This window comes from Xyrauchen texanus, chromosome 6 (assembly GCF_025860055.1).
Source record: "Xyrauchen texanus isolate HMW12.3.18 chromosome 6, RBS_HiC_50CHRs, whole genome shotgun sequence".
NCBI lineage: Eukaryota > Metazoa > Chordata > Actinopteri > Cypriniformes > Catostomidae > Xyrauchen > Xyrauchen texanus.
The window spans coordinates 47,447,837-47,592,015 of record NC_068281.1 but is presented as its reverse complement, the minus strand read 5'-3'; the positions used below and the strand labels follow the sequence as shown (position 1 = coordinate 47,592,015).

The window sequence follows — 144,179 nt, the reverse complement described above, 5'->3', positions numbered from 1 at the left end:
ACATTCCCTGTCTTAGGTCAGTTAGGATCACTACTTTATTTTAAGAATGTGAAATGTCCATATAATAGTCGAGTAATATAATATTTCTTTCATCACATGTTAGTATTTGGTAGCATTGCCTTTAAATTGTTTAACTTGGGTCAAACATTTTGGTTAGCCTTCCACAAGCTTCTCACAATAAGTTGCTGGAATTTTGGCCCATTCCCCCAGACAGAACTGGTGTAACTGAGTCAGGTTTGTAGGCCTCCTTGCTTGCACAATTTTTTTTTTATTGAATTGAGATCATGGCTTTGTGATGGCCACTCCAATACCTTGAATTTGTTGTCCGTAAGCCATTTTGCTACAATTTTGGAGTTATGCTTGGGGTCATTGTCCATTTGGAAGACACATTTGCAATCAAGCTTTAACTTCCTGGCTGATGTCTGGAGATGTTGCTTTAAGATATCCACATAATTTTCCTTCCTCATGATGCCATCTATTTTGTGAAGTGCACCAGTCCCTCCTGCAGCAAAGCACCCCTACAACATGATGCTTCATGCTTGAGATGGTGTTCTTCAGCTTGCAAGCCTCACCCTTTTTCCTCCAAACATAACAATGGTGATTATGGTGTTTATACTTGCATACTATTATTTGTACAGATGAACTTGGTACCTTCAGGCATTTGGAAATTGCTCTCAAGGATGAACCAGACTTTTTTTTCTTAGGCCTTGGCTGATTTCTTTTGATTTTCCCATGATGTCTAGCAATGATAGTTTGAAGGTAGGCCAGAAACAAACTGGCTTTGTCTAAAGGCATGACATCATTTTCTGGAATTTTCCAAGCTGCTTAAAGGCACAGTTAACTTTGTGTATGTAAACTTCTGACCCGCTGGAATTGTGATAAAGTAAATTCAATGTGAAACAATCTGTCTGTAAACAGTTTTTGGAAAAATTGCTCGGGTCATGCCTTTTGGCAGCTATTCTCTTGCCATTCTTATGGATCTGAAGAGCTGAGAAATGTTTCTAAAAATCTTAATTTATGTTTGGGAGAAGAAAGGAAGTCATACACATCTCAGTTTGCATGAGGTTTTAAATGATGAGAGAATTTTCATTTTTGGGTGAACTATTCCTTTAATGTTCACATCAACCATCAGAGTGGGGAAAAATATGATCTCAGTGATTTCGACTGATGACAGTTGGTGCCAGGTGGGCTGGCTTGAGTATTTCTGTAACTGCTGTTCTCCTGGGATTTTTACATACAACAGTTTCTAGAGTTTATTCAGAATGTTGCCAAAAACAAAAAACATTCAGTGAGCGTCAGGTCTGCGGACGGAAACACCTTGTTGATGAAAGAGGTCAATAGAGAATGACCAGACTGGTTTGAGCTGACAGAAAAGTAGTGGTCTACCTCAAGTGTCTATATGTTGTGCATTCTGAGATGCTATTCCGCTCCCTACAATTGTACGGTGGGTTTATCTGAGTTACCGTTGCCTTTCTGTCAGCTCGAACCAGTCTGATCATTATCTGTTGACCTTACTCATCAACAAGGTGTTTCTGTCCGCAGAACTGCCACTCACTGAATGTATTTTGTTTTTGAACATCCCAGGAGATCAGCAGTTACAGAAATACACAAACCAGCCCATCTGGCACCAACAATCAAAAGTACCGAAAAGGAAGAATTGGAACTCATACATAGGGACATCCCTACTTTAAATATTTTTACCAGGATCTATATGTAAATGAGGCTAGTGATTCAATTATAAATGCTGGAATATCCCATCATGCTACAGGTGAAGTAAGAAGAATAAGGTGGCATGTAAAGAGGAGCAACTCCAAGCAAAACACTGAAGCCCACCACATACTATTGGGGAAAAAATTATGTCTGTTAAAGAGGAGAGTGAAGACTTCAGTTATCCAGAGCCATGGATAATTACATATGAAGATACTGAGGAACAAAGAGGTTGGTGTCCAGTCTTGATACTTTATAATGTCTGTTGAGGAACATTAAGGTAAAGCTTCACACAGTTCACTAGATATGGCAGCTGTAGTTAGAAAATCATAGAAGCATAAAATTACAGTTAAATACCAGAAGGTTAAGAAATAACCTTCACCATATCAAAGATAAAAATATAAGCCTTTGCTGCTTACTGCCATTAAAGTAGGGTTTAATTGTATTTCTTGTTTTACATTTGTCTCAATTTACTCTGTTTGTTTTAGATTTGATGGAGGTAAAAGAGGAAAGTCAAGGGCTGAAGGACTTCGAGGAGATACATCAGTGTGATATATCTGATAATCTCAGAACTGATGAAAAATCCAGTTGCTCACAGACCGAAAATGATTTCTCACAGAAAAGCTCTCAAAAAGACCAAAATTATTGTGCCTGCTCTGAGTGTGGAAAGAGTTTCACAAAGAGACAATACCTTAGGTGTCACATGAGAATTCACACTGGAGAGAAGAAGTCTTTCATCTGCCATCAGTGTGGAAAGAGTTTCACACTAAAAGGAAGTCTTGATAAGCACCTGATAATTCACACTGGAGAGAAGCCTTTCACATGCCCTCAATGTGGAAAGAGTTTCACACAAAAAGGAAGCCTTAATAGGCACCTGAGTCTTCACTCTGGACAGAAGCCTTTTACATGCCATCAATGTGGAAAGAGATTCACACAAGAAGTAAACCTTAAGAGTCACATGAGAATTCATACTGGAGACAGGCCTTTCACATGTCTACAGTGTGGAAAGAGTTTCATCCAAGCAAGCCATCTCACAACTCATCTGCAATTTCACTCTGGATTAAGGCCATTTAACTGTGATCAATGTGGCAAAACATTTGTACTGGCATCATATCTAAAAGCACACCTTACAATTCATACAAATGAGAAGACTTATGTGTGTTCTTTGTGTGGAAAGAGTTTCATTAGTCAAGGAAACCTGAAAACCCACGAGAGAGTGCATACTGGAGAGAAGCCACACCACTGCATATCATGTGGGAAGAGTTTCACACGGTCAATTAGTTTACGAATGCATTTAGAAAAGCTTTGTCCAATGCTGTCAAAGTGAGCACAGTTTATCTTTAAGGTCATCACTCTGTTTTATGCAACACAACTCTGTTTTAATGTAACATCTTGACAGCCTGATAACAGTTGGAGTTAAATCATAAAATGTATGATATATATATATATATATATATATATATATATATATATATATATATATATATATATATGATTATAATCAAGTCAAGTCAAGTGGTTTTTATTGTCGTTCAACCATATACAGTTAGTACAGTACACAGCAAAATGAGACAAAGTTCCTCCAGGACCATGGTGCTACATAAAACAACATAGGACAAACACAGAACCACATAAGAGTACACAACTAAATATTTATACATATATATATATATATATATATTATACCTATATAAAGTGCACCTGCAAACAGGTGCAAAAAGTACAGGACAGTACAAGAAATTTCTAACCATGAACAGGACAATAGGCACAGTGAGAGACAGTGCAGCGCCGACCAGTACACAGTAGTGCAAAAAGATGCCAGTTTCAAAAAACGTAAACATAATATACTATGAGATGTTGTTCTATGCACATAGCAGTTATCGAGGTAGCAGACAGTTATACAGTGACAGTAATTAAAGTGCAACTCAGGACACGTGTGTCAAACCAGTCTCTGAGCACTGAGGAGTCTGATGGCTTGGGGGAAGAAGCTGTTACACAATCTGGCTGTGAGGGCCCGAATGCTTCGGTACCGCTTGCCAGATGGCAGGAGGGTAAAGAGTTTGTGTGAGGGGTGTGTGGGGTCATCCACAATGCTGGTTGCTTTGCGGATAGTGTTTTTTGTAAATGTCTTTGATGGAGGGACGAGAGACCCCGATGATCTTCTCAGCTGTCCTCACTATCCTCTGCAGGGCTTTGCGAACCCTGTCCCAAACCAGGCAGTGATGCAGCTGCTCAGGATGCTCTCAATAATCCCTCTATAGAATGTAGTGAGGATGGGGGGGTGGCAGCTTTGAAGAAAGTAGAGATGCTGCTGGGCTTTCTTGGTGATAGAGCTGGTGTTGAGGGACCAGGTGAGGCTTTCCGCAAGGTGAACACCAAGGAATTTTGTGCTCTTTACGATCTCCACAGAGAAGCCGACGATGTTCAGTGGAGAGTGTTCACCTTGTGCTCTCCTAAAGTCAACAACCATCTCTTTTGTTTTGTTGACATTCAGGGACAGGTTGTTGGGTCTACACCAGTTCGTTAGCCGCTGCACCTCCTCTCTGTATGTTCTTGCTGATGAGACCCACCACGGTCGTGTCATCTGCGAACTTGACGATGTGGTTCCAGCTGCACTTTGCTGCACAGTCGTGAGTCAGCAGAGTGAACAGCAGTGGACTGAGAACACAGCCCTGGGGGGCCCCAGTGCTCAGTGTGGTGGTGGTGGAGATGCTGTTCCCGATCCGGACTGACTGAGGTCTCCCAGTCAGGAAGTCCAGGATCCAGTTGCAGAGGGAGGTGTCCAGGCCGAGCAGGTTCAGCTTTCCAATCAGGTGCTGAGGAATTATTGTGTTGAATGCTGAGCTGAAATCTATGAACAGCATTTGAACATCTAGGTGGGTGAGGGCCAGATGGAGGATTGTGGCAATAGCATCGTCCGTTGAACGGTTTGGACGTAGTGAGGGGGACAGCTGGGTATTAATGTGCCTCATGATGAGTCTCTTAAAGCACTTCATGATGATTGGTGTGAGTGCGACGGGACGGTAGTCATTGAGGCAGAACACTGAAGACTTCTTTGGCATGGGGATGATGGTGGTGGCCTTGAAGCACGTTGTAACGATGGTGCTGCTCAGAGAGATGTTGAAGATGTCAGTAAGAACATCTGCTAGCTGGTCTGCACATCCTCTGAGCACTCTGCCAGGAATGTTGTCTGGTCCAGCAACCTTCCGTGGGTTGACTCTACGTAGAGTTTTCCTCACATCCGCTGTGGTAAGACAGAGCACCTGTTCGTTGGGGGAGGGGTGGTCTTCCTCACACCACGTCGTTCTGCACTTCAAACCGAGCGTAGATGTTGTTCAGCGCATCTGGAAGGGAGGCATCTTTGTCACAGGCAACTGATGTTGTCCTGTAGTTGGTGATGGCCTGCAGGCCCTGCCACATGCTCCGCGTGTCACCGCTGTCCTGGAAGTGACTGTGGATTCTCTGGGTGTGTGCGCGCTTTGCCTCTCTGATTGCCCGGGACAGTTTGTTCCTAGCTGTTCTTAGGGCTGCCTTATCGCCTGCTCTGAAGGCGGAGTCTCGGGTCCTCAGCAGCGTGTGCTGATTATTTATATATATATATAAAACAATTGCCTACCAGATTTGATTGAATTGAACTTTAGCACTGGAGCAGATGCAGCTCACTGAGCAAGTGTAGGTGCATAGATTTTACTAATTGGTTAGCTATCCGATCATGAAAAGACCAAGTAAAGATGAATTTCAGACAGATATGAATCCAATCCTAGCTGTAGAGGTGGTTTGATATGTATTACAGGCAACCTTTACAGTACAAAATGCTGCAGCTAGACTTTTTACATGAATAAGGTCTTAAAGTCATATTACTCCAGTTTAGCCTCTGCATTGGTTACCTATCCTCTTTAAGGATGAGTTTTAAGATTTTATTAATTAAATACTGTATAAAAAATTACATATCTTGGCACCTGAATATTTAGCAGAAAAATTAAAATCTTACAAAAGAGTTTCCTACAAAAAACTTATTAGATCTTCTTTTCATGAACTGTTGGCTATTTAAAGATCCAGATGTAAAACTAAAGGTGATAGAGCGTTTGTGGTAAAGGCCTTACGATTATGGGACAGCTTGCCCTGGGATATTAGATCTGCTGAATCTGTGAACAGACTTGCTATTACTATATATGTGAATGTATACTATTCTGCTACACTGCTATGTAAATTTGTTATGTTTATTTATGTTTTATTATGTGGTTTTGATTTGATTTTATATTGTGAAGCAGTTTGTGCTAAAAGGTGCAATACAAATAAAGTTATTAATATTATAAGTGTAAATGCATCTGGCTATTCAAGTCCCATATCTAAACTTTACTCCTCCCAAACATCGTTATGTCAACATATGGAAAATGTGGCATGTAACAGCTACAAAGCTACAATCTAAAGAGGGGGTTGTAACACCCTTTCCCCCCAAAAGATGATCTACAAAGAACCAATTTAAAAACAAGAAAATTGTCTAATCCAGTGTTTCTCAATCCTTTCCTGGAGTACCACCAACACTACACACTTTGCATGTCTCCTTTATCTAACACACCTGATTCCTCTGATGATTAGCTAATTATTAGAGTCCTCCATGATCTGAATTGAGTGTCACATAAGGAAGACATCCAAAATGTGTAGTGTTAGGGTGCTTTCACACTTTGTTCCGATTGCTTGGACCGAACACCAGTTAATTTCCTCCTGTCTCCGCTGGTCTCTGTTCGCATCATATTTTTTGGGTCAGATTGTGTCATCAACGTGAGTCAGCTGTTTACCGCTGTAACTAGGTAACAAGTCAAGAAGACTTTTATAACACTGCAACAGCCTTGCAGTGTTATAAAAGTATTCATCTCTTTGGATTTACCACCAAAACTTTACATGGACAAAACTACAATAGTTTTTTATGCCACGGATGCTGAATGTGCAATGATGCAAATGTTGATGTTAGCGTTTGTCTGCCGCAAGCCCGTAGATGCTTTGCAAGAAGGGACGTCCCTTCTAGCAAGCGCTCATTAGAATTACATGAAAACTATATATTTATCTCAATAAATCGCTGCTTTTGCAGTTAAATGATCTCACTAGGACATAACGTGATTGTAATTTTTGGGCTGAATGTTTATGTAATGACATTTGTACGAGTGCGAATACCTATACAGATCCCTAGTTGCAAGAGATGTGAAGAATGTGAGCTGCACTCTGAAAGGCATTCATTTGAAGACAAGCAGGTAGGAAAAATGCATTATACCATAATTATTGTTGTCGGGAGCCTGCAAAGATGCAAATTACATGTCATCAATAGAGGTTCACTTCTGCAATTTGGTACAGTGTTCATATCAGCAGCAAACCTTTTCATGCGGACTCAGGTGGGATTTGTTGGTGCGCATCTGAGTTCGGAAAACAGAGTTCACATCACCCACACAAACTTTGACATCATTCTAAATCGTGTGCGCACCAGCTTCACCAGGGCTCAGCTTTGCCAACATCGATATCATATTCCATCCAGTGTGAATGAGATGGTGCATCAGCAAACAAAACAGAAAACTGTCTAATAAGGCCAATCAGATCAGCACTTGTAAAATCAGTCACATGAGCTGACAAAGCATCCAGGTTATAAATAGACTAAGAATTATTTTTCATCTACCTCTTTCTCCAAAAGAGTAGCTCATGAGACAGTCTTAGCTACCAGACCAGGTTTACGTTAGTAGTCCCCACAACCCAGAGGAATGGCTATAATACAGATTTTAACAAATTGATGTGACACAACTGTGTAGACTTCCTCCGCTCAGGAGTAGGGATCAGATCATTCAAATAAAAAATAACAGATTTTTACAGTAAACTGTAAACAGGCCAGAATACTGGGCTTGAAATGGTTGCTGATCACCATGAGAAAACTGTCTGTATTCAGCTGGCCGATCAAACAAAAGAGACTATTTTTGACTGCATTGTAAGATACTTTGCTTTTGCTAACTTACCCGCTTCATAAACTCTGAAATAATTCACATAGTGCATCTCATTTTGAGTAGATGCAGTCTCTGTCCAATTGTCCCACCAAACTTCCGCCACAGTAATCCCTCTTCCTAATCCCCATCCATTTCGGTGCAATAAGCACACAGCAAGAACTTCAATGTTTGGGGAAAAAGTTCCAAAGCACCTTGGCTTTGGGGATGATGGGCACTTGCTTTATTATGCTTAATACTAAATTGCCACAAACCCTGTGAATACATGAGAGGTGAAGTTAGACCCCTGATCACTTTGCATAATCTTTGTACTACCAAAGATTGATATAAACTGGGTTAAAGTTTTCAACACAGATCTTGCCATAATAGCAAGGTGAGGATATTCTGCTGTTACGAAGCCGAGACGAGGAGTTGAACCCAGATGCAGTTTATTGTACAATTCGGGAAGAAACAGAAAAAACAAGAAAAAAAACACAGATTAAATCAGGATTTTAGGTAACAAAGATAAATGATGACCAACTGGTAAATGATTTATGAGTTGAAATTCAAAAAAAGCTTCAGTTCCTTAATGCAGAAGGATCGTGAAGGAGGAGGAAACACTGAGGTGACAGCAGTGCTAATGTAAATGTGAATGTCATCAGCAAAGCAGAGGAAACTGAACCCATGGCATCTGATTATCTGTCCAGGTGATAACATATAAATTGTAAAAAGAAGAGGGCCAAGAACAGAGCCTTGAGGAACACCTGAATTGAAAGAAGTAGTGGATAATGTGTGCTTCTGAAACACCTGAACACCAGGAACACCTGAACTGATAGAAGCAGTGGATGATTTGTGCTTTTGAAATACAACAAATTGCTGTCAGTAAGATAAGAGTGATGCTGCTCAGTTGCTGGTTGGCTGGGGGAGTAATTGGTTTATTTATTTTGATTAGGGGTCTGTTCAGTGTGTGCATATATGTAAACAATTTTGCTTATTTTCTCTGCTTCCTTTTTAGAGTAGGATCACCTCTCCAGAGGAGTCATAATCCGGCTATACTCCTGCAGCTACCAGCTCCATATGATCCTTGTTGTTTTGTTTAAAACCCTAGACATTTTATTTGCTTCTGTTTATTTGACTTCATTTAAAATAAAATTCTTGTTTTGATTACATTTTGTGTTTGACTCCCCTTTATGTTGCGGTCTAAAACGAGCTGACCGTAACAGAGCCAGGAGGACTACAAGCAGTTTCAGGCGATTTATGTGCCACACAGCTTGTGCACCTTTCCAGGTACCAAACGCTGGACGACCATTGCACAGGGCTCCGCAGCCTGTGTTGGACACATCTGTGGTTACAACTATGTATCTGATCATCTTTGTGAGTGTCACACCTTTCCAATAAAACTCTGTCCTCCAATAGCTAGTGTGGGTTAACAGCAACTCGTAATTATGAGGTGAAGGTGACTGTGTTGCCAACCATGATGAGGGACCCTCGGGCTGAGCCAGCACTGGGTAGGTCTCACCCATAGCAAGCCTAGCAGAATGAAGGCAACTGCAGTGGCCATCAAGCCCAGCACCCGCTAGCACTGATGCAATGGAATGGGTCTTCCCAGCTTGAACCTTGTCAAGTTTAGGAAAATGGACTGAACGCGTTCAACGGACAGTTGCCGGCATGGCTACCGAGTCGAGTTTCATTCCTAGGAAGGAAACTTGCTGACTGGTCATTCACGCGCTCTTTGTCCAGTTGCTTTTGAGGCCCCAGTATGCCAGCTAACAGGTCTCTATGCTTGTACACTTGTACCTTGATTGAGCGATCAGTAATTAATCACTGAGGTAACACGGATGCCGCTCGGCATCAGCGGAGCGAGTTCTGCATCTACACATTCTGTGCAAAGGGCCAAGGACACCCCAAATGTAGGACCCTGCACTGAAATGCAGTCCTCCTGAATAAAAATCTAAAAATGTTTGTACCTCAGAGTATAAAATCAGGGAGTCCAACACCATAAGGAGGAACAGTACACCGCTGAGGCACATAGCAGTGTTTGACTGAGCTCAGTGTGTAGCCATCGGTGGCTGAACTTCACCCACCATCTAGGGTGCGTGCTCAGTGCAACAGAGTCTGCCTCATGTAGCTGCTAAAAGGTCTGTCAGTCATGTTGAAACATAATATCGCCAACAGCAAAGACTGAAATAGTGTTCTGGTTTGCAGCATACAACGGTGGGGAAAGCTACAGCATTGCCCCTGGATATGTGGAAGAAACTGCTCCACAGGCTCTATCCAGTATGCATGCCTTATGCTTACGCAACAAGGTATTAAGTTTGTGTTGCGACATGGGAGTCTTTTGACATAGTGTCAACACAGTAAAACCAGGTATCAAATTGAGCTGTGCCACACCACAAAAACTTTTCTGGTTTGCAACCACAGGGAAACAGAGAGGACTGTTTTGGCAATATGACATGGCAGTCTTCTGGCATGGCCTCAACAGTTAAAATAGTTCAAACTGTACTGTCTTACTGTGGTGATACCACACTCTTCTTCCCAGCTTACAACGGCAGGGAAAGCAAGAAGTTAATTCCTGACAATTTTAGCCAGGGATTTTATTCCTCTGACACCAGGACACCCATAGACCTGCCAATTTCCTGGGTAGACATCTGGGTGACTAGAGAGCCAATTTGCCGCATTGCGCTTTTAACAGGACCTGAACTTTACTGAATAGGGAGAATGTGTGACTTGGAGAGTCACGTGACGCCATGCGAGGTTCGGACGTGTGAATGGCGAGCTCTGCACACTTTGATTCTTTTGATACTTATATAAGTCAGTGGGATTTGATACACCCTGATTTATAACTGTTCTAGGAAGACAACATGTCAAAGAATTCAAAATCCTCTGGCTCTGGATACATTAAAAGACACTTACATGCTCAAGCTGACGCCCCTCCGGAAGCCTTGGACCAGGGAATCAATCTGGCCGGAGAGGTGAAAGAGATTCGGCGTGAATGGCTGAATGTGTCGGCAATGCTGAGGAAGGTCGTTGCTAACTTGGAGGATCTTGCTGCAATATGTCAATCGATCACTGCCATGGAGATTAAATTCACTGATGTGGTTACAAGAGTGGCGGATGTCAAGAAACAGATTGGAGGATATGTAAAATCGTAGTAGGTGGAACAATGTCCGAATTGTTGGAACTGCTGAGTGAGCATCAGATCAGAATATGGTGGAATTTCTGGACGGGCTCTTTCTGAGTCTCCTCGACATAACAGGCCATAAGCTGGAAATCGAGCGAGCTCACAGAGTTCCAGCTTGGCGATCCGCTGAGGGAGACAGGCCCCAATCAATTCTGGACAAATTTCTGAGATGATCCGATAAAGATCTTGTGTTACGTGAGGCGAGGATCAAAGGAAGGCTTTCTTGGAATAACCTCAACATTTTCTTGTTCCAGACTTTGTGAATTCAAAAAGAGAGAAATGTGATCAATTCAAGGAAGACACTCTTTTGCCAAATTGAGAATAGATGCTAAGGGGCCAGTGAAGCTAAGGATGGCCACAAAATATTTACTTGTCCCCAACAAGCATTGTCCTTCATTAAGTCAATGGAATGAGTAAGTCATTGTGTGATTCTCATGTTGCAGCCGAGTTGGACTCACTGAACATTCACTTGTCCGAGGAAGCTGGGCACCTTATTTGTTTCTTTTTGTACTGGTTCTGTCTAGCGACTGGAGTTTGTTTTGTGTAGTAACACTCGTTCAAGGAACTCCTATATCAACGGAAGGTCGCTATTGTACTGATGTTCCCAGTCAGGTTGAGAATAGATGCTAAGGATGGCCGCAAAATATTTACATGTCCCCAACAGGCGATGTCCTTCATGGAGTCAATGGAGTGAGTGGGTCATTGTGTGGTGCTCCCGTTGCAGCCGGAAAGTGGGTGCCTTTTTGTTTCTTTTTGTGCAGGTTCCGCCTAGCGGCTGGAGTTAGTTTTGTATAGTAACACTCCTTTGGACAGTTATGTGGATGAATCTACACGTTTATCCCACCTATTAGCTGGAGTTTGTTTAATAGATTTTCTTCTGTAATTCTGTCTCACAAAATTTGTATAGAAACACCGGACTTGGGCAATCTGACAGCAAAGTTGTTGCGGGGGCTCTCATAGGCAAACATGGACTGTTTAAGTTCAGAGGGATGGATCCCAGTTGGTGCTGTTGTGTGCGGGGTTACAGCACAAGATTTCTGTTTTCTATTTGTTTGGTTCCCGAACTGTTTTACTGTTGCACTAATGTTGGAATGTGGTCTTTATAATTTTGTTTTTGATGCACAATATATTTGTTTTAATATATCCAAATGTCAAATGTTAATATGAGTGGGTTATCTTTCTCCAGGTGGAATGTGAATGGGTTGGGGCACCCTATAAAAAGAAAGAAGGTTATTCCTTTTCTTAAGCGTAAGAAATGTTATATAATGTTTCTTTAAGAAACATCTTTCCTCGCAGGAAGCTGAAAATTTGGGAAGATATGGGGGGGTATGTTTTCTTTAGTGCTGGCTCAAGTAAGAGCAGGGGAGTCATTATATTGATAAGTAAACATTTAAAATTTCTCAAACAGATTAAAGATAAATTAGGAAGAGTCATTATAGTTTTAGCAGAAATTCAGGGGCAAAGGTTGGGTTTGGTTAATATTTACGCATGGTGATCAGGGTTTTTTTATTGAGCTCAAAGGGATGTTGGAAGCCACTAAAACCCCTCATGATATAATATTGAGAGGAGACTTTAATCTTTTGATGGACTCAGTCCTTGATCATAGAGAAGCAAAAGTGTGTAAGCCCACTAGAGCTACATTTGGCGACTTTTGAACCCATCTGGTAGGGACTATAAAATATTTTCATCAGTCCATAAGTCCATTTTTTTTTCATATCTAAGGCCCTCATTTCATCTGTTGTGGATTGCTCAATTGAAGTTTTTTTTGTCTCTGATCATGCCCTGGTGAGTTTAGAAGTGTTGCCACATATGGAGAAAAATAAATCATATAGTTGGTGCTTTAATGTAGCCCTTTTGCGAAATCCTGATTTCCAACAAATGTTGAAGACTGAAATCAATGTTTATATGGAGACTAACAGGTCTTCAGTATCTTCTGTGGGCGTGGCTTGGGAGGCACTTAAGGTGGTACTTAGGGGTTGGATCATACAGTATGCCTCATTCATCAACAAATCCAAAGCACGAGAACTTGTGGAGTTGGAAGGAAATATTAAAAGGGCAGAGGAAGAGCTGAAGCGTCCAATGTCATCTGATGGCCTCAGAGAATTGAACCGATTGGCTCCACTTTTGTTAGAAGTTTATACAGAATCATTAAAGAAAGGAAAGATTCCCCCAACCATGACACAAGCCCGGATCAGACTGATTCTTAAAAAGGATAAAGATACAAGTGAGTGTAAAAGTTACCATCCAATTTCCCTGATCCAGCTAGATGTAAAAATTTTGGCAAACCGATTAAGTCAATTTATGACATCTCTTATACATATAGATCAGGTGGGGTTCATTCGGAGCCACAGCTCTTCTGATTTAATTTGGCGTTTCATCAATATCATGTGGTCAGTGGTGAATGATCAGTCTCCGGTCGCTGCCATCTCACTTGACGCCGAAAAGGCGTATAATTGGTCTAAATCCAAAGCTTTGGCTCTGACAGCATACTGCCCGGTAACGGCTTTTCAGCGGGGCGCCTTTCAGTGGCTCAAACAGGGAATTAATATTTGGGTATTTTATTCCCAGTAAATTTATGTTGTTTAGTCAGAGTTAATTTCGATCTATATAGCTAAATCCTTTATCTCGAATGGTAAACATCCTCAAATGCATTCTACAAGTTACACAGGCCAATTGACAAATGTGGGTTAGATCTCCCCAAGATTTTGTTTTACTATTATGCTTTTGGTCACTTCTGCCTGAAAGAGCTCCTCTCTAGCTCTTTAGTGAACAGGAGGTCCTTGCCCCTATCTTGCCACTGCAATGTCTTTCTACCAAGCTGCCCGGAGAAGACAAATCCTGTTATCTCACACATGCAGTTAGTGTGGACAAAATGTTCCTGCATGCTCAATTCAAATATTTACCTGAACGTTGCTTAAGTATTTGGTTGAACCCTAAATTGTGTATTAACAAGTCCTCTTTTTGCTCAACAGAATGGATTGAGAAGGGAGTTGCAACGCTGGGTGACCTGTATGAAAATGGAGCATTGAGATCCTTTGAAAATATTTTACAGCAGTTTGGGATTCCCAGATCTAAATTTTTAAGGTACTTACAGCTGCAACATCTAATTTGTACCACCTTTGGGTGTATATTGCAGCTGCCTAAAGCTCCAGACACTCTTGAGATGTACTAGTGGCTTTAAAGCGTACTATTCCTGTCTAATTCAGAGTCTAGGGAACAGGGTTTTGACAACTCTTAAGAAGTAATGGGAGGGGGGCATATTTTGACGAAAGTTGATTCTGTGTTTTCATGTACTGTTTGTGTCAATTTGAGTTTGGAATCAATATGTTGTTATGTTAATTGTTAATATAATGACAAAAAATAGAAAAAATGAAAACAGAATTCTTATTTAAAATAACAGCCTGACTACTAGGGGTCCACGTCCGTATGCATTTCTGAAGCAATCTTATTACATTAATTTAAATTTATGAGCGCTAAATACGCTTTTCATGTGGGACAAGGGCGCAGGTTCTGTGAAGCTGCTATGCATGGGTGCGCATCAACCCTGCGAAACGCGAGCTCCAAACTAGTGACAGGATCTGTGCGAGAACGTCAACCGGGCGCTCCTTAAAGGTGCGTACACACTGCCAGTGTATATTTGCATTTGCATTTTCGCCACAGATAAACAGACGCAATGGCAAACAGCACGCCGTGTTTCTCATTCATCTTTGATATAAAGCATTTTATGTACTGATTCCATTTATATTTAGTCTTTTCCCTCCAAAATGTTTGTTTTTAGTGGCAAAAAAAGAGATTCGCTGTCAACAGCAATGGAATGGCATCCGTGAATGTCATTTATAAACGTTACTAGGCAACCAGTAGTGGGAACGCCCACTAGCAACTTCACCGCCAGCCACTAGCGACCTGCAGAGACAAAGTTGCTGGCTGTGTGTACGCACCTTAAAACGTGAGCTCTCGTGACTTATTCGGGCTTCCATCGATATCGTTGCACATGTGACCAATTTGAATTTTACATAATTTGTTATTTATAAGTACCATGGTGCAGTTCAACCATCATGTGAAACATCTTGACAACGCCGACATTCTGAACAGCATGAGGGAAAGAGAAACACCTGCTGCCCAGCACTACCATCAGTTATAAGACTTAACACATCAACACCATTACTAATCTTTATCCCAGTTGGCTGTCACAGAATTTTTCATTAAAACTGTGGAAGTTGTTGCCAAAAAAAAATAAAAAATTTGATGTACAATGTCTATATATATATATATATATATATATATATATATATATATATATGAAAAATTATTTGCATTATTAATATTTTAAATTGACTAATTAATTATTTCAAATGTATTGAATTGAAATGCTTATCTATACTCAGCTTCAAGCTGTAAAAATAGGGTACTTTTTGTAAGGGCCTCGTTGTTTTGCATTCATTTCAATGTAGGGATATCTTCTTGTTAAAAGGAATCATTTGTGGTCACTGTTGTGGAAAAATTTAATATGTATAACGTACTGCATATGTAAATAATAATACTTATAATACAAAATTTGGCGTTAGAGCGTCAACATAATAAAACTGAACGGAAAATAATTTGTATATTCCTACAAAGAAAACCGCCCACAACTCACATTGTTGGCATGAACAATCAATTGCGCATGCGCATCCTTGCTCACTGCAGAGCAACGGTTGGAGGAGACGATATCATACAACTCTCTGGAAGACGAGCTGTGACAAACAATTGTAAGTAACATATTTACAAGTTTCTTTATATTAACATTTGACACAATCTAGAAATATTTACGTGTAAACCTGCGTAAAATGTTTTTTTTTTCTTAACATGTTAAGACTTGTGTGGTCAGTAACGTTAGCATCTGCTTTTCGATAGCCTATAGTAGATCATGTTTAACGGTCTTACTTTTGTCAACTGCTTACACCATAAGTATAAACTTTGTAGTAGAAATACACCACAAGTAGAAACTTAAATAATTTCTTTAAACGTTATTTTTGTAGTTAACATTACAGTGGACTTTGTCATCAGTGGCTGTCGGTTATGCCTCGGACATAAGTTTCTTTTGCTTAGTAACCGTTTTAAACATTATTTTTGAGGGAAATGCCCCTTATCTGTTCTAAGTCTACTGTAAACTTCGTAATGTAAACGAGAAACAACTTGTGATCTTTGAGCTTGAGCATATCTCTCCTAAGAGAACGCAAGCAACAGGCTGTCATAATGTACGAGACTCATACAGGTACGCGCGGTAGCTGATCACAAACGTTGGCCGGAGTGAGATCCAATCAACGCTTGTGTTGTTAACTTGTTGAATTGATTTGGCCAATCACGTTATTCGTTGAACCGGCGTCGCGTGACTCACGTCAGTCTGAAGCCAAATTAGTCTACAACCCAACCTGGAGAGACCGGTGTGTCTCGGCAAGACAACGTCAAGGTAAGATTTGTTTTACAATGATTATACACCCCTATATCTTAATGCTTTTCATATAAGTTGTATTTAAGACGGCAAGCTATACTTCGTCGTGAATATATGCGTTGTCGTTGATGAGAACAGTAGCCACGAAAGAATGTTGGTAGTGGAGCAGTAAAGCTAGGTCTAACGGTATGTTGCTTAGGCTAATCCAAATCATTCGGTACATACACAATGAACTAAGCAAAGAGTATTCAAATACGGGATAATTACGGGTAAATATTTAAACGGGAAGACAGTAGGAAATAATTTGACAGGTATGTCAAGGTTGGATTGGTTTATAGCAAGCTACCTAGGCTACAAGTAAGCTAGACTAATTATCAGCTAAAAAGAGTGCAAAGCAAAACAAAGAAATTATTTCAAATCAACTTTATAGTGGTAGTCATGGAGTTATATAAGCCATTTATGGTTGATTGTCACAGTTACAATGACACAATTCTGTGCATGGTAGCTTATGCTTTTTGCAAGTGCAGTTCCCTCCCACACATTTAAGGGTTTTGCATTGGCAGTGCACCAGCTCTAAGACACTCTGTGGTGCTGGGGGCAGTGTCATCCAGTGCACTACCATGTATTCTCCCTCCATCCTCCATCCATGCTGTACCGGCGGGGGTATTTATTTAAAGATGGCTGTTTTTGAGCTATTTAACAAAATTATTTGTGGTTAGAACCGCAGTGTCAAGCTCGTTTAAGATGGTTAGCATCTTAATACAAATGTCAAGATGAAAAATGTGATTTAAAATTATCTAGTAATGTGTGCTTTCTGTGTTTATTTATCTGAATATAATTCAGTTGTTTATCTAACACACAGACACGGACAGGACAACATCATATCTCTCCACACCCAAATGACTACAGAGGTGATCGTTGACAATCATCATCAACAGCACCATGAATGGAGCAGGTCAAGATCACGGAGTTGCTTAGTATCCACATCACAGATGACCCATCTTGATCTATCGACACCACCAACAGAACCTGGCCAAGAAAGTCCAAAAACCTCTGCACTTCTTCCCACAGTTGAGGAAGGCTCATCTCCCACAAATCCATCCTCTTAACTTTCTTTAGGGGAATCATAGAGAGCCTCTTCCTTCCACCCCCACCCTCCAATAACCTAAGGGCAGCTGATTGACTCTTGCACAAATACACTGGTAGTTTACACTATGATGCTGCTACATTGGTTTATTTTTTTATTTTTAAATTTGCTATGAATATTTGACCCCACTTACACACATATTGCACTGCCTTTTGCTACTTGTCATGTCATCCACTTGCACTGAAATACTATATTAATTAGGGATGAGTCACGATTTTCGAATATTCGATTAGTTGATTTTATTATAGAATATTGAATAAGATGTGCGGGATGATTGTCTTTAAAAAATCCCCATGTTTTAGTTGTGGTTATAAGTTGCAATCCTAAATTCACATAATATTTTTATACATTTTATAAATATATTCTTAATATTTGTTGTTTTTGTTTCTATGTTTGAGCTTATATGTCTCAATATTAATAACAGTCAGGTTAATTTTGAGTCTTGAAATGTAAACTCTCAAGGGTTGGCTTTCTAAATATATGTTGGTTATGTGTATATTCAGAATGACTTCTGAGCAGCAACCTTTTTATTTTGGGGATGTCATGAATGCATGACTTGCCAAAATTGGGGCTGACTAGTAAGGGGTTAAACGTATATAAATGAAACGTTTTATATAAAAATGATACATTTGATACAAACCTTCACTGTCGTTAGCTACATTTTCTATCTTCTTACATGCTCTTCTTATGTGTTCTTTGTTGGTGAAGAGCATGTAGCATTCTCTGTGAAATCCAACATTAGACATCTTGGACGTCTTCGGAATTTAAGTTAAATGCCAATACGGCTTTTTCAGCTACTGTACTCTCTGTGGTTTGCAGGTTCACCCATAAATTTGTACATTGAACAATCTTTGCCCAACTTGTCTGGTAAAGGGGGGTTGGCTTTTTACATTTGAGGCTAAATGGATAAAACACCTCATTTTTACCTCAGTATTACTGAACTACAGAACTAAATTTACATTTGTAATGATTTACAGCAAAATTGTAATTTCAAGAACGCAGCTTCCTGGTCATCTGTGTTCATTATTTACATTGGTTGTCAAGGAAACGGGAGGTTTTGTAACGTTATAATTAGTACTCCTGCTTATTTGCCGGTTTAAAAAAGTAAGAGTTTGTAAGGACATTTTGCGTCAAATGTGCAAACAAAGTTGGAAACAATGTCTGTAGTACTTATACGATTTTATTACATGACCTCAGCAAAAAAAGACTTGCACGGCTGTGAGGTAAGTATTAAATTCATAATTTCGAGGTCCGGCCCACCGCCTAACAGTAACACGGCTAGATCCACCGTCTGGTGCTATGTCTGAATGAGGTCTGGATCCAACAAAACCTTAACCAAGAATAATACACCTATAAAACATTCATGTCATTTTACATTAAACATCAAAGCATATAATATTAGGATAAACGCTCTTTGTTTTGCCCACACAACACTAGCATATGATTGACAGAATATTGATCACAAAGAAAATATATATATATAATTTTTTTAAATCGTGTTTATGTTGACCCAATGGATTGAAGATCCCCCAACATGGGATGTGCTTCCAATGGAAAAAATTATTAATGGACGGTGTGAAATTGGTGGCGTATGTGATGTACAGTACGAAGAATAATCCAGCCCTGCAAAAATTTTAACGTTGGTAAGTATGTTTTTGTAATATGTCTGTGCATTACTGTGATAAAATTAATGCATGTTGTGATAATTATTATTAATCATTTCAGGAACTAGATCTGCCATGCTTAAGCAGCTTCATTCTATTGAGAAAAATTAGTCCATCAAAAGATCCAGACCTGAAGGGAATGAAGAATTAGGGAGAGGGCAGCACCAGAAATATAAGAGAATACAATCAGAAAGCAATGAGGAATATGAGGTAAGTTGGGATGATGCGGTTTATGGTAACCCTGACCCCATTTTGTCTAATATCTAATACGATATTAACTCCTTGTTTATTAAATATCAAAATCGACTGCTGGCGGTAAATAATTTTCCTATTTAGCACCAACACTTTGGAACAGTCTTCCTAATTTGAAGGTTATATTTGTAATTAAATAATTCTCTTTTATTTACAGTCAGTCAGTAAACAAGTTTCTGCAAAGAAAGTCAAAAGAATAAGAGCCAGATCCTTTCTGCAGCAGTATAATCTAGAAAAAGTAAGATTATTTCAACAAAGTTACATATATCAGGGCTCTAGACTCATTCTTCCCACTAGTCGCACTGGTGTGACTAACTGTCTCGGTTGATCTCACCGATTTAAAATTTGGTTGCACCTTTTTTTTATATTAACCTAAGGGGTGGGCTATATTGGGTATGAAATATCATATGATTTTTTTCATTTTATCACGATTCTTTTTCACATTGCTTTTACTATTTTGCAAGTGACTGAGCGTTACAGCCAAACCCTATTTAAAAAAAATAAAGCCTTACAAGATAACAAAATATACAATTAAAAAGAATGGCAGACATGTATGCCAAGTGGTAAAGATAAAAAGCTTTGTCATTATTTTCTTTGTTATTTAAAAATAAGAACAAAGATACACATTACATACACAACATAATACACAAATGAAATAAACATTGCTTTTTTTCAAGCAACAGTAGATGTATTTAACAGTAGCATACCAGAAAGAAATTAAATGAACAAATATAAAAAATAAAACACTACATAGACTACTACATAGATGTAAATTATACATTGATTCTTATTAAAGCTACTATTAAAGTTCTAACAAGACTCGTATTTTCACAGCACTCATTCACTGCAGAGGATCCATTGGTGAGTAAATTATGTAATGCTAAATTTCTCCAAATCTGTTACAATGATGAAACAAACTGATCTACATCTTGGATGGTTGCCTGAACTACCCCTTTAATAACTACATACAAACTGTACTAACAAATGTTTTACAATTCTAGGAATCAAGCAGGGAGGCAACAACATCAACAAGGAATGACAGTGGAGTCGATCAACAAATTTGGGCCGAATTAAAAGAGATTAAGAGTGTTCTTGTGGAAACAGTTTTAAAACACTTTTAAAAAATGGTAACCCTGTGTAAAGTTTTTAATTTTTCTAAGTGATTGCGTCAAAATATATAAAAACCATTAATGCACTCCATTAATGACTGCACCAGTCCACACTCCCCCTGGACCCACTTCGGATTTGCCAGCCCCAGAGTCTTCTCCTGTGGTGCCTGCCCCTTCCTGTCTACTGCCTCTTCGTGTAAAGGAGACTAGGAGTAATAATGACTGCAAAAAGGTATAGTTTTTAAGTAACATTAAAAATGCCTTCTTACTAGGGCTGCATGATTTGGTCAAAAAATGATATCATGATGCAGTGTTTCCCACAGGAGTTATATAAAAAAAAAAAGTCAGAATTGTTAGATTATTTTCGGTTCATATTTTCAGCCTTTTTTCTCTTTCTGCCAAAAACCGGAAATGCCATTTTACATGAGACATGATACATACATTTTGGACAAAATGGACAAAAAGCTTTATATATTCCGCCCCCCAGTGGCCTATATGAGTCTTTAAGTCTGTAAAAGAAGTCAACAAACTGAAAAATAAAGCACAAGAAACAAAAACACAAGTAAACACAATGTAATCCTGACAACTTAATCCAATGTTTTTTGAACAGTTTGGACACATGAAATGGACAGATGCAAAAAGAGCAACAAAAGACCTCCTGGTGGCTGTCTTTGGAAGAGCAACACTGGCAACACACTGCTACACAGGAAAAAGTTCAAATACCTTCAAAGAAAAAGAAGCAAAGCCACAACTGGAGGCTCAAAATGTGTCTGACATAATTGATGAGTAATTTATTTTCCTGAAAATCAAGTTTTGGCAGGATTGCCGTATTATTATAATTATATATATATATATATATATATATATATATACGGCAATCCTGCCAAAACTTGATTTTCAGGAAAATAAATTACTTAAACAATTATGTCAGACACATTGTTATTAAACAACAGGATATAATTATATTCTGGAATTTGGAAAAGTATCTACTTTTTTAGAGCAATATACTTTAGAGCAACAGGGCTCGACAGTAGGGCTGTTGCAATAACCGCAATATTGTAGTACTGCGCTACTGACAGGCTAACCGCAGAGGTACGGTACGCTTGGAACCTCAGCAGAGGGGGTATGCTACCTTTTAAAGCTTGCCGTACCAAATATGTTATACCGGATATGTCATAAAAGGCACAGCCTTCCCTTGAGGAGTTCCTCAAGAGTCCCTTGAGGGCATCTATGTGAACATAGATGCCCAATACCATTCCTCAATAATCATTATGGTTTGTAAACTTATGTTCTGTTTATTTCTTTCCTTACAGGCTACATCAAAAATAAATTCAATGTTGAAGCAAGTCTAATTAAGAATGCCATCTCCCAGAAATGTGCAGATGAATGCAAGATGTCAAAAAGGCGCCACAATGATTGTGTGTGAGTTTGTGTGAATTGTCGTGGAAAATCGCGATGAATCTTTCTAAGTTGTAAGAAAACTCTCGGAGTCTTGAGTTCCAGATACCAAAGTTGTTTATTGAACACCAACAAACATGAGACCAGTCAGCTGTCTGTTCTGGCCTTATTCTTCTAAGTTCTCAGTTATATACCTTTTGTTTATCTTTTACCCATTATCTCTGACCAATGGGATTATTGCCCCCATCTCTTTCTCTCGCCACCAATATGTTTTATTTCCTTCATTAATTAAATATTGGTGGAAAACCCCCCATCTATCTATTTTTAAAAAACATACATCAGCTGGTAACTTCACACATTTTGAACATATATTATAGTTCATGGTAAGAACACTTTAACTTAGAAACATTTGTGTAAGAGAAAACAACCTTGTCCTCACCATATACCTTTTACAATAAAGCGGTCTTGTTTGCTCATACACATTATCAAAAGAAAACACTAGCTGCAAAGATATCATACATTCAGCTCATTAGGACAAGACACCATTCATATAATAACCTTAAAAGTATCTTTGAAAAGATACATGCCAGCACGAAGGAAACACACCAAGGACTCATATCAGAATACTATTGATTAACAGAAACACATTTTGTTTTTGAAGGTTTTTAAAGGAATTTTAAGGTATACACCTGTTGTTCAAGGATATCAACCAATATCAACCATTCTTTGTGTTCTCTGCAGCATCAACACTTTTAGTAACCTCATATGCTCTCTCCTGGGTCACACAAAGGCCTGGAAACTTATATAAGTATTTTGCTATATAAGAACATACTAGAATATTGAAAAATATACTATAGAATCAGACTTATTTGTTCAGGATATGTTTAATGTTGTATTTCAGTTATTGTTGTGTGTGTGTGTGTGTGAGATGCAAGTGTTCCACACAAGCCCTCAAAAGTTAAGCCAAAACGTCTCGATCGCCGCCCGGTGACTGGTCCTAGTATAGGTCATAAACCCCACCTCCCCATGTTATTCAACGGGACGTGAGACCAACTAAACAATTAAATTACACTTCACATATCTTTTTTCCAAAGATAGTTTCTGTCATTTACTGTAGTTTCTATCACGTTGATGTCATTTCAAGTGTTTGTTTTCAAAATAAGTTTGTTTTTAGTTAGTTATTTGATGCTATAAAAACGGTTCTGTGACATCATGATTGACAGCTGTTATTGACAGGTTCTCTGAGCGAAGTAGTCACTGAAGCACCAACTGACTTTTTTTCGGGATCTTCGGAGGACTGAGGAGATTGGAGCTTTAAATTTAATATCTAAATTCCTATAATTCAATATTTCACACCGTCAAAAGTGCAGGGGCGTGTGCTTGCGATATATTCAGCGAGAGTGAGGGCGGGGCGTTGTTTTCGCAGCTTTACTTACTGCTCACTACTGCGCAGGTCTGGTCCCGAAATCGCAACTGCGCAGACTCAAGTCCCAAGATGTCAGCGCCATATCGGGACACTGGCATCTTCAGTTCTCACCAGTGGAAAAGAGTGAAGATGCGTCGTCCATCTTTTTTTATAGTCTATGGTAAGATGTCAAAAAGGCGTCACAATGATTGTGTGTGAGTTTGTGTGAAACAGACTTATTTGTTCAGGATATGTTTAATGTTGTATTTCAGTTATTGTTGTGTTTGCGCTTGCGCATGCGTGACTCAGTTGGATCCCATTAAAATCCTGTAGAAAATCCTACAGGATATTTATGCATTGTCCTATAAGACAATTCCTATCGGAATCCTGTAGGAATGGTTCCAAATATGATATAAATTCTAATTAGAATCCTGTACAATTTTCTTATTGGAATCCTCTAGGATTTTTTGACAAGGGATATAGCATGGATTGTTTGAAACAGTCATGGGTATGTAAGCACTTTGATTTTGATTTAACTGAAAAATAAACTGTAATCAGAGGATTGATGATCACTTGTTTGTGACATTATTTTTTATATTATTATCTGTATAATTGTTTTCAACATCTGAAGTACCTTATGTTGTTGTGGATATCCCAATATGTATTATATGATTATATTTTGGTTGCATTTGAGGGCAAACAAATTGTAATTGATTGTGTAAAATAGGCACATAATATAGGAATATCGATTTCAGGGCACTGAATTGAATCAAAATCGTATCGCGGCTGACTTTGAAGTATCGGATCGGATCACAGGCCGAAATAATCAATATAAGATCGTGTCATGATGAAACGTCCAATTTACAGCTCTACTGTTATCTTTCGTTAAACACACTGCAGAAAACGATAATAAAGCCAAAGGAATCTTCATCTGCCTGATATATGGTTCAGCTAAGCCAGGTTTGTGACAGGACAAGTTATGCCTTTCATGACATACAAACATATTTTTGTTCTTATATTGTGAAAATTAATCAGAGATGTCATTATCTCTGATTAATAGTTATAATTAATAGAAATTATGAGCTGGTCTACTAGGATTCTCTGGTAATAAGAACATGCCCATTATTTCATAATGAGTCAATGTATACCCAACTTATGTTATGTAAATTCTCTGTTTGTTGTTAGTAGATTCTCACTTTAAGAAAAATATCAAAATCTTTTCAGACTTACATTTTCTCTCAGAAATCACCCCTGAACCCCCATACAGTATATTTTCTCAGTCAAAAGGCCTCCTATTTTCTTTTCTTATATATATATATATATATATATATGAGAGAGAGAGAGACCATGTGTGGGGTTGCTTTTCATCCAAGGTGTGTTGTGAGTGGGATCTCTCACAATTAAGCCCAGAAACACTGCCATGAATAAAGAATGGTATCAAAATGTCCCGCAAGAGTAACTTCTCCCAACGATGCAGGAGCAATTTGGTGATGATCCGTACATTTTCCAGCATGATGGAGCACCATGTCACAAGAGTGACGATGAAGTGGCTCAGAGATTATTACATTGAAATTTTGGATCCGTGGCAAGGCAACTCCCCGGATCTTAATCCCATAGAGATCCTGTGGTCAATCCTCAAAAGGCTAGTGGACAAGCAGAAGCCCATAAATTGTGATCAACTCTGAACTGTAATAAAGCAAGAATGGATCGCCATCAGTCAGGATTTGGCCCAGAAGCTGATTTCAAGCATGCCAGAGCGAAGAACAAGGGTCAACACTAAATATTGACTCTTTGCATATATTGAAAAGCCTTTAAAACTCCTTAAATGCTTATCATTGTTTTCAGTATACCATTGAAACGTGAAAAATTATCAACATACTTAAGCAGCAAACTTTGCAAACCACAAAATGTATGTCACTGCCAATACTTTTGGCCATGGCTGTATTCTTCAAAAACAAACTGTTGATCTTACCTAGTTATATTAATATCCAAGTGCCCTCGACTGATAAACTATATGAAAAAAATCATATTGGTTTTGGTTTGTCTCTGGGACCCAATGTCCTCATCTCTGCTTTGAGATTTTGACTGTTTATGTCAGGATTTTTTTTTTCTTTTACAAAGTACTATTGCTGTCAACATGGAAAGTCATAACTATTACATTTAGGTTTTTTTAATAACTTAAAAGCCATACTGGCTACTGACACCTTGTAGGTTATTATTATCTGGATTTTAAATTATCTTATATTATCTTATTAAAGATATCTAAAAACGGAACATCTTGGAACTTTAATTGAATACCCCTGGTATAGGGTTTCAATGTCCCGCCCATGAAGTGTTCTCAAAGAGTATTAGTATCAGAATTACCTTCTTGGAAGGGAATTAAGCTGTTGATTTAATGTGTTAATTCAGTGTGATTAATTGTATAAAAAATACAATCTGGCTCATTACCACAGACACTAATCAGGGTCTTCAACTCAAATTCTGCTCACACTGATATTAGGTTGTCTTTCAAAAAATTTATTTGTCACTTATGCTGTTAAATCTTCTGAATCTGCACTTTGTCATATGCGGAGAACTCGCTCCTCAGTAACATTGTAAAAATCATTTGAAATAATGGTTTGCATCTGTGTGTTAATTTGGCACATATAAATGCTAAGAAAGAAACATCCAGTAGTTTTGGAGATTACAGGAACATACAGTTATTTCCAGAGCTGCACAATTAAATCAAATTTAAATCAAAATCATGGCATGGACAATAAACTAAATAAATAAGGCAGAGTCAAAGTGAACAATCACAAAGTAGTCTGTGAATTATATATTTTTTAAATATTTGAAAACGTATACTGATCATTTGATTAATTAAAAAAAATGTATACATTATAAAATACATTAAGCAATGCAAAAAAATTTGATGTGCTTAACACAAACACGTTTACGAGAGACCAACTATCAACATTTCACATACTACAGCAAACATGTTGTCTGGTACACATTTGTGAAGCACTTTTGAACTTTTTTTTTTATCGTTTTAATCACTTTAAATGCTGAAGACCATTGAATCGCGGCACAACTTTCTGGCATCACAACAACACACAATGGAGAATCAAAATAAAAGTCCCTTTATATTACTTATTTCTTAAATCACAAAATGCAAATTGAACAATAAAACTTAAGTGGGATTCAGAAGCGATACATTATCAAGTACAATTATTATATTTACTATTAATTAAACATTTTAACATATTTTTAAGACTTTTTTTATACATCAGAAGTATCATTTAAAATACACACGTAATTTTATGATTAAGAAATAATTTGCTATAAATGTTTTTTTTTGTTAGTTTTTTTACTTATCTGTGCTCAACTTTCTCAGTTTCATCGTGCATTTTTAAGCAGAATGTATACTGCATACTTTCACAAGTATACCCCAGAGTAGGAAAGTTATAAGTTGGTTTTGTCTGCAGAGAAGTGACTTCTCATTACTTTCAATAATTACTTTTACACATTACAATAAGCAGCATGCACACATGTTCCAAATACTCACTGAACTAGACGTCTCGGTTACGTACGTAACCTCGGTTCCCTGAGACGAAGGGAACGAGACATTGCGTTACTAACTCATATGGGGAGTGCCTTCATACACGACCTATTTGAAACCTCTCTACAATAACGCCAATATTCTAATATTGGCTATGGTGTTTGAGCCCCACCTGTTTTGGCGCGAAACTGACCGCTCGTTTTCGGCGCACTGACCACTATAAAACAGGTGCGCACACACCATTTCTTTAGAATTTCTGACTGAGAACAAGGAGTGCATTGCTCGTGCCTCAAGAACTCTGAGACTTGTGGTGCGGCTAGCATTCGCAATGTCTCGTTCCCTTCATCTCAGGGAACCGAGGTTACGTATGTAACCGAGACGTTCCCTTACGACTTCAGTCCACTTGACATTGCGTTACTAACGCATATGGGGAACAGAATCCCATCACGCCGCACTACATGACATAACTTCCTAAGAGGAAACATGGTGGCGCAGTCTTATGGGACGACGACCGACATGAGTATGCCACAGTGAGTGATCCTCATGATGGCCAGGAGGAGAGCACTCATAATTAATATATGAGCTATAGCCATATAGTATGAATTACTCTTTATGAACCCGGCCGGTAAGGGAGCTTATTTATAATGAAGTGCTTGTGATTTATGGAATTATAACAGCCTGAATGCAGGCGGTTGTGTAAATAATGCAGAGCCCGTACTAAAAAGGGGGCATAAGTAAATATCTATCTATCTATCTATCTATCTATCTATCTATCTATCTATCTATCTATCTATCTATCTATCTATATATATATATATATATATATATATATATATATATATATATATATATACATACATTGAGCGTACTTGCCAGTTCAGACTGTCTGATCAGTTCTTTATATGCTATGGAGGACGCTACAAAGGAATGTCCATCTCCAAGCAAAGACTTTCTCACTGGATTGTCGAGGGCATGGCCTCCTCATGGGCATGGACGAATGGTGTGTCCTTGCAAGACATATGTTTTGCAGCAGGATGGTCCTCGCATATATATATATATATATATATATATATATATATATATATATATATATATATATATATATATATGGCCAATGAATAGCATGTGCTCTAAACACAGAGGACTTGTGAAGAAAGAGACGTTACGTCTAGGTTGTAAAACCTTGCGAACGTGTGTTGCGAGGACCATCCTGCTGCAAAACATATGTCTTGCAAGGACACACCATTCGTCCATGCCCATGAGGAGGCCATGCCCTCGACAATCCAGTGAGAAAGTCTTTGCTTGGAGATGGACATTCCTTTTGTGCGTCCTCCATAGCATATAAAGAACTGATCAGACAGTCTGAACTGGCAAGTACGCTCAACGTATGTATGTAGCGCCCACACAGGGCATAACAAATGCAATGATTGTTCCTCATCCGAATTAAATGGGGGAGGGAAGAATGCCTGGATGTGAACCACTTGCGCTTTGAAGGGTGTGGTCAGAACCTTGGGTACATAGCCTTTCCTGGGTTTGACAGTGGCTCTTGAAAGGCCGGGGCCAAACTCCACTGATAGCGCATGTAGGTCAGTGACCCGTTTTACTGAGGCCAGAGCCAGCAGTAGTGTGGTCTTAACGGAAAGCATGCGCAAATCATAGTCCAAAGGCTCGCGAGAGCTTTTAGGACTAAAGTTAGGTCCCAAGTTGGAATTGTAGCTGGCCGAGGCAGGTATAATCGTCTTGCTCCTTTTAGGAAATTTATGATTAAATCATGCTTGCCTATAGAGGCGCCGGATTCATGTGCGTGATACACAGCTATAGTTGCCACATACACTTTGAGCGTTGACGGGGTGAGTCCTGCGTCTAATCGCTCTTGAAGAAATATTAAAATTTCATGTATGGGGCTGTTTACTGGGTTCTTACTACGTGAGAGACACCAGTCAGTGAAAACCTTCCATTTTAGTGCATAGAGGCGTCTTGTGGAAGGTGCTCTGGCTTGTAAAATGGTGTTCTGGTATTTCCCATGGTGTGCTGTACAGCATCTCTATCATTTCCGGAAACCATGGCTGGTTGGGCCATCTCGGCGTAACTAATAGAACCGTTTCCTTGTCCTCCCAGACTTTGCATATGACAGAGTGGATTAGGCATAGTGGATGAAACGCGTATTTGCGTTTCGCTGGCATTTGTGTGCCATTGCATCCGTTCCCAACGAGGCTTGGGACTTCGAATACTAAAGGGGACAGTGGGCATTTGCCACTGAGGCAAATAGGTCGATTTATGTTTTGCCGAATATTTCCCAAATGAAGGGCCAAAAATCAAACTTGATTGAGGGCCGTGGGCCAAAAGTAAATTTTGCATCATAAATCAAACTGTATTACATTAAAGTTGCTATGGGTTTATTTATTTCTTAATATTTAAAATAAATATAAAACAACTTTAATCTGATTAACTAATGCAGTTTTATTTGTAAAGTTTTGCATTTTAATGAACTTATTACAATAAAACCAACAATCCCCAAGTGTTCAATGTACAATACAGTTCAATGCCAAATACACAAACAATAATAAAACCATGTGGTTGCAATGTCAGTGACCTAATGAGAGATATGAAGCTGGTCCTTATTTTTCAGAAGTTTTTCAAGATTGGGCTGTAGCTGACTTACAGACAAAGACAAGATATTATGTAGGTGAGAGTCAGACTGCTTCTGCAGCCACTGCAAGACATTCCTTGACGAACTCTCCAGTAGCGAAGGCTCTTCCACTTTTAGCAATTAGAGCGGAAATCTGATAACTGGCCCATCTGCTGCTTTCTTGTGCTGATGAAGGACGTGGCAGCACGCTCTGTTCATATCGAAGTTCAGCAAGCAGCTCGTTAGCCTTCTGTTTTCGCGCCTCGCCGCTGTACTTTGAGAAAGCTGCAGAATATTTTGTTTCATAATGACGACGGATATTGTACTCTTTTAAAACAGCAACAGACTGTTTGCAAACTAGACATACTGCCTTTGATTTGATTTCCGTGAATAAAAACTCATCTTGCCAAACTTTTTTAAAATTTCTCTTGTCTGTGTGCCACTGCCTTGATTTCTCCATTATTGAGTTTAATTTGTTGACGTTAATTGACGTCAAGTGTCGCAAAGCACGAGGTGCTGCACCTTGAATTGCGCATTTACAGGAAAAAATCTAATCCATTTACATTTAATTTAAACATTTAATTTCAGTTTACTCTGTTGTAGTTCAACAATAAAACAAACAAAAATGTTATGTCAAATTAGAAATGACAATCTGTGTCGAAGGTATCACCCCCTCCCCCCCATCTCCCCCCTCTCCCCGGACGGTATGGTGGGCCAAATCAAAGGTTACCACGGGTCAACTTTGGCCCGCGGGCCCTAGTTTGGGCATCTCTGGTTTAGATGCTGAAGCAGTAAGTCTCTGTGTTGGCATAACAGAGCATCTGATTGTGCTAGTAACAGCCAATCGTCGAGGTAGTTCAATATGCATACGCCGCTCAGTCTCAGAGGGGCGAGCACTGCATCGATGCGCTTCGTAAATGTGCGAGGAGCCAGAGACAGTCAGAAGGGCAGGACTTTGAATTGATACGCTGTTCCCTCGAATTCGAATCTCAAAAACATCCTGTGGTGCTGTAAAATTTGGATATGGAAGTACGCATCCTTCAGATCTATCAACGCAAACCAATCGTGTGGGCGTATATGCGATAGAATTCATTTCTGAGTAATCATTTTGAATGGGCGCTTAATAAGTGCGCGATTTAAATCCATTTAGATCCAGGATTGGCCGAAGTCCGCCGTCTCTCTTTGGGACAAGAAAATAATGGCTGTAAAACCCTTTTTGTGCTTGACAATTTGGCACAATCTCTACTGGCGCGTCTTCGGACGAAACGGGGTGGCCGGCGAAATTGGATCGTATAGCCATGTTCGATAGTTTTTGCACCCATTCTGAAATGCCCATTAGGGCTCGCCACGCGTCCGCGTAATGGGACAGAGGGCACTTTGGTTTGCTCACTGTATGATATAATGTGTCGCTTACCACAGGGAAGTGGTTGTGCATAATGTGTGTGCTTTGAAGAGGAAAAGGGCTCTTTTTTGAGAATGTATGAGCATCTCGTGCATTTGCAACGAGTGCTATATTCTTTATTGCATTTTTTATTGCATATGACACAGAAACAACATTTTTTAAAACATAACAGCAATATTCCTCTCCCGACGGCAGTGGGGAGGTGAGGAACAGTGTTCTGTGTCTCCAATCGTGCCTTCTTCGGAGCACAGGAGGGAACGACGGGCTCCATTTTCCGCTTCAAAGCGTTGCGCCCGTCAGGAGTGCTTCCGCTGCGCGGGGGAATTCCTCCCGTCGGCGCGAGGTGGGCGCTGATGCGGCTGCTTCCGTTTGGGCCAAGGCTTGCGTGGCCTCACTGGTTGTTCGGCGGGGGCCAGTGCAGGCGCTGAGTTAGCGGGCATGGGTCGTTTAGCCGGGTGCTGGCTTGAGACAGAGCAGGGGCGAGCCGTCTGCGGTATGCTCCGTTTCGGCATAAAGTGCCTTATGGCTTGTGACTGCTGCTGAGTCGTGACGTAGCGCTCAGCAAACGTACTCACTGCGCCGCCAAAGAGGCCGGTTGGAGACACTGGGGCAACCAGTAGAGATATCTTCTCTCTGTCACTCATCTCCGTGAGTGTCAGCCATACATGCCTTTCCAGGATGACCAGGTTACCCATGGATTTCCCGATGGCCTGCGCCATGACTTTCGTGGCAAGTCTGTAGCGGTCCGAAGCTCTTTAAAAGTCTCCGGATCAAAGCCTTGCTCACCCATTTGTCTGAGGAGCTTCGCTTGGAACACCTGAAGCACTGCCATTGCAGGGAGTGCTGATCCAGCTTGTCCTGCTGCTGAGTAGGCTTTCCCCGCCAGTGTGGACGTCTGCCTACATGGCTTAGAAGGATGAATGGGGCGTGATTTCCATGCCCTGCTACTCGTTGGGCAGAGATGTGCTGCTACCGCCTCCTCCACCGGGGGTTGTTGAGCAAAGCCGTTCTTTTCTCTGTGGTCCACGTTCGAGAGAACGTAGTCACTGCGCGTGCGCGCTGAGAGGGGCGCGTGCCAGGAATTAGATAGTTCGCTGTGCACCTCAGGGAAGAACGAAACATTTCTGCGGGGCGCTGCCGCTTGACGGCGTCCGGACTGCAAGAACCACTCAAGGCGAGAATGTCCAGGTACATCTGGGGTAGACCACTTGAAATTGAGTTCTTCGACCGCCCTTGCAAGGACGCGAAGCATCTCTCTGTCAGTGGTGTGCACACGGTCCTCGCCCTCGCTGGGGGGAGGGGCGGTAGCATCATCCATTGACCAGTTGCCTGATGCGGCGAGAGACATGACATCGTCATTATCATCCTTATCATCCCCAGCATCAGATCCACCAAACGAGATGAGGCCGCACGCTCCTTCAGAGGGCCAGAGCTCGTCTCGCACATAGCGTATGGGGAATATGCGCTTCGTGGAGATTGAGGGGCTTGTGGGGCGTGTGCTGGCACGAAATCCATCTCAAGTTCGTCCTGCTCGACCTCACGGCCCCGACCGTGCCCCCTCGCGTGCCCCCTCGTGAATCACAGAAGAGGCTGGTGGGAGGGTGCGAGAGGCTGAATCGTCCCTCAGAACGATGGCGATTCGTGAGCGAAGTGACTTGAGACTCATGTCCTCACAGTGAGGACAGTCTGTCTCCATGAGAGCTGACTCTGCGTGGGCACGGCCCAGACAGAAAATGCAGCTCTCACGCTTGTCTGACGGCGGGATGTGTCTCTTGCACAAGGAACACTTACGGAACGACATCTTGAAAAAGACGCGAACACGTAAGTGGTCTTCTAGATATATAAATATAAATATTGTTATATATATATATATATATATAATAACTTATATAACTTATATTTATAACACACAAGTATTTGCTTAAAAAGGATACTCTACACCTGCCGACGTGCTGCGGAGAATCAGGATGCTGAGGTCTGTTCACCAGCGGAGCATCAAGCAGCGAGGCGGAGTGATGTTCGCCGGAGCATTGCAGGGGAGTGGAGATTCTTCTCTGCTGTGAAGATTCCATCCACTGACTGGTGTGAATCGACGGCGAAGATAGAGAGCTTGGAGACAAGAGGTAAATGCTGTCTTGAAGGAAGAAATTCTGAGGAAATGGTGTGTGTGCACCTGTTTTATAGTGGTCAGTTCATGCCAAAACGAGCGGTCAGTTTTGCACCAAAACAGGTGGGCTCAAACACCATAGCCAATATTAGAATATTGGCATTATTGTAGAGAGGTTTCAAATAGGTTGTGTATGAAGGCACTCCCCATATGCGTTAGCAACGCAATGTCAAGTGGACTGAAGTCGTAAGGGAACTGAACATAACATATTCCTCCATTACTTTTGGTATTACCAAAATTAAATAAAGAACAGTAACTCATCTTAAGTCCTGAGTATTTTATAATCTCTAAACAAGTATAAGCACAGCAGAGTAAATGTACAAAGGGAGATTATGTCACTGCTTTTCACTACCCTATTGGCATACTGCATGTGAATCCTGTAGTGAGAATAGAATAAACTCTTGTAAACACCTGCAGAAAGAATTACAACTCACATATATGGAGAGCTGTAAAGATGACTGCATGAACATCTGTAAAGAGAGCAGTGGAACATTTCATTGAATTTGTTTGCACCTGTGAATTTTCTACATAAACATCAAACACAAATTCATGAAATTATTTTTAGTTCAAGTTTCCATACCAGCTGCAAATAGAAAAGAAAAGGATGACATCAATATAAAATTTGGAGAACATTGTCATAATTACTTAAATATCAAAGTAAGATATAAATACATTTAAGCAGGCTCAAGTAACCCCACTGCTGAAAAAAACCTGCACTTAACCCCACACAGATAGAACACTACAGACCAGTCTCTCTCATCCCATTCATGGCAAAAACACTTGAAAAGGCAGTTTTCAATCAGATCTCCGCCTATCTCTCACAGAACAAGCTGCTGGATGACAATCAGTCGGGCTTCAAAAGTGGACACTCCACTGAGACTGCCCTGCTGTCTGTCATCGAGTCGCTGAGACTGGCGAGAGCTGAATCGAGATCATCCGTTCTGATTTTGCTGGACCTTTCTGCTGCCTTTGACACAGTCAACCATCAGATCCTACTCTCCACCCTCTCTAAACTGGGTATCACTGGAACTGTGCTTGACTGGTTCAACTCTTATCTCTCAGAAAGGTCCTTTGAGGTAGCATGGAGAGGGAAGTATCCAAGCCACACCAGTTACTTACTGGGGTACCTCAGGGATCAGTGCTTGGGCCACTTCTCTTCTCCATATACACAACATCACTGGGACCCATCATCCAGTCACATGGTTTCTCTTACCACTGCTACGCTGATGACACGCAACTCTACTTGTCTTTCCAGCCCAACGACACCACAGTGACCGTTCGAATCGCTGCCTGTCTGGCAGACATCTCGGCCTGGATGAAGGAACACCACCTTCAACTCAACCCTGCCAAGACAGAACTCCTTGTCTTTCCAGCCAACCCTGCTGTTGAACACAACATCACCGTGCAGCTGGGTCCAACTACAGTTTCGCCTTCCAAAACGGTCAGAAATCTAGGGGTAACCATTGATGATGAGCTAAATTTCACAGACCACATTTCAAAAACTGCAAGATCTTGTAGATTTACACTCTACAATATCAGGAAGATAAGACCCTTCCTCTCTGTACATGCCACACAACTGCTCGTTCAGTCCCTTGTCATAACTAGACTGGACTACTGTAACGCTCTCATTGCAGGCCTTCCTGCATGTGCTATTAGACCTCTCCAAATGATCCAGAATGCAGCAGCACGTCTGGTCTTTAATGAACCTAAGAGAGCACACGTTACACCACTCTTTGTCTCTCTCCACTGGCTGCCGGTTCATGCCCGTTTTAAATTCAAGGCCCTGATGCTGGCATATAAAACAGTCACTGGGTCTGCTCCAGCATACCTTAAAACATTTATGCAGAGCTACGTTCCCACCAGAAGCCTGCGGTCGGCTAAGGAACGTCGCCTTGTCGTACCAAAACAAAGAGGCACCAAAACACTTTCCCGGACTTTCAGTTTCATCATACCACGGTGGTGGAATGACCTTCCCAACTCAATCCGGGAAGCTAACTCACTCTCTATCTTCAAAAAACGGCTAAAAACACATCTTTTCCAAAAGCACTTAACCGGTCAATAAAAAAAAAAAAAAAAAAAAAGATATATATTTACATTTCTTGTTGCACTTAAATCTGTTTTGTATACTATTATGATGATAGTGAAACTTTGTAATATGGCACTTTTTGTACCACTGTCTCCCTAAGATGATTCGCTGATGTTCTTCCTCTTTTGTAAGTCGCTTTGGATAAAAGCGTCTGCCAAATGAATAAATGTAAATGTAAATGTACATTTATTTTATTATTTTATTATTGTCATTTCATCATATCATCCTTACAAATAAAAGAATGGAACAATGACATAAATATTCAGGAAAAACATAAATTTCCCCATAAAAGAAAAGTGTGTGTGTGTGTGTGTGTGTGTGTGTGTGTGTGTGTGTGTGTGTGTGTGTGTGTGTGTGTGTGTGTGTGTAAAAAAACAATGAAATGTAAACAAATGGTATTTAAAGGGATAAAATCATGAAAATTAATGAATATTTTGTAGTTATGATCAGGACTGATGTTGTTTAAAAAACTCACTAAAAGTGGAAAATAATATTAATATATAATATTATGGCAGTTTTTTGACACAGACATTTTTGTCCTCTAAGGACCTCTGAGTAACTTTTTATTTTATTATTGACACACAAGGGTTAAATACATTGTTTATTTCATAGTCCTTATTGCTGTCTGTTGATCTTTTACTGGGATGGTGAGGTTAATGTACATTGTGTATAATTTATGAAAATAGGTGAATACATTTGAAACGGGACAAAATGAACAACATTTGATTATTTATACTTTTAAAAAAAGCATTTAATATTTTTGGGAGTTTCATACGAGGTTCAGTTAACATTGAATTTGATTTGTATTTTTGCATCTGTGCTGGGAGTATATGTAACTTTTTATATTGTATTTTCTGTTATACTGTGATAAGAGGAGAAAAATTGTTGACTGAATAGATAATGCTGAGACAGGGGCTGGTGAAGAAATCATCACAGCACTGCATTTTACCACATAAACTCAAAAGAGACTGCAGCATGAATGGCCAAATCGGTTGGGAAAAGATGGAAAATATTTTCTGAGTACATTATGTTGTGACTTGTTGGGAAACAAACTATACAGGGAATGTAAGAAACATAATTAGAGGCGAATGTTAACTAAAGCAATAGATGCAAACCGGTAGCAGAATTAGCTTTATCCTGCGGTAACGTAGTTTCCGCTTCTCCCTCAACATCAACGCTCCATGCTCCCCAGTAGGTGGCGGGAATAAACCAACCGCAACAAAGAAAGAAGAAGAGCTGTCACCGAGGAGAGTCGAGCCGGTTGTGTCGCTCTCGTCTATTTTTCTTTCGTTTTACAGGTATGCCTTTCACAAATAATGTGCAAAACATATCATATTATCTATGTAAATGTATGAAAGGGTTTAACGGATTTAATTGCAACACAAATTGGAAATATGCCGATTGTTTTCATTAAGAGTCCCTGTTGTTCTTAAGTGTTCAAATTGAATCACTGAAGACTCATTTTTCACAAATATTTGTAAAGTTGTAGCCTATTAAGTTCATTGTAATGTGAGGACGTGTTTATAAACTCCTTATTTACCATATTGTCGCGTTTTAACGGTTGCATTATTTGGTATTCAAATGCTTCTCAGTTTATCGCGCGCCTCATGTCACGAGATGCTGAACGTTTAATAGTCTACAAATGAGTTCAGTATTGTGTAATATAACGTTCATGTAACGTTAGCATATGGTTCTTGATTGAGAACCAGTTGCTAACGCAACTTCTCTTTAGGTTCTATTTTTTAAAACCATAAACATTCCCAGAACGTTGCAGGTTTTTGTGTGATATCTTAAAATTAACTTGTATTTCCATACACGTGTAATTCAGAGAAACAGACCGTTGTCTAATTGTTATTTTTAGGTTTCATTTTCTCTTAACATTTTCAATTATTTTTTTATTATCATCTATTTGATTATTTTTCATTAACATACATTGCAGAGAGGTCGATAAACAACAATGACTGAAAGCAGTACAGCATACATTTTATAAAGTAGAAAAACAGATCACAGAACATGCGGTTTGAACACATTAAAATAAACAGATGAGAAAAGCATACAAGAAACCAAGTTAATATCTCTAATAGGCTATACCTGCCTGCATCTGATCCAATGCAAATTATATCTTAAATACAATTGTAAATAAAAATATAATAATAAGAATTGAAATATAAACCATGACTTATATATAGTTTAACCACAGATATATATATATATATATATATATATATATATATATATATATATATAATGACTGTATTGCTCATGACGTCATTACAGTGAAGCCACTGCGCCGCCATATTGCTATGCCCAAACATTTCTTGACTTAATAAGATATCATCTCAGACTTGTTTATTGTGAACATCAAAGTTTTTGTTCAGAGTAACTTGTTTTATGTTTCCACCAAAAAGTGTCTTTTACTCACGGTCACTTGAATAAGAGCCCACACTCTCTCTCCCTCTATCACACATGCAGCTGGCGCTGAGATTGAAGGAGACAAGCAAAGCTGGTTAAGATTAAACTGATATGGTTTGACTGGGGGACAATAAATTAAACTGACCACATCAAGCACTTCAATATGAAAACAAGCAAATCCCGGGCATTTAAGGTGATTTATAAATCCTGATCTGACTTTTATAAAGTTCCTTTCGGGGGTAAGGAAGTATTATCACCTTAAACAAGCAGATAATACAGCTTTTCCTATTTGCATTATGTAATGTAAAAAAGTTGTACAACTTTTGGACAGTTTCCCCGCTTCCTTTGGTGATTGCTGTGCTGCACTGACAGACTGAACACGGGGGCAGGTGGATGCTCTGACATCGCGATCCGCATATATCTTCTTCCTCGTAAGGAATATTATCCATAACAAGAAAATTAAACATGATTGTCATTAGAGGGCCAAATGCAACTGTCGTATCCGCAGGTCGGAGATGGTGATATGGGTGTGTTCTCTCCTGTCAATCACTGACACTCTATGAGAGATTGGGCCACTCGAACACTTCTGATGGCAGTTTAATGTTGCATTTGTAATCCAGTTCTATTTATATATCCATGGTCTGCTCGCTACAATATATGAACGCACATTTGACCCGTACACGCTCTTATTTAGCCACAGAAATTTGTGCTCTTGCGTTATTCTGGGACTGAATCACTGACATTCTTTTATCACTTTCTTCAATAAATAATTACTTCTAAATGCAAGATTAAATATAAAAGTTATTGATTTGATAAAGATTTGACTCATATAATCGAAAAGAACATGATGTTTATGTTTAACTGGGAAGTTTTTTGTTTATTGACTACAAATAAAGAGGAAAAATAGATGTCTCCACTAAACTGTACAGTGCTAAGAAATTAAACAAATGTTAGCCTAGTTAAGATTAATTGAATGTTTTATCGATTTTTAACACCTTATTGGTCCGACGTGGCGAACTCGACCCACGGTGTGTTTCAGAGGTTTATGTTTTTGAAAGATAAAACTCCAAAAAAAAAAAAGTAAACATAATACATATATTTGGAAAGCTGAGATACTCGTGATTTGAACGATGTAAACCTTTTTAAGATACAATCACAACAGCAAGTACAATCTATATCTTTGTCAGACCACCAACATATAAACAAACAATAACAAAATTTAGGCAACTCACCTATGAAGCCTCAATGTAGCCCACTGAGCCATAACTTCCCGACAAAAACGGTGTTGTTTCATTGACAAATGTCCAAACGATCAAATCAAGTAAAATGTTTAGTCCAAATCACATTATTACATCAATAAATATCCACAGACTCTTGTTGCATCATTTCAAAGCACCTGGCAGCTGTGCCTAATCTTTCACATATTATTGGTAATAACTTCAGTTCAGATGTAAACATTTCCTATATCCGGTATCAAAATGGAAGCACGCACTCTGACCTTTCGATTGACACCTCATTTGACCCAATAGGAGCTTCCATGTCCTATCCAAAGCCTTCAATACCCAACCACAGTCTGTGTCGAATGTAAGGGCATACCCACTTTCCTTTGTTTACTGATCAAACCAATTACATCGAAGAGTGGAAATGACTGACGCATCGTATAGCCAATGAAATTCTGAAAACAGTGATATGCAGCTTTAGTTGGAAGATTACAGGATGGTTCTGTAATGGGTGTGCGTAAAATTGCCTTGCCATTACCGAGTATGTCAGGTCTGTGCGTAAAAATATTGGAGAGCTGTTTTGGAACTGTTTACACATTTGTCGATTTAAATATGGTGAAACGGACCTGAAAAACAGGATTTTCACCCCAGGATGTGATATAAGAAGGCATTCATTGTCAAAATTCTGAGTTTGGAGATGAAATTTCTGAAAACAATACGGATGATTTGGAGGCAGAGGAAATATGGAGAGATGAGACATGGCTCTGGACAAGTAAGTGTTTTCTTGTGTTTTATAACATATATTACTGTATATTCCGCATAAATAAGCTTTAGTTTGAATAATGAACACATTTTGTAATTACCCTTTGTCGTGTGTTTCCTCAGTGAGTGTTTGAACCGTTTGTGCGTGTTTTTTGTATTTGTATGTGCGTGTGTGAGGTTTTAGTTCATTGTTTGTTTCAGATCTATTGACATGCTATATAGATGTTTTGTATATTTACTGTAAATATATATATATATATATATATATATATATATATATATATATATATAAATAAATATAAGTTGAAAATAAGAATATATGTTGTGTTTGAGAGTCTCTTTGTTACAATGCGGGAGGTGTGGGAGGTGTAGGCCCATCTATTTGTTACAATGCTGAATTGATGGGGGAGGTGTAGGCCCATCTCTTTGTTCCATAGTACATTGGCAAAGTATACAGTATTTACAGTAAATATACATACAATAATGCATATTTACACACTCGAAAAGAAAAACTAATATATATATATATATATATATATATATATATATATATATATAATACAGAAAAGATGGAAAAGTTGTGTCTAGCTTTGTAAATTACATTTATTTATTCTCCCCACTCAGCAAGCGACCACATAAAGTGGAGCAGCAGGACAGCACCTCATCAAGAGAGGAGGGCTTTCAGAGAGACCCTTGCTGAGGAGCTGGCAGAGTTGTGGTCTCACTCCACAGCCAGACCCGTATCTCCTGCTCCACGAAGAGCAGATCACAGGCCGTTGCACGTCACCAAATCTTGCACCGCTGGTCGTCTGAAGTGCAGGCAGTGTCATGCAAAGACACCAGTGAAGTACTCTTCCTGTGTTCTGCCTTTGTGCTTTGTACCCAAATGTGACTGCTACAATGACTGGCATGTTGCTAGAAACATGTACAATTTTATAATGGTTTGTAAATACTTTGTGTAAAAATTCATGTAAATAGTTTGTTGTGTATTTTTTATATAAACAAATTGTCCACCATAGCACTAGTTTTGACTCTTTTATATGCACAACATTTAGTTTCAAGAAGGGAAAAGGCACTCTAATGTGTTTATGCATCAGTTACTCTGTGTCAGCAAAACTAATAGTGGATCTGGATATGGAATATGATAGCTCTAAGTGTCATCTTTCATTAGAGCCCAAAATTATGACTGTACGTTGAAGCGTTCAAAAGTAGGAGCCTTTTTGTCCTAGGTTACCAAAGGGTCCTTTTGGAGTATCCAAAAGGCACTTTTGTAAAACGCCTGGGTGTACCCTTAGAAAAACATGTGTAAAATATTCATTTTTTATGGTATTGTTCTAAAATTTGAACTTGGACTAGGTAAGGCTTCATGCTGTGATCCCATTGTGTTCTCAAGCTAATAGCTACAAGTTATAGTCATCTGCAGGCATCTGTATGCAAAAAAATTTTCAGGTAGGAAAAAAAACTTCTATTTCATTGTGTTCAAACTTCTATTACTCAGAATCAGTAGCACTTACAGTAATTCTGACTGCTGGGGAAAAAACTTCAGAGTGTCCCCTTTCAAATGTGACCAAAACCATGCATGTACTCTAAACGGTTCAAGAACAGCTTTAAATTTACTTTGGGTATGCCTTGATTAGGCGTTTTAGGCTAATTTTACAGGATTGGGAATTAATATGTCAATAAAATTCTGACATTGTCTGACATTCTTGAAGTCATTGGTTATTTGAAATTATTTTCTTCAATATCTATATATTAATGTCCGCTGTGCTTACGCATGTTTTGTTAAATGGAAAAACAAGTTTTGTTTTGTGTGGTATTGACTAGGGATATGCCCGAGTAGTCGAATTTTCATTCTGCAATAATTATTCGATTAGTAAAAATACTATTCGAATTTGCTTTGCCGGCCATATATACAATGAGATGCATGTTAAATCCTGAACACACGAACTAAAACTGGCAGTTAGAACAGAATTTACTGGGTGGTGCTGTTGAGTGTGGACACAAGTTGATCACATTTGTTGAGCAAACGGTTCTGTCAATACGTTCACATGGACACCAGAAAAGCGGTTTATTGTGAGAATGTGGCTTACTGTGAGAAAGCTGAGTTCCTGTTTAAATGTACTGGATAAGCGGTGTACACTTTACTCTCGTATATGTGCAGCTGGTCAGAAAGCAGCGTCCCCATAGCAACGTAATCCCCAGGACACTTCTGTAAACAACAAATATGGCATCCGAGAAAGACTTTGCTAGCTGAGGTAAGGGACATTCCATCATTTAAACTGGTGTGTATAAACGAGTGTAGTTTACTGGCTTGATTTTGTTAACAAAACATGACACGAGATACAATATTAACATAACTATTTTATGCCGAGTGTTTACACTCATCCGATACGTTAACTGCGTCAGTCTACGTCATTAGCTGTTTCTTTTTTTCCGCTTTGCGTGAGCTGAAATGCTTTCATTCTATTCTTTTTTTGTTTTCACGCATTTCTTGTTTAAAAAACCAAAACAGGAATTGATGAAAGCTTGTTTTGATTATAATTAGAAGCTTGTTTTATCAATGGTGACGCAACCTTTATGACTAAAAAAATATTTTACAACGTCTCTTTCTCATTAATAATTTGTTCATTTAAATAATAGAATTTTCGAATATTCATTATTTATGAGCCTAAATATACGAATTCCAAATTATTAATGAATGCCCATACCTAGCATTGACTTACAGCAGGGTTACAGAAAGGATGTATTAGTCTTGATTAGTGTTGTGGCTGATTTGAATGATAATTCATGTTTATAGGTTATTTGAGATACCATAGACTTTCTGTCAGCTGCATTTTGTTTCATCTTGGCAAATTAATAAAGGCATTTTACTCTCCATTCATGTCAGAGAGCATTCTTTACGGAGCATAGTAAACAGACATGCATATCTCGCATTCAGCATGGCTTATGAAGCATTGCCTTTGGAAATAAACAAATTAAAGCAGCATCATCGGAGGTTATGCAGGTACATATGAACATGGGGACAAGAAAGACTGCATCGTCACTATCTCGGTAAAGTAAGAAGGCGATTTATTACCGTCTCTTCAATGCAACACACAGTAATAAGTGAATGATTTACTTACTCTTTTACTATAAATGTTGAAGTTAGATAATTATCCAAGATTAGGCCATCATTCTGCAGTACATTCTGTGATTTTGTGATAGTTTATAATTTATATCACATTTATATATAAGTTCTGGTATTATTATCCTTCTATTTATTTACATTGAGAACCTTTGCCACTGCTTGCTTCCACATTGCAAGATAAGGTAGATACACTAGAAAGTGTTGTGGGTGAAAATCCCAGGAGATCAGCAGTTAATCCTTAAACTAGACCGTCTGGCACCAACAATCATGCCACTGTCGAAATCCCCCCCATGAATTCCCCATTCGGATGGTTGATGTGAACATTAACTGAAGATCCTGACCCGTATCAACTACTTGAATCATTAAGATCCCGATGTAAATAATGAATATCTGTTAAGGAGTAGGAACAAACATTTTCACTAAAGCAGTCTCCCCTCATAAAGTTGTTATATTCATGTACAGTTAGAATATTATAACTAGCCCTATATAAACAAGAAATTAGGTTAGCCTAGTTTGATTTCCAATAGCACACTGAAGTAAAGTCATTCAAAATTATTAAATGATCAAAGATAACTTGTATATTCAATGTATAAATTAAATGCAACTACGTACATTATTACGTTAAATATTAATTAATTGCAAATCAACTTCGCACGTGTGGGTGACCATGTATGTCAGCCACCCCCAAAAACCATATTTGACCCAGGAAAAACCTTGGATAGGCTTATAAATTGTAGACCATATTTTTAGTAGGCTACAGTTGGTAGTATAGAATCAAACTAAATTAGCCTACAAAAGCAACCAAATGCCTACTACACTGAATGTAAACCTCTTACCCTTACACCAAAACACACACAAAACAATAAAGAAGATTAAAATGTCTGTGAATTAGCAGGGATTAGGGCTGGGCGATACATCTTTTTGCTATCGCAGTGATTTTAATAAGACTTTTTTGGCCATTAAGTTTCATAGAGTGCATCAGTAGACTAATTTCACAATACCTCAGGGCTGTACAATTAAATTAAATAACATTAAAATGGAGATATGATCATCTGTGATTATAAAACTGCGATTAAATACAGATAAACCTGGTCTGTGCGTGGTTCAGAATGAACCGGCAATGTGCTGATATGTGTGCACGCACGGGGTGTCAGGGCTCATAGGCTAGTGTTTTTAGTGCAGTTTACCTGCATTGTGAAGTACTGCCGGTTTAAGCATTCATTCAATTCCAAACATTAGTAACCGCTATAAAGTTATTATACAAATCTACAAATGCGGAACAGTAAAGGAGAGTTTGAGAGCGGTTCAGAAGATGCGAAACTCAACTGTCAAACCAACATTGCACTCTCCATTTCATAATAAATGCTCCTGGTGAAGGTAAAATAAACACAACTGCAAAACCGAGTTTAGGGTGAAGTAAATAGGACAGAAATATATTAATTTATCTATAACAAATATCCTGAAACTAATAATAATTAATTATTCTGTTATAATAATAAACTTGACTGGGTTCCACATTAATAATTTAGTACTATGTAATATTCATCTGGAAGTAGTTTTTGCACACCTTGTTCATTCACAAAGAAAAATGTCTTAATAAAAATATATCAAGATAAACAAGATTTTTATTAAGCTTCCATATATGCTCCCAAATAGCACACATACATCTATGAGATGTCTGTTTTAGCTTTTTTTCATCTGGAAAGCATCACAAATTAGCATCTGCTAAACATTATTTACAAACATTCTAAATCATAAACGTCTCAAAGACATCTGATGAATGTCTTATTGATATCTGAGACATACGTCATATAGATTTATTGTAGATGAGCAAACAATCTAAAAAATGCATCTTTCAGATGTAAACACGCACATCAAATAGAGTTCTGGGTGATGCACATGTGCTATCCGATTGTATATTAAATATATAAACAAGAAAATCAATGAAAAATAAGCCACAATGATGGGCCCAAGCACCATGGCTCCATTTCCACCTGGTGGTTTTCGGAAAACAATGCTAGGTGGACACCTATGCATTTGACATTATTCTTAACAAATTTGAAGCAATTTGGGTAAATATAAGAGAACTATTTTAAACTGTTTCAAGAGCCACACTTCCTGCTACCAAGTGGTGGAGCTATGACTGTGATCCAAAAAAGTCAAATCCATGTGATTAGCACCAAGACTAAATTTCCATCTCAATTTTGATCTAAATCACACATCCTGTTTCCCATTTGTTTTATGTTAATTTATCGCGTCACCATGGAAATGCCTTTCGATATTTCAAAAATCCATGCACAATTTAGCATAGTCAATATCTTGGTATGATGTCACCCACATTTGGTACCTGTAACAAGAATCCCCCTAGAAGGAGTATTTCAAATTCCAGAGCATGCATTTTTCAAACAATCCAAAATGGCCAACATCCGGGATGGGTGGAGCCTATGACTGTCAGTGTTAAAGTTGTCCGGCTTGATGAGGTCTTCACTGGCAGCCAAAAGTTTGGATTAATTTACACATTTTGCTCTTATGGAAAGAAATTGGTACTTCTATACACCAAATTGGCATTCAACTTCACATTAGCAGACCAACCGCATTTTGCGTACAAGTTACACATTTTGACATCAAAGTACGCTGGTACGATTTTTCACTCTTAACTACGCTAAAGCTGATGACGCCTTTCTGTGTTCAATTGTGTATGTGCAGTACTCAAGTCTTGCAGCAAGAGGCAGCTGCGTCTAGTCTGCCGAAAACAAAAGAAGTGTTCGACCAATAATAGCACTGGGTTTATTCACCCAAATATCAAGTGGGGATGATTGACAAATGCGTAATGTCAATCATTTCAAGAGACTGCAAATCGATAGCAACACAAAATAGGTTTTATCCCTCTTGTTCCACCTCCTCACTCCGTCTAACTGGTTCCTCAAGTGAGGATGGTGCTTTTAACACCTTTGTAAACGGGCTGGGGTGGATGTGGAAAGTTGAAATTGTGAACGGAGTTAACGCATACCTGCCAACCTTGGGAAAATATTTAACGTTAGCCTAACATTATGTAATTTGCAAGCTAGCTTGCTTGTTCACCAGGCATTTAAGTTAGCAAAGTAAAGCCGGTGTGTCGCAGATTGTTAAATGTGACTTTTCATAGAACCGTATTCATAATTATTATTGCTGGCAAACCCATCACCGTAATGAGAGGAGCAGATCATGGCAAGATGAAGAAAAAAAAGTGCACCTTTCGCATAAATAATATAGCGGCTGTAGACAACGCAAAAAGTAAAGTTGCAGCCGCGAGGGACAAAACACTGAGAGACTGAAAACACTGCGACGCGCAAAAACTAATTTCCACTCAACTGTCTGACTTCCAGCATTTATTTCACTTCAACACTTAAAAGTACAACTGGCACTGCAGTTACCACGTCATAAAGATTGCTGTGAAAGTGCGCGAGTGCGTGAGTGTGGTCAACAGAAAGTGTTCGCTCCCAGGTTCACCCCCTCTCTCCATCCAAACCAAAAAACAACCCAGGTGAGCAGGTGAAGCAAACAAATAGACCACTGTCACTTCCGCCCAAACCCCGGTGGACACACCCACCACCCACAATCTGAGTGCAGTGAAGTTTATGAATGAGACCATAAACCTAGAACACATGGGAGACATACAGGTGGCTCCTACATTCCGGCCCCTTATTATTTTAACACAATAATTATACAACTGCACATTATGTAGGAGATCAACAATATATATATATATATATATATATATTTTTCAGGATAAGGCAGTCTGTTTGAAAGTGTCATGGTTAAAGTCAAAGTCTAAGAAGTTCAAAGGTCAGCTGGATATCCTCATGGCTCCTCTGCTTCCTGTAGAAGGCAAATCTTGGTAATAGGCCTGTCCAAATAACTGGTCTTCGTCTTAATTCGCACTTGGCGAACAAGTCCTCTTCTGTCAGAGATAGTTTGCACAATCCTTCCTATAAGCCATGAGTTACGAGGTGCTGAGTCGTCAACTATGAGTACAATATCTCCAGTAAGGAAGTTGCGCTTGACACCAGACCACTTCTGACGCTCCTGAAGAAGAGGCAAGTATTCCTTAATCCAACGTTTCCAAAACAAGTCAGATATGTACTGAAATTGTTTCCATCTGCGACAAGCGTAGATGTCCTCCTTTTTGAACTGACCCGGTGGCAAAGATGGCATGATTTTGAGCTGTAACAGATGGTTGGGGGTTAGTGATTCCAAGTCATTGGGATCAGTGGATGCCTTAGTAATAGGACGGCTGTTAATAATAGCTTCTGCTTCACAGAGAACTGTGTGAAGACTTTCCTCATCAAGGGTCTGCAACTTCAGTGTGGAATTCAGGACCTTCCTCACAGACCTTATCAACCTTTCACAAACCCCTCCATGATGTGATCCGGTGGGGGGATTGAAAACCCACTTAATTCCTTTCTGAAGGAGGGTGTTGTTGATTAGAGCAAGATTCCAACCTTCCTTTGCCTCTCTCAATTCTCTCTCTGCACCGACAAAATTGGTTCCATTGTCTGAGCGCAGTTCCGATACTTGTCCACGTCTTGCTATAAAGCGTCGAAGAGCATTAATAAAGGAGTCTGTGTCCAAAGACGATGCAACTTCGATGTGGATCGCTCTTACGGAAAGGCATGTGTAGAGAACCCCATACCTCTTCAATGTACTCCTCCCTCGCTTAACTTCAAAAGGTCCGAAGTAGTCAACTCCAACCCGAGTGAATGGAGGTTCATCTGGAGAAACTCTGTCCCGAGGTAAATCTGCCATCTGCTGTTGCCCTGAAGCTGCATGCAGTCGTCGACAGACAATACATTTAGACAGGGTTTTCCTTATAGCCACACTAGCCCCAGGGATCCAATATCTTTGGTGTATGCTAGCTAGCATGTGGTTACAACCACTGTGTCCCACCTCTTGATGTATGTGCTTAAGAATTATGTCAGAAATGTGCAAATCTTTTGCCAATATGGCAAGATTCTTCCGGCATAGCTGCTCTGCTAAGTCTTCCTCCAACTCAGAATACCATCTTCAAGTTTTGGGTTGAGCTTTTAAATGTGACTAGTCCTTTTCACACTTCCTCCCTTTTGCAAGCTGGTGAATTCACCTGGAAACCTCCTTCTCTGACAAAACTTAATAATCTCCATCTCAGCTCTTCTGAGTTCCTCAACTGAAAGAAGACCACTGCCAGTCTGAGCCTTGATACTCTGCATCTCCTTTTCTATTTCTTTTCCCTGTTGGTCCTTATCCAAGCCAGAATGAGTAAAAGTCACGCTCAAGTTGCTTCTTCTTCTGACTGAAGTACAGTAGTAGACTCTTCAGCTTAAGGATCCAACCAACCATCTTCTTCAGAAGGATCCAAGAGGAGAAGTAATTAATCAAGCGAGTCACTGCATCAGTCCTCTCTGCAGCCTGCACGGCATTCACAATCAAGCCCATCTTGACCTCAGGATCATCTGGCGGGATTCTCACAGAGCTATCGGGGTTTTCAGGCCACCCCTCTTCAGGCCCAACAAGGAACTGAGGTCCAGACACCCATGTGTTATCTCTCAGAAGTGATGTCTCCTTTACTCCCCTGGAGGCTAAATCAGCAGGATTGCTTGTGGTGTTAACATATCTCCACTGAGATGGATTTGATACACTCAGTATCTTTGAAACCCGGTTGGCTACAAAGGTACGAAACCTTAAAGTTTCATTGCTGATGTACTTCAGTACGGAAGTACTATCAGTCCAAAAAATTGAGTCCTGAAGTTGCATCTGCAGCTCCTTCCTGCACAGCTCATCCATTCGACCTGCAACCATGGCAGCCGTCAACTCCATATGAGGGATGGTGATTTGGTTTTAATGAAGCCACTCTGGCTTTACCCATTATGAAAGCACAGTGAACTTGTCTGTCTATGTTGTTTAATAACAGGTAAGTCACTGTTCCATAGCCGCTCTCACATGCATCTGCAAAATGATGTAACTGAGCAGAAATCACTTCCCCAAAATCTATTGGTTTTAGGCATCTGTCAACTTCAAACTTTTCAAGCTGCCAGAGCTCTTTCAGCCAACTTCTCCACTCCTGTGCGGACAAGTCTGGTATAATGTCATCCCAACCAAGGTCCTTTCTGCACAAGTCTTGAAGGATCCTTTTGGCAGATAAGACCACAGGTGCCAATATTCCTAAGGGGTCATAGATTGAACTGACCGTGGAGAGGATCGCTCTTCTGGTTAAGGGTCGATCTTTGATGAGGACTTTGAACTTAAAAGTGTCGGACTGAACACACCACTGTACGCCCAATGCTCTTTTTACAGGAAGTGTGTCATTGTCCAAATCCAAATCCTTAACCTCTTTTGCTCTCTCTGTTGCAGGTATAGCTGCCAGCACTGCACGTCTGTTGCTGATCCACTTCATGAGTTGAAAGCCCCCTTTCGACCAAAGGGCACAAAGGTCTTGGTAGAGTGCTATCGCCTCCTCCTCCAAAGCCACTGATGTAAGGCAGTCATCTACATAGAAATTGTGTAGGACTGTTTTGATTACTTTGGAGCTGAATTGTTCCCGATTATCTTCTGCACACTTTCTGAGAGCAAAGCTTGCACAACTTGGCGAAGATGTGGCTCCGAACAGATGCGCAACCATTCTGTGCTCCACTAGGCTCTGCTTATGGTCACCATCCGGCCACCAGAGAAACCTCAACAGATCCAAATCCTCAGCTGGTACTCTGACTTGGTGAAACATAGCCTCGATGTCTGCCATGAGTACAACAGACTCCTTTCTGAATCTGGTCATGACTCCAATTAACATGCTGGTAAGATCGTATCCCTGTAGGAGCTGAACGTTCAAAGATGTTCCCTGGAATGTAGCTCCGCAGTCAAATACAACCCTGATCTTTCCTTTCTTCGGGTGATATACACCATGGTGTGGTATATACCATACCCTGCCGTCGCTCCGATCCAGATTCTCGGTTGGTACCTTCTCTGCATAGCCCTTGGAGATTATGTCATTCATAAATGCTGTGTAATCAGCATGAAATGGAGCATCCTTTTCAAACCTCCTTGTGAGGCTCATAGCACGCTGTTTGGCAACTCTTCTATTGTTTGGCATGTTTACATCCTTTTTTCTTAAAGGTAAGCCAATACTATAATGGCCATACACCAATTTAGCAGATTTTGTAACGTACTCCATGAACTGACAGTCTTCTCTTGATAACCCCATCTGCTCATCCTGACTACATTCAGGAAAATCTACCTTTAGCTGCTACTTCCACAGATCGTTGAGGTTTGCAATAGAGATCCTATTGACAGTGACATCTAGCTGTCCACAAATAGTTTCTCTACTTTCATCGCCTCTAAGAGGTCCATTTACGGTCCAGCCCAGCATCGTTTTGACTGCGTATGGGCCCCCCTCCTTGCTTCGAAGGACTTGCCATGGCTCCAGTGCTCTGGGGACGTTGGTTCCTATCAGCAGGTCAATATCTGAATCAATCTCCCTTATCTGGACATGTTTCAGATGTGGCCATCGTTGGAGGTCTTTCTGGCGAGGAATGTTGCCTCGATGAACTGGCATGTTTTTCTGTGTAAATATCAAGTAGTTCACAAAAACAATCACTGTCTAATTCAGCCACTTCCAAATCTGAAACAATATGGCTTCCAATGACCTTCTCCTGACCCATAGTCCCAAGGAGAATACCAGTTCTTCGTCCCCTGACATTCAGCTTGTTCATCAGCCGCTCTGTGCAGAATGACGCTGAGCTCTGATCCAGGAAGGCATAGGTAATCAACACCTTATGCCCTTTCCTAGGTTTCACCTGAACTGGAACTATGGAGAGTGTACAGTCTGGGTCACCGGCCCCAGTGAGACCACTGGATTGAACAGAGATCAGAGCACTAACCACTGCGGTCTCAGATTCTCTTTTGGTTTGCACTAAATTAATTTCTTTCTCTTTTGGATAAATTTGGAGTACAGTAGGGTGCTTCAGACTGCATACTTTGCATGAGAGGCGCTTCCTACAGTCTCGGCTCATGTGCCCAATGCACACACAGCCAAAACACACACCATGTTCCTTTAAGAAATTAATCTTCTCATTATGCACCCTCTTTTCCAACTGGCGGCACAGATCCAATGTGTGCTCACCTCCACAAAACATACAAGCCTTCATACCAGCTGACCTTCCCTCTTTTAAATTTGTTCCATATTCAACTTTCCTTTCCACTGTTGCAATGGTGGTAGCAAAGCTACTCCCCTTGGCTCTAGAACGAGGCTCAAACCTAGACTTCCTTGTGTCCTTGATTGCTGTTGTTGATGGTGTATCCTGTATATCTCTGAATAGCGGATCACTTGCGATCTTCACTTGTCTTTCAACGAAGCCGACAATATCTGTAAATGTGGCTCTCCGGCCACTCCTTTCCTGCAACTCACAAGCCACAGTTCTCCATCTGTCCCTATGTTTGTAGGGCAACTTTTTTACGATGGTCAGCATAGTGGTAGGCATGTTCAACTCTTCCATATATTCAACATCTTCCATGGCGTTACAACACCCTCGTAGGAAAAGACTGTAAAGATTTCACATCTTCAGATTTTATTGGTGTCCATGAAAGAGCCTTATCCATGTAGGCTGAACTAATTTTCTGTGCATTACCAAAATGCTCTTGTAACAAAGCCTTAGCCTTGGCATATCCTCTATCATGTACCATCTGTTGACAGCTTCTGACAAGCTCCCTTGGCTGCCCCCTGGTGTACTGTTCAAGGAAGTACAAGCAGTCTTTAGGATTGTCAGCCTTCTCTTCGATGCTGTGTTCAAAAGCCCTCTTGAAGGTGTGATATTGCAAAGGATCACCGTCAAAAACCTGAATGTCTCTTTTAGGCAGAAATGAAAGAGATTGTTGCTGAACCAATAAAGCAGTTATTTCATTTTGTTTTTCCAAAACCATAATCATTTGACTTTGATCACTGCTGCTTGTCACCAGTGTTGCTGATTGATGACTCCTGTGCTGAAACAGTGGACGTGATTGTCCTGTATCTTGATGTCCTGTGACTTCTGGACGTCCTGACGATGTGGGTTGAGGTTGTGGTGGTTGAATAACATTTTCCACTTGAGGTTTTGTACCCAAGAAATGTGGATTGGGCTTTCCAAGTATTGGGATATTCGTATCAGGCACAAATGCTTTTGCATCAGCACTAAGTGTTTTGCTTTTCCTTTGCCCCCTTTCTAGATAAGAATTCATGCCATTGGACTTCACAGATGGATGACTTGAAACACGAGACCCTCCTGAGCCTTTCAGCACATTCACTTTTGCCACTGATGCAGCTATTTCCACTTCAAGTTCAAACTCTTCCCGCTTTTTCCTTAGCTGCTCCTCTTGTTCTTCTAATGCATGTTTGTCCTTTAACAGTCTTTGTCTTGCAATGAGAGCAACCATATCTGCCTCGGCTTTAATGCGTGCTGATGATGTTGTTGAGATACTGGACCTTGATCCAGCCGAGCTCTGCCTACTATTAGAACGTTTGCTTCCTGTGTTTGACACTCTATCACTTGGTTCAATTTCATCTTGTGTGACAGAGGTTTGAACATTTTGCCCAGAGTGATTTGAAACATTAGACACATTTTCATTATGAGGTTCGTCCAACTTTTGCATTGATTCCTTTTGTGATACAAATATGGGAGCGTCATTTGTGACAACATGACCAATAGTACGGCTTCTTTGTCTCCCCATTTCAGAAAGCCATCCTTTTGCATCATCCATAAATCCATTATGGCATTATAGTACCTTCACAAACCATTCATTTTGATTTTCCTGTTGTTCTTCAGGAAGTATGGGAATCACAGACTCATGTAACATAGTAGTTTCATCCACCATTTGACTCATTTTCTCAAGATGAGATCGCACTTGTGGGGCATTATCATCCTTTTGCATGATCTTGGATTTTATGAACCTTTTTTCTACGTTCCCTTTGTAGTGTTTCAATTTTATTCACCAAGGGCTTGGAAGTGAGTTTCATTTCTCTCTTTTGTTCATCCATTTCTGAACCATTGACATTTGATTTTTATCCACTTGTTGTCATTTCACAATGTACCACAAATCTTCCAAGAATCCACACCGTTCAATCCATCAATCCATCCATCAATATCAATCCATCCATCAATCAGTCCATCCACCGCTGTATCATAAACCACATCCAAAGACCAACAATAAAAAACACCAGCAAGCAACAACGCCTCCCCTATGGACAAGCGGCATAGGGGATGCGTTGTTAGTAACTAACAACGTACACAGCACAAATTAACGAGTTACTACATACCGCTTCAGTTGCTGCGTTGATTCCCGCCGGGTCTTTATCCTCCGAGCGGTAATGAATGAACCGCCATCCAATACAGCGGAGCGCCAAACATTTCCGTGTTTCCTCTGATATCCAAAGCGTTCCGTTGTGATCCGCGGAATCCGTGATGCTCAGCTCGTTTCCGTAGAACAACACTCTGGTTTAAAGGGTTTCTGTTGACTAAATATAGCGGCTGTAGACAACGCAAAAACTAAAGTTGCAGCTGCGAGGGACTAAACACTTAGAGACTGAAAACACTGCGATGCACAAAAACTCATTTCCACTCAACTGTCTGACTTCCAGCATTTATTTCACTTCAACACTTAAAAGTACAACTGGCACTGCAGTTACCACGTCATAAAGATTGCTGTGAAAGTGCGCGAGTGCGTGAGTGCGGTCAACAGAAAGTGTTCGCTCCCAGGCTCACCCCCTCTCTCCATCCAAACCAAAAACAACCCAGGTGAGCAGGTGAAGCAAACAAATAGACCACTGTCACTTCCGCCCAAACCCCGGTGGACACACCCACCACCCACAATCTGAGTGCAGTGAAGTTTATGAATGAGACTATAAACCTAGAACACATGGGAGACATACAGGTGGCTCCTACAAATAACGTTACCTAGAAATTTACCGGAAGGTGTGTGTTCACTTATGGTTTTAAGCTGGTGTACTGTGTAACAATTCATCTAGTATTCACACCCAGACTAATTGCCACAAGATTTATATTAGGGAGGGAACCGCCGGCTATGCTCTGTGTTAGTCTAAATACTCAGTAAGACAAGAAATAGATGCAAAAGTGAGTAGTATTTACAAAAGAAAGAGGTAAAGAATACATACCACCATCAATACATGATAGGAAATCACACATATCATGGCCAGAGTCAAAGCATTTCAACATAGAAGGAACAAATCACACATCAACAACACTAGTTCCTTGTTCACCGACCCAGACGATTCTGAGGAGGATGGAAGTAAGGTGTCCTGTGGTTAAACAGTCCTTTTGATGAACAATCCTCCTGGATATTATCAGTAAGGACTAAAGAATCCTTATTGACTGAGCAGAAAATCTCATAGATTCCCAGTCTGGACTCTTAAGAGTGGCATCCAGACACCATGCTGTTCGTCCCCAAACAAAATCTCACTTCTTCTATCATTGCCTTACTAATATCCTAGATCAAAAAGCACACTACCTCCCCCTAGTGTCAGGTAGTAGCCTTACATACCAAAGGGAAACTAATGTGTCAGGCCAAGAGTGTTACATACCCTCCTCCTCAGAAGAAGGCTGGCTATAACCATAACATGGCTTCAGATTTTGTACATGTAAAGTTTCCACAATATCAGGATTATCAATGTACCTCAAAGAACAATTAACAGGTCCAAGTACTTTTACCACCTTGGCAGGGTCTTTCCATTTTGCTGCCAACTTAGCCATATACCCTTCGTCTGCTCTGGAAAGAGGATGGGTCCGGACCCAAACCACATCTCCCACCAAAAACTGCACTGGTTTATGCCACTGATTATAGTACCTTTGCTCTTTTTCTTGGGCTCGTTCAACGTTAGCGGTCACTAAGTTGATGAGTTGCCGTTGTCTGTCGAGAAGAATATATGCAGGGTTATCTGGATCAGGGGGTTTGTGGATGGCTCTTTCTATGGGTCCTTTCAATTTTCGTCCCAATGCAAACTCTGCCGGGGTGAAACCTGTGCTCTCATGCCATGCAGTGTTAAGAGCAAACCGAATCTCTGCTATCCATTTGTCCTATAGTCGATGTTGATCACCGACATAAGACGCAATCATTGTTTTGAGGTTGCGATTTAACCCTTTCGGTAAGGTTGGTTTGTGGGAGGTAAGCGGTTGTTAATTTCTGAATAACCCCCCATTGCTTGCAGACTGAACTGAGTAATTGAGATGTGAATTGTACCCCTCTATCTGATACCAAGTATGTAGGTGTACCCCATCTGGTGAAAATCTCCTCCACAAGAATCCGAGCTATTTGTGGTGTCTTGGCTGTGCGCAATTGAAACATTTCTACCCATTTAGAGCAATAGTCAACAACCATGAGGAGGTATTCATTTTGTTTACTGCTCTTAGGGAAAGGTCCCATTAAGTCCACTCCTAACATATACCCAGGTTCGACGACGGGAGTTGATTGGAGATAACCAGTCAGCTTGGTTATTGCGGGTTTGTATTTTTGACAGGTAGTACATTCTTTGCAATACTTCCATACATCATTTCTCACATTAGGCCAATATGCAATATCAAGTAATTTTAATAGAGTTTTCAATCTCCCCAGATGTCCACTAATGGGACTGTCATGTGTGTAGTGTAACATAGCTTCACGTTGACTGGATGGGATCATCAGTTGGAGTTGTTGTCCTTTTGGTAGACTACGAAACAGAAAACCGTTCTTCATCACGAAGTGGATGCGTGTAGGATCAGCAACTTCATTGCACTGTGCCTTGTGAATCAGTTCTTGTAACGCTGGGTCGTTTTGTTGATCCGTGGCAATTTGTGTTAGATCTACTTGCAAGTTGCTTGGTAATACATCGGTGGCTTTGATTACTGCAATCATTTCCTGAGGAGTATGGTTGTTATGCACTCTGGACAATATATCAGGCACTACATTGCATTGACCTTTATGATACTTTATTGTGAAGTGAAAGCCTTGTAATCTCAATGTCCAACGGGTGAGGCATGATGAAGGCTTTGGGTGCTGAAAGACCCATGCGAGTGCTGAGCGGTCCGTTATAACTGTAAATGGTCGACCCTCCAAATATGGCCTCCACTTTTCTACAGCCCAGATTACAGCTAAACATTCCTTTTCAGAAACAGAGTATGCCTTCTCTGCTCCTCGTAATAAACGTGAGGCATAGGCGATGACCTTTTCTTCACCTGCTGTTTCCTGAGTAAGCACCGCACCTAACCCAACCTCACTAGCATCTGTTTGCACTGTGAAAGGGTTATTGAAATCTGGGGGTGTCAACACTGGTGCTTGGGTTAAATCCTGTTTTATAATGTCGAAAGCATGTTGACATTGTTCTGACCATAGCCAAGTGGATTTTTTTAGTTTCAGTGCATGGGCACTGTGGGACAGCTTTCTCAGAGAAATTAGAAATATAGCGGTGGTACCAACCAGCGAGTCCTAGGAATCGTTGCACGTCTTTGATTGACTGAGGGGTTGAAAAAGAAGCGACTGCATCCACTTTTGCAGGATCAGTTTTTATTCCACTGCTTGACACAATGTGCCCTAAGAAGGTGAGAGTCTGTTGCATGAAATTACACTTGTTCAGGTTGAGGGTTAGACCAGCTTTATGGAGACAATGGAAAACTTGCTGCAGGTGGCAAAGATGTTCTTCCTCATTCTTGGAGAACACCACAACGGCAGGTGCTGCCCATGGAGAAGCTGATGGCCTGACAATCTTCTTGGTTAGTAGATTATTGATTTCAGACTCAGTGAACTGCTGCTTGTCTAGAGACACTTTATATGGGTGTTTTCTGACTGGAACTTCATCAGTTGTGAGGATTTGGTGTTTTACCAGGTTGGAATGTCCTATTTCGTGAGTGCATACTGCGGGCCATTGCAACATTAACTTTTCCAGTTGGGTTCTGACCTGAACACTGGTATTAGCCTGTTGAACCAGTTTTTGGATGGACAGTTGTGTTTCGTTGGATGTAGGAGGGATGGGTACGGCTATATAAAAATGTACTGTCGCTTGGGATCCATGTGGCAAAAAATTAAAGTTTCTTCAGCTCTTCCTTCTCTGGCTGGTATGATGTATTGTGATCTATGAAAGTCTAAAGTCAATCCAGAATCCATCAGAAAGTCCATCCCTAGGATGATTGGCACAGTCAAATCTGCATCACTCATTATGTATAACGTTAGCTCATCTTACATCCTTGGATCTCACACTTCCAAGTCACTCTTCCAATTGCAGTCTGCTGCTGTCCATTGGCGAGAAGAAATGCTTGACCACCACAGGGCTGATATGACTCGTTCTTGCCAATCTGTTCCCAGGTTGACTTTTTAATGAGAGAGAGTGTACTACGAGTATCTACCATAGCTGTACAGTATCGATCTTGTAAAATAATAGGGATGGTGACAGTCTTGACTCCAGTTATGGCTGAATTATGGGAAGTTTGGACTATGGTCGTATTGGTATGACAAGGTCCTACTTGGAGACAGTGAGCTGATTGAACTTTCTTCTTTTGATCAGCTGTATTAACTTGACTCCAATACCTCTTAGACTCTTCAAAATCCCTTTCGATTTGTGTGCCAATCCTCAGTAGTTCAGCAACATCCTTCACGGTCCCTCTTAACAGACTAGCTAGACGAGGGTTACAGTTTCTTAGGACAGCCTGGACAATGTGTCTCTCACTCATTCCACTTTTCCATTTCATACATAACGCTCGATACCGGTAAGCAAAGTCCCGAATACATTCCGTAACCCCTTGTTTCCTTTCTTGTAATCTTCTAATAGCTACGTCTTCGTAGTCTTCACTTAAGAAGGACTGCAAGAAGACTTCTTGAAACTGCTTCCAACTCCTCACGTTTTGAAGTTCTGCCAGCCACCAGTCTTTAGCGGTACCTTTGAGTACAGCAGTTAAAGCAGCCATAATTTCCGCATCACTGAGAGGTCGAACTGCAAAGTACTCTTCACATTGCTCAATGAAGTTTACAGGATCCTCTTCCTGAGCATCACAGAAGCTAGGGAACTCAAGTTTAACCGGGGGATTGTACTGCAAGGATGTGTGACATTCTGGATACATTGACGGAATGTTCTGTACATTATAAGTTTGATTTTGAGAAGCTGTATAAGGAGTAGAGCAATTGGGAATAGTCTGTGCAGAGTTATACAAGCAAGCATTGAATGATTTGAACTTCTGTTCAATTTGGACATCCCTCAGTTTCAAACAGTCAATCATGGATTTTCCTAAGTCCCTTATTGCTAGTTCCAGTTGTTCCTTCATTCTATCTCTCTCTCTATCAAAACGATAGTTAATTTTTTCCTTCAGCATTTGACACTTGGATTCCAACAACTCTTAGGAAACACACTCACTCAACCTCCGTTTGTTCTCTTGCCAGCTGCCTTCAAGTGCAGTTAGTCGATCTGATAACTTCTCTACTATCATTGTTGTTGTTATTGGTGTAGCTTGGTCATGCTCTCTTTCCCATTCAAGTGGGGGTGGAGGTAGAAACCTTTCCTGCACATCATCTAAGCTATTTTCCTTTTCCTCCTCCTCTTCTTCATCAATGTACAAGTTGCTGAATGTGTGCATTAACTCACCCAATGGGTCTCTTCGGGTAATAAATGTCTCTGATGAGATATCCAGTTCAGGACCATATTCATCCTCTCCCTGAGCAGCCTCACTTGCCATACTGAAACATCTGAAATATCCACTGAACACAAGAGAATATAAATGCGTACAGGTCCCTGTTTGGGTGCCAATATGTAACAATTCGTCTAGTATTCACACCCAGATTAATTGCCACAAGATTTATATTAGGGAGGGAACCGCCGGCTATGCTCTGTGTTAGTCTAAATACTCAGTAAGACAAGAAATAGATGCAAAAGTGAGTAGTATTTACAAAAGAAAGAGGTAAAGAATACATACCACCATCAATACATGATAGGAAATCACACACATCATGGCCAGAGTCAAAGCATTTCAACATAGAAGGACCAAATCACACATCAACAACACTATTTACAAAAGCAGTGCAAAAGTTTTTATCTGGATAGGCAGAAATGACGAAGTCCTTTCTGCTGTACTTAAGTGCACGAAAGTCTGGAAACGCAATGGCTGGAATCAGTCCCATATAATCCGTCATAAACCATGCGAGCAACTAGACTTTTCTCCTTGTACCCAGACAATTCTGAGGAGGATGGAGGTAAGGTGTCCTGGGGTTAAACAGTCCTTTTGAAGAACAATCCTCCTGGATATTATCATTTACATTTACGCATTTGGCAGATGCTTTTATCCAAAGCGACTTACAGTGTACTTATTACAGGGACAATCCCCCTGGAGCAACCTGGAGTTAAGTGCCTTGCTCAAGGGCCCAACAGTGGCATCTTGGTGGTGCTGGGGCTTGAACCCCTGACGTTCTGGTCAGTAACTCTGAGCCTCAACCACTGAGCCACCACTGCCCTATTATATATGCTTGAGAAGAACTCTTTTAATCTTTTACTCACTTGCACTGCGCTATATTATATTATACAGTGAAAGTCAAAAGTTTCAGTTGTATCAGTAAGGACTAAAGAATCCTTATTGACTGAGCAGAAAATCCCCATAGATTCCCAGTCTGGACTCTTTAGAGTGGCATCCAGACACCATGCTGTTCGTCCCCAAACAAAATCTCACTTCTTCTATCATTGCCTTACTGCAATAAGATCCCCCTAGTGTCAGGTAGTAGCCTTACATACCAAAGGGAAACTAATGTGACAGGCCAAGACTTACAACTGAAACTTTTGACTTTCACTGTATAATATAATATAGCGCAGTGCAAGTGAGTAAAAGATTAAAAGAGTTCTTCTCAAGCATATATAATTGTATTGTTTTTTCATAGCCGATTTATATGTTGAATAACTTGATATGGTGGTGAGTGGGGAATAAAGAGTTCTACTCTTAGTCTTCACTATTGTGGTCCTCAAAATATTTTCCTAAGGTTGGCAGGTCTGCATTAGTAATGTGAAAATGTACTATGTATTTGTATCTGAATGTATTTTTTCAGAACTTATTAAACTACTATAAAAGAGTTCTCATAAGAGTTCTGTAGCAGTTCTTATCGGGCACTTCTCATGCACCTTACAGTTTAGCTGTTCCCACACAAGCTCAATGGGGTTAAGATCCATACAACTCTATTCCAATTATCTGTTGTCCTGTAACAGACACAAGGCTGTTACCAGTTTGTATTCAGGCTGTAATACTATTCCACACCGCTAGGGGTGTTAGAGTGCCATAAAGTTTGTATAACGCTAGGTGTGGAGTAGAGTCAAGTCAAGTGGTTTTTATTGTCGTTTCAACCATATAAAGTTAGTACAGTACACAGCAAAACGAGACAACGTTCCTCCAGGACCACGGTGCTACATAAAAACAACAAAGGACCAACATAGGACCACATGAGACTACACAACGAAATAAAATACCTATATAAACTACCTATATAAAGTGCACGTGCAAACATGTGCAGAAATTACAGGACAGTACAACAAATTACTGACAATGAACAGGACAATAGACAGTGCAGCGCCGACCAGTACTCAGTAGTGCAAAAAGATGACAGTTTCTAAAAATGTAAACATAACATACTATGAGATAGTGTTCTATGCACATAGCAGTTATTGAGGTAGCAGACAGTTATAAAGTGACAGTAATTAAAGTGCAACTCAAGACACGTGTGTGTCAAACCAGTCTCTGAGTATTGAGGAGTCTGATGGCTTGGGGGAAGAAGCTGTTACACAGTCTGGCCGTGAGGGCCCGAATGCTTCGGTACCTCTTGCCAGACGGGAGAAGGGTAAAGAGTTTGTGTGAGGGGTGTGTGGGGTCAGTCCACAATGCTGGTTGCTTTGTGGATACAGTGTTTTTTGTAAATGTCTTTGATGGAGGGAAGAGAGACCCCAATGATCTTCTCAGCTGTCCTCACTATCCTCTGCAGGGCTTTGCGGTCCGAAACGGTGCAAGTCCCAAACCAGGCAGTGATGCAGCTGCTCAGGATGCTCTCAATAGTCCCTCTATAGAATGTAGTGAGGATGGGGGTTGGGAGATGTGCTTTCCTCAGCCTTCGAAGAAAGTAGAGACGCTGCTGGGCTTTCTTGTTGATAGAGCTGGTGTTGAGGGACCAGGTGAGGTTCTCCGCCAAGTGTACACCAAGGAATTTGGTGCTTTTGACGATCTCCACAGAGGAGCCGTCGATGTTCAGCGGAGTGTGTTCACCTTGTGCTCTCCTAAAGTCAACAACCATATCTTTTGTTTTGTCGACATTCAGGGACAGGTTGTTGGCTCTACACCAGTTCGTCAGCCGCTGCACCTCCTCTCTGTATGCTGACTCGTTGTTCTTGCTGATGAGACCCACCACGGTCGTGTCATCGGCGAACTTGATGATGTGATTCGAGCTGTGCATTACTGCACAGTCGTGAGTCAGCAGAGTGAACAGCAGTGGACTGAGCACACAGCCCTGGGGGGCCCCAGTGCTCAGAGTGGTGGTGGTGGAGATGCTGTTCCCGATCCAGACTGACTGAGGTCTCCCAGTCAGGAAGTCCAGGATGCAGTTGCAGAGGGAGGTGTCCAGGCCCAGCAGGTTCAGCTTTCCAATCAGGTGCTGGGGAATGATTGTGTTGAATGCTGAGCTGAAATCTATGAACAGCATTCGAACGTATGAGTCCTTATTGTCTAGGTGGGTGAGGGCCAGATGGAGGGTTGTGGTGATGGCATCGTCTGTTGAACGGTTTGAGCGATCACGCAAACTGCAGTGGGTCTAGTGAGGGGGGCAGCTGGGTCTTAATCTGCCTCATGACGAGCCTCTCGAAGCACTTCATGATGATGGGTGTAAGTGCGACGGGACGGTAGTCATTGAGGCAGGACACTGAAGACTTCTTTGGCATGGGGATGATGGTGGTGGCCTTGAAGCACGTTGGAACAACGGCGCTGCTCAGAGAGATGTTGAAGATGTCGGTAAGAACATCTGCTAGCTGGTCTGCACATCCTCTGAGCACTGCCAGGAATGTTGTCTGGTCCAGCAACCTTCCGTGGGTTTACTCTACGTAAAGTTTTCCTCACATCTGCCGTGGTAAGACAGAGCACCTGGTCGTTGGGAGAAGGGGTGGACTTCCTCGCCATCACGTCGTTCTGCACTTCAAACCGAGCGTAGAAGTCGTTCAGCGCATCTGGAAGGGAGGCATCTTTGTCACAGGCAACTGATGTTGTCCTGTAGTTGGTGATGGCCTGGATGCCCTGCCACATGCGCCGCATGTCACCGCTGTCCTGGAAGTGACTGTGGATTCTCTGGGCGTGTACGTGCTTTGCCTCTCTGATTGCCCGTGACAGTTTGGCCCTAGCTGTTCTTAGGGCTGCCTTATCGCCTGCTCTGAAGGCGGAGTCTCGGGACCTCAGCAGCGTGCGCACCTCCGCAGTCATCCACGGCTTCTGGTTGGAGCGTGTGGTGATGGTCTTGGAGAAAGTGACATCATCAATGCACTTGCTGATGTAGCTGGTCACCGATGCTGTGTATTCCTCCAAGATGGTAGAATCGCCATATGTTGCAGCCTCCCTGAACATGTGCCAGTCAGTACACTCAAAACAGTCCTAAAGAGCAGAGATGGCTCCTGCTGGCCAGGTTTTCACGTGCTTCTGAAGCGGTTTTGTGCGTCTGACGAGCGGTCTGTATGCTGGAATTAACATAACAGAGATGTGGTCTGAGTAGCCGAGGTGGGGCGGGGCTCCGCCCGTGCAGCGCCTGGGATGTTTGTGTAAACAAGATCAAGCGCGTTCAGCCCCTCTCGTTGCAAAGTCCACATACTGATGGAATTTAGGGAGCACTGTCTTGAGATTTGCATGGTTGAAATCTCCGGCGACAATAAACAGTCCGTCGGGGTGAGCGTTCTGCAGTTCAGCTCATAGCCCCATACAGTTCACAGAGCGCTTCCTTAGCGTTAGCGCTGGGGAATGTAAACTCGGTTATGCAAACAGTGGTGAATTCCGTGGTAGATAAAAGGTCTGCATCTAACAGTCACAAGCTCCAACAGCGATGAACAGTAACTAGAGACTAGCATAGAGTTCTTGCACCATTCCGTGTTGATGTAAACACACAAGCCACCACCGCGAGTCTTACCGCAGAGAGCTGTATTTCTGTCGGCACGAAACGAGGCGAGCCCGTCTAGCTGAATGGCGGCATCCAGAACTCTGTCGCTGAGCCACGTCTCCGTGAAAACAAAGACGCAGCAGTCTCTGAACTCACGCTGCGTAGCCTGCTGGAGTCGGATATAATCCAGTTTATTGTTCAGGGAGCAAACATTTGAGAGCAGGATAGACGGGAGAGCCGGCCGGCTAGGGTTTGTTTTTAGCCTAGCATGGACCCCCGCCCTCTTTCCGCTTCCGCTCTCGCACACCGCTACGATGTCCTCTCCCCGGCCACCGGCATCAGGCGACGCCGAGGGCTGGAGGCCTGGTCTCCGCAGCAAGCCGAGTACGCGTAGCGCCTCCTGCAGGTCATCATGCAGCTTGGTTTTTGCATGAGTCTTATATTTCAGTAGTGTCTGGCGATGGTAGACACGAACACCGGTTGCTCCGATGTCCATGTGTTGCAAAAGTTGGGCTTTTTTAACAAAAATAGCACCATTGTGGATCCGGAGTGGCCGCTGCGTGCTACCGCGCCGCCATCTTGGATCATCCAAGATGATCCAAGATGTTAGAGGATGTTAGCATGGCTAGAGTTATGGAAGCATGTCTCACCTGCTCTGTGCTACAATAAAAAGTTGTTGAAAAACGTGCTGTTTCAAGTTCAACTGAGGACTTTCTTTATGTATTTGCACTAATACAATGCTAAATTGACATTGTGGATAAGTCACAAGGTGAATGTAAGGATGTAACTTTATGAATGCTGGATTACTACACTCATGTGAAAGAGCACATAGTTTACTTGGAATTCACCTTAAATGGAACTATTAGAAGTTTGTTCAACGTGCAAACGTTGACCTTTGACAATGGTTTGATATCTGTTAATGTAGCATTATGGAATTAAGCTTGAAATCACAGTGTAGCCTTGCATACCATATTCGCGTTAAAAAATGGCCTGCGTTGACAGCTTCAGTTAGTACTGCACAAGCTAATGGCGACATCTAGCAGCCATGTGCAGAACTAAAAACACTGAGATGACAGCATCATTATGAGATGTCATTATGAGAAGTCTTTTCAAAGTCAGTCCACTGTCGGTAATTTTTCGAATGCACTCGGGATGCTATTTCCAGACATGCCAGCTCCTGTCTACTTAAAAAAAAAAAAAAAGATCAAATAACATTTCAAATCAGCAATAAAATCTGACAATGCTGGAATCATAAATTGTTATTCTTAACCTCATATTATGCTAAAAATGCAATTTTCCTGGCTAATGTGCATGCGTGTTCTAATTGACAAGTGATGTCTGTATTTAAAAGGTGATTGGCTCTTTTAACTGCAAGGCTGGACTTCTTTTCTACATCCGTTGGCTGTTGGGCACTCAGAGCTCCTTTGTTGAGCATTTAAATTTCTCCCATTCATTTTAATAGAAGTGGCCCATCTCTGCTAAACAATCACAGAAGATGATCCAATATTTATCATATATTACAATCCAAATTGCAAAGTTTGTCAAAATGATCCCTTCTCAAATGTTGGCATTAGCTTCTACGCTCTGTTTGGGTGGTTTTGTGCTGATCAACTAATTTTATTTGTTAAAATTAGGTATCGTGAACTAACAGTTAATGACTTCTTTTTATTTTTACAGAATGAATTAAACTTGTTAATGTTGGTTAATAAAAATGCATTTTCAGTATTAGTTCACGTTAGTTCCTAGTGCATTAACTAATGTTAACATATACCAAATTTTATTTAAACGTTTTATATGTTGGTTTAAGGCTCCAATTGCCATCACCCAAGCATCCATCAACACAGAATGAAAATGACTAATAGTCTACAGATAAGCTAAAGACAATTCTAAATGTAAAGACAATAATCAAAATAAAAAAGCCTAATAAATTCCCTTGTGTTTCCAAAATAATGGTACTAAATGTGTGTTCTTATCGAATTTGTGTTTGTACTGTGTTTTGGTAATATGGTTAATGCTGTCTAAAGAAAATAAAATATAACTACATTTTAGGTTCAAGGTGAATGTGTCTTGTATTACTTTGTGATTTAATCACTTTCGTCTTTATTTAATACAAAGATATATATTGCTGAACATGCAGAGTTGCGTTCACAGTGCATGTTACCTGTGTGGAAATAAAGTGAACTAAACTGACAGCACCTCCCGAGATGATCGGAGATCATTTGCAGCATTCTCACAGACAACATTATTCTTGCAAACTGTTTTCAGATTAATGAAATGGATAAAAAGTGAAAACTCTTACCATGCACTTGTTCCAGGAGACAGGATCATGCTGCAGAGTTATTGAGTTATATGGCCAGGTATAGAGTGACAATGTATTAAAGTGCAACTCTGGGTGTGTGTGTGTGTGTGTGTGTGTGTGTGTGTGTGTGTGTGTGTGTGTGTGTGTGCGCCAGTCTCTGAGTATTGAGGAGTCTGATGGCTTGGGGGAAGAAGCTGTTACACAGTCTGGCCGTGAAGGCCTGAATGCTTCGCTACCTCTTGCCAGATGAGTTTGTGTGTGGGGTCATCCAAAATGCTGGTTGCTTTGTGTAAATTTACATTTATTCATTTGGCAGACGCTTTTATCCAAAGCGACTTACAAAAGAGGAAGAACATCAGCGAATCATCTTAGGGAGACAGTGGTACAAAAAGTGCCATATTACAAAGTTTCACAATCATCAGAATAGTACACCAAACAGATTTAAGTGCAACAAGAAATGTAAATAAGTTTTTTTTTTTTTTTTTTTTTTTTAGTGACCGGTTAAGTGCTTTTGGAAAAGATGTGTTTTTAGCCGTTTTTTGAAGATAGAGAGTGAGTTAGCTTCCCGGATTGAGTTGGGAAGTTCATTCCACCACTGTGGTATGATGAAACTGAAAGTCCGGGAAAGTGTTTTGGTGCCTCTTTGTTTTGGTACGACAAGGCGACGTTCCTTAGCCGACCGCAGGCTTCTGGTGGGAACGTAGCTCTGCATAAATGTTTTTAGGTATGCTGGAGCAGACCCAGTGACTGTTTTATATGCCAGCATCAGGGCCTTGAATTGAATACGTGCATGAACCGGCAGCCAGTGGAGAGAGACAAAGAGTGGTGTAACATGTGCTCTCTTAGGCTCATTAAAGACCAGACGTGCTGCTGCATTCTGGATCATTTGCAGGGGTCTAATAGCACATGCAGGAAGGCCTGCAATGAGAGCGTTACAGTAGTCCAGTCTAGTTATGACAAGGGACTGAACGAGCAGTTGTGTGGCATGTACAGAGAGGAAGGGTCTTATCTTCCTGATATTGTAGAGTGTAAATCTACATGATCTTGCAGTTTTTGAAATGTGGTCTGTGAAATTTAGCCCATCATCAATGGTTACCCCTAGATTTCTGACCGTTTTGGAAGGCACAACTGTAGTTGGACCCAGCTGCACGGTGATGTTGTGTTCAACAGCCGGGTTGGCTGGAAAGACAAGGAGTTCGGTCTTGGCAGGTTTGAGTTGAAGGTGGTGTTCCTTCATCCAGGCTGAGATGTCTGCCAGACAGGCAGCAATTCGAGCGGTCACTGTGGTGTCGTTGGGCTGGAAAGACAAGTAGAGTTAGCGTGTCATCAGCGTAGCAGTGGTAAGAGAAACCATGTGACTGAATGATGGGTCCCAGTGATGTTGTGTATATGGAGAAGAGAAGTGGCCCAAGCACTGATCCCTGAGGTACCCCAGTAAGTAACTGGTGTGGCTTGGATACTTCCCTCTCCATGCTACCTCAAAGGACCTTTCTGAGAGATAAGAGTTGAACCAGTCAAGCACAGTTCCAGTGATACCCAGTTTAGAGAGGGTGGAGAGTAGGATCTGATGGTTGACTGTGTCAAAGGCTGCAGAAAGGTCCAGCAGTATCAGAACGGATGATCTGGATTCAGCTTTCGCCTGTCTCAGCGACTCGATGACAGACAGCAGGGCAGTCTCAGTGGAGTGTCCACTTTTGAAGCCTGACTGATTGTCATCCAGCAGCTTGTTCTGTGAGAGATAGGCGGAGATCTGATTGAAAACTGCCCTTTCAAGTGTTTTTGCCATGAATGGGATGAGAGAGACTGGTCTGTAGTGTTCTATCTGTGTGGGGTTAAGTGCAGGTTTTTTCAGCAGTGGGGTTACTCGAGCCTGCTTAAATGTAGTGGGAAAAGTGCCTGTGAGAAGGGATGTGTTAATTATGTTTGTAAGTGCCGGTAGGATGGACGGAGAGATGGCCTGGAGAAGGTGTGATGGAATGGGGTCAAGGGAACAGGTTGTGGGGTGGTTGGAGAGGAGGAGTTTAGAGACCTCAGTGTCAGTTAAAGGAGAGAACATAGGGAAAGAAGTGTTGCATACAGGAGCCAGGTGTTTGACAGGGTGTGGTGCTGTGAATGTATTGCTGATGGCTGTAACCTTATCAGTAAAAAATGTGGCGAATATATCTGCTGTCAGTGATGTGTCAGGTGGTGGAGGGGAGGGCAGAGAAGTGTGTTAAATGTTCTAAACAAGCTCACGAGTGTCTGTGGTGCTGTTGATCTTGGTCTGGTAATATGAAGTTTTTGCAGTTTTAACGTTAATTGAAAAAGTTGCAAGCAGAAGCTGATATTTACCTAGATCAGCTGGATCTTTAGATTTCCTCCATCTCCTCTCAGCTGCCCTGAGATCAGTCTGATGTTCACGAAGGACGTCAGACAGCCAGGGGCTGGGTGGTGTAGTCCGTGCTGGTCTAGAGGAGAGAGGACAGATGTTGTCTAGACAGGTTGTTAAAGTAGAGCTAAGTGTGTCTGTGGCAGTGTTTACATCAAGCATGGAAAATACATTTATTGTGGGAAGAGAGGCAGAGACATCAGTGGAAAGGCGAGAGGGTGAGAGGGATCGGAGGTTACGGTGAAAGGAAACCAAAGGTGGGGTCGGTTTTACAATGGATGGGAGAATCATGTTGAATTGAACAAAGTAGTGATCAGAGACATGTAAAGGTGTAACAAGAATATTAGAGGTGGTACAGTTACGTGTAAAAATGAGGTCCAGCTGGTTGCCCGACCTGTGAGTTGCTGTGGTGTGTAGTCTTTCCAAGTCAAATGAGGCCAGAAGAGTATTCAGTTCAATGGCCTGGGGTTTGTCTTGGTGTATGTTGAAATCACCAAGAACCACAAGTGGCCTGCCATCCTCTGGCAAGGAGGACAGCAAGACATCCAATTCCTCAAGAAAGCTTGTCAGCTGACCTGGGGGGGGCGATAGATGACAACAACATGTAATTTTGTGGGTTGCATTGTAGTAATGGCATGGAATTCAAAAGATGTATTGTTACATAGTGAAGCCCCTACCAGTATGTCGAGGGGTGTGGGAGAAGGAGAAGTTGTCGGAGAGAGCAGCAGGCATTGCTGTATCCTCAGGACAGTTGCTGTATCCATGTCTCTGTCAGTGCCAGGATGCTGAGGGTGGACTGCGTGGCGAAAGCTGGAATGAAGGCAGCTTTGTTCACAGCAGACTGGCAGTTCCAGAGTCCCACTGAGAACGAGAGTGGAGCAGGTGTTGGAGTGCAAAGCGGCCGTAGGTTGTGTGGGTTGCGTTGTGTCTTGCGTCTGTATCTTGTGAACGGTCTGCAACAGATAACAGGGATGTGCTTGAAGGCATGTGTTATTAGTGAACTAGACATGTTAGTATGTATGTATAAGTAAACTAATAAAGAGATAGAATAGAAAAATACTTAAGTGCTTTGGTGAGTAGTGCCTTGTCGGTGTCCTTGCTCGGTGGACTCGCACAGGTAGACTCGCTGGTCTTTACCCAAGTAGGTCTTCACACGAGGAGGGCTTGACACGAGGGCCACCACTTCCGCTGCCGTTTCCGCGTCAGCATTAAGTCCAATAAATGTATTTGATGGAGGGAAGAGAGACTCTGATGATCTTCTCAGTTGTCCTCACTATCCTCTGCAGGGCTTTGCGGTCCGAAATGGTGCAAGTCCCAAACCAGGCAGTGATGCAGCTGCTCAGGATGCTCTCAATAGTCCCTCTATAGAATGTGGTGAGGATGGGGGTTGGGAGATGTTCTTTTCTCAGCCTTCGAAGAAAGTAGAGATGCTGCTGGGCTTTCTTGGTAATAGAGCTGGTGTTGAGGGACCAGGTGAGGTTCTCCGCCAGGTGAACACCCAAGGAATTTGGTGCTCTTGACGATCTCCTCCTCTCTGTATGCTGTCTCGTCGTTCTTGCTGATGAGACCCACCACGGTCGTGTCATCGGCAAACTTGATGATGTGGTTCGAGCTGTGCATTGCTGCACAGTCGTGAGTCAGCAGAGTGAACAGCAGTGGACTGAGAACACAGCCCTGGGGGGCCCCAGTGCTCAGTGTGGTGGTGGTGGAGATGCTGTTCCCAATCCAGACTGACTGAGGTCTCCCAGTCAGGAAGTCCAGGATCTAGTTGCAGAGGGAGTTGTCCAAGCCCAGTAGGTTCAGCTTTCCAATCAGGTGCTGAGGAATTGTGTTGAATGCTGAGCTGAAGTCTATGAACAGCATTCGAGCGTATGAGTCCTTTAAATCAAGGTGGATGAGAGCCAGATGGGGGGTGGTGGTGATGTCACATGGGTTTGTTTTTAGCCTAGCATGAACCCCCGCCCTCTTGCCGCACTTCCGCTTCCTCGCACACCGCTTACGACATCCGGCCACCGGCATCCGGAGGACTCGAGGCCTGGTATCCACAGCAAGCTGAGGTAGCGTAGCTTCTCCTGCAGATCATCATGCAGCTTGGTTGTCTGGCAATGGTAAACCGGAACACCGGTTGCTCCGATGTCCATGTGCCGTAAAAAGCTACCACGCCACCATCTTAGATCGGAATCTAACTGATTGGGGGTGCTGATCATTGTCCCCCACTTTGAATATATATATTCCTGCTTTTTTTTTTGTGCTTAGCTGATCACATGCCTGATTGGAGTGATACCAAGACCAAGGAGCTCCTCGTATCCATGCAGATGACGAAATGTACCATACATGGTGCATTTGTTTACAAGATGATGAAAGAGTGTGGCATCTTCAGATAGAATACACAGGTTATCAGTTGACTTAGTATTGATGCCATTTTCACGCATCGATAATAAGAAAATGTTCCAGATGTTTATCGATCTATATCAGCATTTTTTTCAGGTATAAATTGGGCTGCGTTGCACAATAGTCTTTGTCTCTTCAAACATATTTCTCAACAAAACTTTGGTATTGGGATGCCCCTACTTAAAATAATTATTACTGGGATCTATATGTAAATGAGGCTAGTGATTCAATTATAAATGTTGGAAATATCCCCATCGTCCTACAGGTGAAGTAAGAAGAATAAGGTGGCATGTAAAGACGAGCAACTCCAAGCAAAACACTGAAGCCCACCACATACTATTGAGAACAATTATGTCTGCTAAAGAAGAGAGTGAAGACTTCAGTTATCCAGAGCCATGGATAATTACACATGAAGATACTGAGGAACAAAGAGGTTGGTGTCCAGAATTCAACGGATATGGCAGCTGTAGTTAGAAAATCATAGAAGCGTAAAATGACAGTTAAATACCAGAATCTGCATGAGAATGGCAGAGCTAAACTTCACCATATCAAAGATAAAATAAAAATAGAAGCGTTTGCTTCTTACTGCCATTAAAGTAGGTTTTAATTATATTTCTTGTTTTACATGTCTCAATTTACTCTTTGTTTTAGATTTGATGGAGGTAAAAGAGGAAAGTCAAGAGCTGAAGGACTTCGAGGAGATACATCAGTGTGATATATCTGATAATCTCAGAACTGATGAAAAATCCAGTTGCTCGCAGACTGAACATGATTTCCCACCGAAAATAACTCGAACAAAAGACCAAAATGATTGTGCCTGCTCGGAGTGTGGAAAGAGTTTCACAAAGAAACGATACCTTAGGTGTCACATGAGAATTCACACTGGAGAGAGGAAGTCTTTCATCTGCCATCAGTGTGGAAAGAGATTCACACTAAAAGGAAGTCTTGAGAAGCACCTGATAATTCACACTGGAGAGAAGCCTTTCACATGCCCTCAATGTGGAAAGAGTTTCACACAAAAAGGAAGCCTTAATAGGCACCTGAGTCTTCACTCTGGACAGAAGCCTTTTACATGCCATCAATGTGGAAAGAGTTACATGAATAGAGGACTGCTTGAGGTTCACATGAGAATCCACACTGGAGAGAAGCCTTTCACATGCCTTCAATGTGGAAAGAGATTCACTCAAGAAGTAAACCTTAAGAGTCACATGAGAATTCATACTGGAGACAGGCCTTTCACATGTCTACAGTGTGGAAAGAGTTTCATCCAAGCAAGCCATCTCACAACTCATCTGCGGTTTCACTCTGGATTAAGGCCATTTAACTGTGATCAATGTGGCAAAACATTTGTACTGGCATCATATCTAAAAGCACACCTTACAATTCATACAAATGAGAAGACTTATGTGTGTTCTTTGTGTGGAAAGAGTTTCATTAGTCAAGGAAACCTGAAAACCCACGAGAGAGTGCATACTGGAGAGAAGCCACACCACTGCATATCATGTGGGAAGAGTTTCACACGGTCAATTAGTTTACAGATGCATTTAGAAAAGCTTTGTCCAATGCTGTCAAAGTGAGCACAGTTTATCTTTAAGGTCATCACTCTGTTTTATGCAACACAACTCTGTTTTAATGTAACATCTTGACAGCCTGTTAATGGTTGGAGTTAAATCATAAAATGTATATGTAAATGCAGAGGTGGTTTGAGATGTATTATAGGTGAAAATCGGTCATGTATGTGTACAATTAGTGCAAAATGCTGCAGCTAGACATTTTACATGAACAAGGTCTTCAACTCCTATTACTCCAGTTTTAGCCTCTTTGCACTGATTACCTATCCTCTTTAGGGTTACTTTTTTAATATTTTATTAATTACATACTATATAAAACATTGTACAGTATATCTTGGCACCTGAATATTTAGCAGAACTATTAAAACCATACAAAACTGTTATACCTCTTAGATCTTCTTGTCATGAACTGTTGGCTGTTTAAAGATCCAGATGTAAAACTATAGGTGATAGAGCGTTTGTGGTGAAGGCCCAACGATTATGGGACAGCTTGCCCTGGGACATTAGATCTGCTGAATCTGTGTCCGTTTTTACTGTGAGTTTAGTTAAAAAACTTATCTGGACAGACTTGCTATTACTATATATGTGAATATATATATACTAATTACACCACTACTATGAAAGTTTTGGTTTATCTTTAATGTGTTTTTGATTTTATTTTATGAAGCAGTTTGTGCTAAGTTGCTAAACGATGCAGTACAAATAAAAAATATTAATTATTATTAGGGCCCAAGCATTGCAAGTGCGGAAGTGTTGCACTTTTAACAGACATTTTGAAATATCAATCTTATGTTTACCTGAATGTATTTACAATACTGTCAAGACTTTTAAGAGAGTCTTGATATCTTGAATAGTGTTGCCATGGCAACGCATTAAACGTAATTATTCCTTTTTATGTATATTTGCATGTTTTGAGGTAGTTGGCATGCTTGATATTTTGCACACACATCAGAGTTGTCGGCCATTAGGCCTAGGCAAAAAGTTAACACATGGGCATGGCTGGGGAGCTCTATAGCGCTACCTTTTGACAAAAGTGGTGGTATCAGATTCTTCTACGGTCACCAGACTTGCTATATTGTTCTCCTCAAGCCGGACAACTTTCAAAATTACAGTCATTAGTTCTGCCCAACTGGAAGTTGGCCGTTTTGGATTGAATGTGCTTTTTTAACATAGCATGCCCTGAAGTTTTGAATATTCTTCCTAGGGGATTCATGTGATTGCCACACAATTTAGGCAATATTATGCTAAGACATTGAAAATGCTAAGTTTCGAACAGATGTTTTCTTGTAATTAATTTGTTTTATTAAATCATACAATAACAAAGAAATGCAAAACATATATATGGGGGCGCTCCAGCTGACCTCCAACCCCTCAAAATAACCTGCCTTGCGATCATCACACAGGTCAGAACCCAATTCTCTATATGACTTTCCCCCACATCAATGACCGCCCTATCGCCCAGAACACAAAGTCTGGGGCAAAAAGAAACCAGAGTGCCTACCACGTTAAGGCACAAAATTCAACCAGAATTTCTGCATCTCAACACACCACCAAAAACGTAGGCCATGACACCATCCTCCGATTGGCATTGCCCAGCAGGTGGGTGTGTCTTTAAAACCAAGCCTATACAATCTAGAGGGGGTCCAATAAAATCTATGCAAAATTTTGAATAGCATAAGATGCATCCTTGCATCTCTAGGTGCAGACTTGATGTTTTTAAGAATCGTAGCCCACACCCCCTCCTCCAATACTAAGTTGAAGTCTTTCTCCCATACTCTCTTGAGAGAAGTTAAAACTCCGTCCCCCAGACTCTGAATTAACAGGGAGTAATACGTAAGTCTCCTGACTTTTTCCAAAAGCAGTAATCACCTCTACTAGAGTATCTTCTGCTTTAGAGGTGTGCGTGCAACTCCCAAATATAGTACAAAACAGGTGGCACAGTTGTAAATACCTATAAAACTGAATTAACAGGGTGTGACTTCACTTCCCCAATTAGTTTGATAGAGAGGCTTTGCAATTGCGAAATAGGGACAAGAACTTCCTGTTCAATACAAAACCAGGGAGGGGCTCTCTCTCAGGTAGAAGAGACCAATGAGCCAAATGTCTGAGACCGGATGCATAATAATAACAATAAATCTTGGGTAGGCCTAGCCCAACAGTGTTAATCGCCCTATGTAACTTATTGAAATGCAATCTGGGACGCTTATCGTTCCAAATGAATGACTTCGCTATGCTATCAAATTGCTTGAAATAAGAGAAGGGGACATCTACAGGGAGCAGGTAGTTAAATTTTGGAATACAATTCATTTTAATGAGTCAAGTCAAAGTGGTTTTTATTGTTGTTCAACCATATACAGTTAGTACAGTACACAGCGAAACGAGACAACGTTCCTCCAGAACCATGGTGCTACATAAAACAACATAGGACAATCACAGAACCACATGAGACTACACAGACTAAATAACATATCTACACGAAGTGCACGTGCAAACGTGTGCAAAAAGTATGGGATAGTACAATAATTTATATGTGGTAGCTTGCTATTTATTATAATTACTGCAAATTTTCCAGAAAAAAAAATGTAAATCTGTGGGAATCCCATCACTTCATGTTAACAGCGGCAAAAGTTGACTGCGGCAAAACAAGTGCTTGAAAAACTTGAATCAGTCACGACATCATACAAATGCACTGCTGCCATTGTATCCTCTACATAGTAACCATGTAAGCGTCTCCTCCACGTTGTGCGTTCACTATCAAAATCCTTGTCTAAACTTTAGCTGGACCACAGACAGCACACATACATCATAGCTAACCTTTAATCGTCAGCCTGAGTGCTGCAAATGAGACAAAAAGATTAGTTTATACAAATAATCCCTAACATTCACTTAAAATCAACATTAGTTGTGTAATGTTATTAGAATTTGAAGTGTTTAATACAGTAGGTTACAAATCTGAAAATGGCAATTTATGCTGAACATTATATGCTGAAAGTAAATGTTCATAAATGCTTTTACTGATAAATGGTCACATATACACTCACCTAAAGGATTATTAGGAACACCATACTAATACTGTGTTTGACTCCCTTTCGCCTTCAGAACTGCCTTAATTCTAAGTGGCATTGATTCAACAAGGTGCTGAAAGCATTCTTTAGAAATGTTGGCCCATATTGATAGGATAGCATCTTGCAGTTGATGGAGATTTGTGGGATGCACATCCAGGGCACGAAGCTCCCGTACAACCACATCCCAAAGATGCTCTATTGGGTTGAGATCTGGTGACTAATGGAAGGTGGGTACACCACATCCCAAAGATGCTCTATTGGGTTGAGATCTGGAGCATCAGAGGATGGGTACATGGTGGCCATAAAGGGATGGACATGGTCAGAAACAATGCTCAGGTAGGCCGTGGCATTTAAACGATGCCCAATTGGCACTAAGGGGCCTAAAGTGTGCCAAGAAAACATCCCCCACACCATTACACCACCACCACCAGCCTGCACAGTGGTAACAAGGCATGATGGATCCATGTTCTCATTCTGTTTACACAAAATTCTGACTCTACCATCTGAATGTCTCAACAGAAATCAAGACTCATCAGACCAGGCAACATTTTTCCAGTCTTCAACTGTCCAATTTTGGTGAGCTCTTGCAAATTGTAGCCTCTTTCCTATTTGTAGTGGAGATGAGTGGTACCCGGTGGGGTCTTCTGCTGTTGTAGCCCATCCGCCTCAAGGTTGTGAGTGTTGTGGCTTCACAAATGCTTTGCTGCATACCTCGGTTGTAACGAGTGGTTATATCAGGCAAAGTTGCTCTTCTATCAGCTTGAATCAGTCGGCCCATTCTCCTCTGACCTCTAGCATCAACAAGGCATTTTCACCCACAGGACTGCCGCATACTGGATGTTTTTCTCTTTTCACACCATTCTTTGTAAACCCTAGAAATGGTTGTGCGTGAAAATCCCAGTAACTGAGCAGATTGTGAAATACTCAGACCGGCCCGTCTGGCACCAACAACCATGCCACGCTCAAAATTGCTTAAATCACCTTTCTTTCCCATTCTGACATTCAGTTTGGAGTTCAGGAGATTGTCTTGACCAGGACCACACCCCTAAATGCATTGAAGCAACTGCCATGTGATTGGTTGATTAGATAATTGCATTAATGAGAAATTGAACAGGTGTTCCTAATAATCCTTTAGGTGAGTGTAGATATATGCAATATACTGTATATGTCAATATGACATTTTTTATGAAGCCTATGTAGCATATATTTTTTTAAACATTTGTGGAATTTAAATGTGTACATAAATGCTCAAATATATGAACTCTATTCAATTTATTTTTATATGGCCATATAGCCTACCAGATTTAAATATCAGACAATGTAAAAATGGCAACGGGCCTAATTATTGAATCCTCATTTGTGTTTTTAGTTTACAGATTTATTGTATGTCTGTTTTAACCGTAGATAAGTTTTCTTGCATTACCTAACTGCACCATAATTTGATGACCAAACTTTCATCATGGCGACATAACCAATTACGTTGTGACAACCATAAAAGTGAAATTACTGGATTTGTAACCATAACATAACTTTGGAACGGTGCATGTCCATCATGACGACGTTGTGGCAACGTCGAGAAACAATAGTTATTTGTTGGTAACCAGTTGGTAACCAGTTGGTAACCAGTAGGCTACTGCATGTCTGCCCAAAAAAAGGGCAGACATGCAGTAGCCTAACCTAACGTATGTCCTTTGTTTGTCCAACATAATTTAAAGGCTATTTAAACAGTTATGCATATGATTAATGAATGTAGACTCAAAGTTAATGTACTTTATTTATTTTGACAGAGAACAGAGAAACAACGGGCAGTCAGTATCTAGTTTGGCCACCAGCTGTATTAAGTACTGCAGTGCATCTCCTCCTCATGGACTATGCCAGATTTGCCAGATCTTGCTCTGAGATGTTACCCCACTCTTCTACCAAGGCACTTGCAAGTTCCCAGACATTTCTGGGAGGAATGGCTCTAGCCCCCACACTCCGATCCAACAGGTCCCAGATGTACTCAATGGAGATCCGGGCTCTTCGCTGGCCATGGCAGAACACTGACATTCCTGTCTGGCAGGAAATCACAAACAGAGCGAGCAGTATGGCTGATGGCATTGTCATGCTGGAGGGTTGTGTCAGGATGAGCCTGCAGGAAGGGTACCACATGAGGGAGGAGGATGTCTTCCCTGTAACGCACATCATTGTGATTGCCTGCAATGACAACAAGCTCAGTCCGATGATGCTGTGACACACTGCCCCAGACCATGATGAACCCTCCACCTCCCAATCGATTCCGCTCCAGAGTACAGGCCTCTGTGTAACGCTAATTCCTTCAACGATAAACACGAGTCCGACCATCACCCCTGGTGAGACAAAACTGCATCTTGTCAGTGAAGAGCACTTTTTGCCAGTCCTGTCTGGTCCAGCGAAGGTGGGTTTGTGCCCATAGGCGACGTTGTTGCCGGTGATGTCTTGTAAGGACCTTCCTTACAACAGGCCAATAAGCCCTCAGTCCAGCCTCTCTCAGCCTATTGCAGAAAGTCTGAGCACTGATGGCGGGATTACGCGTTCCTGCATTAACTCAGGCAATTGTTGTTGCCATCCTGTACCTGTACCAAAGGTGTGATATTCGGATGACATGTGCAGGTGTTGTTGCATGTGGGCTGCCTCTGCGAGGATGATCAGCTGTCCTTCCTGTCTCCCTGTAGCACTGTCTTAGGCGTCTCACAGTACGGACATTGCAATTTATTGCCCTGGCCACATCTGCAGTCCTCATGCCTCCATGCAGCATGCCTAAGGCACGTTCACGCAGATGAGCATGGACCCTGGGCATCTTTCTTTTAGAGTTTTTCAGTAGCAAGGTCTCTTTAGTGTCCTAAGTTTTTGTAACTGTGACCTTAATTGGCAAAAGTCTGTAAGCTGTTAGTGTCTTAACGACTTTTCGGTAGTGTTGGTGTGATGCATCGGCCACCGCGCTGCAGGATGGCTTCTGGGAATAAGAACAGGATGAGGGGAAGGAGAGGGGGTGGGAGGAGGAGAAAGAAAGAGGAGAGATAGATGCCGGCCCCCGAACATGCTGCCAAATGGTCCTCAGCCAGCTGCACTGGACCCCCCTCAGCGAAGTCGAGCGATGGCTCTGGACCCCCCTCAGTGAAGTCGAGCGATGGCACTGGACCCCCCCTCAGCCATCCCTTTCGGTTGCCAGCTGCCGTACTGCTCCAGCACCATCGGCATCGTGATCTTCAACCAGCGGTGAGGACTCCATGACAGCACCTTCCTCTTCCATATGATCCTGGGTTTCTGCACCAAATGTGGCAGACCTATGCATTTCATATGAAGGCAGAAGCGGAAGCTGGTTGAACAATCCATGTAAGACTTTAATGCCAGACTTTTCAGTGTTCATCAAAACATAAATGTTTTTTTCAGCACAATAAACACAATCAACAACACAGAACAGCCTGGACTGTGAGACTGGTGTAGCGCACGGATGGAAGTAATTTACCACTTTTCTCTCCAGCCTCGCTCTACCCCGAAATCGCTCGGCCACACCTAGCATGCCGCGGTGAAATATATATATATATATATATATATATATATATATATAGATAGATAGAGAGAGAGAGAGAGAGAGAGAGAGAGATAGAGATAGAGATAGATATAGACCGATAGATAGATTCAGACCTGAAGTGATGATTTCACGTCGGAGCTTGTCTATAAGTATTTTAAACTTGACCATATTTAGGTCAACATCAGCAATTTAAGGAAATTATCTGGTTTATTCTAAAAAATTATTTAAATGCTTCATAAAGTTTTCAGAAGTCAGGTTGAGGGAATGGATACCTCATCCTCAGACAGTTTAGAGAATTTGGGAGGTGATCAAAAAATCTGAGGACCTGTTTGCCTCCCTGGATACGACACACTGTCACTTCTGGTTATCAATAATGCAGGCTATGCTAGGCTTTTATTAAATTATATCGATCAATGAGTCAAAGTTTCTACATTACAAGATATTAAAGCTTGTTTAACAAATGTTTGCAGAGACTGGTGTACAAAACAGAGTAAAATCTTTTGATGATCATACACTTGTAGCACAAATGCTAGCATAGCAGCATTGTTTATCAGCTGGGTTGCTAGGAAACAGTAAACCCCTGTTATGCTAATGGGAGTGTTGCAGTTTTGGTTGTTTAAACATCACTTTCCTGGCAATGAAATTCCTTTGGTCAGAGTTCAGAGAATTCAAATAGGGATATCCCACATCCGACTTGAAGGAAACAGCACAAGTGTCTCGCTAAACTCCTCCTTTGACTTTGAATGCACCTCAATTCCCAGTTGACCTTCTTTGGTCCAAGGGTAATTGGCGGGCCATAGGCCCCCCCAAGGAGGCATGATTATGCCCCGGAAGTGACAGTGGGAATGCAACTGGCCTTGGCATGCGCTAGCATGCCTTCATTTGGCCTGACAGTGGAAACACAGCTCATGACTCCTTTGTTCCGTAGCAGTTGGATGCCCCGCAGTTTGAGGAACCAGCGCAGTGCCATGTGCATATGTGCATATGGTGCTTCACTTCTTACAAGAGCTTTTGTCTGCAAGACTCACTTCATCCACACTTGGTGTATATCACTGCTAAAGTGGCAGACCATGCCTGGGTGATTTGTCTGTGTACAAATATCTTTTGGTCATTACATTCTTGCATCGAGCGAGACAGCCCCTCATCCAGAGACTGACAGAGTAGATCTTTGTTTGCTTTGAAGGCCATTCAAAGAGTTTCCTCCCTCTCTACCCAGGTATTTGTTGTGGAGGAGGGTTTATTTATCAATGTTCATTGTGTACTGCTTGATCTGACAACTGTGCCTTCCTTTACTTTAAAGAGTACTGTTTATTGTTCTACTACCCTGTTGGCTAGTGACATTATTTCCTTGTAGGCATATGACTGTTTTTAATTTTCTCCCCATTGAGTTGTGGATATGTAAATATGTGATTATGTGCAATGTCTTACTAATCTATAGGCTATTGTTACTGTTAATTTCCAAACCACACATTGTTTTTGGTTCTCCTTCCATATTCAATACGAAGAGGGGAATATGTCTGCACTCTTACTACCATTACGACTAGTGGGCGCACAAATTAGATGTTTAGTATTGATCAAACTTTAAAAAGTGTGAAATTGAACAACAAATAGAAATTAAACCTTTAGCAAAATACAAAACAACAATAATAACATAATAAAAATAGCTTGCATTGGTTTAAAATGTCTGCATGTTATTGCACATCTCTTTCAGTAACATGTAGCTAAATATCAACTGGTTCAGTCCTACATTGGCTGAAAACTTTTCGATATTTAGATGTTATAAATTGTTTCGACAAAAAATAAAAAACTTAATTGTCCAGTTCCATGTTGTCAACAAAGACAACATGGAAATATGCATCATGAAATAATTAAACAATTACACTTAAAACATAGGCTTCTGTTGACAAAAATATGATGAGAAATTTTTAACAATGCAAGATAATGCACTAAAAATCTTACAGAAGAAAAAATCTTCTACCCCGTCTGAGCTGCAGGAGCAGTAAAAGCTTAACACGATAAACTGAAACACTTAGCATGTTAATCACCTTTTTTTAAACACCCCCTATATGTATGATATTAATCAGCTATAACAAAATTAATATAAGATTTCCACATCTGCACAAATGGTGCTGCTGGCCTTGCTTAATTTACAGAATGCAAAGCAAGTGGAAAAGGACACATCCCTGTGGTGGATCTCTTATTTGTTCTAATTGTTTTGAGATATCTGAAAACTGCTGTTTCCTCCCATTTCTGTAATATAAAACTCTCAATTTATATTTCACTGATTCTTTAGATAAGGAACAAAACATGTTTAAAATCTTAATTTATTTATACTAAATTGAAATGGATATATGTGTAGACAATTGTTCAATGTGACTCAAGTGCTGTTCCCAGGAGTCACTAACAACAATGTTATCACCCAAATAAACAGCCACTCCCTCTAACCCATAACAACCCTGTTCATTAGCAGCTGAAATGGACATTGCGTAAATCAAAACTCATAACATTGTATGAAAATAATTCTGCAGATGTAATAAAAGCAGAAATATCTTATGCACATGATGTTAATTGAACTTATCAATAGCCCTTCAGTAGATCAAATTTACTTATGAATTTGGTAGCTCCAACTAGATCGACACAATCCTCGATGCGAGGAAGGTGAAAAGAGTCAGGTTTAGTAACTCTATTCACCTTTCTCCATTTAGGAGTAACGATCAGATAATTCAAATCAGAAATCTTTTTCACTACAGTAAATGGGCAAGAAGACTGGGCTTGGAAAGGTGAACCATTAATTGGCAAAAGAGCCAAAACCTGGTCACTAGGACAAAACCGTCTGCATTCAGCTCGCTGATCAAAGAGACTGAAATTTAGGCACCTTTTCTTTTTCTAACTTACATACTTCTTGAAGTCTGCACCTGAAATCATTCAAATAGTTCATCACATTTTGACGAGGCACAGTCTTAGTGGGCCACAAACAGTGTGCCCAAACACCAGGTAATTCGGACTGAAACCAGTCCTCTCCTGACAAACTTCTTGTACCGCCAACATCAGCCACGGTAATCGCTCTTCCCAATACCCATTAATAAGCATGCAGCAAGGACTTTAAAGTTTGTTAAAAATGTTTCAAAACACCTTTGGGGATGATAGGTACTCTCTTTATTATGCTTAATCCGCAGTTGCGGCAAAACTTGTAAAAACAAATGAGAGGTAAGGTTAGACCCCTGATCACTTTGCATAATCTTTGGAATAACAAAGATTGATATTAACTGTTTAAAATCTTTCATCGCAAATCTTTCCATAATAGTACGGAGAGGATATGCTCCAGGGTAACATGTAGAGGCAAAGATAACAGTTAGCAGGTAAATACTGCCAGACTTCAATCAGGGCAGTGTGGCCACACAGTCAAACATCAAGTGCTCAAATGGTTGACTTGTCAGAGGAATAGTGGACAGTGGAGCATGTTTGGATTCGGTTTTCCAGGTAACTGACAATGACACATATTACATGTTTTGATGTACTGAGGATCATCCTTTTTTAGTTTCTGACAAAAAGAAATGTAAGATGTTGTCATAGGTTTATTTTAACATTCAAATGTCCAAAAGTAACTACATGGGAGGTCTGCAATACTAAAGGACGAAACTTGGAAGGAACCACCTCCTGCATAATAGGGTCCGCTGCAAAAATGCTACCATGAGGAATTCATTTCTTTATCGATAACCCGGCATGCAAAAAAAATAACCATGAGCAACATCTCAAGCTTGGTCTAAATGTAAGGCCCCTTCAAACAAATCAGTCCATGTAACATCAGCTTGCTTTTGCTTTTCAGTTCACCAGAACAGGATAAAAGGGAATGATCACGCTGCTTACAGAACAAGCTGTAAATACCTCTGGGTACTTTTCAGCAATCTCATCAGGCTCCCCAGATGACAACGGAACAGATGATACCACAAGAGGTGGAGAAACATCAGGCCAAACCAAGAGCACAGCAGGCTTCACACGCATAAGTATTTTAAGATTTACCTTTAGCCTTCAGCACAGGACAATCATTTTTCTAATGTCCTTAACCATGGCAGTAGTTGAAACTAAATCAACATTCTTCTGTGTTATACGATAACTTGAGTCTTGCTCTTACGAGACTCTCCATAACTAAGCTTCAAGAGTCAAAGCCTTTTCATCAGCAAGCACAGGAGCTTCTGCAGCGGTGCTGACTTCATACTTGTAGGTGGCGATTCGTGCAGGCATGGAATTTGTCAATTGTTCAAGCACAACTAAATCACACAAATGTTCAACTGTTTGTACTTCAGATGCAACATACCAGCTATTGAACAGGGTGGTAAGCTCTCTGGCAAACTCAAAGCGAGCTTCATTCACCTCTTTTGGACAGAGTTCGAAACTTTTGTCTCTATGCTTCTGGTACCTTGTTAGCTTTTAGAACAGCATCTATACCCAGAGCGTAAATTCCACTCTCTGATACCGGTAGAGCGAAGTAAACCGTTTGAGACTAACCAGTAGAAACACATTGTAAAAGCAGTGTTCACTCTTTATCAGGCCAACTTTTTTCCATCAGCCACAGCTCAAATAATGTGAATACACCAAAGTCACTTTATTGTCATTTTAAGTACAATGCAGGGCGATGGAGAAAAACGAAATTTTGTATATTAATATATCAGGATCTCTTTCTTGACATTTTGGTAAAAACTGCTAATTTCCGCAGATTACTGGTGTACTCAGCTTGTATTAGTGCAGTATGAGGTTAAGCTATGTTTAGTATCTGCTTCTTATGAAGGAAACCTCACACTAGAGTCTGTTTCAGGACGAATGAGCACAGAAGCTGTATGAAGCCATAGTAATGCAAGTAAATTAAGTGAACAAAAGGTGTTTGCTGTTAGAAACACAGCAAAGAAAACTGCATTAAACCAAATTTACACCACATAAAAACATCTAAAAGAGCCCTATTCAAAGTGGACTATCTCAATCTGACCACAATAAAACATCAATAAAACAACAAAGCAAATACAAATGACTCGCTTTCTACTGAACATCTGTTTTTCTTGCACATGTCAAACATTTGCTTCTGTGCATGAAAAAAGCCTGAGGATTTCAAACATCATTGCTTTAGTGTTCGGCCTATACAGAGGCTGCTCCTTCAGAGCAATCTCTGTTGGGGATCACTAAGGGGCACAGCGATCTCCCTTTGAGGGACACCTCAGATAAGGGGCAGGGGCTCAATACGGAGTCATTTTGTTGATGAGTTGTGAGATGGCTTGCTTGAGCAAAACTCTTTTCACACCTAAGACATGTGAAAAGCTACTCTCCAGTGTGAACTCAGATGTGAACCTCAAGTTGTCATTTTTGTGTTAAACTCTTTCCATACTGATGGCAGAGGAAAGAGTGCTCTCCATTGTGGATTCTCATGTGAACCTCAAGATGTTCTCTCTCTGTAATTCTTTTCACACTGAAGGCATGTGAAAAGCTTCTCTCCTAAGTATCATGTGACCATTAAGGTTTCCTTTAAGTCTCTTTCTGCATTGGCATATGAAAGGCTTCTCTACAGAGTGAAGTTTTAAGTGAGTCTTGAGGTTTCCTTTTTGTCTGAAACTCTTTCCACACTGAGGGCATATGAAAGGCTTCTTTCCAGAGAGAAGCTTTAAGTGAGTTTTATAGTTTCTTGTGAAAAGGTTCTCTTCTGTGTGGATTCTCATGTGAACCTCAAGCCGTTTTCTTTCTGTGTAACTCTTTCCACTCTGATGGCACAGCGATCTCCCTCTGGGGGGCACCTCAGAAAAGGGGCTAGGGCTTGATATGGAGTCAAACTGTTGATGAGCTGTGAGATGGCTTGCTTCAGTGAAACTCTTTCCACACCTAAGATATGTTAAAGGCTACTCTCCAGTGTGAATTCTCATGTGAACATTAAGTTGTTCTCGCTCTGTGTAATTCTTTCTACATTGATCAAATGTGAACAGGCATCTCTCCAGTGTGAAGACTTAAGTGGCTCTTAAGGTGTGCTTTTTGAGTGAAACTCTTTCCACACTGATGGCAGATGAAAGGCTTCTCTCCAGTGTGAATTCTCAGGTGCTTTTCAAGATCTCCCTTTTGTGTGAAACGCTTTCCACACTGATGGCAGAGGAAAGGGTTCTCTCCAGTGTGGATTCTCATGTGAACCTCAAGCTGTCCTTTCTCCGTGTAATTCTTTCCACACTGAACACATGTGAAAGGCTTCTCTCCAGTGTGAAGACTTAGATGTCTCTTAAGGTGTCCTTTTTGAGTAAAACTCTTTCCACACTGAGGGCACGCGAAAGGCTTCTCTCCAGTGTGAACTCTCAGGTGTCTCTCAAGATCTCCTTTTTGTGTGAAACTCTTTTCACATTGACGACAGGTAAAAGGGTTCTCTGCAGTGTGGATTCTCATGTGAGCATAAAGCTGTTTGCTCTCTGTGTAACTCTTTTCACACTGAAGGCATGTAAATGGCTTCTCTCCAGTGTGAAGTATCACGTGATTCATAAGGTTTCCTTTAAGTCTGAAACTCTTTCCGCATTGGCATATGAAAGGTTTCTCTCCAGAGTGAAGTTTTAAGTGAGTCTTAAGGTTTCCTTTTTGTGTGAAACTCTTTCCACACTCAGGGCATGTAAAAGGTTTCTCTCCGGTATGAGTTCTCAGGTGCCTCTCAAGATGTGGTTTTATTGCAAAACTCTTTCCACATTCAGGGCAGGTGAAAGGCTTCTCTCCAGTGTGAAGTTTCATGTGATTCTTCAGGTTTCCTTTAAGTGAGAAACTCTTTCCACACTGGCATATGAAAGGCTTCTTTCCAGAGTGAAGCTTCAAGTGAGTTTTAAGGTTTCCTTGTTGTGTGAAACTCTTTCCACACTGATGGCATGTGAAAAGGTTCTCTCCAGTGTGAATTCTCATGTGAACCTCAAGCTGTTTACTTTCTGTATAACTCTTTCCACACTGATGGCATGTGCACGGCTTCTCTCCAGAGTGAAGACTCAGATGCCTCTTGAGGCTTTCTTTTTGTGTGAAACTCTTTCCACACTGAGGGCATGTAAAAGGTTTCTCTCCGGTGTGAGTTCTCAGGTGCCTCTCAAGATCTTGTTTTAATGCAAAACTCTTTCCACATTCAGAGCAGGTAAACGCCTTCTCTCCAGTGTGAAGTATCATGTGACTCTTTAGGTTTCCTTTTAGTGAGAAACTCTTTCCACACTGGCATATGAAAGGCTTCTTTCCAGTGTGAAGTTTTAAGTGGGTGTTAAGGTTTCCTTTTTTTGTAAAACTCTTTCCACACTGATGGCATTTGAAGTTTTTTCTGGATCTTGTTTTTCGAGTTCTTTTCTGTGAGCAACTAGAAGATTTTTCACCAATGATTAAATGATCAGATTTATCATTCTGATGTTTCTCCTCCTCGTCATTCAGTTCTTGACTTTCCTTTTTCTCTTCCATCATGTCTAAAATAAACAATAAATTGTGACAAATGTGAAACAAGAAATACAACAGAACCTCAAAGCAATACATTTATTTTAGGCAAAGTGTGCGTTTTATTTTTTATTATTCAGACATGCTGCAGGTTAGTTCTGTCATTGGATACATTTACATGGGCAGTTATAATCGAGCATCTGCACGTTTTTGCATTGTTGAGCTACAATCTTAATTTCTTTGTCCAAGAATAAATAACACTATGCACAACTGAATAGGTGAAGTTAGGGAAGGGCTTAAGCTGAGAAGTTACATTTCCAGTTGACCTTTTGCGTCATAGAAGCATGCCTTTTCACACTTCCGGGTTTTTTGTTATCATCATTTTCCAGAACTCCATGTTTTAGAGTTTAATTTAATCATCAAAATGGTGTCTAATCTATTCATTCTTAAATCTTATAACAAGTGAAAATAGAACATTTCAAGATGTCATTGCATTTTTTTTGGTGCCAAACTTTTATTCAACAGCAGTCCTTCTTGTGGTATATTGCTTTATTATTATTTATTAACATTACTGTCAATATTACATTTTACTATACAGTTGTAATATATTTGTCACATTTTCTTCCATTTCTGGGCTATATTTTGAAACATGGTTTTATTATGATGTGTATTTTTTGTCCATTTTTGTGACTTTTATTTTTAAATTACTCACACATCATAGTGCATTTCCATATGTGCCATGTATTTTTTTCATGAAGCTTCACTTTCCGAATAAACAGTCTGTGACCTGGAGACTTTTATGTCATGTCTGAAATCGCATCTCTTTACACTAGCCTTTGATTCTGAGTGACAAATGAAATGTAGGACACAGTTTTTTGTATTTTAGATTACTGGTGTTTGTGTGTATGGTATTTTTTTTTTTATGTTATTACTATAAAACACTTTGGTCAACTCTGTTGTTTTAAATGCTATATAAATAAAGTTTAGAGATTAAAGCGCAAATGCTGTGAATTATATAAATACATAGTTTACATGTGCTGCGTGGTTTACAGTAGTGCTCTGCTCTGTCATCTGATACAACATGTCGTGAATAATTCTCAATGTCTGTGGTATATCCAGTGTTTGAGCAGACAGATTTATACATTCATTCATAGTATGCAGCTCTTCCACACTAAGATTGCAGCCTTTAGCGGTTTAATAAATAACACTAGGACATGTCACTGTTTTAATTTGATTCATTGTTCATTTCATTGTAATGAGTAACAGAGCACACGCTCAAAAGTATTTTAAAGCAGTCGTGTGTCAGTCATACTACCCGCTGGTACCGGATTGAGTCGGTACTACTGGCCTCGTTACATTTATTTTTTAGTATCGAATAACCGGTACTTTTGACAACACTATCCACAACTTTCCAAATGAAAGGTTCAGCTTTATTGCCAAGTATGCTTACACATACAAGGAATTTATCTTGGTGACTGGAGCTTCCAGAGCACAACAATACAATACAGCAACAAAACGGAGATAATAATCCACAATTATTAAAAAATAAATAATTGTGCACACGCTGGGTCTCTCTTGGGCATTTTCACTATTAAAACTGATGTACAGAAATACTTGTTCTAGAGGGTATTTAACAGTAGTTGATCATTTTGTACAGTGGTGTGATATCTGTTTGATTTTAGGTAAGAGCAAAACTGTAGAAATTATATTTGACCCCCAGATCAGTGGGGGAATCACAGTTCAGTGTTAATATATGATGAACCCATTACACAAGTTTCCATGTTTAAGTATCTGGGTAATAGTTATCTATTACATTGATAACTCATTGAGTTGGAATACCCATATTGTGCGCAAAACTGCAACAGAGATTATATTTCCTGAGACTTAAGAGTTTATGGGGTTAACCAGAATTTTTTTTTTATTGAGCAATCCATTTTTGAGAGTTTGATTACATATGGAATTGCAGCATGGTACAGGAATATGTCAACACAGTTAAAAACAAAACTTTGCCGCCTTGTGCAGATTGCAATGAAAACAATAGGATTGAAAGAACCAATCCATTCAAGTTTTATTTGAGCAAACGGTATTGAGGCAGGCCCAAGGAATGATATATGACCAGTCCAATTTTTTAACGAGGAATTTAGTATTTTTTTATTATTCCCTTTTCTCCCAATTTGGAATGCTCAATTCCCACTACTTAGTAGGTCCACATGGCGCTGTTACTCAACTCAATCCGGGTGGCGGAGGACAAGTCTAAGTTGTGTCCACTTCTGAGACGTCAATCTATGCATCTTATCACGTGGTGCATGACACTGCAGGGACTCCACATTTGGAGGCTACTCTACGCGATCCACGCACAACATACCACACACCCCATTGAGCTCGACAACCACTAATCGCAACCACGAGGAGGTTACCCCATGTGACTCTGCCCTCCCTAGCAAACGGTACAATTTGGTTGCTTAGCAAACCTGGCTGGAGTCACTCAGCACACCTTAGATTTGATCTCACGACTCCAGGGGTGGTAGTCAGCATCAATACTCACTGAACTACCCAGGAGGAATTTAGTCTTTTGCCCTCTGGGAGATGGTGTAGAATCCCTATTAGTAGAACGAATCGTTTTAGGAATTATTTTGTGCCTACCTCAATCTCAAACCAAAGTCTTTTAAATAAGACCATTTGAAACTTATAATTGGGCTGTCAATAGAGCAGAGAAACTAAATTCAAATGTTTTACTTAAAGAGCACCTATTATGGTTTTTCAAATATTACCTTTCAGTGTGTTAGATAGCTATTTGTGAATGTAAAGTTTCAAATCAAAGTGCAAATAGAGTTAATGACTCCCAAAAGAAAGAACCAATTCTTAACACCTGAAACGAGTCATAAGTAATTCCAGACACTTCCTGTACTGAACTACGTAATTTGGTAACAAAAAAAACATTTTTAACTAATGTGCATAAAATAAATAAATACAAAGTTTTACTTGGTCCACATTCTCAAATGTTATGTCAAAAGTAAAGGAGGAGGTAAATGCTTCAATACAGTCCACATGGTGTTACAATTGCACTGATGCCACAGCATACTACCAAAGGCTCGAGCTTTATAATAACAGCGAAATACAACATTGTTTTTTTATTCATTACAGTTGTATGTAGGGTTGCAAAATTCCCAGATAGCAGTGGTATTCGGCTGAACTCGGTGATGAAGCAGCTCAGACTACAAGCACAGGCCAGGGGCTGTCCAGATGTAACACACCAGACTGTAACCGAACGCAAGGATCTCGAGACACACATTTCAAAGTTGAACATCTTGCCTGACAAAGCGTTCAAAAACTCATTGTTTAATCTGAGAAATGCTTATAAGAGAGCAAGATGCAATGGCCAAAGACCTCCATCTACTATAAGGGTTGTACACCGAACACTTTTGCAACCATCCATTTGTTTTTCTATCTTCATACATTTTAAATATTTATAGTTCGTTGATGCCTTCCCTAACTGATTTTTGAAATGCAGGCAACATTATAAATTATAATACATGTTTCTAAAAACTGTTTAGATGTAGTAGACCTACCACTTCACTGGTGTTCGTATTTAATGCTGTTGTTGCACTCGTGGGTGATCTTGTTGAGCTATGAAGGATATTCAATTCCACCATACAAAGAGTGCAAAAGACATGTCCCTTCCCATGCGTGCACTCACACACGTGCATGAGAGTGATTGAGTGAGAAGCCGAAAGAGACGGAGGGAGCTGTGCTGCAGCTCCGATCTTGATCAGCTCAGATTCCGATTATAATTTTAGTTGACAGAGTTTACAAATTGGGTAGTCATCAGCATTGATGATGCCTTGTGAGTCTTTTAAATAACCATATGTAACAGTGTAAGGATGGGCAAGAGGGCAAGAACAAGCTGATCAGTAAACTTTAACGGTAAACTTAAAACGTGCAGCGCAGCAGCATACATCTCTCTCCACCGAACCAGCGTCTCAATCCGCTCACCGCCACCAGCCACGCCCTCCTCCTCATCACACTCCTCCCCCACCCAATTCAGTCCTGGGTACCACCGATATGACTAACTCCCCATTGTGGGGATGTTCATTCTCTTCTGATTGAATTTCAAATATGGCTATATTTGAGGGGCTGCACGATGTTAGCCAATCAGAACAGTGGTCATTTACGTTGTTTAAAGGAGGAGCTGAGGCCAAAATGGAGCGTTTAGACAAAGGGCCAGAAACAGGGTGGAAAATGATCATATATTACAAAATTATGACGTTTTGGTGAAAGAAAAAAAAAAAACATGATCAGTGGACCTCATCGAAGATAATAAAACTATATATAAATTAAAAAAAAATGCATTTCATTACTCCTTTAATGAAACACACACATGGTGGTTATTGTTGTCTTCTCTGCTTTGTTGCATTTGACTTACAGGTTAAATACATTTCATGCAGCACCTACTTGAGCATGTGCACAATGCAGAGGTCTACTGTGGTCCAATTGGAACTGATCAATAACTTCATTATCTAGGTCCGTTAGTTTGGTTTTGCAAAAACTGGACTGGTACGATTTCAGACAAACGCATTTACTTGACATGTCAAAAAGACATATTGCTTTAATCCGATATATATCAAACTAAAGTGCATGTAATTAGAATTTAGAAAATGTTAATTTTATTGCTTCTACGTTTTCTAACTAACGCTGCCCTATCTGTTCATTTCAAACTTTACCTTAATGTTCCTCAAAGATAATTTTGAAGAAACAAGAATCGACACCAACCTCTTTGGTCCTCAGTATCTTCATTTTTATTTAGCTGCAGTTCTGGATCACTCAAGTCACCACTCTCCTCTTTTACAGACTTCATTTTTGCAATAGTATGTCAGCAGACTTCATTGGTTTCATTCAGTTCCACTTTATATGCCACCTTATTTCTCTTTCTTCACCTGTGGGATGATGATATATTCACAGCATTTATAAGTAAATTTCAGTGGGAGGGCCTTCTCTGAAGATTCTAATTGTGATAGCTGGGTGGATGCGAATAGGTAATGTTGTAGATTTATTTTAAAAAGTTTCTTCTTATTTACTTTTTGTTCCCCTATTAACAACAAAAAAGCTACCCATTAATCACATTAAGACTATTTTCTCATTACCAGTTTGTACATTTACCTTGTTATTTAGATGAATTGTTTCTATTTTGGTTTACATATTATTATTATTATTATTTTTGTATATTTAAATTTAAAAATAGACAGCAAGCATTTTGAACGACATTATTCCAGAAATTTCACAAGATGTGTTTGAAATTTACTGAGAGTTATCATTCTTTGTTTTACTGCAAACACAGAACAAACCAAAATATACTAATAAATCTACATGCATTAACGTATGCTGTACTAAAAACAAACATAATTTGCAGACAGGCATTTTCTTCACAAAATAATACTTTTTAAATACTATAATGTCAAAACGATCAACTTTATATTACTACTTACAGACCAACAGTATCTGAGGAGAGAAGTGAAAGAAAATATTTGATGCACAATCAGCAGCCCTGTGATCAGAACGCTACTTCAGCTTCCTGTTAGAATTAAACAAAATGGCGGCACAACCGTCAATACAATTATTTCAAAATAAGAGTCCGCAAGCTAGAGAAAGCAGCACAGATATCAGGGCCGTATGTTTAAAGCTGCTTCGAGTAAAACTGTGGTCTTAAGTGTGACGAAATTCTAAAATTTACGTAATTTTACTCAAATTTACGTCTCAACAAGCTCCTTAATTTGTTTAAAGAGGTATCCTAACCTAGTTAGTAGTAGCACAATGACTATTCCACAGAGACAACAAACTCAGCAACAAAGATACAATGTGTTGGACTAATGAAAGTGGAATTTGGGTAAATTCGTTTTTGTAGTTGAGCGAAATGATATCCATCATTATAATTTTTTCATTGCATCACATTTATTTTATGAATAGGCCTACACTGAAACTCATTGTTGTGAATTAAGCATTTGACAAATGTGAGGGCTATGCCTAAGCTTTCAGAGGGTTGCAACTAACTAACTAATCAAATCTAAATATCACAAAAATTATAAAAATCAATGATGAAAATAATCAACAATGAATTAAATTATGATTAGTTGAATATCTTTACACTAGCCTCCATCAACCTTACAGTAGAGAAAACCTGTTTCTGTGGGGAAAAAAATACATTTGAAAATGTTTTAGCAGTTTGGTTTATATTTCATTTTGTGATTTATATAGCCCTTCTATTTATATTTCTTTTAATTTCTTCTATTTTTATTGCAAGATTTAGCTTTTTTATTTTTTTGTAGCCTTAAATTTTCACATTGTTTGTGGACAACATATGGAATAATGTTTTAAAATAAAGGAAATACAATTTGGCTTTCTCATTTGATTAATCAAATAATGAATCAACAGAAAATAATCTATCAAAATATTGTTTTATAATGTGTTGTTTAAATTACGAGTGATTTACTGATGTCATACCAGCTGGAACATATTACCTTCGCAGACTCACTATTGACATCATTGTAGTCTTTATTTCACAACACTTAAGCGTCACCTCCATCAGCACCTATGAACCTTAGACTTTGCTGAAAATTGCTTTTAGCATCTTTATAAAAAGCTCCTACTCTTACACTAAGAGTCTTACTCTTTGCTTTTTTTTACCCTCCCCTTTTTCTCCCCAATTTGGAATGCCCAATTCCCAATGTGCTCTAAGTCCTCGTGGTGGCGTTACTCGCCTAAATCTGGGTGGCGGAGGACGAATCGCAGTTTCCTCCATGTCTGAGACGTCAACCATCTCATCAGTGGCTGGTTGAGCGTGTTACCGCAGAGACATAGCGTGCATGGGGACAAATATGCACCCAAGCACCCACCGAGAGCGAACCATATTATAGCGATCAGGAGGAGGTTACCTCAATAGCCACCGGGCCAATTTGGTTGCTTAGGAGACCTGGCTGGAGTCACTCAGTAGGCCTACGCCCTATATTCAAACTCGAGACTCCAAGAGCTCTTTAACAGTGATGGCCCTATTGTTTCTGTCAAGTAATTGATTGGTCTGACTGAAGTAAATTAAGAAAAATATTCTGAAATACAACAAAATAAATAAGTGAAGCTTTATACATTTAATCTTTAAGATTAGAGGAGAAAGTGACTTAATTCTCTGTTTGTTACTTGTAGACCGATAGTTGTTCTCGATCCGTGATTGTTATAGTTTTGTTTGTTTTTAAACACGATTAATTAATTTAACTATTTTCAGAAATATGCTTGTGTCGTTTTGTTCTGTGTAGGCCTAATTGGTGAAAATAATGGGATCCTTGCAAGAACTTAATGAAGACATAACATAGACTTTTCTTTTATAAAGTTAATAATACAGGCTACAGATTTACCTAAAGCATAGTAAAACATTTTTTTTTTAGAATAAAAGTAAAAGTAATATAAAGTAAAAGTTTTTACTTTACTAAAACTTTAATGCCTTGCTGACACAATTGGTGTTTTATCTCCAATCTTAGTTATGTACTTTTAGTATTTTACAGTATGTTGGACAAATGTCTTTAGCGGATGTGTTAGAGTGATATATAATATAATATAACAATAGGAGATCCTGCGGTGTGCCTGTGAATGCCAATTAAATACTTTGTGGCAATTTCCACAAAAGCTTAAGCACCATAATGAAATAGGTGAAAACAGGAAAATGTTGCTATGAAATAAAGCAGCTTTTCAGCAGCTCGATTAACAGTGATTCTCAAGTTATATCGGTCATTGACATTAATGAAACAAGCCGTTCAGGGCAATCAGTTTGACATTAATCATTGGGGAGGGTCATTTATGTATAACGTATCCTTATTGCAACCATGAATATTACATTTATGATTACAATGGTTCATTTTATTGCATTTATAATCAATGAGATTAATAAAACATCCAACGGCATCAAATATAACTATTTGACATTATTATGGTTTCATTAGACTTTAAAATGTTTTTGCTTTCACCAATAGGCCTACTAAACTTTAAAATAATAAAAATAATCATAATTACACTCTTAAAAAAAAGGGTTCCTCTGGGTTCTATATAGAACCCTGGGGTTCCGTTCTTGGCCAATAGAACCTTTTACCAAAAAAATGGTTCTATGTAGAACCCTTGAGAGCAAAGAACCTTTTTTATTAAAATGGTTATAATTCATGTTTTATGACTGAAGTGTAAACTAAAGATTACACAATAATTATAGGCCTACACAACACATTCACAACACTTTTTGAGTCAAGACCCATGAAAATGACTGCTGTAGTCAAAAACAAGAGTCAAAAAATATCAATATCTAGTCAATGTATGATTTGAGCTTTGCCTTTAAATAAAAAATAAAATGACCAGGTGTTTTCTTTATTTTGTATTCCATATTGTGATGGCTTTAATCATAGGTTTTAATCTGTCGAAGGTAACATTAAAAAAATAATTATCGTAAAAATTCTCTCTGGTGGCGTATATGCGTTGCATCATCCTTGAATTCCTATTGGTGGATTGGCGAAGATGAACCTCCGAGAGACAAGTTGACTGACAGTTTGGCTAATTTTTCAAACTGAGGAGTCCGCCATTTCTTCCCGTTTATACCCACAGGTAAGTTACGTTTTTACATTTTTAAAATAATTTTAATGAAATATTTAGTATTGTAGTTAATAGTTATATTGGTTAGACTAGCCCTTGTGTTACATACTGATACTAGAAGCAAAAAGGATAATATTTACCTCAGACACTGCTGTGTAACGTTAGCAGTGACGGGCTTCGTCAGCCGTCGGTTCAGAAAGCCCTTTTAAATTGTTTTTCCTCCGGTTTTAAATTATTTAAGTTACAGTCTCCCTTTATTTCCTTGTTAATGTTAATTGAATTGTCAATAACAATAAGACAGCTGTGTTATAAGGAGACGAGCTTCGAGACAGAAGCGTGAATTTTAATTTCAATGAAGCGCGCGCTCGTTGTTCGTTAACGGTACTTGAACAATAAGCGCCAATTCAAATATAAGCGAACCGGGTGGAAGACGGAGGAGTATGATATGTGAATGTTTGTCGCAGTTTCACACATACTTAGGCCTGTGTTAACAGGTGTTATTAATTCTTCTATAGAATATGAAATATTTGGTTGTTTTTTTTTACAGAGCAGCAAATTGATGGGGAGACTCTGCTGGGTCTCACAGAAAGGATGGTGGAAAGACTTTTTCCTGTAATGAAACATCAGGTGACATTTATGAAGGAGCTTAATAAGTTAAAAAAGTAAGTCTGTACTGTTAAATATTAAACATTGTGGTTAAAAGTAAAACAAACTTATGCTAACCAAGCTTAAAATCCTTATCTTAATTTATATTTTTATTTTTCTTCAAACAGCCTGGAAACTGAAGTGCCACAAATATCGTGTACTCCGTATGTATCATTGTTTTAAAGTTTAAACAGACTGTATTGTGGCAAGTAAAATGAATATCCTGTATAAAAGACTTCAACGTTGTATTCATGTTTACAGACAAGAACCCTGTGAGAATGAGGGCTCATTTGTTGCCCAACCTTGGCCAGCAGTATACAACCTGCCTGTCTTTCCCCTGAATTGCAAGCAGCTTTGCAGAGGAAGGATCCCGGCTTTAAGAAGAAGGACAAGTCTCACATCCGTGCATTACTGATTCAAGTGTTGTTTGACAGCATCACCTAGCACACCTGGTACAGTATTGTATTTTATAACAGTTAAATGTATTTTATGTTTTGGTTGTTGGGTACTGAAATAATATATTTGATTATTTCTTAGGTACCCAAATCATAAAATATATGGAGATGTTCTGGGGAGTTTGATCACCCGCTTTCCATTTTTGAAGGATGGCAGCTCCTCTGGTTATGTATGAACATATTGCTGCTCTTTTAATATTGTGAAAATATTGAGATCATTGCTCATTAAAAAATCTCACACAGAAAAAAATCTATTTAAAAAAGAAAGTATAAATGTGTCTACAGGATACCTTGTTGGAATGCCTTAGAAACAAATTTAAAAAAGAAAGGATTCCCTTGGTTAGCTCATCAATCGTCCTGCAAATGAAGGAGAAGTATGGGATCAAAAGGAAGTGTGCTGGACAAACATATTCTGAGGGACTTAGTCAACAACAAGAGGCAAGTTCAGTTCAATAAATTTGATTTTGAAGGTAGATTAAATTAGTCTTAACATGAAACACATGTTGACAATTATTTCAGAGTGCAAAATGTAGAAGAGAACCATTGGATATAATGGTGTAACGCTAGTGTGGGAAGCAGGAGCAGGCAGACAGGAGGATCGGATCCAAACGCAGTTATCTTTATTGACTAATAGACAGGCAAAACACAAAGGAAAGCCCACAATGGGGAAACTAAACATAAACTAGAACACTCGGGCAGGAGGGCACATACCAGGCTAACAACATACAACGATCGATAAGGAGTGAACAAGAAACAGGGCTTAAATACACAAGGACAGGATGATTACAAATGATAAACAGGTGTGAACAATGACACAAAATGGCAGTGATGACGGCAGGTGGATTGTGGGAAATGTAGTTCGGACAAAGACAAGTGAAACCAGGGCAGACAACAAGGGAATCGTGACAAATGGCTAGTGATGGGAAGTCTGGCTCTTTTCAAAGATTTAATTTAAGATTGATGTTTCAATCTTAAATATTTTATTCTGTGACTTTGATTCATATTTACGTACTGCACAATACTGTTTTTCTACCTCAGATTGTGTTGGACCTGGAAGTAATGGGTGAGGATGAGACAAGTTTCCAGGAACACATTAATGCCATCACCCTGGAGTTGCGTAAAAGCAACCCCAGTTACTCTGAGGTCAAGAACCGGATGAAGCGCACTCTTTTCAAAAGAGTACAGATTATGGACAGGCCTGCAGCTGAAGTAATGGAGCAGTTTCCTTTTCTTGGGGTGCCACAGCTTGTGAGTAAACACTGTTACATTTTGTGCCAGGCAAATAAGAAAAATCTGTGTATATTATATTTCTGTGAATTCCTATAGCTCATTTGGTAGAGCAATGCGTTAGCAATGCAAAAGGGTATCCCGGGAACACAAACTTATAAATGTATAGATTGAACGCAATGCAACTCCCTTTAGATAAAAGCGTCTGCCAAATACAAAGTATTTTATTTGATATAAAGTTCTTTTGTTTTATTCTTATTCTAATTGTATTATTTTAATTTTAGATATATACTTCTGTTAAAATTGAGGTCATTTAGAAATGGGAGCTCTAGCGCAAGTTCTACCGGGAAGACTCTAATATCACGTCATTCATTAACCACAGATCTAGCCAATCACCACTCGACATATGCAGTATTTTTAAGCCTGGTTAACACCCATTACTAAGTTCGCAGAAACTGACGCCGGCGCTCACTCACCCGCGTCTCGATTGCAACCATAATGACAAATTGCAAATTTAATAGAAAAAAATGTTACATGGTATTTCAATCAAATGGGATTCAACGCCTGTAATAATTTTGATTACTTTACCACGCCCACTATTTTTCTTATTGAAAATTCTGTCTCGGAAATACATCACTATATGGTAGTCAATTGCAACCTCCAGTTCATGCTGACTTTAAGGAACTTGTTCGGCTGAAAATGTGTAATTTGGATACAAGCACCAGAAGTAAACAAATGTTTTGTATTTAAGATGCTGCATGAAATGACAATGAGGTTTGGAACAGACTTGGCGAAGAACATGGAAACATCTCTAAATGAAATGGCCCCAAACATCATCAGGAGTGCAAAAGAAGGAAGTCAAAAAACCTCTACGCAAATCTCTTTGGACCAGCAGAGGAAACCACAGAGGGTAACAACACCATATATTTTTTCCCATCCAACCTATCTGTTCCATGCCCAGTGTAAAGTTGCATTGTCAATTTAAAGGTAGCTCCTACAAATTGTATGAGTGGAAACATGTATTAAAATAATGTAAATATTAAAGGAATAGTTTACCCAAAACATTTCATAATTTACTCCCCTCTTGTCATTTCAAATCTTTATGACTTTCTTCTTCAGAACACAAAAGAAGATATTTTAAAGAAGGATGGTAACCGAACAACGGCGGTGCCCATTGACCTGCATTGGTTTTGTGTCCATATAATAGAAATGGGTACCAGCATTGTTTGGTTACCAACATTCTTCAAAATATATGTTTTTGTGTTATGCCGAAGAAGGAAAGCCATATAGGTTTAAAATGACAAGAGTGAGTGAATGATGACAGAATTTTCATTTTTGGGTAAACTATCCCTTTAATTGATTTCTGTACCTAATGTACAATCATTTGTATCTGTTTATAGGTCTCTTTAGGAATGCTGCACTCATTTTATTGCCAGCACTATTCAAAGAAAATGCCACTTTCCTCTACTGTGTGGATAGTGTAAGTATAGAGTCTTCTGTAGTTTCATTAACATTTGATGCACTTGACTTGAATTAAAGGAACTGTTTATGCAAATATAAAAATATTAGTCAGTCTACTCACCCTTATGCCAAATTTTTTAAATGTACCCTTTAATTTACTCTCTCTTCCTTAGTCATAAGTTTTGGACTGTTTCTACTGCTATGTACTGTCATTGAATAGCACCCCAATTTTGAGTGCATCGATCATAAAGGAAATCTATACAACTCCAGGGTTTAATACTTGTCTTCTAAAGCAAAATGGTACGTACAAATGGTACGTTAGTGAGAATAAAAATATTAAATTTGCCAAGATAGGTTACTATAATTAGACTATGTATAGATAAGAGAATAACATGCAATGGGGTGGCACATGAGCTCCACATTAATTATTATGAGTCTTGTTGGCCCTAGCTGTCATATCTGTGTTGTGTCATGAACGATTCAGTCACAAGAATGAAAGAACCAATGAGATTCCAAGTAATCAAAGTGGAGCTGATGTGGTAGCATGTTGAATGTTCTTCAGTCATCCGTAATGTTGACATTAAAACACATTACAAAGCTAGAAAGAGCCAGGATATTATTAAATATATCTCAGATTTTGTTTAAGTGAAGAAACAAAGTCATACACATAGGTTGGCTTGTTGGTGAGTAAATTATGGGGTAATTTTAAGTCTATTCGATGACATCTTTTAATTGGTGAAAAGCACTCAAAAGGTGAAATGTTTGTTTTACAGGAACCCAAAGGTCCTACACCCACCATTGTGTTTAATGGCTCTCCTGATCCCCTCAATGCTGAAAGTGTCAGCATTATAATGGACAACGTGACCATTATAAGAGAGGCAGACATCGACATGACACAGGCTGTGGAATGCCTTTTGCTGTCTATTTTCTTTTCAATGTGCAATACCCGGTTCACATTAAGCACACAATGACTTTTATTCAAAAATACATGCTTAAACTTAGGCAAGAGCATGTCAAAAGAACACCAATACCTGTACTAAAAATGTACAGTCAACTTCTGTAAATTGTAGTGATATTTAATATGTTTTAATTGTTCATGTATTGTTTTTTATCTGTATTGTCAAATATCAGAAAATATATATTTTTTCTTGTACAGTACTTAACTTTTACATGTATCTCTGAAATATGTACATACAGTACATAAACAATCTTATTTATATTTAATGCAAAGCGAAAATGCTTAAATAATTCACACTAAACAGTTGAATGTAATAAAACATCTTAAATGTAAAAAGGTTTTGCTGTCTAATACAGTATACAGAGGTGCAATTTTAAATGTCACTAATATTTTTGTATAATCAATTGAATAAATTAATTTATGAACTTTCTGGATTGATTATATTTTCTTATTCAATAATAATTATCTCGTTTAATAATAAAGAACCCTTAAATGGTTCTATATAGAACCATCTAACTTGGATTCAAAGAACCATTTGGGGTTCTTTTTATGGAACTCCATTAAAATGGTTCTATATAGAACCATTTTGGAGTTCCATATATGAAGCGGGTGATATAACCATTTCTGGTTCTAAATAGAACCATTTCTTTTAAGAGTGTATATTATAATTTAATCATTCATTAAGCATTTAATTTTTTTAAATAAATAGAGTTTTCAGAATATTTTGGGGTACCAAAATAACAACAAAAATCAATATAAATGAAACACTAAAAGCATCATAAAACAATAATAAAAGTAATAAAATTAATTATTGCACAATAATCCAAATCTTCTAACTCTTTGTGTGAGGAATAGAGTCAAATGACCAAATGTCTTCATCTCCATCAGCCAGAGCAGCAACTACCACTTTTTTTTTATATAAAAATTTGGCCTAGTAGCAACTCATTATGTAATAACAAAGCATAATATAATAATTTAAATGTAATAAATGTTCATAGTATAATAATTTCTTCAAACAGTAATACAATTTTAAGCACATAATGTGATCAAGTTTTTTTTTTGTTACATGTAATAGGTTATTACATTACGTTAAAAAGAACTCACCAAAAACATTTAGATTAATAATGTTTCATATTATAATAATTTTAAAGCAATTTATAATTTTTTAAAATCTAAATCTAGTCTTAAACTACCAACAAAATTCACTAAGTTTAAATATTGATATATTTATAACTATTATTATTGTCAACAGGGCTATGAATTTACAGTATATCCTAGCATATAAAACTAATAATTATAATAATAATCATACATGTTATCTATTTATGTTTGTATTTATACATGAGCCAAAGAAACTTGTAGTCTTCAGTTTGAAGAGGATATTAAGTGTTTTTTCAATTTGATAACTAATGGTACACATACTGATAAATTACAAAGAATGAGATTACAACACTGTGTACAAACTATAGCATACGTTAAACACAAACCTACAGTGTATATAGTACTGTGTGCCTATAATGCAATGTTCAGCTAGCATGTTCATAAGTACATACACCGATTAGCCACAATATTAAAACCACCTGCCTAATATTGTGTATGTCCCCCTCGTGCCGCCAAATATTTTGGGGTAAGAGATATGTCAATTTAAGTGAAGCTGGCAATCATTATGGTGTTGTAGAAACCAACATCTCGTCAAGTCAGGAAAACTCTCTGCGGGGAGGACTATCACTGTCAAAGTCTACAATCAAAAGAAGACTTCATGAAAGTAAATACAGAGGGTTTTATCACAAGGTGCAAACCACTGGTAAGCCTCAAAAAAAAAAAAAGAAGAAGAAAAGGACAGATTAGACTGCCATCATATAAAAAGCCTGCCAAGTTCAAGAACACTTTTGGACAGATGAAACTCAAATCAACCTGTATCAGAATCATGGAAAGAGTATGGAGAAGGGAAGGATCGGCTCATGATCAATGCATACCACATCATCTGTTAAACATGGTCAGTGTTGTGGCATGGGCGTATGAGGCTGCTAATGGAACTGGGTCTGATATACTTTGGATCGATGTCTTTTTCACTCATTGATAATCAGCAAACCTTTTAAAATATTACATTGATTGTTTGTGTTCCCAGAGTATGGCAATTCTGCTGTGCACATTTTACAGTTTTTCATTTATCGAGGTATTGGAAAATTGGAAAGTTTTGGGAAAGGGTAAAAGAAGCAAAGTTTGGAGTCATTTTAGATTCTGGATTGATAGAAATCTTAATTTAAACAATATAAAATAATTATATATATATATATTAAATGGTTTTAAAATATTACCTTAGTCTTTACTGTTAACAGATGGCCCAGACACAGACTACAAGAGTGCAAATTGAATGGAATCCCAGATGCAGTTTATTGTGCTACTCCAATCCCAATCAATAATAAAAAGGAAAAAAAGTGATACACAACACGGGACTTAATTATAAAGAAACCCGAAATACACAATGGACTCTTATTTTGCAATGTCTGCACTCATGATTCGCTGAGAAAGTGAGATTCAAACTGCTAACCTGATCTTCTGAGTTCAAACCCTTTTCGGGTGATTAATGAAAAAGACCCGTTTAAAAGAGTACTTTGTTCATGACTCTTTCGTGCTGGGTTTGTTGTTGCATGCAGAGCAGTAAGCTCATCGCAACAGGACAGGTGAAAAGTGGTGCAAAACACACCGGTGCGCGCTCTCAAGATGTTTTCAATAACACACAAGATGATATCTGTCGAAACTGCAAATTAACACACACAACCCGAATGTCACCAAATTATTGTCGCAATCAATTATTATCAATTAAGCATTTGTGACAATTTCAGTCGCAGTCTGAAGCCCTGCATGTGTGACATAACGTTAGTCAGAGCCTATATACTATAAAAATACATACGTAAAGTACCATGTATTGGTTGCTTGGTATTTTACCATGTATTTTAATTCTCTCACCATTAACTCACCCTCATGCCATCCCAGATGTGTATGACTTTCTCTTTTCTGCAGAACACAAATTAAGATATTTAGAAGAATATTTAATCTCTTTAGGTCCACACAATGCAAGTGAATGGGTGCCAACATTTTGAAACTCCAAGATCGACATAAAGGCAGCATAAAAGTAATCCATATGACTCCAGTGGTTAATCCCATGTGTTCAGATACGATATGATACGTTTGGGTAAGAAACAGATCAATATTTAAGTCCTTTTTCGTCATAAATTCTCTACCCTGCCCATTAGGGGGTGATATGCAAGAAGGATGTGAATCACTAAAAACAGAAGAAGAATGAAAGTAAAGTGGAAATTGACTGAGCTGGAAGGAGAATTTATAGTAAAAAAAAAAAAAAAAGGGACTTAAATATTGATCTGTTTCTCACCCGCACCTCTCATACCACTTCAGAAGATATGGATTTAACCATCGTCTGGAGTTCTTTTATGTTGCCCTTATATTAATTTTGGAGATTAAAAATGTTGGCACCCATTCACTTACACTGTATAGACCTAAAGAGCTGAGATATTTTTCTAAAAATCTTTGTGTTAAGCAGAAGAAAGAAAATCATACACATCTGGGATGGCATGAGGGAGTAAATGATGTATAGCATGAAATCCTGGTTACACCTTTAATTTCCATCCTCTGATTTTTCTGAATTTCATACTTGTCTTTGCAAGTGTAGGAGCTTTGCTCACATTGACAACTTTCTGTGACGCCTTTTTACAGCTTGATCTCACATCAAAATCGTGAAGTGTGTGCCAATTTTTCTTTAGCCTAAATCCGACATTGATCGAATTTTAAAACACTGGCCCGAGAGGCTAAAGCGGTAAGTGTTTTAGAGCAAAAAACAAGTGTGACATCCATTTGTATCCAGGAGAGGTCGCCAGAGCCAGTTGTAAACACAATTATATTCATCTGTACAGGGTGTTTAACAGTGAAGGGAAATGCTTATTTTATTTAATCTACCCCCCAACCAAAACCCAGATCTAACCCTAACCATTATTAGAGACAAAATGGATTGTTATGGCTACAAATGCAACCTCCTTATCACACTTGTGATTGTTTATACAAACGTGATTTCCTCCTTGTTTGAATAGGGATCAAACTGCATCAAACAACCAGTCGCACCACAAGGGGAATTAACTGCTGTGGAGCCATTGCAGATATGTCAGATAAGAGATGGGGCATGTCAGTGAGTCGGCATACTTTTGCCGAACCTAGGGTACCGGAACTTTCGAAAACAGCATGCTGACTTCCCACGTGATCAGGTTACTTTTTAAATGAACTAGCCAATGACCTGTTTGGCTAAAGCTCTTTTCACATGTATGGCAGTGGATTGGTTTCTGTATGTAATCTCTGATGCTCTTTAAAATTGTGCTGCCATGAAAAAGTCTAACAAAAAATAGAGCACGTATTAGGCTTCTCATTTGTATACATTTTCGTGTCTTTAGGTGTGATGGCAAAACTTTTTTCCACACAATCACATTAATTTACTCCAGTGTGCAGCGAGTGCAGATGATTTTTGAGACTTCTTGAACATGAGACACTCTTTCCACCCTTGAGGCATGTGAAAGGCTTCTCTTCAGTGTGAATCCTTGCATGACTATTAAGATGAGCTTTACGTGTGAAACTCTTTCCACAATGAGGGCATATAAAAGGTTTCTCTCCAGTGTGAATTCTCATGTGAGAATGAAGGCAACCTTTACGTGTGAAACTTTTTCCACACTGAAGGCATGTGTATGGCTTCTCTCCAGTGTGAATTATCATGTGCCTGTTGAGGTATGCTTTATGTTTGAATCTTGATCCACACTGGAGGCATGTAAAAAGTTTCTCACTAGTGTGAATTCTAATGTGAACATTTAGGTCACCTTTATATGTGAAACTTTTTCCACACTTATGACATGAAAAAGGCCTCTCGCCACTGTGAATTCTCATGTGACTATTGAGGACATCTTTATATGTGAAACTCTTTCCACACTCATGGCATGTGAAAGGCTTCTCTCCGGAGTGAGTGGCTATGTGCCTCTTTAGGTCTTGATTACAACAGTAACTCTTTTCACACATAGGACACTGGAAAGGCTTCTCTCCAGAGTGAATTAGTATGTGCTTTTTAAGGATGTCTGCACGAGTGAAACTCTTGCCACACTGAAGGCATATGAATGGCTTCTCTCCTGTGTGAATTCTCATGTGATTTTCAAGGTGTCCTTTTTGTGTGAAACTCTTTCCACACTGAGGGCAGGTTAAAGATTTCTTGGTTCTTGCCTTTTGACTTCTTTTTTGTGAGGAATTCTTTTTGGAATTATTAGGTGTCTGATACTGATGTTTCTCCTCCACTTCATCCATTTCTTGACTTTCCTCCTTTATTTGCATCAAATCTAAAATAAAAATATTAAATAGTTAATAATCAATGAACCCCTTACAAGCTGTAGGCAATATTTCCCTGCTAAAGGTCAAACAGAAAATACTTATAACTGTAAGAACTTAATAAGTTGGGTTTACCAAAAATGTGTCCAAAGTAAACTTTTTTTTAAAACATAATATACAGTTGCAGTCAAAATAATTCAACCCCCCAAGATAGTATATTTCTGATGACCCTGAATTGTGCATATATAACCTAAAATTTCTAAATTGCAGGATTTAAAAAAATACAGCAGTGTTCAACGCCTATTGCATATAGCCATTTCTTAAAAATGTTAGGCTACACAAGAACTTGTTTTAAAACGAAGCCATCACACAACAATGGCACTTATTTAAGTTTTCCAAGTTGCAAGTTTAGTGTCATAAGCTTTATTTTGTTGAATTTATTTCTATGCAAAAATTGCTATTTAAAAATAAGATGTCACAAAAGCTAATAGAGATTATTTCATTACACAAGAAAAGACCATGGCTAAAAATGGAAGTGTCTTCCAATAGACAAAGTAGGAAGCACCATTTATACATTTTTCAAATATGGTACAACCTACTGGGGAGTGGAAGAAAGCAAAACTTCACCAAGGGAAATGTTGACTTGAATATTTATGCAGGAATTTGGAAAGACATATTGAGTCCTGGATGAAGGTTTTATGGATGTATGATAACAAACTGAAAATGAGATTTAGACCCATGGGTCAGCAGTACGTCTGGAGTAAGAAAGGCAAGGTGATGATAAGAATGACACATCACCACAGTCAAGCATGGAGATGGGTCAGCCCTGTTGTGGGAGTGTTTTGCACCTGCAGAATATGGCTATCCTGATTATGTGACTGAAACCATGGATTTTTTTCAGGTATCAGGCCATTTTGGCAAAATTGTGATGCCTTTAGGGTGAAACTGATGCTCTGTGATCAATGGACTTTCCAGCAAGGCAATAACACCAAGTTGTCCCAAAACCAGTTCAGGGATGGGTCGTGGAATGCCCTTGAATGACCATCATTAAAATCCCATTGAAAATCTTTGTTGGGATTTCATGGAAGCAGTGGCAGCACAGAAACCAAAGAATGTCAATGAGCAGGAAGCTTTTACTTTTAAAAATTCCAATAGAGAGGTGTCCGAAGCCTGAGAACACTTACCTGGAACATTTATTTGATGTTATTAAGGGTAAAGGATGTTCCACAAATGATAGCCTAGATTTTGGGGGTTGAATATTTTTGACATGACATTTGTGGAGAGAATTAGTTATTTTTTTATTTAAAAATGTTCTCTTTGTTCTCAAAATCATTCAAATGTGAATCAAATGGGTTTTAGTTGATGTGTTTTAATTCACATCACCAGAACGTATTGCTGGTTGGGGGGGGGGGGTGAATAATTTTGATTACAACTTTATTTTATGATGCAAATAAGCGAGGTCAATAAAAAAAACTTGTTCTGTTGTCCAATATGTCAACTGTACCTAGGTAAAAATTTGTGTTGATACTACAAAAGGAATGAAAAGTTTCAGCATATGGAATGCTGGCCTTTTTCTATCCAAGTGTCCATAAAACAGAATAACTAAAAACTATTAATTAAAACATATCAAAGTTAATCAATATACTTTTGTGATTTGATACTAATACTTATATTAAATGAAAAACAAATAAAATGGGAATCTTATTCCATCACTCAAAAAAATTTGCATGTGCGCTCTAGCTTTGCTCACCCACATGGGATATGTTTGTTCGCTTTCAAGTTAGTCTCTTAATGCTTCGGCAGTAGCTGATGCTATTGGAACTCCTCCCGGGAGTGAAGCCCATATAGAATCATGGCAATCTATTGCAGCTTGGCCCTCTGCCCCCAAGGAGCACATAATCATGGGCATATAATACAGAACAGCGCCATTTTCTTCTTCAGGGTCACAATTAAAGCTCATGCTCTGCAAACCAGACTCATCACTTCATCTTTGCAATTCATCACAGCGAGTTGGATTATTTTTCCTTAGTGTATATACAGTTGAAGTCAGAAGTTTACATACACTTAGGTTGAATTCATTATAGCTCATTTTTGAACCAATCCACAGATTTCATATTAGCAAACTATAGTTTTGGTAAGTCATTTAAGACATCTACTTTGCACATAACAAGTTATTTTTCCCAAAATTGTTAGCAGACAGATTTTTTACTTTTAATAGACTATATGGCAATTATAGTGGGTCAGAACTTTATATACACTAAGTTAACTGTGCCATTAAGCAGCTTGGAAAATTCCAGAAAAAGATGACAAGCCTTTAGGCAATTAGCCAATTGGAGATGTACCTGTGGATGTATTTTAAGGCCTACCTTAAACTCAGTGCTGCTTTGCTTGACATCATGGGAAAATCAAAAGAAATCAGGCCAGACTATTTGGCCCTAGTAACCATTGTTATGTTTGGAGGAAAAAGGGTGAGGCTTGCAAGCAGAACAACACAATCCCAACAGTGAAGCATGGGGGTGGCTGCAGCATGTTGTGGGGGATCTTTGCTGCAGGAGGGACTGGAGCACTACACAAAATAGATGGCATCATGAGGAAGGAAATTTATGTTGATGTTTTGAAGCAACATCTCAAGACATCAGCCATTAAAGCTCGGTCGCAAATGGGTCTTCCAAATGGACAATGACCCTAAGCATACATCCAATGTTGTGGAAAAATGGCTTAAGGACAACAAAGTCAAGGTATTTGAGTAGCCACTACAAAGCCCTGACCTCAATCCGATAGGAAAGACCAGTTCTGTCTGGAAGAAGTGTATGTAAGCATTTTACCCACTGGAAATGTGATGAAAGAAATAAAAGCTGAAATAAATAATTCTCTCTACTATTATTCTGATATTTCACATTCTTTAAATAAAGTAGTGATCCTAACTGTCCTAAGACAGGCAATGTTTTAAATGACAGGAATGAGTTAAAATATATTTGGCTAAGGTGTATGTAAACTTCTGACTTCAACTGTATGTATTGTGTATTTCTCTACAGGGTTAAAGAAACTAATTGAGCCATTTGCATTTCCTGTCTTTTTCAAGATGGTGTTTCGCAAGTTTATTTCTCCATGTCATCGATGTATCCATCTCTCTGAGTGTAATGCCTGGGCCAAATTGGAATGCCTGGCCAGTCTCAGAGAAGTAGTGCTCGAAGACTTAATGCATGAAACTCAAAATGCTTCACTCTAATATTACTTTCTTTAAGAAAGCTGGCATCGTTCCGCACCCCTCCAGTTATCCAACCTTTGCAGCACCTGAAGGACTGCACAAGCAAGGGAAGAGAGGGCAGGGTAAAGAGCGCTGGAAGTTGGAGGATAAATTGCCACTGGCCCAAGTCTCGAGTCTCTCTTCCTCCCCCTCTAATGTGGCTTCACCTGTTTAGTTCCCCCGTGATGATGCAGAAAATGCTGATAGTGAGCGTACCGATCTGCAATGTATAGATCTGCTTTTACAGCCGCTACTTCCAATTTGCCAAGAAAGACGAAGGACTCTGGCCCATTCTGGACTTGAGGCACTCGAATCGGAAACTCTGTCATGTATATCCTTTCGTAGAATTTGTGTTGGTTGACCTGAAATAGGCATTCAAGGTCCTTCCCTTTGGCCTGTCCCTAGCTCCTTGCACATTTACCAAATGTGTACAGGGTGGCCCAAATAAAAAGGGGCCACTATGTTTGATTGCTCACATCTTAAAAATGTATAAAAGGCATTTGTATGATTTTTAGCATAAGTCTACTGCTTTTTGTAAACAAAATAAGATAACTGTAACATCATCTTTAGCAACAACTTGCTTCAAATATATAAATTATTTGGTTAAAAAAAAAAAAAAAAAAAACGGGCCACATGGCAATAGAGAAGCACCTGAGTTTGCTGCCATTGAAAAATTAGCTAAATTATTTACTTATTTATTTGAAACAAGTTGTTGCTCATGATGACATAATTTTGTTGTTTACAAAAAGTCGTAGAAGTACACCAAAAATCATGCAAATGCCTTAATGCATTTTTAAGATATAAGCAATTATACGGAGTGGCTCAGTTTTTTGGGGGGCCTCCCTGATGTAGAATTGGCTCCGCTGAGGCTGAGCGGTGTCCACGTATTGAACTACCTTGAAGATTGGCTAATGTTAGCTCATTCGGAGGAGTTAGCATAAAAGCATAGGATAGGTTGCTTTCGCACCTGGCGCATCTGGGCTGAAGGTCAACTGGGTGAAAAATATATTAGTACCCAGTCGGCAAGTTTCCTTCTTGGTGGTGCGTAACTTGAATTTGTGAATATGATGGCTCGCCTTTCTGGCACATGTATTCAGTCTACTCTTCAGTGCTTAAAGAAGTTCAAGTAAGGGGTGACGCTGCCACTGCAAGCATTTTGCCGTTTGCTTGGATTGTTGGCTACTGCAGCCATTCTCACCCCTCTGCAGATATGAGACCTCTCTAGTGCTGGGTCAACTCGAGATTTCTTCATCACATATGGTGATGCACACTCAAATTTCCTCAATTATGTGCCACTGTTACGATGCAAGTATGTTTATGTTTTTTTTTTCTTTCTAATTCTGTTATCTGAGTTAATGTGTGTGTTTCCGTCGCAGCATGATAGTAATGACTCTTTACTGATAAAATTGAAATAATCAGAAATAAAATTGGAACTAAGCAATCAAATGTCACAGCACCTCAAAAAAGTGTCTTGCCTGAGCAAATTAAATCCATCACTGTCATAGATCATGAAGAGTTAAAAAGCCACAACATGTATGTTAGATCCAGTACCAACTAAGCTCTTAAAAGAGGCATTCCCTGTAACCTCAGAACCTATTCTTAATATTATTAACTCCTTGCTAACTTTAGGACATGTCCCAAGAAATATTAAAATGGCAGCTATCAAACCGCTTAATAAGAAGCCACAGTACAGACACTGCACTTATCAGAGTTACAAATGACTTGCTCTTATCTTCTGATCACAGCTGAATTTCTCTTCTAGTGTTTTAAATCTCAGAGCTGCCTTCGACACTATAGATCACAACATTCTCTTGAATAGGCTGGAGAATTATGTTGGCGTTATTAGACTTGCATTAGCATGGTTTAGGTCCAATTTATCAGATTGCTACCACTTTGTAAGTGTAACAAGGAATTGTCAAATCAAACAAAAGTTAAGTATGGAGTGCCACAGGGATCAGTTTTAGGGCCTCTACTTTTCTACTTATATATGCTTTCCCTGTGAGATATTATCAGGAATCATGAAATAAGTTGTTATGCCGACGATCCCTATCTTTATATTTCTTCTAAACCAAACGAAAATTCACACTTCTCCAAATTAGCAGAGTGTATCAATTAAATCAGCCAACTAACAAAGGACAATACTGAACTTCTACAGTTAATCCAGGATGGACTTCAAAGACATTAGTCATTAATCTTACAGTTCATTAAAAAAATAAAATAATAATAATTTTTAAACACTGGACCAAAACACTTACTTAATTTACAAATTTTAAACCATGACTTGCACTGCACACATATAATTAATATTGGCATTATATTCATGATGTTAGCCAGAGGGGAACTAGCCCCCACAGTGAGTCTGGTTTCTCCCGAGGTTATTTTTCTCCATTAACCAACAACTTATGGAGTTTTGTGTTTCTCGCCACAGTAGCCTTCAGCTTGCTACATTCAATTATTATTTAATTTGTATACACAATTTTCAATCATATTTAACCAAACTGCACAATGATCACTCTAAGACTTCATAGATATTACAGTAAAAAAAAATAAATACATGATTTAATCAAAATCACATAGTTTCAAAGCTGCTTTGAAACTATGTGTCTTCTGAAAAGCGCTATAAAAATTTTAATGACTTGACTTTCTTTTGTTACTTGACTTTCTAAGGCTACTTATACTTAGGCTATGTCTTTATTATTATTATTACTATTTACCTAAATAATTCAAAACATGAAGCAATGTTTACTTAAATGAGAAACACTAAGGCACCATGCTTAGGTTTTAATTTAATATGTACATTAATAAATGGTATTGAAATGCCAAATATTAAGAATTTGTAAATTACCCAAGTATTGGTACCAAATTATATACTGTATATCTAGCAGCCAGACACTCTTGGCTTACACCAAGAGTGTGCTTACACCAACCAATCATCGAGTCTATTTAAAATGCAGATGCCCTGGAGCCTCAGATGGGCCAGAGCCGCATCCATGCATTTTGTGAATGTCCACTGTGCCAGAGAAAGGATGGATGCAAATTTGGTACCCTTTGACCCCAAAAGCAAATCTGAGAAAGTGCCTGTGCTATACAAATATATATAGCACTCGCGCCAGGTGTGCCTCATCATCTACTGGCCAAACTGGGCTCATAAAGTTGCATCTCTCCTCTCTCCAGCCAAATCCCTTGTGAGCCTGGCTGAAGAACGGCCCTAAGAGGCAGGGCAACGATGACGAGAGAGAGGGCCGGATCATTCGCCAGAGCAATGGGTGTGGCGTCAAGTCTCAGAGAGGAGTATATTGGAAATAATAATAAATATAAAATGTTCATAAAAGGGGAATAAAGTGTCCATGGGGGAACTAATGTCCAAAACAAAGTGAATTCTGGCATCCTCGTGGTGAGGGAGGCTTTATGAATGATGGGGAGTGACCAAAGGAATGGTCCAGGATGTCGGTGGGGTTTGGCAGCTGCACGTTCCCCTTCATGGTCCGTGGTGCAGTGGCTTCTCTGCCGGTCTGTCTTCCCAAGGGCTGCAGCAAGTGCGAGGGGAAGGCGGCCTGGCATCCATTCCCATCTTACTCCCTGGCGACTCATTTAACCCGCGCCAGGGTTCTGAGGAAGCTGATTTGGCATCTAATTCGCCCGGTACCATCCCCGCTCTGCTCTTGGCACTGCAAAGGGTGCCAGTGTGTGCACACTAGGAGGCAGGATTCCCAAAGAGAGGCATGCTCTGCATTTTTATTGCAGCACTGATGAGGCTCGACTCACATCAGGTGTGCCTTATGATTCATTGCATCTCTCCTCTCTCCATCCCACTCCCTTTGTGAGCCTGGCTAAAGAATGGCCCTAAGAGGCGAGGAGATGATGATGAGAGGGAGGGGCGGGTTGTTCACCACAGCTGTGTTAACTCCTTTTCCTCTGAAGTATTGTTTCACTGTGTAACAGAATTTGCCGGTAAAAGGTAGGAATATGCAAAACAACCTCTTTAAAACTACCAATCGACCAGTCGGTGCATTGTCAGAACTTGATTAGTCAGTGTTAAGGAACCCATGTATAATTAAGCTACATTATGTAATTGTTGTCCAAACAGACATGCTTCATAGGGATCTACAGTATAGATGCTACCCTCCAACCCTCTATGGTACCGTGTTGCCTCCAGGCAACACAGCCTATTTGAGTTGTTTTTTAATAAAATGAGACACCCATTTAATTGGGCAATGTTATATTAGGGAGGAGAACTGAAATACTAACAAATGAAAATGCAAAAAAAAGTGGTCACAAGACCCACAGTATTTTGTTTCCTCTTTCAGCACAGTCACATAGCTCCATATTTTCTCCATTGAAAAGTGCATTTTTCACAAATTTTTGTCCAGATAATCGCCTTCAAAACATCACCTTCACCTTCATTGGTAAGTAAAGAAGTATTTTCAAAAACTTTACATTAAATATCATCAAATGTATCATAGGACATTACAAAAAATGCATGTTGCCTTGAGGCAACATTGTACCGTAATGGAATCGCATAAGGCCATACTGGGCATACTAGGATGGCTGGGTCTCCAATGACAAGCTGTACAAGGTGCACCCACTGCTGACATCCCTCTTGGAGAAGTTCCAAGCCCAATTGATGGAAATCTTTGTGAATGAAAAAACTGTCCCATTCAAGGGGGAAAAACCCCACGAAACAGTACAATCCCACAGCAAAGGGATGGGAGGGGTTGATCTACTAGACTCTCTCATCGCCTTCTACAGAACAAAGATTCGATCCATAAAGTGGTATCACTGAGTGGTCTTCCACATGTTTGATCTGGCTGTTGTTGAGGCCTGGCTCCTCTACCGGAGAGACAGCAGTGACTGTGACATCGCCCCCAAAGGGTGTGTGCAGCCTTACAAAATTCAAAGCTGAAGTTGCAGCATGTCTCTGTATGGAGAGGAAGGCCTTGAAGAGAAGGGGGAGACCATCACAGCACAGTGAGGAAGAACAGCCTGAAAAGCATCCAAAAACCCCTGTAGAACCACAACCATCAATGCTGGTTCGTTTTGATCAGACAAGGGTTATGCAAATACCCAGGATGTTCAGGCATTGTAAAAGTGCAGTGCTCAAAATGTGATACCTATCTGTGTTTTTCTGTTGAGAGGAATTGCTTCATCAACTTTCACAATCAGTGAGGTGCATTTGTGAGGAAGGACATTTTGTGTGTATGCGCATGCTTGTAAGGATAAGGTGCATATTAGGATAAGCTTATGGTGATTTTTTTTTTTTTTATTGTTTTATCTTGAAACAACACTGATTGTAATGTTTTGAAATGATAAATTGATGATATGATGGTTTGGTAATACTTGTGTTCCACGTTGCCTGAGAGCAACAGCTTGATATGAAATACATCGAATACATTTCAAAATAATGAAAATGTTTATTGATATTGTTATGGTGTCTAATTTTAAGCAGGAAAAGCATCACAAATATTTTTTTCTTCATTGATATCATATTGCATGAAAACAAAAAAAGAATAGAATGAAAGCATTTAAGTTCAAGCAAAGCGAAGAAAAAGAAATCGCTAATGAAGTAGACTGGCGCAGTTAACGTACAGGATGAGTGTAAACACTCGGCATATTGTATCTCTCATGTCATGCTTTTAGTTGAGAAAATCAAGCTCAGTGAACTACACTCGTTTATACACACCAGTTTAAATTATGAAATGTCCCTTACCTCAGCTAGCAAAGTCTTTCTTGGATGCCATATTTGTTGCATGCTATGGGGACGCTGCTTTCTGACGAGCTGCACATATACGAGAGTAAAGTGTACACTTTTGTGTTCAGGATTTAACATGCATCTCATTGTATATATGGCCAGCAAAGCAAAACTTTGCGAAATTCAAATAGTATTTTTACTATTCGCCTAATTATTGCAGAACGAATATTCGACTACTCCTGCACATCCCTAGTTCACAGCATCCAACATTTTGGACAATTTATAAGAGCTCAGACAGAATCTGCAGAATGACTCCTGACAAATACTCTATACAACACCTCACAAACAATCCTATGGATTATGAATAACAGAAACATTATCCACAGCAGAGGATTTAATGTCAGACAGTGAATTAAAGCGACTTAAAGTAAAGTATTAAAAAGGCAAAATTTATCAGAGACAAAACCTGTTCTTGTGGGACTATATTTTTCTATCAATAACTGTAATAGTTAGAGTTGGGGTACTCGAGTTCGGACAGTCCAATTTTAATGGACTTGGACTTGTCACGGACTCGGATGCATTTTTACTCTGACTTAACTTGGACTCGAGCCTTTGGAACTCTGGATTTTTTACGAGTACATGGCATTTCATTTGTGATGCAATGAACAAAATAAATAAGAATAACAAAACAGAAATAAATGGACACTGTCTACAAGCAGTTGTAGCACCCCCTGATGTTGTAGAAGTAGCCAGAGTTTGTTTCACCGTGTTGAGCAAACACACCTGCAGAGCGGCACACTCAGTCAACCAATACGCTTGAATGTTACTATGGAGACTCCTGTATAACATTGATTACCGAGGTGGCTGGCATGACGAACACATAAAGACAGTTATGTAGCCAATGAACTAGAAACTAAAAGGCAGTTTCACACGGCACGGAACCTGACAACTGGTAAAATCGCACGCAGCATTTGTGAAACCAAGACAGCGCTTGCGTCGTGGATTCATCATGGTTAAGAACTTCATTGAGTCAAGTCACCCACATCATGTCTCACACATTTTACTAAAACAACATATCAAGTTGGGCTAATAAGTCTTTTTAGGCATAATATATCCACACCTGTAGGCAACTGTAGTCACTTGTGGTCCACGCAGTGTTGTCAACTTAAACTGGCCCTTCATGAATTAACTGTAACTTTTTTAATAGTCGTGAAAAAGAAATGGTTATTGCTAAAGCAGACTGCAACGCTGAAAAACAGATAAACAGCACCTGTTTAATGTTTTTCTATATTAAAAGCACTGATGAACTGCTTAAAATATGTTCTTTTACAATTTTTTTCCACAACGAAATCTGAAGTTATTTTGGGCAGCGAAATGTTTTGTTTATAATTTAATTATAGATTAGGTGACCAGACGTTCTGGTTTATTACACAGCACAGTCCCGGTTTTTGGTAGCGTCACTGATTTTTTTTATTCTTCAATTAAATCTCATTGTCTTTCTAGCTATTGTGTCTGGCATAGTTTGCAGAGAAGAAAATTAATTTTGTTGCATCGCACATTGATTTGACGATACATTAATTCTAGTCTTCATCAGATCAGCTGAAATGTATCTGGTTACCATGGCAATGACATCATACGCTCTACGTTGTCCTGTCAGTCAGCACAATTGCCCAAAATAACGCAAAAATCTGTTTTCAACAACCAGCTGATATAAGCCTATCCATGTATTCGCGCAACATGTGAAAATGTAAGCGGGGTGTTTTCTGAATGTTCCTTTTCCCTGCATGCTGTTTTTACAAAAATCAAATCTCTTTGTTTTGTTTTGTTATCCAATCACAAAACTTTACCCCAGTTTTAGCACTATCCACTTTTGATCAGATTATCCCAAAACACATCTTACTATCAGGTATAAATAGGGTCTGAGATACTCAAATCACACATCAACAGTCATTAATGAAGACTCAAGAATGGACACAAACCTATTTGTTCCTGAATTTCTTCATCTTTCACTCTGTGTGGTTCTGGATAACCTATGTCATCTCTCTCCTCTTTAATAAAATCCATCTTTGCAGTAATATGTCTGAAATTGTTGACACACTTGAAGTTTGTCCTGCTCTTCTGGAAACTCTTCTTCAATTCAAAGATGACAGGAATATTCAGAGCATTTATTGCTGAATTGATTTGGGATTCACAATCACTGTGTGGTAGTGATGACCAGACCTGCCAACATTCAAAATAAATGTCAGAATTTAAACATTTCTATATTTTATCTATATGTTACCTTTAAGCTCTCTTCTTTACATTTTACATGTCTGTATTCATACTCACATTAACTGCTCCCGCATTATCACATGTTAAAGAAATTACAAATAGCAAATAAATGTAACCATTAAAAAGAAAGAAATATATAGAAAAATAAAGGAACACAAGAAAAGAATTGGCAACTTCCTCCATTTTCATGGGTGTCTGTCAATCAAACTTGTGGTGTAAAAGCATCTGAATCATTTGTCATTAACTAAGAACCATCTCCTCTGTAATATTGTCAAAATCATTTCAAATAATGGTTTGCATCTGTTTGTTAAATTGCCACGATAACTGATAAAAAATAAACATCCAGTAGTTTGGAGATTACAGCAACATACAGTTATTTCTAGATCTGCACAATTAATCGAACTGAAACAAAATCATTATACAGATTTTAACAATTATTAAACCGATAAATGATGCGAGTAAACGAAATAAATATCAGTAATCAGTAAATATCATGTCCAGAAAGTGGGTACAATTATCTGCGAATTGGTCTGTGAATGATTTCAAGCTAATATATTTGTAAACGTATAGTGATGACTTTATGTTTTTTATTTATGCGCTTTACTCAAACACAAACCTGCACCATAAACACCAATGAACCGCGGCGCAGCCTTCTGACGTCACAACAACAACACACACACACACACACACACACACACACACACACACACACACACACACACACACACACACACACACACACACACACACACACACACACACACACACACACGCACACCGAAGAATCAAAATAAAAGTCCTTAAACCTATTTCTTAAATTACTAAACTGAACAATAAAACAATGTACAAAATATTAGAGTCGGATTTAGGAGAGATAAAATATTACTTTAAATGAATATATTTACAATTTATTCAATATTTAAACATATTTTTAAGACCTGGACTTAATATAAAATTGAATAAAATTCAATAAAATTGAAATATTTCAAAATATTTTATGATGAAGAAGTAATGTGTTATAAAGTGTTTTTTTTTTTCTTTATAAATGCTCAACTTTCTCAGTGTCTCAATTTCATCGTGCAATTTTATGCAAAACAGAAATACAGCTTTCAAGTTGCTGTCTTCTCAGCAGAGAAGAGACTTTTCAATAGAAAGGGACTTTAATCGTTACTTTTACGTCGTTACGTTGCAGTATGAATACACTATCCAAAGGCTGCTCACTGAACTGTACTCTCATTTACCTTTTACATATAGATTCTATATGCTACCTACTGGCTACTTTATATACATAAACACAACATATTCAAAAATGTTGTTGTTGTGATTGTTGCCCAAATTAAATAAATAATTACCATTACCATAAAGGAACCATTACAACAGCTAACAAAACCAAATATGTATGCCATTTTTTCTTCTTCAAAGGAACAACAGTCAACTGTCCTGTAAAATATGGAATCATCTAATTTATAAGCTAACAAAATTGCGTTCCGCATTGAATCCATACGGGACACCGTTTGCCCCTTATTTTTGATGGCGGCGCGGTAGCACGCAGCGGCCACTCCGGATCCACAATGGTGCTATTTTTGTTAAAAAAGCCCGACACATGGACATCGGAGCAACCAGTGTTCGTGTCTACCATCGCCAGACACTACTCAAATATAAGACTCATGCAAAAACCAAGCTGCATGATGACCTGCAGGAGGCGCTACGCGTACTTGGCTTGCTGCGGAGACCAGGCCTCCAGCCCTCGGCGTCGCCTGATGCCGGTGGCCGGGGGAGAGGACGTCGTAAGCGGTGTGCGAAAGCGGAAGCGGAAAGAGGGCGGGGTCCATGCTAGGCTAAAAACAAACCCTAGCCGGCCGGCTCTCCCGTCTATCCTGCTCTCAAATGTTTGCTCCCTGGACAATAAACTGGACTATATCCGACTCCAGCAGGCTACGCAGCGTGAGTTTAGAGACTGCTGCGTCTTTGTTTTCACGGAGACGTGGCTCAGCGACAGAGTTCTGGATGCCGCCATTCAGCTAGACGGGCTCGCCTCGTTTCGTGCCGACAGAAATACAGCTCTCTGCGGTAAGACTCGCGGTGGTGGCTTGTGTGTTTACATCAACACAGAATGGTGCAAGAACTCTATGCTAGTCTCTAGTTACTGTTCATCGCTGTTGGAGCTTGTGACTGTTAGATGCAGACCTTTTTATCTACCACGGGAATTCACCACTGTTTGCATAACCGGAGTTTACATTCCCCAGCGCTAACGCTAAGGAAGCGCTCTGTGAACTGTATGGGGCTATGAGCGAACTGCAGAACGCTCACCCCGACGGACTGTTTATTGTCGCCGGAGATTTCAACCATGCAAATCTCAAGACAGTGCTCCCTAAATTCCATCAGTATGTGGACTTTGCAACGAGAGGGTGAACGCGCTTGATCTTGTTTACACAAACATCCCAGGCGCGTACCGGGCGGAGCCCCGCCCCCACCTCGGCTACTCAGACCACATCTCTGTTATGTTAATTCCAGCATACAGACCGCTCGTCAGACGCACAAAACCGCTTCAGAAGCAGGTGAAAACCTGGCTGGCAGGAGCCATCTCTGCTCTTCAGGACTGTTTTGAGTGTACTGACTGGCACATGTTCAGGGAGGCTGCAACATATGGCTATTCTATCAACTTGGAGGAATACACAGCATCAGTGACCAGCTACATCAGCAAGTGCATTGATGATGTCACTTTCTCCAAGACCATCACCACACGCTCCAACCAGAAGCCGTGGATGACTGCGGAGGTGCGCACGCTGCTGAGGTCCCGAGACTCCGCCTTCAGAGCAGGCGATAAGGCAGCCCTAAGACCAGCTAGGGCCAAACTGTCACGGGCAATCAGAGAGGCAAAGCGCGCACACGCCCAGAGAATCCACAGTCACTTCCAGGACAGCGGTGACACGCGGCGCATGTGGCAGGGCATCCAGGCCATCACCAACTACAGGACAACATCAGTTGCCTGTGACAAAGATGCCTCCCTTCCAGATGCGCTGAACGACTTCTACGCTCGGTTTGAAGTGCAGAACGACGTGATGGCGAGGAAGTCCACCCCTCCTCCCAACGACCAGGTGCTCTGTCTTACCCCGGCAGATGTGAGGAAAACTCTACGTAGAGTCAACCCACGGAAGGCTGCTGGACCAGACAACATTCCTGGCAGAGTGCTCAGAGGATGTGCAGACCAGCTAGCAGATGTTCTTACCGACATCTTCAACATCTCTCTGAGCAGCGCCGTTGTTCCAACGTGCTTCAAGGCCACCACCATCATCCCCATGCCAAAGAAGTCTTCAGTGTCCTGCCTCAACGACTACCGTCCCGTCGCACTTACACCCATCATCATGAAGTGCTTCGAGAGGCTCGTCATGAGGCAGATTAAGACCCAGCTGCCCCCCTCACTAGACCCACTGCAGTTTACGTATCGTTCAAACCGTTCAACGGACGATGCCATCACCACAACCCTCCATCTGGCCCTCACCCACCTAGACAATAAGGACTCATACGTTCGAATGCTGTTCATAGATTTCAGCTCCGCATTCAACACAATCATTCCCCAGCACCTGATTGGAAAGCTGAACCTGCTGGGCCTGGACACCTCCCTCTGCAACTGGATCCTGGACTTCCTGACTGGGAGACCTCAGTCAGTCCGGATCGGGAACAGCATCTCCACCACCACCACACTGAGCACGGGGGCCCCCAGGGCTGTGTGCTCAGTCCACTGCTGTTCACTCTGCTGACTCACGACTGTGCAGCAATGCACAGCTCGAATCACATCATCAAGTTCGCCGATGACACGACCGTGGTGGGTCTCATCAGCAAGAACAACGAGTCAGCATACAGAGAGGAGGTGCAGCGGCTGACGAACTGGTGTAGAGCCAACAACCTGTCCCTGAATGTCGACAAAACAAAAGAGATGGTTGTTGACTTTAGGAGAGCACAAGGTGAACACACTCCGCTGAACATCGACGGCTCCTCTGTGGAGATCGTCAAGAGCACCAAATTCCTTGGTGTTCACCTGGCGGAGAACCTCACCTGGTCCCTCAACACCAGCTCTATCACCAAGAAAGCCCAGCAGCGTCTCTACTTTCTTCGAAGGCTGAGGAAAGCACATCTCCCAACCCCCATCCTCACTACATTCTATAGAGGGACTATTGAGAGCATCCTGAGCAGCTGCATCACTGCCTGGTTTGGGACTTGCACCGTTTCGGACCGCAAAGCCCTGCAGAGGATAGTGAGGACAGCTGAGAAGATCATTGGGGTCTCTCTTCCCTCCATCAAAGACATTTACAAAAAACACTGTATCCATAAAGCAACCAGCATTGTGGACGACCCCACACACCCCTCACACAAACTCTTTACCCTCCTCCCGTCTGGCAAGAGGTACCGAAGCATTCGGGCCCTCACGGCCAGACTGTGTAACAGCTTCTTCCCCAAGCCATCAGACTTCTCAATACTCAGAGACTGGTTTGACACACACGTGTCCTGAGTTGCACTTTAATAACTGTCACTTTATAACTGTCTGCTACCTCAATAACTGCTATGTGCATAGAACATTATCTCATAGTATGTTATGTTTACATTTTTAGAAACTGTCATCTTTTTGCACTACTGAGTACTGGTCGGCGCTGCACTGTCTATTGTCCTGTTCATTGTCAGTAATTTGTTGTACTGTCCTGTACTTTTTGCACATGTTTGCACGTGCACTTTATATAGGTATATATAGGTAGTTTATATAGGTATTTTATTTCGTTGTGTAGTCTCATGTGGTCCTATGTTGGTCCTTTGTTGTTTTTATGTAGCACCATGGTCCTGGAGGAACGTTGTCTCGTTTTGCTGTGTACTGTACTAACTGTATATGGTTGAAACGACAATAAAAACCACTTGACTTGACTTGACTTGACTTTTGGCATCTCCCTCCAAAATTGCTGTGAACATTTCACACATCAAGAGAAATAAACCTAAGCTGTGTTAGATATCTGTTGCTGACAGAAACGAATTGAGTGATCAATTCAAGAGCATGAAAATTGTTTCCACCATTGTGATTCCAAAATCTATTCATGACATTAAATTGATGTGCATATGTCAGTGCTCGCTTTGGAAGAGGGAGAAGGGACTCAGAAAAATGATGAGGAAAACTGCAGCACTGTTTATACAAAAGTACAATCCATATGTATTTTAAAAAAAAAACACTTCATGTGATTTTCTTACATTTCCCTTGTGATAAACACTATATGTTAAATCACTGTGATCGAAAGAGTTAAGCTTTTTCTCTACCATAAAAATCCATTATAACACATGGTTGCCTAAAACATTACTAAGACTTGTACTAAGACAGTTGCCGTGAAAGGGCAAATTTATGTTTTACTGATAAATATTTTTAGCACATTAGTATTGTACTGTTTACAATCAGAGGAGCCCAATTTTAACTATAAATCACGTTTGTTGAGAGTTAAACACAAAAAAAGCTATTACGTGCAAGGACCAACATTGCACGTGATCTTGGGTGAAATTCTTGGCTGTGCTTAATTTGGAACATGCATTGGAATACAAATACGCACAAGCTCTACCTTCTTGAAGTGAAGAGTGCAAGCTCCATGCGTGGACTCAATGAAAATTTTAATTTTCCTTTGGTGAGAGGAAACTCTCTGACTCATGGCATGAGCATCCTTGCTCAATTTTGGAGGAGAGAGGACGTTAAGATGAGCATTTTTCTGCCATAAAAAAAAAAAGTAAAAAAAAAATGCAGTTCTTTGGTAGATTGCTTGTGACAGTGTTGACTTGAAGGAATTTCATGACCATAGGTTTACATGGTTTCCCATCCAGAATAGCAGACTATCCTAAGGTTTTCCCTAAGACAACAGGTGAGAAGTATTGTAAATTCCCTAGGATTTCCAGGAGAACCAATAAGTGAACCAAGCTTGGAATTTCCCATGTGGCAAAAGCTGAAACAAAGAAGCCACAAAGACAAAACTTTTACTCCTAAACTGGACGCCAACTGACACACATCCATGTTTGTTCACAGAGATGTTTATGTAAATTGCAGTTGTTGTATTAGCACAATAGTTCACACAAATTGAACTATTAAGGTATAAATTAATGCATGGGTAATATTTAATCTTTTGGTGTCATGTTTAGACTATACGCATTCAGAATAATGCCAAAAATATTTTGAAAGTGGTTTTAAAAAGAAGTAATGCATAGATAAATCGTTAAGCGCATTGTGGTCTTTAAAAGATGCAAATTCTTTCCACACAGAAAAGGGAGGTTGGACCACATTGTGTGCCCCCCTCTGATGTTAGCAGCCAATCATGAACCTGAAACAGGAAGGCACCAAACTGGCATCTCGTCATCATCAGGCAGGTATAAAGCATCCATACTTTCAGCCACACCTTTATTCTGGGTTTTCGGCCAGTGAGTCAGGTGGCAATAACAGAATATCCAACATTCTGAGTCTCCGCTTCACAGCGAGAGAGAGAATGACAGATCATGCAACATCCTTAGTCTCCATTCAAGAGAGACAGTAGAAGAGGTCAGGAAGCAGACAAACTGGTTAATCCGAACGTCTGCTAGCTGCCTTGAGACGTCACACAGGTCACATAAACTACAACACATAGAGACTGTATCACCTAGATATCTCATAGAGACTGTGTCTGTTCCCTCAACTACCAAACACAATACCCTCACTAAATAATTTAGAATTGTTTTTATTAAGGTCAAACTTGAACAAAACAAACAAATTAAAAATACACATCATATGAAAGTAGGGCTACTAGGGGTACGAAGTACCATGTCTCACCAAATTTGGAATCATCATACATCATACCTGGTGAGCAAACCTTCTCAAGGTTAGTGCATCTGCGTGTTCCAGATAGCAAGAACCCTCTCTGTGCTTCCAGGAGATCAGATTCTCTCCAGAGACCTTGGCATTAGTGTAAACAATAAGTTTATTATTTTATTTTTAGGTTGCATAACCTTTGTATCAAATGTCTAGCAAATAACCTTTGAATTAGATGTTTAATTAGAAATAAGGTTTTCACCATATTAATTTCACCATATTCTCTTTTCATAAGATAATAACAGTCATACTTTGCCATTGCTACATCCAGTTCAGCCACTTGCATATTTCCATTTTAGGCACGTAATTGTACCTATCGATTGAACTTATTCATTTGTTTATCTTTTAGCCTAGTAGTACCAGACAGTAATTATTCATTTGTGTGTGTGTGTGTGTGTGTATCTTTTAAAATTATTTAAACGGTCTTCCTTGTGTTAATCATACAGAAGCACTCTAAAGGGTTTGGCTGAATCGCACAAATCCCTCAGATTATCCAGATGACCTACTTCCTCCAATTAGCATATTTCTAATGTATTGAATGGTCCATTTGGATTATTCTCATACTGTCAAAATGAAATTCTTTAGCTGGTACCTGAAGGATAGAGGGAGAGGCCATCTGAAATTCATATCCACACCTTAAATGACATGTGATCAAAATTAAACACATACTTAAAGTGGGGGGCCTGGGTAGCTAAGCGAGTATTGATGCTGACTACCACGCATGGAGTCGCGAGTTCGAGTCCAGGGTGTGCTAAGTGACTCCAGTCAGGTCTCCAAAGAAACCAAATTGACCCGGTTGCTAGAGAGGGTAGAGTCACATGAGATAACCTCCTCTTTAGCAGTTCTTGCCCTCAATGGGGTGCGTGCTAAGTTGTGCGTGGATCACGGAGAATAGCGTGAGCCTCCACATGCTGTGAGTCTCCGTGGTGTCCTGCCATGTGATCAAATGTACTGATTGAATGTCTCAGAAGTGGAGGCATTTGAGACTTGTCCTCTGCCACCCGGATTGATGTGAGTAACCACACCACCACGAGTAGTGGGAATTGGGCATTCTATATTGGTATATATAACCTGGTTTAAACTGGATGAATATATTAGTTTAAATTAATCTACTGCCGCAGGTTATTGTTATAAACATGAGCCTCGTCTGAAGAGTCGAGGAGGAGCTGTTGCTACAATTTACAGTGAAGTTTTTGGTGTTACTCAGAGGACAGGATATAAATGTCTTTTGAACTAATAATGCTTAATGTGACACCGTTAGATATAAATAAAAAATATCTGTCGTCTTTTGTCCTTGCTACAATGTATAGATCACCCGGGCCTTATTCTGATTTGCAAATTTTTTATCAGATCTTGTATTTACTGTAGATAGAGCTTTAATTGTTGGTGACTTCAACATTCACATAGATAATGAAAATGATACATTGGGATTAGCATTTATCGATATTCTCAACTCTCTTGGAGTCAGACAAAATATAACAGGACCAACTCATTGCCATAATCATATGCTAGATTTAATTCTGTCATATGAAGCTGATGTTGATAATATAGAAATTCTGCAGCAGAGCGATGACATCTCAGATCATTACCTCGTCTCTTTTATGCTGCAATCAGCTAATGTTACTCAATCTACACCACGCTATCGTTCAGGTAGAACTATTTTTTCGACCACTAAAGATAGCTTCACTAATAATCTTCCAGATCTATCTCATACACTCAAAAAAACCCAAAGCCCAGAAGAACTTGATGAAATAAAAAATATAAATACTGTCTTCTCTAGCACTCTTGATATTGTCGCCCCACTTCGATTAAAGAAAATTAAAGAAATAAGCCCTGTACCATGGTACAATGATCACACTCATGCTCTCAAGAGAGCAGTTCGGAAAATGGAGCGCATGTGGAAAAATACAAAATTAGAAGTATTTCGTGGTGCATGGAAGGATAGTGTCTGTAGCTACAGACAGGCACTAAAAGCTGCCAGGTCAGCATATTTTAGTAAACTCTTAGAAAATAACCACAACAATCCTAGGCGTTTATTCAGTACTGTGGCTGGAATTGGTTAGGAATAAAGCCTCAACAGAACCAGATATTACGTCGCAGCACAAGAGTAATGACTTCATGAATTTCTTTACAGATAAAATTGAAATAATCAGAAATAAAATTGGAATTATGCAATCATCTGTCATAGCACCTCAGAAAAACTCACGTGCAACTTCAAGCCTTCTCTGTCATATGTCATTAAGAGCTAACAAAACTTATCGAAACATCAAAAGCCACAACATATTTGATAGATCCTATACCAACTAAGCTCTTAAAAGAGGTATCTCCTGTAATTTCAGAACCTCTTCTTAATATTATTAATTCCTCGCTATGCTTAGGACATGTCCCAAGAAACTTTCAAATGGCAGTTATCAAACCGCTTATTAAGAAGCCAAAACTTGAGACGTCTGAATCCATATTGGAGGGATTATACCTTTTTTTATCCGTTTGTAAGCCCGTTTATCGGTCCAATGACGGTCTCCAATAATACGGGTGAAGGTCTCTGCGCGTTACAGTCTTTCTTGTACGCAACACAACAATATTAAATGAAATACATTTTCTCTTATGTATTATCTCGTTATTTCATCTGACTCCATAAATGAAAAAGGTTTTTAATGATATCTGAGTATCATTAAAAGTGAGCGAATGTTTGATTATTCCTTTAACTCTTTAATTGTACTTTACCCGTTTCGATTAAGAAACTATGTCGCTTTGAGGTCCTCGCGTGTTTTCTCTACACCGCGGGTCTCACGATCACAAGCGGCCAGTATTGGATCATCAAACAGAGGTAATTGCTATATACCTGAGATCAGTCACGTTCACGTATACACAATCAAAGATACTTCAGTATAGCCCCATGGAATTGCATACACTTGAATGTAACTTAACGTTTTCTTCAGTAGAGGTCACGGCCACTATTACAGATGTAAGTTGACCAACATAACTTCTCTTATAATAGCTTTGGATTGGCCATGCGTGGTTTCCCACGTACACTTATCTGGAGAAACATCAAATTAAAACAGAGGTAAGACACCCAGATTTAGATTGGTCAAGCAGCGTTTGCTGTTCTAAACGGAAATTCCCTTTTTGTCTTTGCAAACCAAGTACACTTGAATCGATGCCAAATATTAGTCGTCACTAATCTGACGCAGACTTGCGGTAACATACTGAATCGTTTAATCTGTTTGGGAAACACAATGTCAGAGTCAGTCAGAATAAAATCAAATGTTGACAATTTATTGACCAGGTAACATAATCAATTCATCAATTCCAATTAGACATTGATAAGTCAAAGTTAGACATTTTATCAAAACATAAGAAATACGAATTGCAATCACCTGAAATAAACTACAAACAGTAAACTGTTTGGGATCGTCCTGATTACAGAGAGCCCTGAGCAATGTGTGGCCTCTCCTTAAATACCCAGATAATTCAACATGCTTACCAAATGGTGGTGTCTGTCATTATAATTAGATTTTGGTCCCCTGTTGAGGGGTTCCTGTAGATTAACATACAGGAGGTATGGAGGATCTGGGGAGGGCACACCTTTAAGGGGCACACCACATTTCACATATTTTATAACTTCTTTTAGCTTTTCATTATGGCTGGGAGGATGAGACCAGTTTACCAGGCGCACTGAGAGACTTTAAATGATACCAAACATGTTATAGTTACTTTTTGTACACACTTCACATTGCATAGGTTTTTAGTGAGCTTTAAGTGAGGAGGAGGAGTAAGATGAAGATACTTTAGAAGGGAGGTGTTAGCTGCACAGTATGTTGCATCTCGGATGTTGCTGTTACATCTGCGAGAGAGAGAGTTCAGATGTTAATTCTCATGAGAGCCTTTTGTTTTCTCGAGGAGTAGCCCAGACTCACTGGCACCCGCCTTACACGTTCATAAGATTTACTCTAGAATTTATTTATATAGATTTTGGAAGTGTCTGGGTTTGGGAATATGTTTATTGAATGGATTAAGTTAATTTATAGACACCTGGTAGCGGTGGAACAAACAAATTGATTAATTTCAGAATATTTTTACTCTGGATAGGGGCACCTGGCAGGGTTGCCCTCTTTCCCCATTATTGTTCTGTCTTACCCTGGAACCATTAGTGGCTGTGATACGTAAGGAGGATGGCGGGGTGATGGCGCACAAGCTTTTCTTTATGCAATTTTTTTTTTTTATTATTCGTCTCCGACCCTACTAGATCTATGCCTTGTGTCCACAGAATTATTAATTCTAAAAAGTTCCAGGATGCAGTGTTAATTGGTCTAAATCTGAAGCTTTGGCTTTGACAGCATACTGCCCTGTAATGACTTTTCAGCCAGGTGCCTTTCAGTGGCACAAAGTGAGTTAATTTTGACACTTTAATAAAAAGATTTCCAAGCGATTTGGGCAGCTGGGCTTCATTACATGTATCTATGATTGAGAAGGTTAATGTTATTAAAATGAATTGTATTCCAAAATTTAACTATCGGCTACAGTCTCTCCCTATGCTATTATTTCAAGCAATTTGATAGCATCGCGAAGTCCTTCATTTGGAATGGTCAACGTCACAGATTTCATTTCAGTAAGATGCATAGGCTGAATGACACAGATTGGCTAGGCCTACCCAAGATTTTGTTTTATTATTATGCATTTGGTCTCAGACATTTGCCTCATTGGTCACTTCTACCTGAGAAAAACCCTCCCTGGTTTTGTATCGAACAGGAAGTTCTCACCCCTTTTTCGCCAATGCAAAGCTTTTCTATCAAACTAATCGGAGATGTTAAGTTACACCCCTTTAACTTTTCAGGATACAGGGTGAATTGGTCTAAACCGGAAGCTCTTGCTCTGACAGCATATTGCCCTACCACAGCTTTCCAACCTGGCGCCTTTCAATGGCCCAAGTAAGGCATTAGGTATTTAGGCATTGTGTTTCCAGCACATTTGAGAGACTTAGTTAATTTTGACCCATTAATGAAAAGGTACTCGTGTGATGTTGATAAGCAGTCCTCTTTCTTATTTAAAAAAATTTGATGGAATATCGGTTGCATTAATTACATAGGCCAATTGACAAAGGAGGTTTAGGCCTCCCAAAAAATTTGGTGACATTTTTGAAAATGGAGCTTTGAGATCATTTTAAAATATAATAGCTATTTGGGGTTTCTAATTCTCAATTTTCCTGGTATTTACAATTGCACCATTTACTTTGTATTACTGTTGGAGGTAGTACAATACCCCCTAAGGCTGCAGACACTCTTTGTATGGTGCTCACAGATTTTGGAAAGCGTCATCATTCCTCGTTGATTCAGAGTCTATGTGACGGGGCCTTAACAGCTCTTAAGAGTTTATGGGAAAGAGATTTGAACTTGGTATTGGAGGATGGGGAGTGGGAAAGAATAATATATTTTTTTAATTGTCTAGGGATGAAAGGGTACACTTTATTCTGTTTAAGATTTTGCATAATTTCTACTTGACTCCCTATAGATTGTTTAGGCTTGATTTAAAAGACACATGGAGACATAGTCCATGCTCTGTGGTTCTGGTGTAATGATTGGGAAACAGATAATTCTTAGATGGAAGCCAAAAGGTGCTCCCTCAATTCAAGAATGGTTCACCAACATTTGTTCACTGGCATTTGAAAAGATGTCATTTAAATAGCTTGGCAGATTAGATGTGTATTGTAAGAAATTGGACAAATACTCGACATTTCTGGGAGGCTCACAGTGATTATTATGGTCGAAATTGTACCCTTTGTGGAATTTTTTCATTTAAACTTTTCTCTCTTTAATTGTTTTTTTGTTTGTTTGTTCATATGAGTCTAACTCAGGCTTTGACCACAGGTATATCTATTGGGAGTCAAAGTGGGGTTGGGGATTAGGAGGGGGAAAGGGAAATAATAGGGGTTAAAAGGGGATAATAGTTGATTCTGTACATATAGTTTATGCTTTATTGTTTTTCATGTATAGGTATAACAATCCCTAGGGAGGTGTTTCAGGCACGTCCAGCTGGGAGGAGGCCTCGGGGAAGACCCAGGACTAGGTGGAGAGATTACATCTCCACACTGGCCTGGGAACGCCTCGGGGTCCCCCAGTCAGAGTTGGTTAATGTGGCTCGGGATAGGAAAGTTTGGGGCCCCCTGCTGGAGCTGCTGCCCCCGCGACCCGACTTCAGATAAGCGGTTGAAGATGGATGGATGGAGGTATAACAATCAATAAAAAGTGTTAATCACAAAAAGAAAACGTGGAAACTATTTGTGCAATAATGCTGTAATAAATACAGCTTCATTATATTGATAGCTTGATTGATCATTCTCTTTTAATTGATAATACAATTAATTTTAATGGTGATCTCTACTCCACTGGTTCAAAATATTGCTTTTAAAATTACCAACAACTTATGGCTTACAAAAAGAAGAGTTTGTCTTGGACAGCGAGTGGAGCGAAAAGTCACAAAAATTAGTTATGAAATGAATTAATCGGACGGAAGCGCTTGTCACTTGGTTTAATGAATAATAATTAGACAACGTGTTTTCATAGGATAAGGCCACACAGTCTCATGAATAATTCTAGGACACTGATGCTGCAACGATGCACTGTAGTACAACGCAATGTCACATTGTGTCAGTAACTATGTCGATTTTAATTCCTGAAGCCAAAAATGGTGCAAAAAAATCACTAATTTAAACACTTTCCTCTTATAATTAAAATGAATGGCTGCTTACATTGTCTTCTATCATGTGTAACCCACTCATATCTGGTAAAATCTCTACAGCTCTATTAAGAGTGATGGTCCTGTTATAGCTGTCAGGCTACTGATATTAATGAAACAACCCCTAAAGAATAATGAGCAGAGATTTGACTTTATTATGAATAAATTAATTGAACAAAGGTGTTTGCAGTTAGAAACACAAGAGAAGAAAATCACATTAGTAGCTACATAACAGCTTTTAAAAGAGCTCTATTCAAAGTGGACTACTATCTCAATCTGACACCAACAAATCATAAATAAAAACAACAATAAAAACAAAAATAACTTGCTCATCTTTGCATGGTCTTTCTGCTGAACATCTGTCTCTCTTGAACTTTATAGTGTAATTAACATGTTTGCTTCTGTGCGTAAAAAGAGCCTGAGGTTCATCTTAAAAATAAATCACTCATGCTATCTGCTCACACATTCTTTAACTTTTGAAACAACACTTCAATTTCTGTTGACTTCAATGATTTGCACATCTTTACATTTCAAACATCATTGCTTAAGGTGAATATTTTATGTTTGGCATCGATAGAGGTTAATTGGAGGTTGGATGTGTGTGCTTCTCCATTGGAATGGCCGCAGCAAAGGGGCAGAGCAATCTCTGTTGGAGGGACACCGCTAAGGTGCACTTCAGAAAAGGGGCAGGGGCTTGATCCAGAGTGATATATTTGATTTTTACTTAAGACATGTAAAAGGCTACTCTCCAGTGTGAATTCTCATGTGAAACTCAAGCTGTTCTCTCTACTTGTAATTATTTCCACACTGATGGCATGAAAAGGCTTCTCTCAAGAGTAAAGACTTAAGTGGCTCTGAAGGTGTATTTTTTGTGAGAAACTCTTTCCACATTGGCATGTGAAAGAATTCTCTCCAAAATGAAGTTTTAAGTGAGTCTTAAGGTTTCCTTTTTGTGTGAAACTCTTTCCACACTCGGGGCATGTAAAATGTTTCTCTCAAGAGTAAAGACTTAAGTGGCTCTGAAGGTGTATTTTTTGTGAAAATCTCTTTCCACAGTGAGTGCATGTGAAAGGCTTCTCTCCAGTATGAATTCTCAGGTGCTTTTCAAGATCTCCCTTTTGTGTGAAACACTTTCCACACTCATGGCAGAGGAAAGGGTTCTCTCCAGTGTGGATTCTCATGTGAACCTCAAGCTGTCCTTTCTCAGTGTAATTCTTTCCACACTGACCACATATGAAAGGCTTCTCTCCAGAGTGAAGACTTAGATGTCTCTTAAGGTGTGTTTTTTGAGTGAAACTCTTTCCACACTGAGGGCACACGAAAGGCTTCTCTCCAGTGTGAACTCTCAGGTGTCTCTCAAGATCTCCTTTTTGTGTGAAACTCTTTTCACATTGACGACAGGTAAAAGGATTCTCTGCAGTGTGGATTCTCATGTGAGCATCAAGCTGTTTTCTCTCTGTGTAACTCTTTTCACACTGAGAGCATGTAAATGGCTTCTCTCCAGTGTGAAGTGTCATGTGACTCTTTAAGTTTCCTTTTTGTGTGAAACTCTTTCCACATTGGCATGTGAAAGACTTCTGTCCAAAATGAAGTTTTAAGTGAGTCTTAAGGTTTCCTTTTTGTGTGAAACTCTTTCCACACTCGGGGCATGTAAAAGGTTTCTCTCCGGTATGAGTTCTCAGGTGCTTCCCAAGATCTTGTTTTATTGCAAAACTCTTTCCACATTCAGGGCAGGTGAAAGGCTTCTCTCCAGTGTGAAGTTTCATGTGATTCTTCAGGTTTCCTTTAAGTGAGAAACTCTTTCCACACTGGCATATGAAAGGCTTCTTTCCAGAGTGAAGCTTCAAGTGAGTTTTAAGGTTTCCTTGTTGTGTGAAACTCTTTCCACACTGAGGGCATGTGAAGTTTTTTCTGGCTCTTGTTTTTCGAGTTCTTCTTTTCGGTGAGCAACTTGAAGATTTTTCACCAATTATTAAATGATCAGATTTATCATTCTGATGTTTCTCCTCCTCGTCATTCAGTTCTTGACTTTCCACTTTCTCTTCGATCAAGTCTAAAATGAACAGTAAATTGAGACAAATGTGAAACAAGAAATACAACAGAACCTCAAAGCAATTCATTTAATCAATTTAATATTAGGCAAAGGGTATTTTGTATTTTATATCTGACATGCTGAAGATTTGTTCTGCCATTCTCTTGTAAATATATTAAAATGTGGTAGATTCCAATTTTGTTTGGTCAAAATTAGAATAATGTTTTTTAGAAAACTGTCATTTTACAGCTTCTGTGATTATCTAACTAAAGCTTCCAGATCTAAACACTGTTTCAAACTGTGTTACCTTAAAAGGGTCATGACATGAGGAATCAAATTTTCCTAGATATTTTAACATATATGGTGTTATTCTAATGTTGTGCCTGTGTTTGTTTGATTTGTAAGGTGATGTATAGACTATATCAAGAATGTAACCAAAACAAAGGAATTAGAACAGTCCAAACATATTTCCAGATCCTTTCAATAAAGTCTCTTTTTCAAGGTAAGTCAGTCCACACGGCGGCCATCTTTGGAATGCTCTTGGGCAGTTTTGGCTGCTTTTTTCCCCTATGTAAACAAGCATCATGAAAGTGCAACTCCTATCTACTTGAATGGGGAAAGACCAAAATCTACAAAACAGTTGGTTGAGATTATGATAAAAGAACATATTTCAAATAAGTTATGGGATAAAAAAAGTCCCCCCTACATTTTTTTTACGTACGAGTTGGTGTCACCTAACGTTTCTGCAATCCACTCTTGAGTAGATGGCTTCACAACATGGTACCTGTTACTTTTCTCAGCGCTGGCCAGGAAGTGCCAATCACAGTTAGTTTTATAAATACTGCTGAGGTGGTTTCCATTCACAGGAATGAATCCTTGCAATTAGCAATTCGTTTTTATTATAAAATATTATCCGGGACTATGGTGCCCTGTTAAAAGGGATACATCTTTTAAATTTTCCCCATTTCAATATACATTTTTACCATAGCTCGTATATAAGAGTGTGTCGTTTAAGATGTCACCAAAGCCAGCAAAACAAGCCGGAAAAAAAATTACAGAAGTTACGTCTGACTCGGAAGGCCATGAGGAAATGTCACTCGCTCATGTCAATGGTGCTCTTGGTGGAGAGAGCTTGTCGCCGAAAAAACTAGTGGTTTCCACGCTGACACTTAAGCAATAAACTTACTGAAAATTGGCACGGCCTCAGTTTGAAACCATCCTTTCAGCTGTACAAGATGTAAAAATGTTGCAGAATGCTTTGGAATATTGACTCAGACAGAGGAACATTTTTCCCAAACGAAGATGCTGCTAGCTCACTACAATAAACAACCAGCGCTCTTGAAAATAACAGTACTCACGTGGAAAATCGAGGACTTGGTGAATCTTAGCCAATTCCAACCTGAGACTCACAGATTTACTAGAAAAATCAGAGGGCAGTTACACATGTGCATTCTTAAAATTTTGGAAACCTGAGGCACTGGGGATATGGAGCCACAACTCGACTTTGCTCGCTTTTTTGGGGTTTTCCACTGTGGATAGTACCAGGTACCTGATACTTTTTTTAGTACCACCTCGGTCGAGGTTCCAAGCGAGCCAAGCCGATACTAAATGTGACGTCAAAATCCTGCAGATCACTGATTGGTCAGGGAAAATCGTCACTACCAGAGTCACTGGATTTCTGACATGCGACATCAACCCGCTAGTTTAAAGTTAGCAACAGCGATAAAAGTATCATTTGTTCATGCAACTTTCGAATTGTGAAAAAAGAAATGTGGTTTTGCTGTGCGCAAAACCACGCTGCGGTCAATAAACGAGGTGCAGACGGTCCACTCGTTAGTGATCAGAATCAGAAAAAGCTTTATTGCCAAGTACGTTTTTTACGCATACAAGGAATTTGTTGTGGTGTTATAGGTGCATTCACACAGTCTCTAAATATATGAACAAGAATAAAAATAAAGCAATATAAATATAAATATGTCCACGCAGTATCAATTAAAAGTATAAAATAAAAGAGAGTAGAGTAGTGCAGTGAAATGTAGAGCCAGAGGTGGAGTGTGGAGAGTGTCAGGGTGGGTACCGGGCATTGTTGATAAGACAAGTGGCGGATGGGAAGAAACTGTTCCTGTGGCGTAAGGTTTTTGTCCTGATGGACCTCAGCCTTCTGCCAGAGGGGAGTGATTCAAAGATTGTGGCCAGGGTGGGATAGATCAGCCACAATCTTTCCAGCAGGCTTCAGGGTCCTGGAGTCGTACAGGTCCTGGAGCGGCGGCAGATTGCAGCCAATCACCTTCCCTGCAGGTTGAATTTCTTCAGCTGCCGCAGGAAGTACATCCTCTGTTGTGCTTTCTTGATGAGGGCGCTGATGTTCAGCTCCCACTTGAGGTCCTGGGAGATGATAGTTCCCAGGAAGCAGAAAGACTCCACAGTGTCAATTGTGGAGTCGCAGAGGGTGATGGTGGCAGGTGCAAGTGAGGCTGAGTTCTTCCTGAAGTCCACAACCATCTTCACTGTCTTTAGAGCGTTGAGCTCTAGGTTGTTTTGGTTGCACCAAGTGATGAGCGAAATGATAAATTCTCTCAGGAAGTGTCTCAGCTGTTGGCCGCACACGGCTACCACCGGACCTACCAACAGTGTAGGGAAAAGTAAAAAAAACAGCTAGCGGTCGTATTATTGATTTGGTCAGTTAGTGTTGTGTTTAAGATGATGTCACGGCAGTAGAGGTGGCGCAACTATGACGATCAGCTTATAATCCAACCCACGCTGATGAGGCACTAAACTGTAATGGAAACGCAAGCTCAGAAACGTAAAGCGAGTAGAGTTAAGGCGAGTCGAATCATAAGTTGCAGTGGAAACGTGCCATTTGTAAGCGGCTGGCCATAGAGAGGGCATACAGGATCTGAAGGGTGGAATCAGACAAGATTATGAACTTGATAGTAATGATCATCAAGTTTTTGAACTTCAGAGATAAGGAGCGCATTATAAATGCAGCCAGAGCCAAGAAAAAAAGAGGAGTTCCAAAACCACCAGATCATGTACTTTCCAGAACTTTCTGCTGAGTTTAACAAACAATGGAGACAATTTGACAAAATCAAGAGGAAGCTGCGAGCTAAATGAATACCGTAAATGTTTCCAGCTCTTCTCCGGGTGACTGTCAACAGCCAAACTCACGTCTTTCAAAGCCTATTGGTAGCTGACGACATTCTAATTAACATGTAAGCGGGTGACGAGATTTTAGTCTCTTGTTCAAACTTAAAACTATTTTGATAACAGACGATTAATCAATAAATCCTAAATAAAGGGGGGTAAATTACTAAGCAGGGCTCTGGTATGAAGTGAAATCATTGAATTATTCCCTTTATTGGTTTAATATAAATGGACCCTTTAAGCCAGTGGAAGTTGTTTTAGGAGGAGGAGGAATCAGTTTTGCTGGTAGTTCTCCGCAATTCACAGTTGTGGAGCTTGAGTGTTTTTTAAAGTTTGAATTGATTGGTGCCTAGAATTAGGCTGTTATTTGTTTTCCAAAAGGTACAGGTGTTTTTATGTTTCAAATTATAGAGTTTATTGAAATGTAACAGTTAGTACAAAGATAGGGCAGTGGAATTTATGTCTTGGAACTGTCTGGAATGCATAGTATTACTCATATCAAACAGTTGATGACTAGGCATAAACAGCTTTAGTCTAAAATAGTATTCCTCCAAGAATCTAATTGAATGCCCAATGACATCTGTAAAATATACAAAAGGTGGCGTTGTCAGGTATTTTCAGCATCATTTAGTTCCCATGCAAGAGGGGTTATTACCATGATTTCAAATGGCTAAAATAATAAAAGACCATCTATTTAGATATTTATTTGTTTAAAGGAGTTTATTAACAAAAAATTTTAATCTTGTCAATATAGCCTTAATGATGGAACCAAAATTATTTTATAGATGACTTCAACCTTGTAGAAGTATGCTTCTGCAGAACACATTAATCTTACTCAAGAATTGACTACTTCCTTGATTCAGCAAGCCTTATGTCAAATGATGACTGCTTTTATGACGCTATAGTTATGTCAGATCATGCTCCCATATTATTCACTTACTCTGACCCTAGATTTTTAGGTAACCCTCCAAAATGGAGATGTCATTTAAATTAGCTCCTAAATGAAAAATGTGATACTTTACACAACAGATAGAAATGTATATTGATATTAACACAACACAAACCTCAGCTAGTATCCAATGAGAAGCAAAAAGAAATGAATACACTTCTAAAACGAAACTCTTTGAAAAGAATTTATCACAAAAAAATGACTTGGCCATTTATCAAGAACGGTTGAATCTCAGAGCTTAATACAACGAGAGGTCTTCCAACAAAGCAGCAGCTAGACTAATGATGTTAAAGCAGAATTACTATGATCAAGGTGAAAAAGCTGGAAAATTGTTAGCTTTGAGAAACAAACATAACAATCTGAAAGAACAATAAACTCTATTGAAGATAGTGGTGGCTACATAACAGTTGATCTGGTAAAGATAAATGATACCTTATCACAAGGAAGCATGCCCGATACGCAATACACATGTCATGACCCTTTTAATGCACCTCAACATAGATTTTGAAGAATCAAGAATGGACACCAACCTCTTTGGTCCTCAGAATCTTCATTTTTATTAAGCTGATGCTCTGGATCACTCAAGTCACCACTCTCCTCTTTTACAGAATTCATTTTGTATTAGTATTTCAGTCAAGAGTTATTCCGCCACCTTACTCCTCTTTCTTCACCTGTAGGATGATGGGAATATTTCCAGTGTTTATAAGTTCTTATAAATGTTCTTCTAATTTGCTTTTGTAAAATGTTTTTTTTACACTGAAATCAATCAATACATTACACAAATAATTACAGTGCCAAATGCACTGAATACCATAAGAAAATGTTGGGGTTAAATAAGACTCTCATATGCATTCCAGGGGTAGTGATGCAAATTATTTTATAAGTTAAAAAATATTAAACTAAATGTATAAATAAAAAACAAACACTTTACATGATAGAACACATCTTAATTGAGGAATACCTGGAATGGCTTTGGTAATTACTTATAGAGTACCTTTACAGTACTTAATGGTAATTACTTACAGACAAACGGCATCTCAGGAGATGCATGAAAGAAAATATTTGATGCACAATCAGCAGCCTTGTGATCTCCACGCTACTTCAGCTTCCTGTTGGAATTAAACAAAATGGCGGCACAACCGATCAATAAAATTATTTCAAAATAAGAGTCTGCAAGAGAGCGAATACGTGAGAATACTTTTGGGTCATTGACAAAAAATGATAAAAAAAAAATAAAAAATTTAAAAATCTATTTTAAATATTTCAAGTTCTTAGAACTATAATCTTTGTGTCTAATTTGAAAACAAAGCCTTTATAGCACAAACTTTTATGTGGTGTAACCATCAAGTAAAACGTATTACACAACTTTCCTTGCTCCTTAAATACATGAGAGTATGAACAACTTAATTTTTGTTTTAAATTTCATATACACTTTTCAAGGTTAAAAAAAAAAAAAAAAGCCATATTTTTCTCTCTCCTTTTCAAATGTCAAAATAAATATCAGATGAAAAAAAAAACACGCTCGGTCTTGGGGGTCTAAAAGTTTTATGCTTTTTGTCAGCATCAACAAAAAATAGCTACCTACATGTTGGTTACACCACATGACTTTGATTTGGTGGACAAAAGCATTTTTAAACATTAATCTTATTTTAAAATACAATTGTTTCACTGTTGTTTTTTAAGAAATAAAATTTTTTTTTTAAAAAAAAGAGTATTCTGCACTAGTCATGCCAACAATAATTTTTTCAAGAATTAAAGCTTTTAATTAGATTTTTACTTTATTTCTTTCTCTCTTTTTTTTTTTTACTGTCTCTGTACACCAAATAGCATATTTTACTTTAAGCCCCAGAATATATTCAGAAAATATTCAAGTGTATTCAAGCAGAAAATATATTAAAGTAACTGTTTTGTGTGGATAGCATTTTCTATGTATTTTAAATGTAATAGATCTGGAAAAAAATTAAATAAAATTGTGTCACATCATTGACCCTTAAACATGGCCATAAAATTCATCTGTTACCCCTATTATTATTTTTTTATGATGAGTTTGAAAAGAATCCACATTATGATCATGAAAACGGGTTTGCTCTAGAATCTAGATCGTTCTCTCACTGTCACACACATATTTGTTTCTACTCCTATAGCAGACTTACGTATGTTTGAGCTGTTTCTATGAAGGATGCTTGACAGTGGTGTAAAAAAAATTTGTTCTACACACAAAAGCGTTTCATGGGTGAAACCATGAAAATTGTACATGTTGTAACTGTACACTTGTCATAGCAATGTTTTACCTTCTGATCACTCTTTTTTAAAACGGCTCACTAAGGGGGGTGCTATCCAAAAAATGGATGAGGTACAGGGGGTGGAATGAGGTTGTGGTTCACTAAAGACCTGAGGGTTAAGGGTTAAGTAGTCTTTGTTTTATTAAACCAAACCTATTAAAATTGTCCTAATACCCAGACAGAATAGTAGTCTCAATATAGTATTGTTCTCTTAGGAAAGTCGGAAAACATCAGCATTCAAAATGTAAAAAATGAAGGCTTGAACATCCCCTGCCTGCCCTTGACACATGTATGCAAAACAAACCAAAACACTTCTCTTTAATGTATAACTAAGTTTACTGATGCAGTAATATCAATTTATAATCAATACAATGCATTCAATAAACTTCTGACATCCAACTACAAACTAAACAGTAACATGATTAGATATGGTAACAAAATAAGCCTATAGGCTTATAGATAACACATTCTCTCGTTTTAGAAAGACATGGGGAGGGCATTTTGTTTTATAGTTCTGGCTTGAGTAAGAGCAAGGCAGTAAGTAAACATCTACAATTAAAATGTCTCAAACAGAGTAACGATAAATTAGAAAGAGTCATAATTGTTTTAGCTGAAATTCAGGGACAAAGTCTTATTCAGGCTAATATTTATGCACCTTATGTTGATGATCAGGGCTTTTTTTATAGATCTTGAAGGGATGTTGCAAGCCGCCGGCACCCCTCCTGATAATATTGGGAGGAGACTTTAATCTTTTAATGGACTCAGTCCTTGATCATAGTGAAGCAAAAGTGCCCTAGAACAACATTGACAGGATGTGTAAAAATCTTGGTCTTACAGATAGTTGGAGACTTTTGAACCCATCTGGTATAGGGACTATACAGTTTTTTCACCAATCCATAATATTTAGTCTAGAATAGTTTTTTTTTTTACATGTAAATCCCTCATTTCATCTCTTGTTGATTGCTCAATTGGACATTTTTTTTCTCAGGTCACACACCCTGGTGTGTTTAGACGTGTTGCCACATATGGAGAAAAAAAGAAAGCATATAGTTGGAGCTTTAATGTATCCCTGTTGCAAAATCCTGATTTCCAACCAATGCTAAAGACTGAAAACAATGTCTATATGGGGCCCAACTGGTCCTCAGTATCTTCTATGGGCATGCTTGGGTGGCACTTAAGGCAGTTCTTAGGGTTCAGATCATAGAATATACCTCATTTACCAAAAAATCCAAAGCATGAAAAGAGTTGGAAGGGAATATTAAAAGTACCAAGGCAGAGCTGAAGCACCGAATGTCATCTGATGGCCTCAGAGATTTAACCCGAATGAAATACAGATATAATACTATTTTGTCACAGAAAGTGGAGTTTTGGTTATTCAGGGCAAGACAGTCATACTTGAGTAGGTTGCCAAAGCTAAGAAGCTTTTGACTAGATATATAAAGCAGAGAGAATCTTTTTCTACCATTCCCTCAGTGAAAATCTTGATCTTTATAGTTTCAAGTCTTCGTCTACCGATGAAGATATTAGAAAATTTGTGGAACCATTAGAACTCCCTAACTTGACTACTGAGCAAAAAAATTCTCTTGATTCTGAGATAACATTGGAGGAGTTTGACAAGGTTATTAAGGCCTTACCTCCCGGCCTTAATCAAAACCAATGGTTTTGCCGCTTAAGTTTTTAGATGTTATGCTAAAGAATTGGCTCCACTTTTGTTAGAGGTTTATATGGAATCATTAAAAATGGAAAGCTTTCCCCTACCATGACACAACCCGGATCAGTCTGATTCTTAAAAAGGACAAAGATCCAAGCGAGTGTAAAAGTTTTCGCCCAATTTCTTTTGGCTAACCGGTTAAATTATAACACCTCTTATACATATAGATCAGGTGGGGTTTATTCAAGGCCATCGCTCTTCTGATAACATTAGGCATTTCATCAAAATCATGTGGTCAGTAGCGAATGATCAGTCTCCGGTCGCTGACATCTCACTTGATGCTGAGAAGGCATTTTATATAGTAGAATGGCATTATCTTTTTAAGATTTTGGAAATGTATGGGTTTGGGAGTACATTTATTGGTTGGATTAAGTTACTTTATGGACACCCTGTAGCAGCGGTACAAACAAATTGATTAATTTCAGATTATTTTACTCTGAATCGGAGCAGTCGGCAGGGTTGCACTCTTTCCCCATTATTGTTCTGTCTTGCCCTGGAACCATTAGCAGCCGTGATAAGAAAGGAGGATGATTTTCCAGGGATGATGGTGGGAGGTGTGGGTGCATAAGCTTCTGCTTTACGCAGATTTACATTTACATTTATGCATTTGGCAGACGCTTTTATCCAAAGCAACTTACAGTGCACTTATTACAGGGACAATCCCCAATTTGTCATGCCCAATTCCCAATACACTCTAGGTCCCCCGTGGTGGCATAGCGACTCACCTCAATCCGGGTGGCAGAGGACAAATCTCAGTTGACTCCGTATCTGAGACCGTCAGTCCGCACATCTTATCACATGACTTGTTGAGTGTGTTACTGCGGAGACATAGTGCATGTGAAGGCCTACAGTATTCTCCATGGCATCCATGCACAACTCATCATGCGCCCCACTGAGAGAGAGAACCACATTATAGTGACCATGAGGAGGTTAACCCAACTTGACTCAACCCACCCTATTGCAACCAGGCCAATTGGTTGCTTAGGAAGCCTGACTGGAGTCCCTCAGCATGCTCTGGATTTGAACTTGCAACTCCAGGTGTGGTAGTCAGCATCTTTACTTGCTGAGCTACCCAGCCCCCTATTTTTCTTATTTTCAGGAATGATAAAAAAAATTAATTCGATTTTTTCCCAACATGTTAGGACTTTATCATGAATAAATCTTAATTTCTCTCTAAGTCATATTTTCAAATGTAGTGTGATGAAGCAAAATTTATTTATTGTGAGAGCTTCAAATAGTATAGCTATCAGCAACCTCAAGTGCAGTCAGACATGTAAAAACCTGTAAAATTAAGATATTTTACTTTCAATATAAAGCCCCAAATTTTCTTGTTCCACACACCAACAAACTAGAGAAACAATGAGTTTCAAATTGACACTTTTCAAGCATATATCAGGCACAGCAGATGTTGTGCAATCTAACATGATCAAGCTCAACAAAATGTGCAACAATGTGCAGTTCTACACATTGTTGGGACGACGCCACATTTTCTAGTATTTTAAACATAAATGGGAGATTTGAGATCGGTCTACATTTAGTCAACTATCCAGGATCAAGCTGTGATTTCTTGAAAGTTCTGGATCCATGTCCTAACTAAATACCTGTGTAGAGAGCAGGTAATTATATTGAGAAGATGTTTTGAGATTACAGGAAACACCTCTTTCAGTAGATTAGTGGGTGTAGGGTCTAGCCAACATGTCAGTTTTGATGCTTTAATAAGTTTAGTTTGCTATTCTTGACATCAATCATCAAAGGACTGAAGTCACGCATAGAGAATACTATGATACAGTGTCTTCTGAGGTGCTGTTTCAGACAGTTGCTATACCGGTAATTACAAATTTATTTCTGATTGTCTCAATGATATTTAAAATAAAATCATATACTCATTACTACTGTGCTTTGGTATTTGTCAAATTAGCCACTTTACTGAATAAACACCTTGGATTGTTTTGGTTATTTTTTTACTCTTCGACATGTGTTCCATTTTTTGTGCTGCTCTCATAAGAGCGTGAGTGTTATCATTTACCATGGTGCAAGGCTTTTCTCTTTAACTTTTTTTAATCATATTTTCTGTGACTACATCTACTTCTTCTGAACATTTCTGCATACCTAGTATTTGGAACAGATCTAGAAGATTACAAGTGGAGCTTTCTTTATTGTTCGAAATAATTGTTCTACCCAAATTATAACTTGTTGTTGATTGAGTGATCTTACTATGCACAACATACAAGAGACAAAGTAATGATCTGAGATGGCATCACTCCATGGCAGAATTGCTTTATTATTAACATCCAGAATTAAATCTAGCATATGATTATGGCAATGGGTTGGTCCTGTTACATTTTCTCCGACCCCAACAGAGTTGAGAATATCGATATGCTAATCGCAATGTATCATTTTCACTACATATATGAATGTTGAAGTCACCAACTAGACCTGATAGATAACCAGCAAATTCTCTAAGGAAGTCTGTGTGGGGCCCTGGGGGTTGGTAAACAGTAGCAAAAGTAAAATATATGTTTTTTACATATCTTGGAACATTTCATATTAACTCTTTCCCCGCCAAACACGGAATTTTCCATGTTTTATGAAAAAACGCTTCCCCGCCAAACACGGAATTTTCCGGGTTTCCGTGTTTTAGGTGTTGTAAGGAAGACCCCTCCGCATGTTTTGAAAGAGTACGCAACTCTTTGATCAAAGAAACAGACTGCGATCGTCTCAAACATGAAGAAGTGGAGTATGAGAAGCTCAAAATATCAGACATAAACATGCCTTTTTCTCAGCTTTTTGTCTGAAATGTTGTTTTTTGACAAAACCGACCTCTGTTCAAGTCGCAATAAAAAAAGAACAAATGAAGATAAAATAAAATCGTTTTTTTTTTTTTGCCTCAAAGCAGAGGCTCAGATCTTTATTTTGATATATAGCATCTTCATATATTCATGGAAGAAAATATTCTGCGGGCCATTAAAGTTTAGCGAAAATCGTCAAAAACCCTGGCGGTGGCTGGCAACTTTTTTTTAAAAACGCTGGCGGGGAAAGAGTTAAAGGGATAGTGCATTCAAAAAAATTAAATTCTCTCACAATTTACTCACATTCAATACATCCCAGATGTGTATGACTTTCTTTCTATTGCAGAACACCAACAAAGATTTCAAGATTTCAGCTTTTTAGGTCCATACAATGCAAATGAACAGTGACTGGAACTCTAAAGATCCAGTTGGTTTGTTGTATGGATTACTTTTATGTTGCTTAATGTATTATTTGGACCCAGATGATTATTGACTATTCCACTGTGAAGCTCATATTACACGAAAACTATATTTATTTAAATAGAACATAGCAATTGTGCTTTAACAATCACACTTGGACATGCAGTGGATGGTTTATCCATCAGAAGTAAAACTTCAATCAAAATCACACATCAAAATAAAAGCATGATTAAAAAGTAATCAAAAATATATTACAATTGTAAAGTATCATTTAATATTCATTGTAGTAATATTAATAGTGAACATAAATAATTATTAATGAATAATGATAATAATACAAATGAAGAAATATATCACAAGCAAGAGTGCATTTATACTGAATGAAAGTTTGTTAAAAACACAATGATATGTTGAAAAGTAATTCTATTTAAAGTCTAAAGTTTGTTAAAAAAAATACAATGGTATGTTGAAAAGTACTATTTAATTTAATGTTCTAATTTTTACTTGTTAAAAGTTTTAAGAATTAATTTTATTTGACAGCATTTTGATGATAAAATTAAATTAAACTTTAAAACATGGAATGAAAAAAAAAAAGAAAGAGTAAAAAAGGATTTGGGAAAAAATAAAAACAGATTTCAGCTGGACCCTACTTAAAAACACCACAGCAATGCTTAATTGCGAAACACTTGAAACAAACATGCATTTTTTTTTACATTTATTATTTACATTGAAATTTTACTTTAAACAGGATTTCCTTAGAAACAATTTTTGCCGTATTAAAGGAATGTTCCATGTTCAATACAAGTTTAGGTAAATCGACAGCAGTTGTGGCATAATGTTGATTACCACAAAAATTTATTTTGACTTGTTCCTCCTTTTCTTAAAAATAAAAAAGAAGCAGAAATCGAGGTTTCAGTGAGATACTTATAATGGAAGTGAATGGGGCCAATTGTGTGTTTAAACCACTGATCTATATATATAACTGGATTGCTCATAGAATTCTAAACTGCCAGCAGTAGGTGAAGCTACCGGAAGTGCTCTGGCGGCCATCTTACTATTCCCTACCGACAGAGGGCATCGCGGCATGTGCAGCGTTTAACCGCGAAACAACACTCACTTAAGGATGTGGCTAAAGTGCCCGCAGGTTGTAATTTATGACTATGTACATATTAAACACACATTAGTCGTTATCCCCATGTAGAGTGGGCATAACGATCATAATCTTTAATAATCAACAGTAAAAATACAACACCAAAGTGTATTAATACCCCTTTTTAAAGCAAAGTTATCCATCTGCAGATTGTTACAGGATGCAATGTTTCTCTGCCTTCATAGTTTAAATCTGTTGATGCTCCTTGTTCATAATGTTGCATTATGAATGTTGTTCATAATGTCGCATGCACATCAACACATTTTAAAGTTGTTAATAAAAACGACTAGCTTTGTGTTGATATTGTAACTAGACAGAACATCTTAAGAATAAATCCAGAAGAACCAAATATAAAAATGTAGTATAGTATGCACACACACTCAAGTTCATTGTTCACTGTATATGAACTTGTGTGTGTGTATATATACACACACATAAATTAATTTAACTTTACATAATGGAATTATCCATTTGCATTAATTTCTGGAATATGTACATACCAGCTTGTGAGCATTTAATTATTTCAACAATCCCCTGATCTTTGAAATCATAATTAGAAATAAGTTTATTGACATATGCACACTCAAGGAAATCATACTTATTTGTTCAATAACAAAAGGTTCCAAGTACATACAAAAATTAACTTAAACTGAACAATACAATAAAAATTTGCAGATATGTGGGAACAAATCTGCTAATGGATTTAACAACAATCCAACATTATTCAGCTTTCAAAAGAATGGTAGCAAGACATGCCATCAGAGCTAGTGGCAACAGTTCTCCACCGGATATCACAGTGACACTGGAGG

At 39.5% G+C, this 144,179-nt stretch overlaps 6 protein-coding genes and 1 long non-coding RNA gene across 10 annotated transcripts in view; 3 read left to right on the top strand and 4 right to left on the bottom strand.

Moving 5' to 3' along the window:
- The window catches only part of LOC127644563 (gastrula zinc finger protein XlCGF8.2DB-like), a 13,598-nt gene extending 10,499 nt beyond the window's left edge, over positions 1-3,099 (top strand). The window contains exons 3-4 of the mRNA XM_052127789.1: positions 1,769-1,938; positions 2,196-3,099. Of these exons, the coding sequence (XP_051983749.1) occupies positions 1,857-1,938; positions 2,196-3,034 (921 nt within the window). The 5' untranslated portion in view covers positions 1,769-1,856 and the 3' untranslated portion in view covers positions 3,035-3,099. The remainder of the gene's footprint in view (positions 1-1,768; positions 1,939-2,195) is intronic.
- A 33,210-nt stretch (positions 3,100-36,309) lies between these two features.
- On the top strand, positions 36,310-71,813 carry LOC127644561 (gastrula zinc finger protein XlCGF8.2DB-like). Its single transcript, XM_052127785.1, has 3 exons — positions 36,310-36,374; positions 70,027-70,194; positions 70,413-71,813. The coding sequence occupies exons 2-3, from the start codon at positions 70,113-70,115 to the stop codon at positions 71,336-71,338; spliced, it is 1,008 nt and encodes a 335-aa protein (XP_051983745.1). The 5' UTR covers positions 36,310-36,374; positions 70,027-70,112; the 3' UTR covers positions 71,339-71,813.
- A 7,952-nt stretch (positions 71,814-79,765) lies between these two features.
- On the bottom strand, positions 79,766-115,120 carry LOC127644547 (gastrula zinc finger protein XlCGF57.1-like). Of its 2 annotated transcripts, none has more exons than XM_052127751.1 (3): positions 115,011-115,120; positions 90,131-90,294; positions 79,766-85,392 (listed from the first exon to the last, which is right to left on the bottom strand). In XM_052127751.1, exons 2-3 carry the CDS (start codon positions 90,213-90,215, stop codon positions 83,900-83,902), a joined length of 1,578 nt encoding a protein of 525 aa, XP_051983711.1. In that variant the 5' UTR covers positions 90,216-90,294; positions 115,011-115,120; the 3' UTR covers positions 79,766-83,899. The 2 variants fall into 2 exon arrangements, with proteins under 2 accessions (XP_051983711.1, XP_051983710.1); XM_052127750.1 differs by lacking the exon at positions 115,011-115,120 and adding an exon at positions 90,844-90,930.
- Positions 94,750-95,513, top strand: LOC127644578 (uncharacterized). The gene is made up of 4 exons (XR_007970683.1): positions 94,750-94,785; positions 94,883-95,073; positions 95,159-95,246; positions 95,362-95,513. It is a non-coding gene; the product is annotated as an uncharacterized LOC127644578 (long non-coding RNA).
- Positions 103,217-104,074, bottom strand: LOC127645742 (gastrula zinc finger protein XlCGF49.1-like). The gene is made up of 2 exons (XM_052129404.1): positions 103,774-104,074; positions 103,217-103,431 (listed from the first exon to the last, which is right to left on the bottom strand). Exons 1-2 carry the CDS (start codon positions 104,072-104,074, stop codon positions 103,217-103,219), a joined length of 516 nt encoding a protein of 171 aa, XP_051985364.1.
- A 13,917-nt stretch (positions 115,121-129,037) lies between the features above and the next one.
- Positions 129,038-136,131, bottom strand: LOC127644577 (gastrula zinc finger protein XlCGF8.2DB-like). The gene is made up of 3 exons (XM_052127812.1): positions 136,042-136,131; positions 135,549-135,689; positions 129,038-130,946 (listed from the first exon to the last, which is right to left on the bottom strand). The coding sequence occupies exons 2-3, from the start codon at positions 135,631-135,633 to the stop codon at positions 129,889-129,891; spliced, it is 1,143 nt and encodes a 380-aa protein (XP_051983772.1). The 5' UTR covers positions 135,634-135,689; positions 136,042-136,131; the 3' UTR covers positions 129,038-129,888.
- A 7,784-nt stretch (positions 136,132-143,915) lies between these two features.
- The window catches only part of LOC127644550 (gastrula zinc finger protein XlCGF57.1-like), a 22,244-nt gene continuing 21,980 nt past the window's right edge, over positions 143,916-144,179 (bottom strand). For all 3 annotated transcript variants that reach the window (XR_007970674.1, XR_007970675.1, XR_007970676.1), the window contains one exon: positions 143,916-144,179. This exon is cut by the window's right edge. The gene's annotated coding sequence lies outside the window, so the exon portion shown is untranslated.

What these genes read in the sequence shown, in the direction of transcription:
- LOC127645742 (XM_052129404.1), bottom strand. Translation starts at nt 104,074, where the DNA reads ATGGATGAAGTGGAGGAGAAACATCAGTATCAGACACCTAATAATTCC. An exon ending in GTGTGAAAAGAGTTACTGTT is followed by an intron (nt 103,432 to 103,773) that starts GTAATCAAGACC and finishes TCACACGTAAAG; the next exon opens with GTTGCCTTCATTCTCACATG.
- LOC127644561 (XM_052127785.1), top strand. Translation starts at nt 70,113, where the DNA reads ATGTCTGCTAAAGAAGAGAGTGAAGACTTCAGTTATCCAGAGCCATGG. An exon ending in AGATACTGAGGAACAAAGAG is followed by an intron (nt 70,195 to 70,412) that starts GTTGGTGTCCAG and finishes TCTTTGTTTTAG; the next exon opens with ATTTGATGGAGGTAAAAGAG.
- LOC127644547 (XM_052127751.1), bottom strand. Translation starts at nt 90,215, where the DNA reads ATGAAGTCTGTAAAAGAGGAGAGTGGTGACTTGAGTGATCCAGAACTG. An exon ending in AGATACTGAGGACCAAAGAG is followed by an intron (nt 85,393 to 90,130) that starts GTTGGTGTCGAT and finishes TGTTTATTTTAG; the next exon opens with ACATGATGGAAGAGAAAAAG.
- LOC127644577 (XM_052127812.1), bottom strand. Translation starts at nt 135,633, where the DNA reads ATGAATTCTGTAAAAGAGGAGAGTGGTGACTTGAGTGATCCAGAGCAT. An exon ending in AGATTCTGAGGACCAAAGAG is followed by an intron (nt 130,947 to 135,548) that starts GTTGGTGTCCAT and finishes TGTTCATTTTAG; the next exon opens with ACTTGATCGAAGAGAAAGTG.